This window comes from Trachurus japonicus, chromosome 15 (genome assembly GCF_045865225.1).
Source record: "Trachurus japonicus isolate A0001 chromosome 15, Traja_1.0".
NCBI classification, from domain to species: Eukaryota; Metazoa; Chordata; class Actinopteri; order Carangiformes; family Carangidae; genus Trachurus; species Trachurus japonicus.
The window spans coordinates 12,454,538-12,598,716 of record NC_140921.1 but is presented as its reverse complement, the minus strand read 5'-3'; the positions used below and the strand labels follow the sequence as shown (position 1 = coordinate 12,598,716).

The following is a 144,179-nucleotide window of genomic DNA, read 5'->3' as shown; positions in this document are numbered from 1 at the left end:
GGCTAAACACACAGAGCTAAAGTCCTGCCCTCTATCCTCAGCTAGCTATTGTAGATGATACCCCCTCCACTTCAGATAAAAACATTTAAAAGATAAGAAACACTTTGTGAATAAAATAAGCCCAGCATACATACCACATTTCACGTCTTTTAAAGCCAGTGCACATCCATGCTGAGACCGCACTGAACATGAGCAGAGATCCAATTAGCTGAAGACCTGTGTGAATGTGAAAGACATTTTAGCCTACTGGCAGAATTAAATAAAAAGACTAGAAATAATTTAAAATTAAACAGGCAAAATTAATCTTTTTTTCCCCCATTTCATTTTACCCCCTCAGAAAACCATAACTGATCAGCAAAATCAAATATTATCTCATCTTTTGATCAAATTTCCTTTGGAGTGAGAATAATTTCCATTTGTCTTTGGGTCATTTACTCAATCTTTCAAGCTCATGTGGTTTGTTTTGGAAATATTACATTTCACTTCTTTAAAAAGGACTTAATACACCATGATATGATCAAAGGTGTTATTGCTTAAAGGGATAGTTCACCCTAGAATGATATTTCGCTCATTATCTACTCACCCTCATGTTGACTAAGGGCTGGAAGAAGTTTCAGAGTCCTCCGTCCCTTCTCTGAGTTACAGGGGGTCTTGGCGTAGCAGTGCATGTCCATACAACGGTTGTAAAGGGACACCAGAGCTCTTCGTAAAAAAACACACACAAAAAAACATCCAAATACCTCCATGCTGCTCGTATGTAATGTCCGTCTTGTGCTGAAGCCCCAAATTGCGTAATTGTCCCGAAAAAAATTAAATAAGTCTATATTTTAAGCTTGTTTGTAGCGGAAGATTCTCAAAGCTCCTCTTCCTGGTCCGTCCAAATCTCGCGTGATTCGCAGTAACCGCACTGACGCCGGCGCAAATCACGCGAGATTTGGACGGACCAGGAAGAGGAGCTTCGAGAAGCTTCCCCTACAAACAAGCTTAAAATATAGACTTATTTAATTTTTTTCGGGACAATTACGCAATTTGGGGCTTCAGCACAAGACGGACATTACATACGAGCAGCATGGAGGTATTTGGATGTTTTTTTGTGTGTGTTTTTTTACGAAGAGCTCTGGTGTCCCTTTACAACCGTTATATGGACATGCACTGCTACACCAAGACCCCCTGTAACTCAGAGAAGGGACGGAGGACTCTGAAACTTCTTCCAGCCCTTAGTCAACATGAGGGTGAGTAGATAATGAGCGAAATATCATTCTAGGGTGAACTATCCCTTTAACCTGATGAAAACACCTGCGTACGTGCACCTGCGTACGTGCAAGAAGTAGTGATGGGCAATCGAGGCTTTGTTGAGGCTTCAACACCTTTTTCGAGTAATGATTCATTACTCGCGAGGCTTCACTGACACAGTGCTCCAGTACGACATCTAGTGTTCAATAAAATGAAGTGCAATTGAGACGTGTCATTCATTGGTTCATTGATTGTTTGAGATTTGATTTGCCATGCACACTCCTGTTCAACAAACGTTTCATGGTTGTATGGTTTCAAGCTGACACAATAAAAATAAAAATATAAAATAAACATGAAGTTTCTCATTTGGCATATGATTGTGATAGGCTTTCGGTATTGACTTAGCCCATACATGGGCATTTTACGGCCCGCGGGCCAGACCCGGCCCGCATGCCGTCTCAATCCGGCCCGCGAGCCGAAGTGCGAGCCGAACTGGTATTATGACCCGATTGCTTTTATTACGTTGATGCGCACTAATCAGCTGTTTGAAACAGTGACAGCCCTGTTAGAACAGGAGCCTGCACATCGCAGACAGAAAGTAACCTCCTCCAGGTAGAAGACAGTGATGAACGGCTGCTCAGTCTCTTTCTCTATCGGACACCGGAGCTCCGACGGAGGAGGGAGAGCAGCCGCTCTGCTGCAGCTTTTCTCCACAGCGGAGTTTCTGACCACCGCGACCCTGTCAGCGGTAGCCTAGACCGCGGGACCGGGCCGGTGTTTCACAACCCTCCGTCAGCCGAATCATAACTGCTGACGGTTATAAAGCAACATCGCGGCACCTAATTATTATTTCTCAAACACTAAGGTTTAGCAAACTGTGATTAAATCGCTGGGTTTTCTGACGTGATCGACCATATGACTGATTGTAGCCACGTGCGTCTGAAGCCTCCATCCACCAATGGCTACGCTTGTAATCAAATCAGTCTTTTTTTTCATGTTGGTGCTGTTAGGCAGGAGCAAAGGAGTATTGTGTTTCTTCATAAATAAAAGGTTATCTACATACAAATAGAACAGTCTCACTGAATCAGAACTGAAAAGGATCTGAGTGCTTAATTATAATATTCAGGTGTCTGTGAACATTATTAATTGGTGCAGTCATTTATGGTCACTAAGTTTTGATAAAACAATCTGCCTTGAGTCCATATTTATATCATAATACAGCATGTTTCTTCAGTGATCTGTGATGGATAAAAGTTGAAAATGCGATTACATTGATTGTGGGCTGTCAGCCTATTGTAATGCAATCATTTCCACCAAATATATGTAGTTATATAGGCTAATATATAATTATATATAATTCAGCAATAAATATTTGATGTTTCAATTTGATTTCGAATCGTGTGGCCCTTCACTCACTTTATCGGAGTCAGTGTGGCCCTCTGGAAAAAATAATTGCCCACCCCTGACTTAGCCTGATATAGCTATTAGGCTCTGCTATGAATTACATTCTCCTCTGAAACAAGTCTAAACAGTCTATGGCTTTATACGATGTGAAATGGTGTAGATGGCAAATGTGATCTCATTTCAAAATAGAAAAGAAATATGGCAAGTTCGGCAAAGGATTCGATCTCACGTCTGTGGGGGGCAAGCCCGATGTAATCACGGTGCGCCACCGTCAGTTTCACGTACGGGACGCATTAAATATTTCTGAAGCCCATACGGTCGTTGACGCTTCAATCGTTGCAAATATGCGTGTTACAACGCTTAAATAAATTATTTTTCCTCTGCTCCACATATCATGTTATAGAATTCCTGGTACTGAATGCTACACTTTCCAACCAAATCTCTGCCGCCTCAGTTTCTGTGTGCTTCGAAGGCTCAGCTCAGCTCTCACAGAGAGCCGAGACAACCAAAACATTGACGGTGCTTCATGAATGACTGAACCACTCAACTGCTTCAAACGTCATCCAAGTGGTTCATACATCACAAGTCACGTGACCAAACCACGCCTCGGCACACTTGTTCGATACAATTTGCTTCATGAGCTACGGCGCATGTGTCGGAGCCTCGGTGTCAAAGGACCATCACTAGCAAGAAGCTAATTGTAGCTATTGACACAATTTAAAAACACTAAGGCCTACATAGTCATTGAAAATGATAAGAACTGACAAAAAGTGACAAAAAAAATATTTCCATTTCCATTTAAAACTGTAGGGAGGGTGCAATTTTAAAGCTCTTGGAGGGAAATAATCCCAATTTGCTGAGGACCTTTGTCTTGTAAAACTGCAATACATCGAGCAAAAATCACTTCACCTTTGGCTTGACGAGTATGGCCGTCGTTGGTCAACACTTGCCTCTTGTTTTTTCAGTCCTTTACTGGCAACCAAAACACTGCTGTACGGCAGGCTGGCTGTACGCCCAAAACACTGCTGAATTGGGACACTGATTATGTTGGGTGTCGGCGGCATTTTTTAATACTAGTTGCATGACACTACAATATCAACGTGACATTTCCCACGGCTGACAGAGAGAAGCTTGTTTCTTCCGCGGTTCATTAACTCCACCTGGTGCCAAACCGATTCAAAGGCCTCTGCTACCTGAACGTCACCGCGCAACGAACTCTACGCTTAAAGTGACACGCGCACTCTCTGACGTAGACCAGCTACCTAATGTTTTCATTATTGATCAATCGTCCTAGAAATGTTCTCACAGTCCAAATCGACTAAAAATTCAGATGTGTTCAGATATTACAATCATAAAAAACACACCAACCTTATATTTTAGAAAGTGGACCAGATATTTTTCTGTATTTATTTTTTAAATTAAATAGATCTAAAAGATTACTGAATTATTTTTACACAGTAAAAGGCAAGGCAGGGCAAGTTTATTTGTACAGCCCATTTTTACAAACAGTATGTCTCAAAGGGCTTTCATAACATCCTCTGCCCTTGGACCCTCACATGGACTGAGGGAAAATTTCAATAGGGAAAAAATTGGAGAAACCTCAGGGTGAGCAACGGAGGAGGGATCCCTCACCCAGGATGGGCAGATGTGCAATACATGTAGATGTTGTGAACAGACAAGCAAACAGTTTGCAACATGGGATATGGGAAAACATGCAAATGGAATCGGTCAGTTAACAATAGCTGATGAAGGCAGCTTCTGGTGTGCAGGCTGGGCCATAAACAGGAAAGGCAGGGAGAGCAGGCCAGTATGCTCAATGTGAGTACTGGATGGCAGGCTGGTTCATGAGCAGGGAGGGCAGGCCAGTTTAGAAGCAGGGGAGAGGAGGCGATGCAGGCGGCGGTTGGTGCAGCTCTGAAGATGTGGAAACACAGTAAGGCTGATAGATATTCAATTAATTAACTAATTGTTGCAGCTCTCACTGCACTATAAGTGAACTTCTTCTGAACTGTCTGTTCCTACGATGAAATACGGCCATCGTCAATTTTAAATGTTGAAAATATATATTTAATTTTAAACAGGGTGTTCAGAGATATCCGACTGGTATACTGGTCATAGAAATTGAACAGCTCATTTGACAAAAGTGATTCTTTTTACTCTCTGAGATGCTCTCAAAGCCTTGACAGGGTATAATTGTTATAATTAACAAGATCATCAATATAATCAGTCAATGATTTTTATATTTTTATATTGGAGGCGGGCCGTTGGAGCGAAAAGGGGTTAACCATAACCTATTTTCATTAAGAGATCATGTTCCGAAAAACCCAACAATAGCTAATTTCTCAGAATATTTCAGCTTTTCAGAAAAAAAATGATGAAAGAAACCCTCAATCATACAGAGCGAACAAAAGCCAGCGGGACAGAAACGACAGAAGGACAATCTATTGTGTCATTATATTTGAAAGTGTAAATGTATTTGAAGACTTTAACAAAGCTTTTTAGTCTTTTCAACAAAGTTTCGTGACCTTTGGTTACCGTTATTGTTATGCTTCAACATTAGCGGAACAGGTGGACCTGTAATTCATCTATGCAGGAGTTCACATATGAGCTAGGCCTAGGTGCTCATATTTAAATGCACTGATTCACAGGTTCAAAGTATGCCAAGTATCCAGGTCAATTTCATGATAGATTCATTCACAGATGAGTTGGTGTATTTGCCTGAACATCCTAGAGCTTCTTGATCACTGCATTGCCCCTGAAACCTGATTCTCCACTCCAACATGAAATATGCTGGAATATATTTTCCCCCTCAGATCACAGTTTACTGCAGGGTGGAAATTACCATTCGTGCCTCTGAAGCATCAACATGAAAAGCTAATTTTATTATTTTTTTCATCACTGACGGCCTTTGGATTATTTTTCTTTTTCCCTCTGCGAGCACAGTGTTTTTCAAAGTCCCTGAGAGGTTGAACACTGTTTTCGTTGTAGTGTACAATGGCTTCAGGTGAGGGCCAGTCTCACTGAGAGGTGGTGTGATCGGCATACTGAGTGACAGCACAGCAGTAAAGCAGTAAGAGAAGGAGTGCGAGCAAGCCGTTGGGATGAAAAGAAAATTAATGAGAGGTTTAAAATTTAATCACAAACATAAAACAAGAAAAGGCACATGGCCAAAAACAACAATCACACAGTCAACAATCTATTACAATCCATCTTGATAGCGAACCTGTTAGTATTGAGTTTTGGTAACACTGTACAGCAAAGTACACAAAACTCTAAGCTGTCACAACAAACAAAATAAACAATCGGGAACTAAGTCTTTTCAGTTTGGTGGGATGATGCACTGCTGACGGGACACAGAGATGCTCAGTAATGGAGAGGTACCCATAAAGTAATGGTGCATTCCTGAAAAACTCAGCATGATTCATTACTCTATTTGAGGAAGCACAAAAATAGAAATTATATGTGAACATTAAGGGAGACATGATTGATTATTCGTTGTGTGACATTTAGCAGAGCAAATTAGGAATGATTATTTCAGAAAGTGGTCAACGTGCAGGTTCATGGATATTTAAGAATTAGAAATTGGTTCATTAAAGTTTCTTACTGGTATCTACTTTGCAGACCTTGGTCTTGGACTGTACTGAGTCAGGCACTTGGCTCAGTCAGAGGAGCAGGTTGTCCACTGATTCCTGGATTGGCAGCTCGATCCCTGGCTCATCAAACACAGTTTTACGTCTGGAAGGGCAAATAGCTTAAAAAAACAACAAAAAAAAACTATGCCAAATCAAATATGCGGGTAGTGTTCTGCTGATGCCGTCCCTGACAGGAGCGGCCTGAGGACAACAACAACATTGCTGCATATTAAGATTACAAATTGAGCCTTCAAAGCTGTGTTAAGCAAAACTGAGTACAGATAAATGACTGCATGTGAATAGGAATGGGCTGCTTCTACTGTTCTGTTTTAGCATCTTTCAGCTCATTGTTTTGGTTTTTATAGAGTGTAACTTTATTGCAAGGCAGCGGCACATTGCTCTGTGTCTGCTATAGATGTGTAAATAATCTTCTGTTTGTCATATTGACTTTACAAAGTGATCAGTGTTGTGTTTACAGCTTGTTCTGCTTCTCCAAGTGGCCAACAAATAATGTAATGCTCAAGATGAAATCTCAGTTGGATGTAAACATGGTGTGTCTTGTACCATTATGTCCAAGTAGCCTATATCTCCTAAATATCTGCCATGCTTCTTTGGTCATTTCATCCATCCAGCCCTCCATCCATTATCTATACCCATTTGTCTTGTATGGGGTGACAGAGAGCTGGACTCTAATCCCCACTCACACTGGCTGAAAGGTAGAGTTCACCCTGGACATGTCACTATAGTCTATTACATGACTGCCACATATAGACAGAGAAACATACCTGCAGGTGATGTGTGAGTCTCTTGATCATCTGCTTTGAATGTAGCCTGGAGCACCCGGAGGAAACCAGTGGAAATGTTGAGCTTATGTCTCCATTTTTGTCTTTGTGTTTTTAATCTGTCTGCTATAGAAATGCCCAATGCTGTCTCAGCCCCAGCTTTGTTGTGGAAAAAGCCTCTGCATTACAATTCTGCATCTTCCTTCCCTGTCAGTTTCAAACACCTCCTTTCATTTCAGACCCTGCTGTTCCCTGCCTTTTCGGGAGCAGTCCTCAGCCATTCAATTCCCCCTGATCCCCACCTGCCTGCACACCTGCTCCCAGTCCCCTCACCAACTCTCATGTACATATTCCTGCTCACAAACACCAGTCTCTTGCCAGATTGTCTGTTTTGCCACTCTAGCCATGGAGGTCCAGCTTATGTCCTTGTTTGCCTGCCCGTCTGCTCTCTTTATGGATTTGTCTTCCTCTGTTGACTGTCTGCCTGCTGCTGAACTTTGCTTTGAACTTAAGCCATTATAAACGTCATACACGCACCCTTTGGCAAAAACATTTCAACTGCTTAGTACGTTTCAGCACTTGCACAGTTACTTGATGGATGAACAATGACTCGGGTCAATAGATTTAGTTGGTATTTTGTTGCAAGAACTATAAACCTCCAAATCACTTTTATGTTACAGTTCTCCTCTTTAAGGTGGCCCAGCATCACATCCCGAAAAACATCTTTAAATAAAAATGTGTTTCTTTCACAGGAAATATTTATGCATTCTGCTGCATTAGGAATGCATGGAGGTCTATTGATTAAGACTGGCCTCCGCATCGATTTTATGTGTAAGTTACATCTGTCAAGTGTTTTGAACACCTTGAAAAGATTTTAATAATTGTAAATGTCTCGATCACATTTTAAATGAGTAAATCTAATCTCATTATCTTTTAATTCACAGGGATGATTATGACATTCCTGGGGCAGTCTTAATGAAATTAGCTGTTTGATGAGTGACTTCAAGCTGTGTTGTGTACATTCTGTTTGTGTTTCACTAAGAACCCTAATGAAACTACTGCTGCACTAAAGTGAAGGACTCTTGCTATGCTCCCCAGGTGTTACTCTCACATTTAAAATCCAAATCAGTGTTTGCCCTTCATGCCACGACAGAACCTCTGAAAGCAGATTTACAGGGTTCGCAGCACCATCCTTTGGTCGACAGCGCCGCTGTCATTACCGCTGAGTGAGTCGCTGCACTGTGCGCAGTCATCATCACTGTGCCCGAACACCCATTCAGCCTGGCAGGCCTGAAATTATATGTAGCATCCCAGCAGGAAGCCAGTGATCCCCAGAGACATGTGGTCCCCTGGCTGATTGCTGAGCTGAAGCTGTGATGGAGTGGGTAATTAAAAGAGATGAGAGCATTAATAGTGCATGAGACAATGCGTGAGGGGAGAGGGAGCTTAAAGGATGGCAGGAGGGTAACGTCGATCTTGGTCCCATGTGTAACATGTTAGTACTTTCTGTCTATAGCTATGCAGCTGTAAGAACACACAAAAGACACCGGTGCACAGTAAACTTTCAAGCACATTTAGAAAACCACTCGTATACCACACATGTAGGCAACAAGTTAGTCAGAGGAACATGAAGGCAGGTGTATCTTACATTAACACCCTTCCAAACTTAGAAACACACTGTATTCATATGGAAACAAAGCAAGTAGGTCACACAACAAAAACAGCTCATATCAACAGGGAGAGCTGTACACACACATATAATAAAGTGAATGTGGAAAGTACTCAAACTCTTTCAATTTTGTAACATGTTATTATTTAACGGCTTTAGGCTGAAATCGTTTAAATTCATTTTCCTTCATTAATCTACATTAAACACCAAGTGAAAAGAGAATTAGAGAAGAAATCTTTGCAAGCGATCACACTGATATTGAGCGCCTTTACTCTGTGCTTAGTTGAAGCACCGCTGGCAGTGATAACAGCCACGAGTCTCCTTGAGTGTGACGTGAAAAGCTTTGCACACCTGGATTTTGGGATTTTCTGCCATTCTTCTCAGCAGATCCTCTCACACTCTGGTCGAATGAGGATTGTCAGTGCACATCCTTTACAGGCGCCTGCCGAGATCTTCAATTAAGTTCAGCTTCTGGGCTCTGGCTGGACCTTTCAAGGACTTCCACAGAGCTGTCACTGAGCCACTCGTGCATTGTCTTGGCTGTGTGCTCAGCTTCATTAACCTGTTGAACTTTCGGCCCAGTCGGAGGTCCTGAGCGGTCCAAACCAGGCTCTTATTAAGATTATCTCTGCACTTTGCACTGCTCAGCAGCTGTCTCCCATTCCCTACCCCAACAGCATGATTGGGATGGCATTGAATTGATGATGAGAGATGTCTGGATTGAAACCAAACAACCTCAGTTTTGTGAAACCAGTGATTCTTGTTTCTCAGTCGGAGGATGGTGTTTTTTTTTATCATTATTATTTGCAAACCTTCACTGAGGTGAGGCTTCGGTCTGCTCCAGATGGGAGTGCTGCAGGGATCTCTGGAGCCCAGCCAGTACAACCATCAGGTGCTTGGTCATCTCTCTTATCGAGGCCTTTGCTCAGTTTGGCTGGGTGGTCAGCTCTAGGAAGAGTCCTGTATTTTCCCCAACACTTCCCCCTTTTTAAGAATTATGGAGGCCACTGTGCTCTTGTGAACCTTCAAAGCAGAAGAATTTTTTAGCACCCCACCCTCAGATCTGTGCCTTGACACAATCCTGGCTCTGAGGTCTGCAGCCAGTTCCCTTCGTCTTGTGGCTGATATGCTTTGTCAGCTGTGAGACCTTATGCAGACGGGTGTGTGTCTTTTCACATCATGCCAAATAAATTGAATTTGCCGCAATCAAGGTTGACTTAAATCTAGGAGTATAACCTATTTCAAACCTGATCAAGAGAAATGAGAGGAACCTGAGCTGAATTTCTGGTGTCAGAGCAAAGTGAATACTGAAGTGATTGACCTCATTATGGGATATTAAGTGTAAGTGGATGAATTTAAACAATGTTAGCCAAAAAAATGTGGTCTGAATGCATTCAGAATCCACTGTACAGTATATGCACGTGGAAAAACAAGTGATGGCCATTTTTTTCTGCTCAGTATGTTACATGGGCTCTTGTCTCAGCAGCCTATGGCGATGCTTTCTTTCTGTCTGTGCTGTCAGAGTCTGAGCGAGATGAAAATATGAGAGAAGAGATTGGAAGCACTGTGGACAGAGTGATTGTAAGAATGAATAAGAATGGTTGAGGGAGTCAAAAATGGAAAAGCAGAGGTAGAGACACAGAAGAGAGTTATGGAGGGGGAGGGGAAATGGATATGCGTTCTTCCCCTAGTGCATAATTTGTTCTTGGGGACATTTCTTTTTTGTTCAGGTGTAGCTCTGCCTGGACAAGCGAGGATAATCAGAGCAGAGATGCAGAAACTCTAAGTGAACTTTGCAAAGTCGACCAGGCTCACTCAATAAAACGCAGGAGCTTAGGGAGAGCAAGGGAGGCATACATTGTTGTTCTGGATTTACCATGCAAATGTTTTTAGTCATGCATGGATTAAGAACAACAAAGCCACCTTAACATTGGCAACCTCAGTTTAAAATGTTTTCATGGCTGGCAGATGCATCTCGACTATTAAAAAGGTGGTCGAAAGTGGGCAATTGTTATGTTGTCTTGTGTTGATCAATAATGGAAACACTGACATAAGATGGACAGGGCTGCATTCGGGAGCAGAGCAGATCTCCTCCTGATGGATATTCATTGTGAATAAATGAGAGATGGAGTTACTCAAGTATGCCTCCACACTAATGACCTCCTGACTCAACAGAGATAATGTTTTTTTTTTTTGAGAGAGGGTTATTTCTAGCCATAGATATGATCAGGATGTAAAATAGAATAGCTTGTCATTCATTGCGGCCCTCAAGGTCTTAAGGCAGAGACTCGGTTCATATCAATTATTACATTTGATGCAAAAGTTCACGATCCCTGGAGCTGTCATCTGTATGAAGCGATATAACAGTGGAGCAGAGCAAGTTAATATTTTCCGTTTTCATTTCATGCTTTAAGGTGAATAGGAACTCTGCACTAAGCTGAAATGATTGTCATATACAGTGTGCTGGACTTCCTTTTATCTGCATTGGTTAAAAACACATAAAAGGTATTGTAAATGTGTTAAGAATTACAATATTTTCATTACAGTTTCAACAACATGGAACCACTGCAGTTGTTTTTGGTTGCTCGTTCATCAATTGAGATGCAGGGTAGCATCAAAAAACAAATGTGCTTCAGCTCACAGCATTAGTCATCTGTGTAAGCACATTTGTTTATTTGCCTGCTGCTGCACATTATAAAAACGATGGGACATGTTTTTGAGAGAGTGGACACTTCATCTTTCAAAACGATTTGAGTCGAAACAGGCCATCTTTATTTAATATGATCATTCATCAACTCATGATGGCCAACAAGCTTCTCAACTATTAGTTTTCACCAAAAAAAAAAGGATCATTTTTACCATGGCCCTGAGGATGACAATGTCTGTCTGTCTAGCATTCAGTCAACCAGACTGGAATATTTCAACAGTGGAGTGGAGTGCCATGAAGTTTTGTACATAAGTTTGTTGTTGAGATTGTACGAAATTAAATCTGGTTTAGATATTCACATGCCCTGCAAACTTGCTGTAACTGGCATCATCAAGTCAGATTTTCAATTTGACTTATGACTGAATACCTAAAAAAAAAAAAAAAAAAACTAATGACATTTGCTGTAACCTAAGAAATGTGTTAATAGTGGACTGAGTTAATCCATCCATCCTTGAAGTCTATGGGCTTCTGACTGAGGTTATGTCATGCACACTTTTTTTTAACTTTAAAAAGGGTTAGATGATACTGAAGAGGTTTTTATTATCTCACCTGTCCACTTTTGTAACCTGACTGTGTTTATACTCAGACTTTTGCAAACTGCTTGTGTTAGGAAAAAGGTAGTTTTTTTTTTAGAAGACATAAGCACAGAAAGTTAAATTACAAATTGAAAATGTAGTGGTGGTGACACTGAGGTCATGTGACTAGAGTAAAAGGTGGTGTTCATTTGTTGGTATTGTTGTCAAAATGTGTATTCCAAATATGTCATCCCTGTAGGACTTTGCTGCCCTGATTTTAGTGCTAAATAGCAACACATAGCAATAAACATTGTACCTGCTTACGGTCAGTGTGTTAGCACTGACATGGAGAGCATTTAGCTCATACTGTAGTTGTTTACAACCTCCCAGAGCTGCCAGCTTCACTGTAAACTCTAAACTGCCTGTATGTGAGATGTTTTTCATGTCTCTGCTTGGCCAAAAGTCATGAGCAAATTGGTAGTTTTCTATCTTCTCCATGATCCGGTGCAAACATCCAAGAGAAGTCCACTCTCTGATGCTGTTGAAGCTGGTGTCAGTCTTTGGTCAATAAACAGTATTTATCTGGTGAGCACTGAAAGAACACAAAAAAACACCAAATTTAGCACGGTTGAATCTGCCATTTATACTCAATAACATACAATGAATTGTGCTCTGAACAGTCAACAAACTGGAAATAACACATTTCACACCATGTTTGTATTTTCACTCATGGAAAATGACAGCCTTTTCCTCAACCCTCCACAACAAGCTTTTCATTTTTTAGTGTGCTGTGGACATTGTTTCAATTATCCCTCTCCACAGTAGAGGATGACAGCATGCAAAAAGTACCGCATGCCACAAATTTGTGATGCTCAGTATATTTCAGGGATGTTTTCTTTCCCCTGCTTTTCTGAAAAATGTCTTGTCTACATTAACTTCAGACAGTGTCTTCCTACATTTCCTGGAAGGGCTTTCAACAACTTGTAGGAAAAAGCATGAAATTGTTGAATTTAGCTGTAAATTTAGCCGTGAGAGAACCACCAATGATACTGACAGGTATAGCAATGGTATAATGAAACCAAGATAGTGATAGGGGCTTTTCTCACCCCAAAAAAAGATGGATGTCTTTTCAATTGCATCATGGTCTATTAAAGGTGCTGCTGCTGGAGGAGAAACTGGCATCTGTGCTGTAATGATCTATCACATGCAGTCTGTGCTTATGATAGATTCCCTGCCTGCATATTGGTGATGCAGACTGTTGAGTCTAAAAGAGAAAATTGTGTGTAAATAACCCTATAACTTGATGATTAAGTTGCTTTAGATGACTGAAACTGCTTTGTTGTCAGTACACAATGTCTCACATTCAAGACAAAGCCAAAACACAGTAGAAAAAGACTCTGAACTGCAAACAAGTGGCAAATAGTTTTAGTAGTGTGCATTTTGTGCCACTTGTTTTGCTGTTTCCTGCTTATGAACTGTGCTTATCCTCAACAAGGTCAGTGTACAAATGACTTCCCGGGTGCATTTTGCAGTCTAAAATGAATGTCTTTTGGACAGAAGATGATGCCCGGATTGTTTTTTTTTCTACTTCTAACTCAGGGAACATAATGCTCAATCAAAGCCTGACGCATTCGCTCACGATTTCAACAAGGGCCAAGCAGAGGTAATAAGCAGAAAAACACTTCATATATTCTCAACCCTCAAACAAAGCGTCCTGGAGGATAATTACAATAATCAGTAATTCAGTCATCATGTGTTTCATTTGCATTGTTATCCTCCTCTGCTTTTCTCAGTGTGGCACCATCTTCTGGTCCAACCCAGCTGTGTATATGAAGTAGTTTTCAAGCTTATTACACCTGTTGGGCCTCTGATCATTGTGTTGGGCTTCAACGTGATGTCTGTGAGTAAAGAAGAAGAAAAGTCCATGTCTGTTTGCGATAAAGTTACTTTCTCACACACTTCTATGGCCTAAAAACATAAATAACTGGGTGTTGAGGCCCAAACCAACAGAATATCATCCGATTTATTGTTTCAGGAGTGGAGGATATTCACGATTTCGTCTGTTGGTAAAAACTACATTTTTAGGTTAGAGAAGAGCCAGTTGTGTTTAAAATGTGAATGACAGCTGCCTACAGACATAAAATAAACATAGGTGGTTCTTATTTATAATTAATCTGCCCTTTCATTTTGATGGTGGACGAGTTCTGCCCAGCAAATATTGAATTTCAAATGTCCTCATAATGTGCTCTTGACCAATGCAGTGAAGGTTGGAAAATTAGTTACCTGAAGATACAGAAGGTAATAATGCTGAACTGAGGAGTACAAGATGCCTAGAGGCTGTTCATCTCTTCCCCGCTCCATTCAGGCTCTAGCGAACACACCATTTTTAAAAATACTTTATAAGAGTTTCTGTGTGTTGTCTCAGAACGATATGCACCGCAACGAGTTTGTGCTAATTAAAAAAAAAAAAAAAACAGCACACCTTATCCCTGGATTCCTTATTATACACCTGGAAGACATTTGGATTTCCGTGATTAATGCAAAGAGATGAAAGGTGTTCACAGGACTCAGAGTGGAGAGCGAAGGACTTCGGTTAGAAATATTCACATACTGTAGAAATCACAGTAAGTTCTCCCGCAGCTAGAAGTTGTAATCGGTAAGGCTAGAAGCAAATAGACTACACTAGGGAGGTACTGGCCTACTAGTTTGCCTCACTCTAAACTGCTAACACTCTCACAGGGAATTAACTGCTTGTGTGCAAGTGTCACCGGCTTAGAGGAAAATCCAAAATCCAAAACAGGGTCCTGGAAGAAAGAAAAAAAAAGTTTCTCAGAGTAAAAGCTCTTAGACGGTTGGTTCGGTTTAGTGTGTTAAGCAAATCCTAAGCAGTCCAGCAGTGAATCCATTCAGGCAAAATAAAATGCAAAAACACATTCCACTTAGCGACAGAGGAGACAAAACAATCCCAGATCAATGATTTCCTTTGTTAAAAGCATAACCACAAACTTTTCCTCACCCCTGGGTGCTAAACTGTTTTTATTTTATTTTTTAACCATGAAAAAGTTCCACAGTTCTTTTCTTCCTCCTTCTCCACTCTTTGTTGTTTGTCTACCTTTGTACAGGAAAAGATGCATCTCAGGAGGATCGCTGCTTTACCTATTTTTCATAACATTATGAAATTTCATATAAATGTTGGCCACCATCCACTGTATTATTTCAGTGTAATTCTGCATTTATCATCAATCCCTCTTTATCCATGCATCCACTTACAAACCCATAACACTTTATTTCACCCACTCTATTTAAGTACTGTATAAAAATGGACAGAAACACAACTGAGCTGAACTGGGTCACTCTCGCCAGTTTCATTTTTAGCCAGTTCCATTCAAGTGCATCACTACAAACAGCAACACACGACCCTCTCTCAGCTCCAAACGGCAGACAGATAGATATAGTGAACACTCGGCAGCTCAGGTTTCAGATATTTCCCTGGTGGGGACTGGGACCAAAACAAAGCTATCAGAGATGGAGTGTCGGACTTTCACTCGTCAGGTGGTCAGAGACACGACTTCATATGAATGTTAACATTGCTTTGTGTCTGCAAGATGTGCAATTAATAAAACACATCATATCAAGAAGGTATATGGCATTCTTCTGTTTACAGCTTTGCTCCGCTTGTGCTCTTTTAATTTACAATCCTGCGTTCTTTTAATACACTTGAAGCACCTTTGTTGAAATGTCAAACCCTGTGATGATTTTACTTTTATTGTTTAATCTTGTTAATGTGTTGTAAGCTTGTAATGTTTCCAATGCAAGCAAATGTTTCCTCAAAGGGGTTTTGTAAATTTGAATGTGAATTTCAAATTGAAATGTAAATTGTAATGTGAAATAAAGTAGGCTATGAAAAAAAAAAAAAAAGCTTTGCAATTATGGTAGTAAGGCAGATAGCAATGTCAACATTTGCTAACCTCATTAAGTAAGTCAGCTAATGTTATTAGGTCTACTCTCACCAGTCACTGAAGAGAATATTAATTAACATTAACATTATGTAGTCATCAACGTTACTTACACACAGACAAGAAGGAAGTTCTGGGTCAAGCTGGTTCCCTGTAGCAGTTCATACAGGGTCCTCCATCTCGTTCAATCACAACACTACTGGCTCCGCTGGGAAAGTAATTCAGACTTGGACTTATCCGCTGGGACTGGTCACAAGAATGATACTTACAGAGCTGGAGATGGAGCTGGTTGAAGAAAAAAAAAAAAAAAGGTGTCTATTTTGACAGGAGGGACTCACATGCACTAACATGCACACACTAAGACAGACACACACACACTCAGTCAGTCAGTCCAGCTACAAAGAACAGAGAAACTTACACAGTGTTGTCAACCGTTGATTAACTTTATCGACCTGCTATGGATTCTTTCTTAGAGAATGTATAATTGTTCACAAAACCATCAATAAACACTAGAGATGCATTTGTATCAGTGTAGGCTACAGCCACATTATAGCATAATTAAGTGTTTACATACTGCTAAACAGTGAGGTTAACATGTTGCCGAAAAGATTTATCAACACAAAGTGAGTCAAACACGAAAAACAACTCTTTATGTCCCAAACCCCGGGGCTTGCAACATTTCCTTTTCATGTTTTACATTAAAAGGATTCAGCAAATCCTCCAGAATATTTCTTTTTATTCCCTCTGCACTCCATAGTGTGAAGTGTTGTAGTCTCCCAGGAGGGTTGTGTTCTCAAAATCAGCTTCACTCTATGTGGTGAGTTCAACAAAACGTGTAACCTACATTTCACACTCATATATCCATGTTTCCCTATAGCATGTTCCAACTTCCACTGTCTGCTGCTGCTGCGTTCGTGAACATAACGACGCCCCGTGTTAATAGGATGATGTTCAGTTCTGCTTTATTACATGTCTCTCCTCTCCCCCCTGTGAAGTCTGGGCTCTGAAGTCGAACCTTTGCAAAGCGATTAGCCACCTTCCCTGCGACACTGAACGTTTGACATGAAGAGGATCTTGGCATGTTCTCCGCGGTGCGTCTTTGTGATGTCTGTTCCCCTCGGTGATACAGCCTCACAGGGAACCCTGCCACAGGAGAGGATTAATATTAATTCTCCCCAAAATTACTCAGAGATTCAATTATGCAATATAATACAAAACATATACCCTAATCTTTTAGGTCTGTTTTACTTCCTACACACAGAAAAGACAAAAATAAAAAAGAATCTCCCAGTTGAAGCAGCATTGTCTGACACAGCCTTTTTTTTTTACTCTTACGCAGCTGTAGCTTTTTCTCAGTATTGTGGGTGTAAGGGTAATGACATCTGGGAGATATTGCCACAGCTGATGTATAATACAACTAATACTTTGCCATGCCAATGCAGCTTCAGTATGAAAAGCCTTTTTCACCTTGTCATCTATGCGCTGCATTAAAAGTTTTGCCTAGCTGAACGCCAGCCTCGGGGGAAGTATCACAGGGATCATTAGATCAGAAAAAAGGAGATCTTCAAACTCTGTTTAGTGGCTTGTGCTGCTAATGTTTTGGTTTATTTTTCAGAAGCCACAGGGGTCTTTGCTAGTTGGTCTGGCATCCCCTCAAATGTTTCACATAGGCAGTTAATAACACAGATCTCCAGCAAAAAAACCCCATCCAGGCCAAGTTAAAAAGAAGTTTTATCAATATACTGTTGATTTCTTTTATATAGCCTATAAATTTTCCCTTGTAGCATCAATAAGTGAGAGTGCGATTGACAAGACGTCACCAGGTTTTGTTAACACATTCACATTTACTCGTTTGGCTGACGTTTTAATTCAAAGCTACTTACAAGTGAAGGACAACAGGTTCAGCGCGGCAGTAGACATTTAAAGTGAGCACTAAATCTGTTCAATAAGGCGAAGTACAAAGGAGATCAGGTAAAGAAAGTGCATAGTAAGTGCAAGCTGACATGTTGGTGTGTGTTCATGTTAGAAGTGTGCAAGTCTGTGGTGACAGCAAAGCAATAGAAACCACTTAAGCATGCTGGTGGTGTTGAACAGGCCTTAACACCAGAGTTGAGGAAAAGTAAGTAAAGATTTGCCTGCGCCCAAAACTAACAGAAAAGAGTATGTAAATCAGGTTGATGACATAGGGTACATAAAACCAACACCAGTAAAGGTTTGTAAATGTAAATTTTCAATCTGAATTACCAATTCCATCCTCATGGCATCTTTTGCACGATTTCTTTTGGGAGTCCATCTTGAAACACAATGACATGATCTTGCAACTGCGGCTTCTAAACACTGCTGATGAAAAAAAAAAATTCAGTGAGTAATCAATCAATCAGAAATTTGCAGCACTGCAGACCCGCAGAGTCCCTGAACTTTTGGAAAGTAGCCTACGTTTTAGGGGGATAGATAAATTACCCTGGAGCTAAATTTAGACCCTGCTTCTGTAGGTGAAATGCTCTTAATTCCTCCAAAGGTTTCTGCGGAAAGTTCCCCTGGTGGAAATAAGGCTAAGTGGTCATAAGTAGCTGAATTGACTAATGAGCTACAGATTTTTGGAGAAACAAGAGACATTCATGAAAGATGAACCTAATGCAGACAGTTAAGAAATAAATTATCTTTTCGATAAACTGTGAACTTGACTTACCATCCTGTTAGCGAGCAAACAAACAAACTTGTGAACTAATTTGTCCCACTGGGAGTTATGCTAATACATTTCATAACTAACCCTTTAATAAGCCTTTATTGAATGAAATGAGAGATTAGATCAAAATGCCAGGGGAGAGTGAACCATCCGGTGTTGAGAAATGAAGGGAAAACTCAATACAATATTCAAGCCTGGTTAGCATGTCAGCAGTTTGCTCACCAGATACACTATTAACTAGATCTGTGATTTAGCTACTGGAACAGATTTCTTTTTGACATCACTTGAATCCTCTCTGCCTTTGCAATAGGTACATTAAGTGGAGTATCTGGTTTTTGGAGCTCAATCCATAGGGACTAAATGTCAGGACATCCTGGCCTCTGCTGCATCGATTTTTACTATTCTTTTTTTAAAATATATTTCCTGAGAGTCCCTCGACTTCCAAAAGTGAAATACTATATCACCACAGCCTCTTTAGAAAAAAAGATAGCTCTGGAGAAATCTTACACTGAAGAAATCCTGGAACTGTGTTGTACCCTATTATCTATCTAGTGTGAAAATAAATGTGTTACAGTAGTTAAACATGGCAGGAAGAATTACGGGGAGGAACCTTGGCGGGCTAGGGATCTAACATACCTCTAAGATAACGGAAACCGAGATAAGAAACTGCCTGATTCAAATCTCGGCAGCCTGGGATTTTTTGCTGCATGCCATCAACTTCTCTCTCTCTGGCTCTCTCTGTGCTTTCTGCAAGTTCCCACGATCATGGTCTAGTGAAGGCAATACACCGAGGGAAAAAAAAGAGATGGCACTGACTGTGAGAAAACATTTCGCAATAGCATTGGTTGGAACAGTTGAAGAGTACAAAGCAGGAGAAATCCTGTTTATCGCTATTATATATTCCTTCTGATGGACAAATTTCTCTTTATCTTTCCCTTGATCTTTTGATCTCTGGACCGACACACATGCACAGATGCTTCGAAAAAGCAAGTGTCCCTGAGCTCCTCATCACGTTCTTACAAACCCAGCCCACACACTTAGCCTCCTCTTGCAGCAACCAGGCTCACAATCACTCGTGTAAAAGGAAGAAGATTCAAAACGTTAAAGGGAGTCAGAGGTAGATTATTATCCGGCTGCTAATTTATGAGAGAGGGTGTTTGGGTTGCGCTGTGGGAAACTCCTCACTGCTGTATGCATGTGCATACGTGTATCCGTGAGGAAACAGATGTGTGTAGGCCTCTATGTCTTCAATTTGTGCAATAAGTTAAAGAACTTTCACCCAGGATCAACTGAGGGACCTTGCAATGACATCTGTCTCAAATGAGCAACCGTCCGTGTCCTTTACACACACAGACACAGATGGACAGACATAAACACGCACATCCAAACTGCAACCCTGCCGACCCCACACAACACTCATCAGCCTTCACCATGCTGCAACAGACACAGAGAGAAGGCTGACAGAGCCCGGAGGTGGAGAATAGCAAAAGGCAGAGGCAGTGTACGGGGTAGTAATACTACCACTCTGCTCTGCTCCTCATCTGGCTCGCCTGTGGACAAAGCCCATCCATTAGAGTGCAGGTCACGCACACCCAGGAATACAGATGGGCTGGTGAGTCTTTCTGCCCTGCTACTCAATGATTTGAGGGGTGAGATTAAACAAGAGGAGCTATACCTGCACGTGCATGAGAAGAGAGGGATGTGCAGAGCGGCTTTGTTTTGTCAGGACGTGAAGGTATTTGTGGCAATGTGTTTACACGTTTGATACAATGTATACGTGCACCTACTGTTGTGCTTTTATACACTGCTTCTATTGTGAGGTGTTTGCAGGGCCTGTGTGTGTGTTCTTTTTATTTATTTTTTTACACCTGGGTAACTGTGTGTCTGCCTGCACAAAATGTTATTGTTTATGTGTGTGTGTAAATAAGACACCAGTAAAAGCATCCGTTTTGGGTGCAAAGCACAGTGTGGTGTAGCAGCATAATAGGACGGCAGCGGTGGACAAACTGAATAAATCCTAGTAAAAGCAAAATCATCCAGGCCTTGTACACAAATCATTGAACACGGACTCTATCGGCGCCCAGCAGCGTGGTCAAGTGCAGAGTTCCTCATTCAGCTGACAGTGTGATGCTCAGAGGTGGTTCTGGGTTCTCCTGCAGTGTCAAGATAATACACTCACTTCTGCTTCCCTCTTTACCCTCTGACTCAATTGGACCTGACGTGTAAATTTAAACACACGAGTTAAAGGGAAAGAATGGTATGATAGTTTAGTTTAAACAGCAGTTTAAAAAGTTCAGTTCACTCACGGTTGGAGGTAGATATTGCACATCTTCAATTTATGTTTTTGTCAAATATATATTTTACCTTTTTTTTTTTTTTTTGCAAATCTTGAAATAAATATGCAATGCATTATAAATGCCCCAACTGACAGAATACAGCTCACTCCTCCATTAGCAGCTACAATAATAAGTGCTGCTTACATGTTATTGCATTATTAATAATAATCCAATAATATAATAACACTGTAAGAAGACAGTCTGCATAATAAGTACTTGTACTTTCGGTTGCAGCATATCTGCACTATAGGTTAGTTCCAGATAAATGCATTACATGATCCTCTTTGACTAACATTTGCAAAAAGATACTGTGCCAACTGCCAAGATTGTGTGGAAATGGGAAAAGCAGGGAAACCAAGCAAACACAAGTGCTTCACTTCTGCATTAGTTCCCCCCTTAAACATAATTAAAACATTAATATTTATGGATATAGTGTTGTATTGTTAATGAAGTTTTTAACTCGTACATGACTAACTATGCAGTCATACAGCCGTCCTCAGTTGCCCTGTGAGACGAGCATTTACAGGTCATATGATCCGTTGGTTGTGGTCTGTTCACAGGATTTGTTGTGAAGCTACTCAGAGACTCACTGCATTTTTACCTTTTCACCTTAATCTCTTAACTCCTATGACAAACATGATCTTCAGACCAAGTCTCAAAAAAGTTCCCACATTGATTTTTGAAAGCGTTCGTCCGTCACAGCCACTTGCAAACGGTGGTGAAGCCTTCAATGTGAGGTCATATCTCAGCTACGGTTTAATGGCATCACAACGCTGTTGCCTTTTGACCTCAAGGACGCAATGCAATAAAAAAGTTGCAATTTGCTTCATAGAAAACTTTAAATGGATATTTGATTTTCTAAAGCGTTCATTCACCACATCCAATCAAACCCTGCCAAAGCATCAAACAGGAAGTGATGTCAAATCTCAACACTTTCTAATTCAAATTGGCCAATGATCTTGGAAACCCATTTTGAGGAGTCAGTTGGCCTCTATGGGTAGTGCATTAAGTAAAGATACATTTCACTTGGTTTGCAATCTCACTATACGTTTAGACAGCACTAGAAAAGGGTAAACTCAGACTCACTGCTGTATAGTGGCTCTTAAGGAGAGTATGAGTGTGAGAGCCTGGCCTTGTTTCCTGTAAGACTCTTAAAGGTCCTGCCGTCCTAATTGATGCAGCTGCCATGTTGGGTTCTTATTGGAAAGCATTTCTTTTTCTGCTGCTCTTTGGACAACCTTTGCTCAGTCTTTATTGAAGCTGGCACAGATAATGTCCAGACCAAGACTCACAGAAGTCATCACATGGGTTTTTGATTTTGCGAAAGCGTTCAAGCGTAACGGCTTGACCGGTCGATATTGGCAGCAATGGCGCCAAACAAGAAATCAAGTCATATCTCAGACAATCTTTAATCAACTGACATGAAACTTGCTGTGAGTGCTTGTAACCATGCCCTAAACATTATGACATGTTTCCATGGCAACTCTGGCCTGCTTGGCCCCCCAACGTAGGTACTATCCCTACTCGCAGCTCCATTATGGCATTGCTGGAAACAACAGATCTGACTACTTCTTCCTCCAGTTTTGTTTCTTGTGCCCAAATCCTTCCGCTCCTGTTAATAGAGACATGAGTGGAAGCGTATCCTTGAAGAACTGTGTTGTTCAACACTTGAAAAGCTCTGATTTGGATGGAAATTCACAGCCGGATCATCATGGTATATTTTCTCTTAAATCTTAACCCACGACTCATCAGAATCCCTCAAGAGCTTGAGGATTTAAAAGACGAGCATGCGCTGTGTTTGTGTTATGTTCCATGCGTTGGTGCACAAAATGTAAAGCTGCATGTGCCAGCTTGACCTGGTCAGCAAAGCAACTATCGAGTCTATTCATAAATGTTTCACCACTCTATGATGCGTGTGCGTGAGCTTGTGTGAGTGCATCAGCGAGACGAAGGCGTTTATCTCTCTAAAGACAGCAGTTTCTTACAGCTCGAGGGAAAATCAGTAGGCTACACCACTGATGAGAAGATACGTGTGCATGTGTGTGTGTGGTAGTATACAAAAAACGTGTGGGGGTGTGCACTTGTTCCAACCATTCACGCACAGCGGTCAGAGGCTGAGTGCTCACACCATCTAGTGGCATTAAGGCCTTGCATCTTTTTTTGCCTTCAGAGGGAACGACACGGAGATAACAAGACAAAACAGGAAAAAAAACAAGGTTTGCACCTGTAGACTAATCAACCAGTTCCACCTTTCCATTCACAGCGAAGCGAGTGTGAGATAAAACAACAGATGGAGCCACATGGAGTTTAAAAGATAATTTTTGCTGGACTAAAAACTCACAACAAACAACACTACAGAAACAAGACAACAGCATGTTATGGAAAAAAAAAGAAAACAAAAAAAACGCACACACAGGTAAAAAAAAAAAAAAAAGAAAACAAGAAAAGAATGAATGAATAGAGCCAAGAGACAATGTGGTCAAAGAGGGAGCGGGATGAAAGGATGGATGGATGGATGCTGGGAAAGCTGTAAAATTCAGCCTCCTCCCTCCCCCTTCCAGGCTGAGCAGCTTCAGAGGTTTATGATTGACAGGTGGGAAACGTTAATCCCCTGTGCTCTGCATCTGTTTCTTCCCCCTGCCCTCCCTCTCATCCTCCGCTCGGTGGAGGACATCCTATCAATCTCGTTAACCTATGGAAACGCTGCCTTTTTTTCCTCCTCGTGTTTACACTCATGTACTTCCCCCGCCACTGATCATCAGAGGCAAAATGCTCTCCCTGCCTTTGACTGCCTACAAATGAAGAACTGCCATGTATAATGTATAGAGAGGTGGATGAAAGGCAGAGGTGTATGTCATCTACATGCAAGAATCCTGTTTGGATTTAAACCTGCTCTACCGCCCACGTCTACTCATGTTTGCATGTAGGCCGACAAGACATTAGGAAATAATTACACACCATTTGTGCGTGTTTGCTAAACTTGTTGCCCCGTCTCGTTAAAAAAAAAGAAAGATTCCGAGTCAAGGCCGCCATTTGTCCCCCCAGCTTGTCGTACAACAGTCGAAGCAGCTGTCGTCTGCATGGCATCAGCATTGCCACATCGTATTTTACTACATTCCCCAGGCTCCCTGAGCTATTTGTAAGTTTGACTCTCAGATAGCAACTGCAACAAGACTCTTTTGTTTCCATTATGCAGCAGTCAGTCAAGCTGAGGGGCCGTGTCCACAAACTGTCACCGCTGAGCGCTGTTAAGTATACCGACCACGCTTTGGACTCTCACTCCATCCCAGCCAGTTTGTCAGGGATGAGGGGGGGAAAAAAAACATGGGCCGCACACATGCAAACACACATACACACACACACGCTTCCACTTATAGCCTTGTAGGGTTACAGGCAGAGACAAGCTAGAATACAAAGTGAAGCATGCAGCGGCTGCTACACACATGAATACCAAAAGGAAACTAAACATCACTTCTGTTTGGTAGTGTTCACCTCCCACTGCTCTGAATGCATAAACGTACTTCAACTTACAACACTGGAAATGAAAAAAAGCATTCCTGTTGTTCAAAGAAGAAAACACATAGGGAGTATAATGAAAGTAGCAACTTTTTTTTTTCATTTCGAGATACAACTATTTACATGTAACCAAAGACAATGTCCTTGAAACGGTACAAACTATTTTTTTTTCTCTTCCTGCGATTTTTGTTTTTCCAAATGACAACTCAGAAATATTGTATAAAATAAAAATATCAGCTTCAGGGAAAAAAGTAGTCTAAGCATTTTTAAATGTCCATTAACCGCTATGTACAGGAGTATTTACATTCAAACCAGAATTTGCAAAGTAATAAACAGTAAACAGTTGCATTTATGTTCACTGCAGCCCTACAAACCAGATAACTCTAATCTGCTTATACAGGTTATGGCTGTCATTCAAATCAGTGATCGTACATGTGAGCAGTACAAGACGGAGGCCTTTCCAAGGTTCGGGTGCATCATCACAGGTAAAATGACACCATAAAAAGAATAAATAAATGGCAGCTTAATGCGTGTTGTCCAATGACACACAATGATACAATGAGTACGAGGAGAGTAAAAACATGAAGCTGCGTGTGGCTGGACATACAGAAGCACGACACCAAAATCCCCCACGCTGATTAAAATGAGCATAAGCATGTTTTTCCCCGATTTTTAAAAAATTTTGATTAAGTTAAGTTGAAATTTCATGTGGTATCAAGCCAAGAACATTATTCAATTCAATCTGTCTTTTAACGTGTACGATGTCCAACCACTGAGCCGTGTCACATGGGGTATATTATACTGAAATATGATCCGAAACTTTAGACTACGAATGGCATCTCACGAGGTAAAAGACTTTTGCATTTACAAGGGAGGAGAAAGCATTAAATTAAATACATTAAAAATTAAACTTCATTAAAAATTCAAAAGGAAGCACAACCATCAATTTGTTTCGAGTAATTCATCACAGCCATTATACTTGTGAGGTTAAATGCATACTGTAATTACATATGGTTGAATTAATTAAAATTTAAATAATCTAAACAAACTAAAATATGACCAAATTTATAGTGGGTGAAAAAGGAAATTCAGAAATTATAACGTTATAGTGTGTAATTTCCAAGTGCCAGTATGAGACAAGGAAAGAACGTCCCGTCAAAGTCTGTAAGTCACGCAGCCCTGATTTCTTTAAAAGTAATTCATAAATTTGAGAGGAAATAAAATGCCCATGAGGGAAAAAGAAAAATCTAAAAACACAGAACTATCCGACCTGCTAACGCGCACCGTTTATAAAAATTCATGGGCACAACGAGAACAAAAAAAACCAAAAGCTTTAAAATACTCTTTCCCTTAAACATTCGAGCCAACTGCAAACATGTCGGTAAATGGATGTATGCATTCAAAAATCATTCCACACAGGTTTACAAATAGAGACGTCATTCTAACATCCATGAAAATGATTGTTTTTCATGCTAATCAATGATTTCACCCTTGGCTTTGACATGGATAAGCAGAGATTAAAAATATAATGATCCATAAAATGTGATTCAGAGGTTCATACCCCGGCAAAGTGACCGGGAATCGGGGGCTGACAACAGGACAGACAGGACGCTCTGCTCTAGAGGCCTGTGAAACCTGCTGGGACATTGTTTCAAGAGGAGGATCCATCTTTAGAGATTTGACATTCCACAAGAGTATTTAGACACTTTCCAGATTTAGCCACGCCTCTTTGCCTGATTCCCAGTTACCTGAGGATGAATCTCTTGAACCTTTCAAGTTTGTCTGACTCTTAAACTGTGGCGAGAGTTGAATAAAGAACTGAAGGACTCAGCGTGTCGGTCAGCAAGCAGGGCTTTGGTTCAGGCTGTGCTCCAGAGAGAAAGAGATAGAGAGAGAGAGAGAGAGAGAAAGAGAGAGACAGAGAGAAAGAGTATTTATGTGTTTTAGAGCACACTGAGGTGCGTCTTTATCGGTGGAAACGTGGTGATCACACACACAGCACTGGGTGATCAGGGGGGGGGAAGTCAAGGGAATGCTGCTGAGACTCCTTGTTGACCCCTGGTTGCTGCTGTCAGGTAGGGTGGCTACCCAAACAGCCCGGGATCCCTTTCATGTGCAGTGAGAAGAATGTGAGTCCGCTGTCTGTTAACAGTGTTCCAGGTAGTCGATGACCCGCGAGATGGACTTCTGTCCTGTGGAGCCCATTGCACACTGTGTGGAGAAGAAGAGAAGAGAATCAAAAACAGAACAGGAGTGCGAGGGGCGCCTCAACACATGCTACTCTACTTCAGAGTTTTGTGTCGTCTGGAAGGCACAGGCCGGGGATTTCAGAGGAACGTCTGAGCTTCTGTTCACTTGAAAAGGCGAAATTTATAAGACAGATGGTTCACATCTTCAGCTCTGACGGGATGACTCACATTCAAAGCTGCTGCAAAATGCCCACATCTGTAACTGTGTAACTGTTCCCTTTAATATTAATGCTCGAATTGTTTTTAAATTACCCTTCATATCGCTGACAGTTGTGAGCAGTTGTGCCGCTTGGACACACAAAAATCGTATTCAAATGATAACGCTTTACCAAAGTCAAAGTGCCACTGGAGACTGGGCAGGATTTTAGAGCGACACAAGTTACTGAGAGACGTTTTGAGATGAGTGGAAATCTGAGCTTTATATTTTTATACCATTGATGGAATTACGCATTCCTCAATCTCCTCCTTAATGAGATAAACACAGGTTTTCCATTTCATTCATATTCTAGTGATTTGTGAGACAGGAGCTGAATGAAGGTGCTGACAGAGTACAAATGCTGCAGTCATTTGAAGTTAAAAGGGGGAACGCAGCGCTGCACAGAATCACTTGTCCTCAAAAGTGTTTATTTAATTCAAGCCACAGCACTGCACAAAATGCGCTCAGTGGGTCCAATTAAATGGCTTTTTCGTAACTTCAGTACAATTTGCCTGGAGCCAAGGATCACGACACGTTCATGTGTTTACAAAAGTTTCCTCTCAGGAAGCAAATGTTCAGTGTTTTTATCACCTGAAAATGACGGCTTATCGTTCAGGAAGAAAATCTATTTCATTTGATGCTGCTGTGGAATCCTAATATGCAGCGTGTTTTCTGCATGTCTCTTCCCTCTACAACATAATTGATTTCGATACCGTTTGCATTATCGTGCAACACTGATCACAGAGAAGCCTGACGGTCATACTCACAGTGAGGTTCATGAAACTCAAGAATTTCTTCAGCATTTCTGTCATGATGGAGAAATCCCCTTTAGGTAGATGCTTTCTCACAGTAGTCACATTTATCTGAAAGGCAGGAGGGGCAGAGAGGTGGGTGAGCAACGACATGAATATTTTTGTATGAGAATACATCTGCAGTCGTATTGTGCATAGTGTGTGTGTGTGTGCGTGCTATTCTCACCTGGCTGCCCTGGCAGAGACATCCCAGCAGCAGAGCTGTGTAGGAGGCAACAATGCTGTCCTCCATATGCTTGCCTGCATGCTGCAGAGCTACAGCAAACACAGGGGAGAAAGGAAAAGATTTACTATTACGGTTCCATATACTTCATTTGAAGACGAGGGTTTCAAACTGCAAAACTAGCAACTGCTGAGTAGATACAAGTTTGGCAATAAACAATGTGAGAGATGGAGTTTGTGGCTATAATTCATTGGCCCGTTATCCAGACAAAGTTACTTAGGTGGCACAAAGTCTGAACTATAATACTGTGCTGGTGGGAACAGGCTTTGTTATCCAGTGCTTCCATGCTATAATTTTGTGAAATCATAAATGGGAAACCCCTGGCCTGTTCTAAATGCTCATGTTCTTCTTGCTCCAACTCTAATTAACTCAGATCCACAAATGGGAATGAAGCTGTTGCCATGCAGTAATCATTACTGCATCATTAACCACATTTATCTAGATTATGATTTTAGCACGGGCAGGAAATGGCTCCTCTTACTTTTTTAGACAAACACAGATGCCTACCTTTGTTTAGGTCCAACTCCTCATCCTCCTCCTCTTTCTTCTCCTCAGGCTGGCTGTCGTTGTTGTTTTCAGCTGCCACCCACTGGATCTCTCCCGACGTCTCCTGCCACTCTCCGCTTTGGTCCAGTGCCGGCTTCGGCGCCTCACTGATGAGGTCGTCAGTCTTAGCCTCCGCCAAGATGGCAGCACGCTCTCTCTCCAGGAAGAGCTGGGATTTAAAGAGAAATAAACACATGACTACTACTGACTACTACATACACAAACTTAAACTGGAGCCAGGTAAAATAAAAAAAAACAACAAAAGCAGATGTTTAATAATGATAGCCAGGGTATTTCTGCACTGCAAGGTCAGTAACCAACTGAGTATGCCAAATACACTGAAACAAGCCTCAAGGCTTGACAGTGAAATTTCAAAGTTAATCCCCAATTTATTCGCTGAGGTTCTTTCAGGCTTTAAGAAAACTTCTAACTCATGAGTCAGTTGGGTGAGGAGTTTGGCTCAAGTAATATTAATAATAAAGCAAAACATAAATAAAATGAGAGGTTCAGCTTGGCACTCAAATCCACAAAGGTGCATTGATTTAGATGAGCTTATGATTAAACTTACACAACTTAAGATATGTGCATTTACTTAAAAAGCACCAAAGGAAGCAGCTTAGTATTGTGCACACTGAGAGGAAATTTGAAAAGATGATATAGTCATATATCATCATTCATATTCATTATTTTACCAGAGTGCTGTCTGAGCCAGCTCCCTAACAGAGGCAGCTGAAACGCTGCTTCAACTGGTTGATTTTCTCTTACGACTGCTCTTCCCTTGCCGTTTCTCCTCACATCCATACTTCAAAAGAAATGATGAAAAACTCTCCTGTAGCCAGGACAGAAAGGAAAAACACAACGACTGCTAAAATATTTATTAATGAGACCTGGCACTACTCCTACCTTTACAAGTGCAGCTAAAGCACCAGAGGCTTTGGGCTCGTCAGCCTCTTCTCCCTGAGTCTCAGCTGTGCTTGGCGGCCCTAACTCTGCCGCTGTGTCTGATTGTGTTGGGTCAGCAGGCTGCATCAGGCTGTCCTCCAGACAGCTGTCGTCCACACTGTATTCCATGTCCACCAGGCAGTGGCGGTTTCTGGAGCTGTACTCCACAAGGTTAATTAATAGACCCAGACCCTAGGATACAAACACATGTGTTAGTATACAAAACAAGACAAACAAAGGAACAGGTTTGCTTACAGTAATCAACACAGGCTGGCCCTTTTCAACAAGTATGAGGTGTTGTAACGTCTTACCAGCACTCGCACGTCAAAGCGCTGCTCCTGGGGGATGTAGCGTGGGACTCGAAGGACACTATTCAGAGCGGTTACTATTAACTGATCCTGCTCGCCTGTTTTGGTGCTTCCCCACTCTGCAGATAACAAAAAAAAAGCATCAATATCCCTGCTGATATTATCCAATTCCCTGCTGCTCCCCTCAATATTACATTTCATGTCCATGTCAAATCCATGGATGAACCAACTAGTGATATCGTTGGAGTGACATGAATATATGAGAATACCGTTGTCGTGGGTAAGGTTGAGCAGCACGCCTATGACGGCCCTCATGCAGTCCTCCACCGCCTTGCCCACATTACTGAAGCTGCAGTGGGGCAGCTGTGTACTCGACGACGACATGGAGCTGTTGTTCAACGCCCTGCTGTACCGCTGGATCATGTCCTCACAGTATCGCAGAGCTCTGGAGAAAGAAAGAAAAGAAAAGTGATGAGAGGAAGTAAATATTATGAGACATTTTCAGGGACACAAGCACAAAAGGACAGATGAACATAAACAGAGATGAAGAGATGAGATGAAATTTCTTTCTTTGCTTCTATACAGTACATATTTCCATTATAAGACATCAAGTAATTGTGAAAGACTGTAAAAGCCCTGAGGACATAGTTTAATGTGATGTCTACTACGATGTTACAAAAAGTACCAAAGTGAACTGTATGAACTACAACAGTCAGTCCCCCAGTGTGTGTCCATGTCTAGTCAATAATTGCTTCGAGGCATATCTTGCGCTTACCTGGCAGAGGAGACAATGAGTTGTGAGTCTTTGTAGGCAATCAAGTAACCCTGGTTCTCTGGGTTCTGCACTGTCACCTGTTGGCAGAAGATGAAAGAGAAATAAAATCTATAGAGGGGAAAAAGTACAGTGCAAGGAGTCAAAAAGAAAAAAATCGAGAAGAAAAAAAAGGAGAGAAGAACACTTTGTGTTTGGATTTGAACTTTTGATCAATGATGTTTTAAGAGAGGTGGTTGATAAGAGACATTAAGCATTTTAAATAAACCCTTTCATCAGTGAACAATAAAAGTTACCGGCCAATTCACGGCTCTCAGTACTCAATTACTCATGTCCTTGAGTGCCACTCCTGTGCGACTTTGATAAAAGAGAGAACTCAATTTGACAGAGAACTACTTACGCTTTCAAGCACTCTCAGACACCTCTCAGCCCCCCATAAAGACGCTACAAGGTTCTCCTTGTCGTCCTCTTGGCTCAGGTTCTCCGCACACTCTTTCACTGTGGCGACACAAACACGCACAAGGAACAAGACTGTTAGACATCCTGACAGCCACCTGAAAGCCAATATCTGTGACATCTGACCTTGAATCTGACCGGTTCGGCTTTGCACACCATACATAACACTAGTACAAAGTAGCAGCCCACACACCCACCTTTGTCTACAATGTGGTCCAAACCGCCCAGTAGTCGCAGCTCTTCTTTAAACCAATCCCCTGCTCTCTTCGAGGTCAGAGAGAGCAATGTCTCCATGGCAAGGTGGCCCGTCTACGATGTCAAAAACATAGCATGTAAGATCTGCAGTATTTTAACAGTGTCTCTCCGAATTAACATATGCTTCCTTACACCTACTTCTAGCCCCGATGGGAAACCTATAATTCCACACTAATGAGGGCATTAACACACTTTGATAATTAAGTGGTTGAATTAATTGCTATTGCGCTGGACTTATGTATTACAAGGTGATCACTTGATAATCATAGTCTACACTTAAAACAGAATAATGTGAAATGGTAAAACGAATTCATCTTTAAAGCACCGTCTACTAGATTAAAAAAGTCTATGTTCAAGTATTTATGAAGTTTTACTTGTTTAAAAAAAAAGAACCACTTAGGGAAAAAAGAGAAGTACGGGTACATTCAGAGGTGAAGCTTTTTTTGTTGTGAATATTTCATTATTCGAGGACAACATACTGTGATGTTTTCCAAGTCGAGATGCTTGTTGTGCACGGTCTCGCACAGCTTCCGGATCTTCTCCTTGACCTTTGCAACCTCCTTCGCAGTGAGCTGATCCTGGTGGGCTGAGTAGTCCTGGTCCAGCTCCAGCAGCTTGATCATTAGCTCCAGACATGCCCTGTCCAGATCCATGTTAAGACGATCCCGACTCAGGATGTACATCAGGGAAGCAGTGCACAGACCAAGGTTCTTGGAGAACAATAAGACACCGGTGTTAACAAACTTAATACACGTCCGTTATTACAGCAGAGTTAGCTCTTTGACAAACAATTGTATATCAGGGATGCAAACGGGTCAGGACCAAAAAAGAGAGGAATTGTGGGGGGGGGGTGCGCATTAACAAATGATTACATTACAATATCACGGAAAAGTCAATTTCCAGTAGTTCAACCCAAACCAAGTATTGGGTGCATATAGATGGACATAGTTTTCAGAAGGCCAACATTTCTATATTAAAAATGCTTAAAAAAAAAAAAATCCTTTGCAATGTTTCAATTTTGGAGATACTGAATTTTAGGTCTTCACTGAATGTTAGTCATAATTATTACTATTAAAATAAACTGAATAAATAAAGACATGGGATGTTTCATTCAGTGTGTAATGGACATATTATGTGTTAGTTTCACTTTAATTGAACACATTCTACATCGCGGAGGCGACGTCTTTCCTTCACCTCTGAAACGGGGCAGAGCTCCGTGGGAGACACCTGACTGACACAGCAACGTAGGGAACCGTGCATGTCCGCGGTGCACAGCTCCATGGACATGCACGGGGGGAAAAAACGGCGTCGCCGTCACACCGACTGCACGCGGATACGCGCCGCTTTAATGAGCGCGCATGTCGCGCGTCAACATTGGAGGTCGGCTGTTATCAGTATAATCAGAGACAACCATGAACGAGTTCGCCTCAGTTTCACGTGATTGTCACTGTCAGCCTGTTAGAAAAACATTTTACTGACCCCAGCTGAGATGCTGAGACGCTGAGACCCCCCACCCCACCCCTCAAAAACAAAAACTCTTCGGATCTGAACGATTCACACATGTCACCTAATTGGTCATGAAAAAAGCGAGTTTCGCTTTTCGGCGCGCTGTTTGCATCCCTGGTATATTAATGTGGCATCAGAGTTCACACTCCAAATATGGCACCCAAAGGACCCTGCAGCACACATTGGCTTCTTGATACGTTAATGAAATAGACAATTTGGAAACAAAGCTGACAGAAAAATCATCCAATGCATGTCACATGATGAGTACATTTAAGTGAATATTCTAAGCATTGAGTGTTTTTTTTTTTTTTACAAATATATTGCGGAAAAGTTACTGAAATAACTGTATTGGTATTGGTAAATCTCAGTTTATCGCTGGGGTCAATTTCCGTTCACATTTGTTACTCTGAAGTAATTCATTACTGAAGCTCCAGCTCAGGCTTCTGGTTCAAACTCCCTGACTCAAAACTTTGGAGGTGAACCTTGAGACGATATATTTTCATCCATCAACTTAAACAACAAAAACATTAATTATTCAAAAACGGTAAAAAAAAACAACATTATTAAACCAATATCTTTGAAGGAGATGTCAAAGTGAGTTTTACTCACCGGGTGTTGTGGTGCATCACTAAGCATTTTAAAGACCTGCGCCACTTTCCCTCTGGCACGCAGGTGCATCCTGAAACTGGGCATGGCACACCTTGTGGCCAGGCTGATTATACTGGAGCAGGGAGAGAAAGAAAGGAATGGTTATAGATATGCTGGGTCAAATATTTACCAGCTTTATGCTGAAATCCAAAGATGAATGAAACAGAATGTGGATCAGCCTGCTGCCAAATCCCCTCCACCATTTATGATTCCCCTTTCCAACAATGTTTTCGTTTTAAGTCTCGACTCCGTCTTTTCGCCCTCTTCTTTCTGCATATCTAAAAAACATCCCGAAGGAGGCTGAACTCCCTGCAGCCTCTTCTGAAGCCAAGGTTGTCTCTCCTGAGTAGATTCCATTTTCACACCAGAACGGTTGTGTGCTTTAACCGACTACAGAAAAACACATTTTATCTTGCCATATTACCCCAACGGAGAATGGATACAAAAGTGAGACATAAAACCAGACATGGGGACAAGACAAAATGTAGTTACACACTTTTTATTTTGGTAGTTTAAAATGTTGATTAAAAAACTAATCTTTCATTTTTTATATTTCGGGGGAACAACAAAACTAATCAAAAATATTATTAAACAGCAAGAACAAAAGTAGTAGGAGGATTGTTCATTTAAATCGGTTATTGTTATATTGCATGCGACAGTGGGGAAAAAAGTCTGGGGCCACATTGAAAACCTCTTGTGTTTTCAAATGAACTTGGTGAGAAAGTTTGAGAAACAGAAGTTCCTGTGAAAAGAAGACAATCTTGGAGTGGTTTCAGAGGACAAGCAGCAGTAGCAGTGGTGACTCTATACTTCAGAGACACATTCTACTCTTGTTTACATCTTTGAGGATAAGAACTCAGACTGCAGCAGGATCATGATCCCACACACACCTCAAAGCCTCATAAGAACTACTTGAGGACCAAAGGTGACCAAGGAGGCCCGACTGTCATGGACTTTCCAGTTGTCAACACCAGTGAATATTTACAGAGAAACCAGAGGACCGTGAAACCTCAGCACTGTGTGACAATAGCCTCAATGTAACACTGTCAAATAATGCTGCGATAACAGGGTACAGCTTTGAGCAAACTTTTGCAATTGCAGTCCACGTCGGCTCAAGTGCGTCATTGAACGTACTAAATGTACTAAATACTAAAAGATATCTGAAGGTCATGTGCAATTATCAAACATTCAAACTTTTCACTCAAGTTCTTAAACTGATTATCATCGTCAATTAAAAAAAGAAAAGAAAAGAAAAAACCCTCACACAAAACACAAGTGTGTATTTTCAATGGTGGTCTCAGACTTTTGGACCCTTCTAATCATGTGACATGTTACCTCCTGCTGCTCTCTGATAGCATAGTAATTATTGTTTTGTTTACTTTAATTAAGGACGGCTGTTGGACAAATTATGAAGCTTTGATCGACTAAAGCAGCTGTTACTCCGATTGCTTTATAAATAGGCTAATACTTACCGACTTAAGCACTTGTACCGTTCAATCAATTTAGTGGTGTACTTTGTACTCATAAATCAGTACCAACAATGTGCCATTAGGGGGAAAAAAGTGTCATGGCAGACTTGGAGCACCTAGTTGCACCGGTAGAAAATGGCACATAGAAAGGAGCGCTAAGTGTTTTTTTCCCACTTACCTAAGGCATCTTGTGTTGAGTGGCTGACTGCTCTTGAGCCCCGTCTCCAGGTACTCAAAGTCATCGGTGAACTCCTGATTCTCGCCGAACTCCACCACGTCATTGAAGTGTTTCACATGCTGCACCACCGTGTACAGCTGGTGGAAAGGGGGACCGAGGGTTAATTACAGCTAATTGGGAAGCAGTGCATTTGTCCAGAGATATAATCAACTCTCACAAAAACACAGTGAGAGAAATGCTCTCATTGTTAAATTCCTCTCTGCTGGCTCCATTACCAACAATAGCTGACTGTGCTAATACCCTTCATCAATCAGCTCAGCGTGTAGAGTTGGGGCCTGATCGGCAGTTGACTCTCTATGTTTACCAATATCAACAGCCGTGCTGTGTGTGCGCTCAGCATGACACGGGAGGGAGAACCCCAGCTTAAGACAACACCAGTGTGTAGTGACGGCTTAGCTGAAACAATTTTACCTCAGGGGATCTGTGGCTAACAGATTGATCTGGGGCTCCAAAGCCCATCTGTAAATGACACAAGCTGTAGGGGGGTTTAAATTAACAGCAACAGTACTCACTGCTGCCGTCAACCCACACGGGGGTTCAAATTCACAACAGTAGGCTTGACATCAAGCTTCAAATGAGCGCCATGCTTTTATTGTATATCTGGCTGAGTATGAAAAAGATAGATGAATTTATCACAGCATGCGGAGAAATGTTGTGCAAACTGAACTCAAACAAACATTTCCCTGGCTCCTCACCCCTCTGCTGCTCTGTAGACATCTAAAAACATTGGTTTTCTTCAGACTCACCTCCTTGTGCTCCTTCCTGCATTTGAGCGCAGTGACAATATCCTGGTGGGGTCGCGTGGGGATGGTCTCTGACTTAATGACTTTGGGCGGAGGCGGAGGGGCTTTGAACAAGCCATCATCTTTATGGGAGTTGCTGTCCTTGCTGCTGCTCGATAAAATGGCCTGAGGAATAAAGAGGCGGAGAAATGGGACTCATACCGGAGCAGCAAAATCTGTTTAATGACATGTCCGCAAGATTTACCACAGCTGAATAGTCTGTTAAGCACACAAGTCCTTAATAAGTGTTGTTAACAGATGTCAGATGAGGTAGTAGTGCAAAGTTAACAACAACTCTGAACAAACATTCATTTCCACAGGGGGAATCCAACACAATATACAAGTAAACCCTGGTTCACGTGTCTGGAAAAATAACCCGATGCAAATGGAAAGACTAATTAGAGTAATTAATATAGAGTTGTTGACTACTAAGAGACCAATAAACAATATGCTGCACTGTGGACAATTGGGAATTCTGCAAACAAATGATACTAGTTAGCATTCGCTCTACATAGCACTCCGTAGCCTGCTTGGTATGCAAACCTAATACACACTTCAACAGGAAAAAATGCCCTTTGATGAACTTCATAGTGTTTCTTTAAACAAACTTAACGTGACAGCCATTGTGATATCTTACCGGAGCAGTCTGAGCTCGAGAAAGGGAAGGCACGGGCACCTCTTCTGGCTCGGGTTGGTTCCAGTGGCGAGCGTTGTACACAGCTTTAGCGGGCGACTGGAAGACAGAGGACTTCAAGATTACAACCCAACACCTGATATGCTGCTCTACGTGCATTCATTCATTTAATAGAAAGATAGATACGAATCATGATGATAAAAGTCTTCAGACAAGCTAAAGCTCAAAGCACCTACAGGAGGAAAATACTTCCACATTAACGCCTAAGTTATTGTTGTGAATTAGTGTGACTGAGCACATACATATTGCGTAGTGCAATCATCATGATAGACTGAGACAACAGCAGCCTCGGTGTGGAACACAACAGTCCCCGAGCAGCACAAAACATTTCCTGAAAATGACACATTGTGTGACTCAATTATACATCACAAAGACAATGTTTGGAGTGTGGTAGATGATAGAAAACACTAAACATGCAGAATTAGGAAGACAGACCACAAATAACCCAAAGCCACAGCAAAACATAATTCGGATAAACAGCGCCAATGTTGGCAAATCAAAGCTGAGTTATTCAGATAAACAGGGGTCTGACCAAGAGGTAATCTTCAAACCCCTCTTAATAATAAAGGACTATACTGTGCGTGCAAGTGAACACAGATTTACCCCATTCATGTGAGACTGCTGTCACAGTTAAATCCCAGGGAATCACAATTCAGACCCCCAAGTCTGCCATTGTAGTTTTAGCACACATTACTGCTGAATCACAGCGTTACATTCCACTAAATGACAACCAAATAAATTTAGGTTTCAGCTGAGCTTCTTTCCCGCCTACTTGCTCTATTTTTTCCTCTGCGCTCTCCCATTATCTCGGTCTATTTTTAGACAAGCTGGGTATTCCACTGCATAATTGTCATTTAGAAATCAATAACATTAGAAAGAAATGGCTGTTCAAAGTCAAGTAAGTGCCAGACCACAAGTTCAACCCCGGTCTGGAGAAAGGTCGTTCAGGGTTAGAGTTAGATCACTCACCTTGACCTGCTCATATCGATCGCAAGACCCCGGTTAAAGCTGCGTCAATCTGTACGGGTCGAAAGACTGCTGCCTGCTCAGTTTCAAGGTTTGCAAAGTCTAAGGGGCAATTACGCAAAGAAACTGGTGCATAATTGAGGACAAAAGCAAAGTATCCTCAAACACACTCGTACCTTCTTAGGTCCACTAAAGATCTTTTTAAATCCAGTGCCGGTGTCCTTGGATTTGTCGCCCTGCTTCCCTGAGCGTCCTCTCTGCCCCTCTGTACCGCCAGGACTGGAGTCATCGGCGAAGTCAAAAGCATCTGTTGGAGAGACTACATCAGTATGCAAATGGACTGATCGTGACCGACACTGGGTCACCCAAGTTAATTTTTAATGTTTGAAGAAGCTAAATTTCAATGGCAGTATTGCTTAATTCGTTTTTTTAAATCTCCTAAAACTAAAGGGCATCTCACCTGTATTGCTGCTGGCCTGGCTGTCCTGAGAGTCACTCGTATGAGGGCTGTCCACACTGGAGCTCAGAGCGGCCAAGGCTGCAGCTGCCTTCTTAGCTTTCTTTTCTTTGGCCTGAGAACTCTCATCATCGCTGTCACTTTCACTCAGGTCATCGAAGCCAAAGTACTTGATCTTGTAACTACTCTTGCCTGCGACTCCACCTTCTGCCCCCTCCTCACCCTCCTGGTCCTCTTTGTCCTCGAAGCCAAAGAACTCTAGCTTGGTCTCGGCCTTGGTTTTCTTGGTCTTGGTCTGGGTGGGTCTGTACCTAGAGACGAAGAGCAAAAGATTCGTCTTTGCACATTTTATACTGTTGTTCTTGTACCAAGTCTGTGAGAAAGAAACTGGAGCGGGACAAGAACCATAAAAAGCAGATAGTGTGGCTAAACAAATAAAACAGAACTCAGCAAAGTAGTAGGCGTCCAAACTTTTGAAACACTAAATCAGTCAATAGAAAAGTAAGACAATTACAAGGGAAGGCAACACATTTGTGTTTCAAACACTTAAACACAAGACCACAAGCTACTGTATAATACATACACTAATTGCAGTGGTTCCAAACATTTGAGCTTGACAATGTTCAATACTTAATCATCTCTCCTACTTCTTAACATTCAAGTGAATTCAGTCTTGGTGGGTGACGTGTCATCGTATACTATGCTATAATAAAGCCAACTAGATTTATGGAGCACCCATCTGTGGTAGCTTCTGACATTTTGAGACTAATCTTTCAACCATAGGACTACCCTCATTCAAGATACCAAAGGCACACTTTGCCATTTTACTCCATCTGCTGTGGTTCATCCAATCTGTACTTATGGCTATTGATTTCCTGCAGTATTTCAAAGTGAACTGACTATACAAAGCAGTAAGAGAGTATATACCTATCATATAACAATGACTTCAATGCTGGTTACACCTCCAAATGAATCACAAGCCTTTAGAATAAAACTCATGCAGCACTCCAAGTACATGAATAATGCTTTCTTCCAATTCTCTAACTGCAGAAATGGACTAAGATTAGAGACAGATTGTACCGTTTTAGGAAACTGCATCTGAACAAATAATATTTCATATGATTTGAGTCCTATGTGTGGTTCAAGTGAATTTTAAGTCGGGTGTTCAAAGCACAGTGGAGCCCGATAGAAAAGTGATGTTCATCACTTGTGACTCGAAATCTCAATATTTCATTCACATTAAATCCTAAATGACTCATAAGAGACACAGAATTTCTGAAATAACAGTGATTCATTTTATCGAATTTCAAAGACAGCTTTTTAGTAATATTCATAGCACCAACTGTTAAGACACACATACCTGGTAGTTTTGGGCGGCGGAGCATCTGACTTCTTCTTCATCTGGCCCGCCTCTCCGAGGTCAGCGGGGGCGGCCGTGGTGACCAGCTCATCGGTGCTCCGCTCTATTGAGTCTTGGATGGTGACGTTACACACTGACAGACAGGACGGGTGCAGAACTGTGTAGTCTCGTACCCTCCCACCACCCCTGCCTGTAGGCTTGGCTGCTGGCTTGGCTGCTGTTTTAGCACTGGCAGCAGTACCACTTGCACTAGCAGAAAGGACACTGTTGGGTTTATCTTGGGCACTCGCTGTTTCAGTCGGCTTGCTGCTGCTGCTGCTGTTTTCAGCCGCTTCATAGGATGTTTTGTTAGACCGACTGGGCCGCTGGTATTTCTTGCAGTTAGACGCCCTTAGGGTAAATGGAGATGGGGGAATGTTGTCCACAGGTTCTGGTGGAGGCTCTGTGGGAGGCTCCTCCTCAACACTTTTCATCTCTTCTGATGGGAATCCATCATAAGAGGAAGACATTTGGAAGTCTCTGCTACCACCTGGTGCATCGGTGGACGACTTAAGGGAGGTGTCTATATTTGGAGAGGAGGAGGTGGGCCTCTGGTACGCTGAGACGTTCTGATTAGACGAGACTGTGTTTGATGAAGAGACCACGGATGCAGGTTTCTGGTTGCTATTTGTTGTACTTTTGAACCAGGGCTGGCTATTTTTCACAACCTTCTCTTCAAATGTTTGCTTGCCTATGAGTGGAGAATAAAATGACAGATGGTCACATTAAAAAAAAAAAAAAACGCTGACACTGCAACAAAGTAGCTACCAGATACAATCGGATGAATAATGAAATGACAAACTGGCTATAAATAGTTACTCAACTGCTGTGTCTATAGACTATCAGGGCAGACATTGACTTAATAGATACATTAGTGTAAAGTGTATTGATTACTTACCTGTGAAAGCTGCTGTTGAGCTTGCAGAGGCTTGTGCAGAAGTCACAACAGGGGCTGCCCCACTGCCCTGCACTGCGGCTGTCTTTGTCACATCCCCTTCACTGACTTTCAACTGTGACACGCTCTGAGAGGTCACAGTCTTGGACTCTTCATCACTGTCAAACCCAAATGGGTCTTCTTCACTGTCGCTGTCCTCAAGCCTGGGCCTCTTGGGAAGCTCAGAGACGTCAGATTTTACCAGGGGCCTTTTGGCTCCCAGCTGAGCCTTGTAGGTGGTCTCACCCCATTTGGTGGTCAGTGTGGGTCTTTTATTGGAGAAGACCTCTTCAAATTTCGAATTGGCCTCCCCTCCCTTGCGGTTGTACGTTTTACCGAATCTGGATGTCATGTCGGATTGTTTTATGTTACATATTCCCTGTGGAGAGAGACGATCAATATTTAACATTCACTCAAATACATTAAGGCACAGCTCAGCCATAGGGGTGTCTGACAGTTACGTCAAATACTGTTAACCATTACGCATAGAGTAAGACATTTGTGTTATTTTTATCAAATTCAACTAAATGGGCTATGGTCGTTAACATATATCCAATGAGATGGAGTTAATTAACTTGGCGTAAGCTTACAAGTCATGTGTTAACTATTGGTAAGCGTGGCTAGCTCAAGCAGCATAACGTAGCTTCCCAAATGTTATCCAACGTATGTGCGCAACACGATAGATAGCTACAGTGACTTGGATTTACTTTGGTAAAAACTTAGATGTAATTACATTACCCACAACGTCACACTGACGAGAGTTAACTCGTGTGGCTGGCTCTGTTAACTCCAGCTGCTGGGCCTGCTCCAGCTTGTAAAGTTACTATAAAGTTAGCCGTTAGCTTCCACACCGCTAAACTATGCTAACGTTAGCCCCGCTGTTTACATCCCGAAAACCGATTGCTTAAAAATGTTAATGCATTACATTTCTATTATGTTATATGTCATTTTTCACACGTACACTTGAATGCAGAGATTAAGGCTTTTAAAACGCCGTGAGCACAAAGGAGTAGCAGCGTTCACTGTTACCTTTCAACGCTTGTTTTTTAGCCAGCCGGCTAGGCCTAGCGCTCAAATCAAGCGGGTAAAGTCCGTTCAACGCAGTAGAAACAACACTATAAACACATCTCCAGCTCGATTACGTCCCCCAGAGCAATGCTCGTTAGCAAAGAAAGGCAACATACATGCACCAGTAGCTAATATAGTCTAAATATAGTGGATAATCCGGACTTCTTGCATTTTGTAGTGCAACTGACGGCCATTAAAATATCCCCTCCCTCCTCGTTCCTTGGCAAGATCCTCTATGTTGAACGGGGCGAGAAGCGAGGTGACCAATCAGGGGCCGCGATGTTGTCTCGTGCTTTGAGACTTCGTCAGCAAACGTGACTCTGATTGGTTTAAACTGGAAACCATAACAAACTATAGGGGGCGCTGGAGGACTACGTTACTTGATGTAAAATTGAAGACGTGCCAAAGAAAAACGGTGCAAATGGTGTCGTCTCTTTCTCGATTTTATCTCACTGTCGCTTATGTTTAGTTAACTTTAACAGCAAATTAACTCTACCTGGAGTAAATCCTGTCCTCATTTGTTACTAGGTTGAGTTGAATCACACCTCTGGCCACCTCCAAACGGAGGCACTTACTTAGTAACACATTTACATTACTCTATTACTGTAGTAGGCCACTCACAACCCTTCCACTTGGTAAGTCCATTGCCTTTCAAGAGGTAGGCTACAACCTTTTACTCCACTGAACGTAATTCACAGTTTAGTTACCAGCCTAGGCCTACTAGATTTTTGCATAGCCTACAATTATAGCATGATTTCATAAAATGTGATGCTTCTTACCCAACAGAATCAATTAGTGATTTGATTAGTAGCCTAATACCTTGGCATGTTTTCATAATTTGTATGTATTTTTTCATAATTTTTATGTATTTTTCATAATTTATGTGTATTTTGAGGATTGGCTGGATGTGCGCCGTTTGGCTAAGTAACTTTGGTGAACCCATTTTCTGAATGTATAAACCTATTCAGCAAGTAATGCATAATTAAGATGGTCATTATTTATAGTAGGCTATTCCCAAGACAAAAAAAAAATCATGATTACAAAAAAAAAATCTTAATTAAAGTGACATATTAGGCCTCAATAATCGTATGATGTAACATGGTGTTCACAGTCACATTTCATATGTTTACTTTTGATACTTGAGGTATATTATCCTGAATATTGCCTATCTATGGCCTCAATAAAAGGTATGTTTTTGCACAATGAACAAAAATGTGATTTCCTGCCAAGTCTGATTGCTGCGCTCACTGGACTGAATGTTCAAACACATGCAGCATGCTGGGAACAGAAAGCATACAGCATACATCACCAAGACATGGTCTTGGTCCCAGATGGTGTCAAATAAATGAATGGTGTGTTAAAAAATAGACTGGCTGGTTAAATGGTTCCGACTATATCAACAATGAAATTACCATTAATTAACAATTAACCAAATCACAGCCAATCAATTCATTCATTTGGGCAAAAGAAAGATTCTGAAAAATTGACACAATACGACATCATTAATTTAAAAAAGAAGAAAATGCAGATTTCTGGCATCTGCATGTATTTGGGCCAGCAGAGGGAGACTGCTGGGCCAAATACAGCCAGTGGTGGTGAGGTAATATGGCCATGCCCTTGATGACGGATGGCTTTGCGCTCAGGTTTTGGCGGTCTAGTCTAGCAGTCATGACTTCATTAACAGGCAGACTTCACAGCTGAGTTCAGTGGTACATATTATGCATACTGTAATTGCTCTGAATGTTTTGCAGTCTTGGAATAAATGAGTCAGAAAGCTGTGTCTTTGCCTGACGAAATAAAAACAGATTTTCAGCTTTCAACATTTCCACGAAATGTTTGCAGCGCAGTTGGATAAGTAAAACAAAAAAAGAGGCTGCGACATTGATACAGAACCATGAGATGGCAGCAACACTTGCAGTCACACTTTTGTCTAAATGCTTTTTCTTTCTTTTTTTAATTTGAAAAGTTGCACCTTTTGACCGCAAATCTGAACAAAGGCCTGGTTTTGTTGTGGCGCACCTGAACAATGCCCTGATAAATGTTTTGCTCCAAACAAATAAATAACAATTCATAGGCTATACATTTTAAGTGCATACAAGGTTCTGTAAATAGGATTTTAAACAATAATGTAGCAGTAAAGACGTTCTGTGTGTGATTTCATGCAATAGCCTACTACAACGTTTAGGTGAAACCAACAGCAATCAGGTGAAATTCTCCCAGAATCTCCCAGTGAAGGAACCATTTCTTTTCTAAGCCAACTTTATGGGATTTGAAAGATAAGACAATATATAATGTCAATACTTCATGTATCAATAAATGGGTTATTTAAATTTGATTAAGTTTGTCTATCATTTATAACCTTGAAAAGTAGTTGCAGTAGTATCAATTGCTCCATTTCTCAGAAACCAATTCTGTGCCTCACCATTAAGATGGCCGCTTTACACAGATGTACAGATGCAAAGCACAGTCTTTACTGTATGTCCTTCTGTGCTTTAAACCTACAAGTAAAACTGCTGAACTCTGATTTAATCTCTGGTGACAGGGCAACAAAACAGACGAGTCAGACTTGAGTTATAGAGGGCTACAAAAAGAAAACAAGAGGTTGTGCAGTCTTTCCATTGCAGATTTCACATGTTGTAAACGTGTTTTTGGTCAGAGATTTTCTCGTATTGTGAGGCTGTTTGTAGTGAGTGGTGGTTTTTGCAGTTCTCACGAGATCCACTTCATCATCTTCATCCAAAATTCATGTGGCAAACAAACTAAGCGTATTCATGGGAGCCCTACATCTGCAGCCACTGCATTGTGGGTCAGATCTGTGCTTGGCTCGCACTCCTGTCTCTGAGGTCAGCCTGTAGAGCCCCTGGCCCCACAATCACACCAGACCAGTATCAAGGCCATATGAAGGCAATAAAATCAAATTTAAACCAGATCCTGATTGCTTTTATGTCCCCCTTGTGTGAGTGTGTCCACAACCAATGGTTGGAAACGCTATGCACTCACACAAAGAAAATATTGTAATATTGCTTGGTCCAGTCCAATCTCAAAATGTGTGTCTCTTTATATGTGCATAAAACTGAGTGGAAGAGAAAATGAAAACAAAATGAGAAAGTCAGCACAGTGAGTGTCTAAATAAAAGGTCAATCCTTTGTTTTATTCTCAGTATACATCACATGGTCAACAACAACATTCTACAGTACTTTAAAAAAGAGTTTAGAAAACAACAATGATACAAATCAGATTTGCCCAGGAAGTCGCTAAATTGCCTAAAAGGCCTGACTGAGCAAAAGTCCATGTTAAAAAAGACACAAAACAGGAAAAAGCAGATGGAAACAATATGGCGATAACCAACTTCTGATGTTTGTGACCACACAGTAGTAGCGTTGATGAAAGCATTAGAGACTAAAAGTGAAAACACACATGGGAAACAAAGTACAGCGCTGCTTTTTAAAGCATCTGTAAAGTCGTTCCTTTCAAGGCAAAACCAGAATTTTCCTGGATGTGTGGCGCCACTGGCCTTTGGCCACAGGGAGAGGGTGTGTCAGTGAAGCCCCTCCCCGATATAAAGGTCCACTGGTGATAAGTAAAAACCTAGCTCCAGCTCCTGCGGTGTGCGGTGTGTGGAGGGTCAGGGGTCAATCTCCATGGCCACAACGGTGAGGATGGCGTCCTCGTTCCCACGGCGCACTACTACCCTCAAGGGGCCGTCTTTCTTGATGGCGGCGCTGACATCGGTCGCTGATGAGATCCTCTGGCCGTTGATGGAGATGATGACGTCGTGCTCTTTCAGTCCACCACTGGAGCAGAGAAGAAGCAGACCTTCAGTTCAGTGAATATTGTGGGTATATGACATTTCCAAAGCTGATTATTTTAGTATTGATGTGATATTCTGGCAAAGCTCGAGCCACTAAGGATGTGGAAGGCAACAATGGCCACTGACAGGGTTATGTGTTGACTTAGAGGTTGAAGTGTGTGATAACAGTGTCACCACTTGAAGACCAGCTGTTGCAATCAACACCACATCACTCTACTGATTTCCTGTCAGTGTCACACTCTGACAACAATAACAATAACAACAAAAGATGAACGACACTCTGCATGTGGTTTAATCAGTGTTGATGTTGTAAGAACTTCACTCTCAAGATACTAAAACCATTCATGGACTGATCTGTGTAATTAAAGCCTCATATATCTGATTCTTCTGATCTTATGTTTCCATTGTTGTTCTCAGTGACCCTGGTTTTCATATCTGTGAAAACAGGTGTTGCCATTTATTTTTGAGTAAACTCCACACACACCATCTGTTAACACTACTACAAGAACTATTTATATTCAGCAGATGCAGAGCAGCAAATGCGTATAAAAGCCATAAACTAGCAAATCCTATCCTTACTATTTGTATTAGGCCCAAGCAAAGGCACTATTGCTATTTGAGTCACATCTACTAAAAACTACAGTGCCAAGCTGTTTTACAATATAACTTCTGGCTTTATGACATTTTTATTTTGTTTTATATGAAAGCAGATATTTATTACCCTTTTTCAAACATTTACATCTTCAGATCTTCTGAAGGAACCGATGTTTTTGCAACCGAGTGCCTCACACATGTAAGTACTCGGAGAATAATGAACTTTTGCCGGCTCTTGTCTTTTCATTGGGTTTGTGAACAGTAAGAAAAGAAATTTTAATCACCAACTTTATCTTTTAATGAAGAACTGTGTCAGTTTTTACAGCAGCTCTTTTCCTCTATTTACATAATGTGTTCCTCCTTAGGTTTTAGTGGAAAGAATAAAACAGCATTTAATGGTCTACAGATGTAATGGCTCACCAACTGCATATTATGTGTTTCCAGTTTTACATACAGTACAAACTTACTATATTTAACCTGTATTTTGGTCACATTTGCTTAGACAATCTAAATCAATACATCTGTTCTGAGAGTTGTAATGGTCGAGTTATGACAGCGAAGTTAAAGCACTAGGCAAATGAAAACAAGTTGGCCAAACGCATGCACATCATTCATAAAAAAGAAAATAGTAAACTTGAAATCACACACAGACCAAGGCAGCAAACAGCAGTGATATCAAAAGCTAGTTTTCAACACAGCTGCCTAATCACAGCCACATGCAAGCACAGACCACCACACCTTGACTCGTAACAGCATCCATTTACACAACCCTCATTACATTCAGCTGCTCTGACACCTCCAGAAAACACAGCAAATGGAGGGTTTGTCTACAGTAGGGTCAAGATTTCCAAAGGCCGTAAACCAACACAAATCAGCTTGAGATCAAAAGCATGAAAGTGCAGGCTAGAAAATAACACGGACTATAACGGAGCACCACAGAAATGTTATGATGCAAAAAGCAGGGTGATTTGAGCAATGAGTAAACTATGATGAGGCCGTGTCGGGGAGACCACTCTGGAGTTGGGCTGGGTGGGCAGGCGCAGGAAAACCACAGCGCAGCCAGTAACCTCCCTGCATGAGGTTTTAAGGAAATAGCTGACCTCAGCATGTCCCAAGCTCCACTCTGCTGGAGTTGTGGTGGTGGCTGATTGGAGTGGGCTGCGATTGTGGGAGGAGGGGGATATTTTAGAAGGCCAGGCACTGCAGGCACGCGGGAGCAAGCTATGAATTTACGTACTACCGAGACAGTTGTGTAGGAGACTGTGTGTGTGTTGGAGTGTGTGCACACTTCACACTAGTTAGTGGGGAGAAATAAAATACAGGAAGGAAATTAAATATACTGTCTGTTTGCATTGTGAGATGGGAGCTGCGTGGAGAGTGATGAGAATCTTGTGCACGTGTGGAGCGAGCGTATAGGGCCAAAGACAACACCCCACAGCTCAGAGAGAGTCAGAGACGACTTGAAAATTGCAGTTTGCTGAAAACCATACTGTTATCCTTACATTGCAGCCGGTGTCTTTGCAATGACCTCCATAACATAAGCTCCAGAAGTGATGTCCGGGAAGTCACGATGTCGAGTCTTCAACTCTTTGGCCAGTCTAGAAAGTAGAAAAGAGGGGGAAATCTTTATCTTGCACACAACTAGAAGCGGAAATGTTGTAATATCTAACACATTTCTGCAGATATAATGCTGATATTTCACTGTTGATGTAAACTGTGTATGCAAACATAGCAAAAGCAGATGCTTCCACAAAGGGTCACTGAGCGGTTAGAGAAAATAGAAGTCATGTGAGTCACGTTATGGCTTTTGCAGTATCCAGATCTGAACCCGGCTGAACACCTATGGGGGATTTTGGAGCGGCACAACACCGCAATACTCAGTACCAAGCAGAAGTTTAAGTTGTTGTGGCCTAAAACCTTCCTAAAATGTTTTTCTTTAATTTCTCACTTATGTGTGCAGCACAGTGTGTAACTTACGCTGGGGTGAGAGTCATCATCCTCACACCTATATATTTCTTCTTAGCAGCTGTTCTCCCTAGAGATAGACAACAACACATACAAATACAATCATTCATGCTCTTGCCTGCAACAGTTTTTAGTTTTATGGAGGTAAAAAACTAAAAATCCTCCAGGGTGTTTTTTCTTCTTCTCTGTAAATCAGACAGTAAATCACAGATTATCTTGCAGGGCAATGTGCTGCTCTGCCTGTTACATAGTCCATCTACTATGTGGTTCATGGGAGTTTTTTGTTTTTATTTCATCATACACATCGATCAAAGTGAGAGGACACATTGGCAGGCACATATAAAATACATGGGTTTGCTGCATGGTCCAAGATACTACACAAGGTAAAGGGTGAAAAGCAGTAAAATAAAAGGAACAACCTGGCATATATTGGCCTTTTCTTCTTTGTAGTTTATTTGCAATGTCATAACCTAGTTAGGTAATGTTGGGCACAGATTCATAAGGCCAAATGTGGAGCCAGTATAATATCTCAAGAGAGCACACACAGATAGAAGAACAACCACAGAAATGGTGTGCTGAATTATATGCTGCTTTACTGTAAATCCACATGTGATCTCTGTCCAACTCTTGCAGCCAGATCTCAATGAAAGCAATAAAATGGAAGAATAATGAGGCATGTCAGTGAGAGCTCATACCTCTAGACTGTCTGTCATAGGACTCTGCCAGGAACTGTCGTATCTTGTCTGAGGGGATGGCAAAGGAGATGCCGGCCGTCACTTTCAACGTATTGATCCCGATCACCTCGCCATCCTAAAACAGCAAACTTCAGCTTAACTTCCAGCAGAAAAAAACAACTGTACATTATTATATGGAATGTAAAACTTTGGTCTTTCTGCTGCCAAAATAAAAAAAAAAACGACTTACCAAGTTTAGCAGAGGCCCTCCAGAGTTGCCGTACTGTCAAAAAAACACACACTAGTTATTATTGTTTTAATAGAAAAAAAGTGTTTGCATGATGATAAAGCATCTCCATTCACATACATTGATGATGGCATCGGTCTGAATGTAGTCCATGTCCGAGTTGCGCAGGCCCAGCTCCCTGCCCCCTCGCTGAGTGGTGCTGACGATTCCCGTGGTAACCGTGTTCTGGAGGGAGAACGGGCTGCCGATAGCAACCACAAACTCCCCTGGTCGCAGGTCTGATGAGCGGCCCAGCAGCAGCACGGGCAGCTTGTTCTACAGGAGAGGAACACAAAGGGTTAATGTCCATTTCACTGCAGGTCAAGGTACTAGGTTTTAGACGTGAGGGTTTGCTGAATAAAACCATGGTCGTGTAGACAAGGATGAAAGAAGACGAACATAAAATGGACCAATTGGAAATTAGAATAACATGAAGGACTGCAAAAAAGGCATTGACACATATTGACATGACATGACATACTGACATTTATTAGCATGTTTTCAAAGGCTTTCACACAGACAGAATAATGAGATCTGGCTTTTCCAGACAGACAGTGTGTGTGTGTTAGTAAAAAAGTAAAAGCCCTTCTACCGGCTGCTTCTTTATTGCAACAGACAAGAGCTGTGAATTTTAATATTTAATATTACAGCTCGCAATGAGGCAATATTTACAAGATAATAGGAGCTGGAAAGTAAGGTGAAAGCTTTTCTGTATTGCTTTACTAATAAGGGTCAGCTGAGGAAGGAATCTAATCTGCATGTTAAAAAGGGACATTATTAATCTGTTTATTATTAAATTCATACACTGTTAATGCACTGTGGTGTCTGGTTAATAAAAAGCAGACCTTTAAAAAGAAAAAATCACAACCTTAGTGTTGCTTTAGCTGCGATTACTCAGCAGAGCTTTCAGGACAACTCATGATTGTGTGGTTTTATGAGTGGACACTAGGAAAATAATTGCAGCAAAACCACAAGTCCTCTAAACACAACCCACTCAACGCTGCATGGCAAAACTCCCGCACAAAAACAATTACTCCTTTACCCACTGCAGGGAGAAGTGACATTTATGCCAAACAACTGAACTAAAAATGCTAACAATCAATATCAAAAAGCTTTATTTGTTGGACCGAAAATCTCTCTTAATGGCGAGTGTGTGCCAACAAACCACAGATGCTGGAAAAGCGACTGATATATGGTGAATAATGACTACTTTAAAGCCCTGCTACACTGAGCAGTGGAAACCGGACTACATGAGAGCTTGCCTCAGCAGACAGACGCAGAAAGGATATATTTAACCATCCGCAGTGACAGTTTCCTTCTTTGAATGAAATCATCTCCGCCGGGCAGCCCGCAGGCAAAGCCCACGCGGCGACGAATCATGACGTTGAGTCTGTGCACACAGACCCAGGCACAAAAAAAGAAGAAGAAAAAAAAAAGAAAAAGAACCTGTGCACTCCTCCTCTGTATCCATTTTGTTTACTTAGGGTTATAAATAGGTGTCAGAGGAGGCTGCAAGGTAACTGAGACAGCAACACAAGTTGGCACACATAGGACAAAAGGATCTATGTGAAATATTCATACCTAGTTCAACATTCACACATTACAGGCAAATCACAAGTAAAACATAAAACGTGACGCCTCCATGCGCCATGTGTTTACGGATGTAGTTCGAAAACACGCTCACACCTGATTCCTAAACGAGTTTGAACAAAAAAATAGGAAACTGGATTGTGAGAAAATGATTAACACACACTTTTAATTCAGCCGTGGGTGTGTTACACCTCGCTGTAAACGATCCTGCCCCTTGAGGTGAAGTTATTATTAGAAGATGACAAAGATAGTGATAGCCAGTAAACTGAGGAAGAGAACCTTTCAGCCGTACTTTCCACCTGCCACCTTAACGCACACGCACACGCACACGCACACGCACACGCACACACACATATGCATGCACAGACTTGCAAGTACAAACACGTATATGACACAACTGTCCAAAGCTGTCTCCCTGACGCCTGTGGGCTAATTTGAACATAGTAAAAAAACAAAGTAAACATAGGACAAGAACACACACACATGCTGTAGAGGTGAGGTGTGTACATAAACATAGGGAACATGCATTTGGCATGTGCAAACACATATTAACAGACACCTGACACAAGAGCAGCAGTCTGTATAATAATCACCCCCCACCCCCACCCCCACCCCCCTCCCTTCACACCATGAGATAAGAGTATAACCAGATGGAGAGAGGAAGCAAGAGGGACACACACATAAAGACACACACACAGTTGAGAGAGGGGATGTCAGTTGGATGTGAGTCACTGCCAAGACATTTGGGACCAGGCCACTGCTGGTCACCATGATTACGATAACAGTTAGTGATACCAGGGGGTGTCATGGCGACTGTTGCTATCAGGTGAAAACCTCGTACATGATCGAAAATGTTAGGCTTTGAGGAAAGCTGACTGAGTTGTTTTTTGTAATCCTAATGTGTTCTGGAGGAGTTTAATAAACGCAGCTCATAGACGTCTCTCTCTCTCACACACACATACACACACATACACACACCCCCACAAATTCACAATGCATTCAGAAAAAGCATTTACAAATGGTGCAAAATGCATCAGTTTGCTGACAACCGAATGACGCCTACGTGAGAAGGCAGAACAAACACTGGAAATACAGGCTGCGCCACTTTGTCAAAGACCCCGAGCTTACATATCGCTTACTAATCATGTCTAGTCAGCGATCTGGAACGACTCGTGGAAAATCATCTCACCACGTAAGTTTCGCCTCTCCACGGCCACCCAAGTGACTCACCCTGCTATTTCAGATGAAGGTCAGGAGGATGCACTGGTCCTTCACCAGAAAGGCACTATAGCCGCACGTAAAGGAAGGAGGCGAGGTGAACGAGGGGAACAACAAACACCACAAACCACAGGAAGGGAGTCTGAGAATGTGAGACGAATGAGTCAAAGGCAGTTTTGTTTGATATTACGTTGATGCATGCAGCCAGTGCTGGCAGGGAGCAGCTCATGACCAAAATAAAATATTTAAAAAAAAACACACATCTTTGGTTCAAGACCCCAAAGAGCACTCATTTTGGAAAATCTAGGGAAACTACGCTGCATGTGCTGCTGAGCTCTTGAAAAATATCTGATGTGGTCTTCTAGGATAGCATCTTGTTTCTGAAAATGAAAGATTCCTGTTTAGTTAGGAAGGAGACCATATCATTGCCTCACAAGGATGATGCCATAGATTTCTCACTCCCAAGTCACACAGCAGACCACGTTTTTCATGTTCCGGAGAGTTTAGATAAGAGAGAGAAGTGGGGCATCAGATTGTAGGAGGGGAGGACCAAAACAGCTTTGGCTTGATAGAAGAAGTTATTGTAAGGAGCATGTGTTGGGAAAACTTCCAGACTCTCTGAGGTGAGTTTTGATCTGTGGCACGGAGACAGATTTAGTCACAGTTAGGGTTATCTGGGCGAAAGGACAGTAAGACAGATAAGCTGGCAGCGGGTAAAGCAAACAGATTGGCTCGAGAAAAAAAAAAACAGCGGCGAAGTTGCTATAGCGATCTGTCACTGCCACAGTGTTACGGCCTCGTTCGATTGGAGGCTCATTTAAAAGCCGTTACACTAACTACCATTTTACGACCAGAAGGCCAGGTGCAAACTTTTAACTGTAGTGGAGCTGGGATGGACTGAGGGCCTAATAGTTCCTGAGACACGTGTGTGTTTTTTACACACACACACACACACATATTATGAACACACAAAGAGAGAGAGAGGAGGTTGCCCGAGCGTGAACTCTCACAAACTTCGAGTCTGTAAATTAAAACCCACACACCTGGCACTGCTTATATATACAGCCAGACCACTTCAAAATACACACATTCGGACACAGAAGCTGTTTTGGTTGGGTCAGTGTGCGACCCCCCCACCCCTACACAACTGTACGTAAGCCCAACTCCAGTCACTTAAGCTCTCCTGTTTCTCTCATACAGGTGACTTCAAAGCAAGGAAACTTACTTTTATAAGTTCTACTTTCCTAAATTCATAAGCACACAGAGGTATAGGGTTTTACTGCTGACGTCTGAACTCATGCCCTCAGGCTTGTGCTAATGCAGATTAAAAAAAACAAAAAACACACACACACACACAGGGCAGGTTTCAGCATGCTCATACATATAACAACACATCGAGCCAGAGGATCAGGAGATCAGGCAGAGGGGCTGGAGAGAGGGGACACTGTGAGTGCGCGTCTTTGTCTGCCCGCCTGGATGCTTGTATGGTGTGTAACTCACTCACTTGTGTGTGTGTGAGTGCCTGTTTGTGCATGTCTGGTAGACCGACACATACACGGAGATGTACGTGAGTGTTGTAACTAAAATCTTACACAATCTGTGAACACCACAGACGTAGGTGCTCATCAAAGTCGAGGTCAACAACACACGAGGACCGGACTTGGCTGAAGGGGGGGAGCGGCTCCTCGCGCTGTCGGTATAACATCAACATGTTCAAATCACGGCCGGCTTAACCATATCCTCGCAGACACACCAGTATGGAAACCACTATAGTTTCCATATGTTGTTGGGAAGGTTTTTTAGCCTGTATAAGAGCAAACACATGTCTGTGAGCTCCGTGTGTATGTTCCACTCTGTGTAGTTTTTGCATGAGAGCTCGGAGGATTTTGAGGGCGTCTCGGCTCTGGCTAGACACCGCAAAACTTTGAACTGCACAAATCACAATGATGAGAGGAGATGTGGTCTTACGTGTTCATTTGCTTCAGGAAAAGGCCTTAAATATATCAACTACACCTCCTGGTATTAGGTCATTCTTGTATTTATACAGCATTGGAATGTTTCACTGGGTTTTACCCCACATCTTGTCCTGAGTGCTGGGATACGCTCCAATTCTGACCTTGAATATTGGATGAATGTTTCATTCTCTGCTCTGAGTGAAACATATGACGGTAACACTAATTCATATACGTTTTATATGTCTAGAGCAGTTATGTTGTTGTCTAGACTGTTCTTTATGAGGCTGGGGGAGCTCACTGGACTCAATCAGCTCCGAGGGTCCCTGAATCCTCTTTTGAGAAGTGAAGGGTTATAGCTCAGTCTGTAGGTGTTTCACTTTCCTAAAGCCTCCGCCCAAATTGTAGAGTATAGCACTGGCAATAAATGAGTTAGTAGATAATAAAAAGGCACATCTGGCTTAAGAGGCAACACCTCTTTCCAGAAATCAAGGGAACACAGTATCAAGGAGTTTGGAAAGCGGTTTCAATGCTATGAAAACTATTCCCAGTGAGATATGTGAACTTTACAGAGTAAACTTGTTGCTACTGTGATGAAGGCCACAAGACAAATACCATTCCCCTCCATGTTTGATTACAGAGAAGCATCACAGAGCACAGACAAATAAAAAAGAAACATTTTCACGGCTACACTCTGATTAAATTTGAAAATGAGTTTTTTGCTCAATTTAATGAACCAAACCTTGACAGTCAGATTAGATTGCAACATTTTTTTCTTTCTATTTAGCACTAAAAAGTAAATCAGTTGCTTCTCAGTTAATGTCAATGATGCCCTGTTTGTTATTAGATCATCTGACTGGTGGATTAGAAACATGTAAAGTGATGTCATTGCCTGGGAAAAAACTGTTTAAAGCAAGACTGCTGCCCATCCAGCAGGCTTGGAAAACAATTACACAGCCAAAAAGTAGGGCAAGACAGAATAGATCAAGACCCGGCAGGGCAAAACAGTGTATGCGTGTGTGTGTGTGTGTGTGTGTGTGTGTGTGTGTGTGTGTGTGTGTGTGTGTGTGTGTGTGTGTGTGTGTGTGTTTCTTGGCTCTTTTCCCGCCCAAATGCATCTTTAAGCATGGGAACCATTTTATTTGTAGGGACAAGGGATGAAAAAGATGAAGAGAGAGGATGGGTGAGGAGGAGAGGAGGATGTGATTCATTTCCCCTCCGCCTGTCTCTGAAGGACGACACGCAGTGCATTGGAGCGTGTCCTTCATGTCCCTGCAGTGGGCCATCTTAAAACCCTCCATATGTGCACACAGACACACAGAGAAAAGCTGATCTGAATAATTGATTGCAAGATTTTGTTTTTTTCTGTCAATACTGCTCATTCTGGCAAATGTGGACATCTCTAACTTCCTGGGGAAACATTTACCCGATGTTGCTGATAAACAGAAACGCAGCCACAGATGATGCGTGGAGGCACATTCCTCTCTTTCCTCCCCGCACATAAACACAGAGACACACACTCACACAAATATATATTCCAATAACAGCCCTGTCCAAACCAGCTACAGGCAAATTTCCCAGCAAGAATGGTTTAAAAGTAGGTGGTGGGTAGCACAGAGACACAAACAGTGCCATTGTTTTCAAGGGACCATATTGGAAACATGAGGGCACTTTTCTTTGCCTCACTGCAACAATTGCATGGCAGATTTTTGCATGAGGGTTGAGTTAATGGCTCATTTATTGGAGACATGTCAAGTGAGATTGAGGTCTTTTTGAGGCCACATATCTCTACATCAAGTGTGGTGTTGAAAACAGGCCGAAAATATCAACTATTAAAATTTGTAGTAATTTATGTAATAGCAAACTCCTTTGTTTCACAAAGAAGTTGGCAAAAGCATCTTCTTTTTTGGCTGAGAACTGTTGATCTTGTTAGCTGAAGTGAGGGCGGACTCTGGGAGATTTTATCAGGCTAAATGATTAGCAGTTAGAATTAGCTTCAGGAGTTAGTGAAAACTCTGTCTCCAGAAAACTTGTTTTGCATGCAAACCTTGAAAAATGCTCTTTAATACGTCATTGCTCGCATCACAGCTACGTACAAGACATTGTGTTGAAGATTCGCTTTTTCAGGCTGAAAGCTTAGAAATAAAAGTCCATACACACCGGTTTTAGCACATGGAGAAACTGCTTTGCTGTTTCGGATTCCTGAGTTGCAGTTTGAAACAAGAATCGGTGCTTTCACTGCATCCAGGAGAAAGCAGTGTAGTATGAAGCAGACTCACGCAGGGTTCATGACTGCACAAGTCGTGTGATAAAATGATTTGGAACGATACGGAAAAATTCCCTGCACAGTTACATTTAAGTGTTTTGAAGTCATTCCAAGACATTATGGCTGCTGCTTGCACGTCTGTGGGGGTCAGCATAAGTTAATATGATTAAATGCATTTCTGTCCAAGTCAGCAAGCTCTCCAATCAAGACCGAGGCCTTCCAGGTACAAGCGAAAGTATCCAACTCATTGTGGACGTTTCCAAGTGAATGTGACTGTGGCCAAGAGAATAAGAGGCCTTTTAAACCTGAGGAACAATGAGCTCTATCTTTATTGTGCCGTTGCCACATCACACAGTGCACTCATTAGCCTATTAGCTCACACAGTCCTTCTGACATATGGATCCATTTTCCAGGCCTTGACCACATCGCTCCCTCTGTCTCTGTCCCTCTTGCTTTCTCTTTCCCCCCCTCATACTCTCTACACAGGAACAAGTGAGCACAGCACTTCTCCCCCCTCCCCTTCCCCTCTGAAGTTCCAGCTGCTGTAGACAGACTAATGTATTCCCCAGAGCTGAGGGTTAGACCACAGCCCCGGGAACGGACTGGGCCTTGCTACCAATAAACTCCAATTTCACATAGAATAGGAAAGAAAAAGACGAGAAAAGCGAGCCATTATTCTCAGGGAATAAAAAAAAAACTGAACTTAAAAAACTTTCTCACTCATAAACTGATGCAACTGTTTACAGATTATTTGTGGCTGCTTCCGGAGTGCTGATGCCGACAGCAGTCAGCGTTTATTTAATACAGAGAGAGCGCTGTGAGGAAGACTAGGAGCAGAGAGATGCGGTGGTGAAGATGGTGATGAGGGAGGGAAGGATGTAGGACTGAAGAACTGTACTGTCTGAATATAAATTTGTTGTTATGAGTTCCTGGCTAAAGACCTGAGACTTAGGATTTAAAGCTCACTTAAGTCTTAACTTGCCCAGAATACAATCAAAGAGCTTTTGCTTGCTGTAATTGTTCGTCCGGTCCATGCTGACCATCAACAGATCACTTTCCAAGTCAATTTCAATCTAAATGATGGTGGTTACAATCCACAGCCCTTGTTTTATAAAAATATGCAAAATTAGTAGAAGGCTTCAGGGATCTGATTAAAATAAATAAATAAAGTGGATTTTTAATGAGCCGCATTGGTGAACCAATCACAAAATTAGGGAATTTCTCACTAAACAAATTATAGCTGAGCTGAATCACCAGTTGCAGCTGTATTTTCTTTAGGTACTGAAAAAAAAAACACCCTGTGGCGATGTAATCCAAAATGACAACTTCCCTTGCACTCCTGCCCTTTTATTGTAACTCACTCATCCTTTAATTTCCCCATATGCGTTAACTCTCACTAGCTCCAAACACACACACACAGACACACACACACACAGCGCCAACTCTCCCTCATTAGCCGAAATGCCAACAGCTCCATCCAGATCATGTGGCCTTTTCAAAGTGACCACAAGTCTCTTGGGTCTTCATCACCGACTCACGGCCTGGATGACCCGATTGCACTTCTCACAATGACTTACACTCTTTCGCAAAACAAGATTGCTCACGATGATGAACTGGTTTTCTCATAGTAATGACACCTTGGATACGGCTGACTGTCACTCGATTAAATTTAACCTGCTTTATTACAACCGCCCATTGTTTGCTAACCAGATACGCTGTCACACGGAGGAATGCTACAAATACATACTCAGAGGAAGCCTGGAAAATAATTGTCATATACGAGTATCAACTGACTCCAACTACACAGCACAGAGGCTCAGCAGAGCATGTGATGCAAACAAAAAAGCCCCCTCCCCATAATGAGCCAGACTGTCATCAACAATCTGAGCAGCTTTTATTATAGGATGATCAAAAACAAAGCATCTGTCACTGCTCTTTTCCGCACTCTTTCCTCACACTGTCAGCCAAACAAAACCTGAATGTTTCAACTTCTTTTCAGAATTGGGGGTCTTTGTAATACACCTTGTGTTGCTGTCATGAACATCTATTCAGCTGTGTCACCCAGCCATGAGAATGAGCCCCATAATGCACCCTGCTCTGCTACGACTTCCAGTCAATAGGGCCCTGGCTTTCTGCCACGCATTCCTCCACTTGACTCTTAGCTGTGATCAAAATATGATGAGTGGAACCAGCTCCAGTTTGACAAAACATCCTCCAAATGTCCCGCGCAGCAAAGCTCAGAAAGTTATTTACCTCTTTTCTTTGAAACAGCATCAGCAAAGTGGCCATAGCTACACGTTTCCGTAACAAGCGACCGTCTCTCCGAGCTGCTTTGCGAGATGATCTGTGTGATATCTGTCAGTTGTTTTTGCAGCCTGTTGCGTCTCTGCGCCAACAGGATGAGGACTGACTGTCAGCCAGCTGTCTCTTAAAGACCTATTTGGCTGCACCTGCAGTCTCACTTTACTTCAATTGGACTCTGTATAATCTCCCAGATTTAGAATATTTTCATGCCAGACTCACAGACTCACAGCCTTCACATTTTTTAACAGTTAAATGGGTGAGTTACAAAACAGACAGTTAATGTTTTGATCTTATTGCAGTGGCTGACAGAAAACTTTGTCAAGATTACCTTTGCAGATTTTCATATTTCAAGTGACTCATGACTCTTTGCATCGAGGTTCATTTGTGGAACAAGGATTTTGTCCACATCCATTATTCTCATCTTGGCGAGCCACTGGTCTATAAAGTGAATCTGACGGGTTGTTAGATTATAGAACCTGACAAGTTGTTTCTTCAAAAAGAAAAGTGGGAAAAAAAACTAGTCATAGGCACTTGTGGTGGTGGTTGGGACCATAAGTAAATGTATATTAAAAAGCTGGAAGCCAACGGAGGGAGAAATTAAAGTTAGAGAAAGTTTAGTGGAAAGGTGGAAGAGATTTATCCTCCAATAAGACTGTTTCTCTGAGCTTAATTAAAACAAACACATGTCAATTTAAATCTCTCTTTCGAGGAATAGTGTGACATGGTGGAAAATATTGTTATTCCTTTTCCTTCGATTTCTTTTTGCAGAGTCTCTGCTGGAAAGTCTTTAAGTTGAGCTTTCACCCTTTGGCTTTCTCCATATTTTACAGACAAGAGAGTGGTATTGATTTACTCGTAATGATTTTCTCAGAAAGTGAGTGAGTGAGCATACTTCCCAAAATGTTGAACTACACCTTTAGAGGAATTTTGGCAGTAACCAAATAAAAGCAAGGAGTAAAAAAAAAAAAATGTGTGGGTCATGAAGCTCTTAGTTTCTGGATGTCAAGACACTTCGATCTACCATCCTACCGGGCCAACTGACTCTGTGGAGCTTCCACTCACCGGTGCATCGATCTTGATGAGGGCGATGTCCGACTTCTCGTCCACATCTTTGATTTTTGCATCATAGGTGGCGCCGCTCTTTAGCTCCACTTTGACGCGATGCTTATTGGCCACGACATGGGCATTGGTCACAATCTGACCGTCTTCTGACACAACGAAGCCAGACCCACTGGCCACCGCCACCTCCCGCTTGGTATACGTCATCCTGCGGGGCCAAGGAGATGATGTTAGGAGGGAGAAAGAAGAGATTAGAGTATTACTACGCACTTCACTCTTTCATCGACTGTCTTCTAGAAAAACAGCGATGTGAAAACACTAAAACCATTGCATCATGTAACAGCAGTGTAAGACTTGCAAGCTGAAAGGATGCGACTGTCAGGAAGTAAATATATAAACAAGAGGCAGCTGAGTATCCAGAGGTGAGCTGGAGAGATTAAGTATATAAAGACTTTAAGCAGGGGAAACAAACAGACATTGCAGCATTAATACATAGCACAAGTTAACCTGAGGCAGAAGAGGGAGGAAAACAGGAGATGCACAAGAGGGAGACAGGGCTGAGTGAGGCAGAGATGGAAGAAGAGCATACGCTGAAAGAGCCACTTTAAAAAGCCGGAGTGACAGACAGAACGGAGACGACGCCAGGCCGGGGATCGAGGTGTCAAAGGCGAATGAGAGGCACAGATGAAAGAGCACAAAAGCTGGAGAGACGATGAAAAGAGGATGCTGAGAGATTGAAGTGGGGAGAAAGGTGCACCGCCGACTGGTGTGGTCTGGTTAAGTACACAGGTGGGCTGTAAATTTTAGTGTGTTTCAGTCTGGCCCGTGCACACACACACACACACACACAGATGCGCACACAGCTCTTACTTGCGGTAAAGTTCAATGTGAACTACAGACGGAGCAATTCTCTCCACCACGTCGGCGATGAAGTTGTATTTGTGTCTCGGGCTGTCTGGATTGTCCTGAGCTGGAAATACAAGACACACACACACACACAGAAACAGACACACACGGAGGATTTGAGACGAGTAAAAACAAATAAAAGATGCATTGAAATACTGCATGATGTAAGAGTTGTGTGAAAATAGAAAACCTTTGCTCAAAATTGCCCTTTATCATAACACAGAACGGGGAAAAAAAGATGACAGTTCATCTGTGGTTGAGACGGTCTAGCTCAGGTCTGACACACACACACATACTGTAGCCTACACACACTCATTTACAGACACTTAACCTTGCCAATGAACCATGCAAATAAATACTTAACCCTCACCTTTACCCTTGTGGTTAATTGTACCTACACAATAAATTCTTAAACCATCAACAGGTCTCATGGCAAGACCAAACTGGTCTTCACAAGTATGAAACCACTTACACACACACATAAACTGTCTGACACTGTAGCCTATGCATGAAGACTGCCAAATTCACTGAATCACCCACCTCTCCATCTATCCAGCACTGGGCAAGTCAGGAAATGTTGACTGATTTACCTGCTAATTAAATCCTGCCCAGAAGACAGTTTAACCAGAGCTATGAATCAAGATTCCCCAGACCTTTCCCTCATCCCTGCATTCGTGAAAACCCATATTTTGCCACGTTACCTTCAACTGTTTCGCCTCACGAGGACAATTTTCAGTCATTATATTCTCTCCTCGAAGACAGAACTTTGCGAAAGTCAAAGGCAACCATAAACCCCAGGATATCAATGATTGCAGTGAAGGGTTAAGGAAAGAGAAAGAGATTTTCCGCTTGAGGTGCCGTTAAGCTAACACAAGCATGCAATGAGCACCATCTTGCCGTAACAAATGCCGCTAAATTATACAGTATGAAAACTTTGTCAACCCGCAGGGGGAAAATTCTGGTGTTATATGATGACTGGATCACGTTCAGCAGTCAGAAAAAATGTTTATGTTCAAGACTAAAGAGTCTACAGCCATGCATTGTGAGGCTGTACTTATATAGGCACTGTGGTGGCTAATGTAGTGTTTACCATGTTCACCAGTTAATTTTCCTTGCTGGCATGCTAACATTTGCTAATTAGCACTAAAACAGAAAGTAGCCTACAGCTGAGGATGATGGGAATCTCATTAGTGTTGGTCATAAAACAAAGCTCTAGACAAATTAAACTACTGACTTTGTTTTTTGGTACTAAATTTAAAGTTAAGAGATCATTAAAGTTATTTAATGGCATTAATTTTGCACCATTTTTCTCACAATCCATGTTGAGACATTTTTCTCAAAACCACGGATGTGAGCCTGCATGCTGGTGCCGGATGAAACATCAGAGGATCACCAAAGCCATTAGGACACATCCTGTGGGGAAGATGTGTATCTGTAAAAAAGTGTATGCCAAAAGTTAAGATGTTTCACAGGATAAAGGAAGATTTCAGATGCGCTACAGAAAAAAGTCATGGATCACTGGGATTTATCCTCTGAATATCTGCACAACATTTCATATCAGTCCATCTACTAGCTGTCAATACATTTCACTCAAAGTCAAAACTCCAAATCTCATGGTGGCACTAGAGGAAATAGTCGAGGGATCACCAAAGTCTGAAAGTTTCATCATCGGGGAAGCATCCAGTAGTTGATTTCTTTTAGTCTGGTGAACTGACAGACTGGCATTACCATCCTGAGAGTCGCTTTCTGAAAGAAACTTTTCTGCAAACCTCCACATAGCTATTGTCCTTGTTGAACCTCAAAGCTGTAAATCAAACAGTGAATCCAATAAATGTCACATAAGTTTCTCATCATGGTAGAAAGTAGAATTAACGGAAAGGTTGGAGTCATTTTCCCCATGCTAGCTTCACACCCGCGAGGGTTCGTGGTCAGCCTTGATGATAGGATTATGGTTGGACAGCTCAGGCCCAGTGTCCATAACCTGTGTTGTTTCTGGAGTATCCATACAGACTGCCAGTCTCTTCCACTTCACCATGTTATGAAGACTGTTGTGTCCTCACATGTTGGAATTTACTACCAGAGACAGTTTTCTACCACAACAAAGCAAATGTGAAGATAGAGGACTTAAAGAGACAAGGGGCGATGATTTGTTAGAAATGGGAAATCATGAATCAAAGTTACCTCACAGCTCAGTGATATTAGCTGAGCTTAGAGAGGCTTTCCTGCTCTACAGTTATGTTGACGGATGAGCCAAATTGAAACGCAGCTGTCTCCACAAATGCCAAAAAATTACGACTTTATCCTGAACTTTGAAATGTCACTCGTGCGTGGAGGAAAAGTAGAAATGTAAAGCTTCCTGATTAGCCTCTGATCCACATATTCCTTTTGTATAATTTTTCCATGGCTACTGAATAGTTGCCAGAGGTAACCAGCAAATTTACAGACCAGACAGCAAAAACAATGAGCTCAGACTCACTGGAGCTCAGCAAAGCCTGCAGATTCAGGTGACAACTCTCAGTAGGTTCAACCCTGTGAGTGGCCGCTTTTACATTGTACACTGTACAGTAGGCTACACAGTATACCATCCTCACTGTATTGAGGAACCATACAATGAGGTTTTCAGGGAAAGGTTAGACCTCAAAACAGGATAAACATTAATTTTCTAGAATTTAACCAGCTGTAGATCACCACCTATAGTTTCATTATTTATTTAAGCTCTTGAGCAAGTTACAAAGTCTTGAAAAAAATGATTTTAGAGTTTGTTATTTGGAAATAGACCATTTTAATCTTGGCAAAACAGTAAAAAAATTACATATTTTCAAGGTTCATAATCACTTCATGAGGGCAAATTTCAGATCTATATGTCCAATCTAATTGCTTAGGGTTAGGTTAAGGTTAAGATTAGAAATACTCTAAAGTTAAGACTTAAGAGTATCTGTTAATTGATTCAGTTGAAAAGGAAAGCTAGTGGGACATGAATGGAGCCTTGAGGGATGCCACAGGTAATAGGCTATGTGGAATGGAGCGCTGCTCAGTCCATTAAAGGCAGTGAAGATACTGTGATAAACAGTAGATGGAGGACAAGACACTCACCTTGAGACTTAGGAGTGTTTATTAATTCAGTGCTGTTATTCTGCAGGAGGCCGGTTTGGATTTTATCAGAAGTCTCTCAAAGATTTGACAGCTGTCAAGTTCCCACGGTTTCAGAGTAGAGATTGGTCTGCTGATATGGTCTACTGAGGCATCCCAGAGCTACAGAGTTTGAAAGACATACTGGTATATAAAGAGTAATGATTTTGCTTTAGGGATCTGTGACCTGATGAAATAAAGATTTCATCCATATGGAAGATATAAAACGGGAGAGTGCCGAGGGGAGGATGGGGTCCCGATGAAAGATCATTAAAAATCTGACCGGAGGATCAGTTAACAATAACAATAATCTGGAGGCAAATCAAGCGTTCAGTGAGGACAGTTTCTTTCTCTCCCTCTCTCACAGAGACTTTCAAAGCCCTCTGTCTTCATGCCCCATTACCCCTCCTCTCTCCATATATTGACCTTCACCACAAGGGTCCAAGCTCAAGATCTCAGCTCCTTTTTCTTTCCATTTTCTCCATACATAGTACCCACGGTTTTATTGGCGCCTGGAGGCAGGAGGAGCTTTTTCTTATCCTCTGGACAGCTGGATGTGAATACAGTGAATACAGTAAGGTCAGCTTTTCTCACACACTGATGCACTACTATTGGCAAACTGAGGCTTTTCTTTGGCTACAGGATTAATTCCTGAAGAGATGCAATGTATGATATTTATAAAATGGTGAATTATTCAAAACTCGTTTTTCATTATAGTAGTTGCCCAATAGTGGAAACCAAACTCCTATGAGCTTAGGCAGAGCTGTAAGAGTTAAGACAGGCAGAGTCATTTGCCTAAGTGTATGCTAATTAAGAGATGGATTCTGGCAGCTTGTGTGACTCATCACATGTGACTGTGAGTGCCAACAAGTGTAAGATCATGATTCGTTTAGTTTTCATGAGGCTCTGCTTTCTTTCTGCACTTAGTAAGATCCACTTTGGAGCTTTCTGCTGTTTTACAATCACACTTTGGCAAGATGCTGAGGTGACCCAGTGTGCAAGTGTGTGAGCAACTCTAACTAACCTCACTTTTCCATTTCTAATTCTGCTTCAATTTGTCCCATAACTCAAAGGAAATTCAGTTTTCCATTGGGGACTTGGGACACAACCAAGTCCCCACACAAACACACACACACACACACACACACACACACACACACACACACACACACACACACACACACACACACACACACACACACACACACACACACATGAGAGTGAGTGAGAGGAGAGTTTTAGCAGCATAATAAGAGTAATGAAATTCAAACATTTCACATTTTGTTTTTAGAAAATTATGCATGAGGATCAAAGAGATACAAAGACCTGCTGTTGGAATATAAATGCACCGAGAATCCAATCCTTGGAGAATTTTAATCTGATAACTTTAAAGCTGCTTATATGACTCTGCAGCTCATGGATTTTAGTGTTAATGCAACACTTAATGCAACGTTTAGTAAGATTTATCACTGTCCAACTGTGAGGGGAGACAAGAGGAGAAAGAGAAGGGGGGAGGTGTGGACAGGAGGAAATGGCATCAGGTTTGTTTATCTTATCAGTACGATCTGGGGAAAGACATGCAAACATAACATTTCCATTTTGTAATCAGAATTTGATGAAATCCTGGGAAGGGACATCCGACGACAGAGACTGCAGCGAAGGTGGTTGAGCAGACAGAGAAATACAGAAATAATGAGTAAGAGAACTGAGAGGCCTCATGAGCAGGAAGGAAAACAGATGAGGAAAACAGGCAGACAGACAGAAAGAGGAGCAGAGACTGACTGAACAACAAAAAAAAAAGAAAGAGAGTCAAAAACACATGCACAAAGATGGTGTTTTAATATTATGAGTGGCTGAGACAAGTTGGGGAAGAATGTGCATATTCAGCACTATGTCACTAGCCTGGAGTCACAGAGTGCGAGCTGCAACATCAGCTAGCAGCGCCATATAGGGCAGCTTCAGGCTTGTATTGGCTTTTCATTTCAGATCAAAATCTAAATGGTTTGTTGAGGAATCTGCATGATCGCAACTTTATTATTAACCCAGATCCCACATGTACTCAAGAGCCAGTAAGTGCAGCTCTGTGTCACTAATGGGTAATTTGGGGCATCCTAGATCCATCCATCCGTGTTGGTTCCCTTCCAGCCCCCCATCCCTTGACAATTTTCTAGTCAGCTTCTCCGCTGTCACTTTCAATATTGGCTTGAATTCTCTCAAGGCCGTTTCTTAAACAAATATGACCCAAAGGTCACAGTAATATTTGACCTACTTTTCTCTGCCAGAATGAACTAGTACTTGCACAGTCACCATCTTTACCGGCGTCCAGACATGCAATGACATCATGCAAACGTGTACTTGCGCGTGTTTTCTTAACATAGGGGCCAAGTTGCAGGGTAGTTTAAGATGTTTTTTGGTTTTTGGTTGTTTTGTTTTGCCAAAGTGGACAGTCTCAATAGTTTTTTTATGCTGACCTTAACAGACAATGGTATTCCCATAGCGTGGACAAAGACACATCTGATGTACTGAAGGAGATGTGACACGTTTTATTGCAGCAATGGAAATTTTCACTGGGTGCCACGGAAAATCAATAGCTCTCACCGCAGTCTTTGCTCTGGTTCAGACATGGTTAGCTGCCTGGGAATGACTTAACCATTTAAGTTGCTTACATGACTGACAAACAAATGTGGCGATACTGTCTGGCCCCACCGCCGCGCCCACATGGGTTTTTGATGTACATGTAAACCTTTCCCCAAAGTATGGGTTGCTAATCTTTTGCTTTCCCCTCGCTGTCTCCTCCCTGTTTAAAACTTCTTCTGTCTTCCACAGGCGGAGGAACGGTGGCTCTGAAGCAGCACCAGGCATTCCTTCATGTGACTGTTAAGTGTGATTTACGAGCGACAACAGAAACAGGGAGGAAGAGAGACGCTAAGAGCGAAGAGGGAGAGAAAAGGAAGGAGTTGTTGTTGGGACGGGGAGGGGAGGAGGGGGGGTGGGGGGTCTGTAGGTCTCCAAGCCTTGAGGTAAATCACGGTTCTTTGAGGTAACAGGTGCTGAAGCTCTTTTTCAGTTGCACATATGGTGCCTACTTCAGGTGACATATGTAAAACACATGCACACACACACACCAAAAAAAAAAAAAAACCTAAAGAATGATACAATATCTTTCCCTGCTGTGGCCCAACATGTGTGCAAGTATTTGAATCAAGACACATCACACAAACACACACACACACATACAGTATATAGAGCATTAATGATGATGAATGACTCACTAATTTAACCGAACAGATTGTTCTGTTTCACCGAGCAGCGGAGGTGAGGACTGATGTCTGTTTATTATTGAGCTCCACTGATTAGGGTGAAATACTTTTCATATGACACTGATGAAGTTCAGGCCCACACTGAAAAACACTCACATTTACCAATTATTGCAAAATGCATCACTTCTGTACTGTTTATCAAACTTATCAGGCTTTGGAAATACTTTCCTGTTCAGCTAATGTTTAGTCGACTTCCCTGGCATGAAACAATCAAGCACTTTACACCCATGTGACTGTAGGTTGTTCATGCCAAAGATAATCCAAAGGCTCAGCTTTACATCAGGAGAGAGCTCATGACTTCATTCAGTGAAAAAAAAACCCCTCTCTGATCAAGTCTAATTAATGCAGGGACAAGGAGGAAGCACACATGAACAGTGGGTCTTGTTTTCCAAGACACTAAGGGGATTGTGAGCCACTGAATGCAGCTTTTAGTTTTACAGTAACATCTGTGTAGTTCAAACCACAATCGTCCAGTGAGGACTTGAGGGGTCACGTTCAAGAGCAAATGGGAAAACAAACGCACAGCTGAGTTGAACTCTGCAGAAAGTTTTCCAAGTAAAGAATTAACTCAATATCATTTGTGAGGAAGTTTCATACACCCTCATTTTTTGACCCTGTTTGACCTGAAACTAAACAACCTGAGCGTTACCTTTCCCGCAGGCTCCCCGCTGAATGAAAAGAACAGGTGGCTGCTGCAGCTTCTCAGCTCGCCGGCTGACCCTCTTCAGCTCGCAGATATTCCGGTAGGAGACCCCATCGCTTCCACACACCGGGTCGGGGCTCTTGCACAGGCAGACCCCACTCTTGCTTCTCCTCCGCACCGTGGTTGTGTACGCCACCCCGCCGGGGACGGAGCACTCCAGCCCTTCTCCGCACACGGGGTCTCCGAGCTTCCCGGTGCCGCCGCAGGCTTCGCCCTCGCTGGAGCCGCACACCGAGCAGCAGTGGCAGGCGTCGAGGGTCTGTCCCGCCGGGCAGTCCGCCGGCAGCCGGGGACACATCGACTTATCACACCTCGCGGGACATCCGATAACATACCGGCTGGAGGAGATTTGCGCACCAGCCGGCGCGGACGCAAAGACAACGATTACGCACAACAACAGTGACCCAAACATGATTCAAAACTAACTAACTAGAAAAGTTTAAAGTGTAAAAAAAAAAAGTTCAAAGAAAAAAGTTAAATAAAGTATAGAAGAGCTCTGAAAGTTCGCTCTCTGCTTGCAGTGTTATGGGATGAGAGAGCTCAGTAGTGAGGAGGGGAGTCACTTCAGCTGGAGAGGCATTTAACTGAAACTCCAGCGCGCAGCCAATTACGCTGCTGTACGTCTCTGCTGGCACCGGATCATAGAGGCAACTCACTTTCTAGATAATCACAACAAGCCTGGTCATTGGTGGGGCTTTTTTTTCGTGACGTTACGTACTGAACGGAAGCGCTGCGTGGTCTCCAGAGGCGTGACAGATGAGAGAGCGCAGAAAACACGGCAGTGTGTTGACAGATGTGAACTGCGCTGTAATTAGCTAAGAAATGTGGACTTATAAAACAAAATCAGCCTAATTAAGTTGTGTTGAAGTTTTTCTCTACTGTTGCCTTTAATAAAGGAGCTCAGAGAGGTCAAGGTCAACAGCTGGAGGACAATCCAGCTGTGCCTGTGTTTGCTGAAGTCACTCAACCTGATTTAATTATTTACAAACAAGTAAATATATAAAAATTAAAAAACCCCAGTAGTGGAAAGAGTGATGCTGCCCAGATGTTTTATATGCTACACAGCTCTGCACACATCCTGCAGGCCTGTGTGTGTGTGTGTGTGTGTTTTAATTTTAAACTACTCCCTAATGAATTAGTCACTCCTGGCACTCAACACAAGCCTTATGGCTAATTAGGAAAATCATTGATGGAAAAGTTGTGTGGATTGTGGGATTTGTGGAGTTAATATAGTACTTTCACATACTCAGCCAAATTTGTTCTAATTGGAAAATAGCAAGAGAACATGATTTATCCCTTTATTATGATCTAATCCCACTGAGTTCTATGAGTTATACAAAGGGAAATAAACAACATTTAATGGCAAGATCCAAATAATAATCATCATCATCTCCCACGTTAAAGAAAACATAAATCACTTGTTTTCTTCTGATAAATATTTATGCCACAGAGCCAATGGAAACGCCATAAAATACAGTTTGAATTGATTGTTTGTTGGAATGACACACATTTCCAGTATTAACGGACTTGATTTTACTGTTCTCGAACAACAAACCTCTGTTAGGTTTAGATGTCTGTGGTGAGCTGTAAAAGAGTCCAGTAAACACACGAGGCAATGAATCAGCGCCGTAAAAGGCCTCGGCACAATGTGATTGATTATGGGTGCAGGGTCTTTGGTTTTAAAAGCAGTGGCCAGGTGAGTGGCAGGGGGCTTGAGAGACGAGGCACCCCCGTGGTGCGCTGGGTAACACAAGCCCCTGTGTCCAAAGGGTAATTAGAGAGGGGGGCATAAAGGCGCAGAGGGCAGTTATATACTCTCAGCTCAGGAAACAGTAAGCATAGGGAATGTAGACTTAAACCCAGAGTTCAGGCTTGGCTAACTCAGGTAATTAATGGGGTACATTAATTTATGAGCAGAAAGTTTTTTTGGTTTTTTTTTGTGCATTAAAGGGATAGTTCACCCAAAATTAAAATTTCACTCATTATCTACTCACCCTCATGTCGACTAAGGGCTGGGAGAATTTTCAGAGTCCTCCGTACCTTCTTGGAGTTATGGGGGGGGTCCGCGCAGCATATAATGGTTGTGAATGGTGCTCACTTTTCTTCGTCCAAAAAGACACACCAAAAAACATCCAAATACCTCCATACTGCTCGTCTGTAATGTCCCTCTTGTATTGAAGCCCCGACATGAGAAATTGTTCCGTCGGTCAGTGCAAATCTCGAGTAATTTGCACTGACACAGGAAGAGCAGTGAACTGAGACACTGGGAGCTTCCGCTACAAACAAGCTTAAAATATAGACTTATTTAATTTTTTCGGAACAACTTCTCATGTCGGGGCTTCAATACAAGAGGGACATTACAGACGAGCACTGTGGAGGTATTTGGATGTTTTTTGGTGTGTCTTTTTGGACGAAGAAAAGTGAGCACCATTCACAACCATATGGACAAATACTGCTGCGGGGACCCCCCATAACTCCAAGAAGGCACGGAGGACTCTGAAAATTCTCCCAGCCCTTAGTCGACATGAGGGTGAGTAGATAATGAGTGAAATTTGAATTTTGGGTGAACTATCCCTTTAATACACACACTGTTGACATGTATATGACCTCACAGTATCAGCAGACTATATGCTTACATGACGATGCACAGGCAGGAAACAGTGGGAAAATCTGCAGATGAAAACAACCTCTTCCATAAGTTACACCCATTCTCCAACCACGGCCAGCGAGTGGAACCAAGAATGGCTGCCAGTGAGGTCTGTGTGATCTCTCTCCGCTCTGCAGTCTGCAGAGATGTCTGGGCCATGTGTGAATTCATGTCCACGCCTGAAGCCACAACAGAGTCTTCACATCTGAAAGTTAAGATCAGTTGAGGAGATACTGCAGCCCTCAGCTATACAGTAGCCTGTATACCCAACATCTGTACAGAAACATGATGGTTTCCTCTCTTTCTGTGAACCACTTATACCACCAGCAGCCACATCAGCTCCCCCACACTACACATGCAGTATTATATTATATACTGTCCTGTACTAGCTCATGCCATAGCTCATTATCTAACTGATTAAATAAAGCTTGGTTGATCCATGACCTCACTGTGTAAATCCATCTGTACATACTGTACTGTACAAACTACTGTACCACTAACCACTCCAACATGGCGACTTGCACGTACGCAGCAGCTCAGTGCTATCCGGACTGTAAGAACACTGCTCGGTATAGCCTGTATTATTTATTATCATATTATCGCTATTATTTTTCTTCTATTTATTGCACTACTTTTTATAGCTTATTTATCATTATGGCTGTAGCACTTAATTTTTGGAGCTGGAGCTGTTTTGTCTCGTTCTTGTGGCAATGACAAATGAAGTAGTTTGAACTTGACCTTTGTATCAGGCCAGAGGCTGGATATGTAATTGCTACTGATGAAGCTGATGAGGGATAATAATTAAATAGTGTTTAAGGGTAGTTAAACTAAACTAAAGTCGTACTCAGGTTCTAGTTTTTTCTTTACACCCCAGTCCAGATTAAGATTCAATCCACAAAACACATAAAAAAACCAACGTGAAATATTGATGCACCATTTAAATCTAACCACTAAAAAATAAAGTCTGCTCCACCTCAACGAACTACAACAGACACATTAATGCATCAGTTATCTAATAATAACATTCATCATTCATTTTGCACTTTGGAAATTTAAGTATTAATATTATTATTATTAAAAATGCAGGAAAGGAATTTAGATTTTTCTTCTTTTTAAGTGGGAATCAACTATTGTGTAGTAAAAACAAAAACAAAGGGCCAGGCCAGCTCTTCTCTGAGGCTAAGCTCTTATTCCACATTATCATTCATCAAATTTCAATAATCTCAGGCACACTTCAGTTTGAGTGAGTTGTTTAAATTTCTGTTTAAAATGAAATAGAGCTAATTGTGCTGAGCATCAATTTCTTTGACAAGAGGTTTTGTACACATTTGGCAAATTGTGAAAAAACTGAAAACATCACATCCGAATCCACTAAGAGAAGTGTGGACAAACATGGCCTGTTTGGTTAACTTTTGTTACCGTCTATTTTCTGATTATTAATATCTTAAATAGTTTTCCGTGCATCTGGAATTTACCTCCATTCCTACATCCTGTCACTGATAAATACAAAGCTAATTGATTACATGCACCTACACTGTGTTTTCATTCACAACATGTTCATGGCAGTGAAGCAGGTGCAGGTATCTCACTCACCACAAGAGGGCAGAAGGCGCCACGATGAGGGAACAAGCGGTGACATTGAAGAATCACACTGAAGACATGACAGCAGACAAAAGGTGAGTTTTCTTCCGCCCAGACTGACTGGAACTTCCCATACACTCACTGACTGACTGAACTCTCTGGAGACCGGTGAGCACGTTACTGAATGACACTCCTGGAAATCTGAGCACATTTTCAGTGTTTATTTCTTTCGAGTCATCCACATAATAAATAGAAACAATTCAAACCAATTACACCAGACTGAACACGGGTGAAGTAGCTTGGCTTTGTTGGGCTGAAATGGAGCAGGCACTTACAAAAAAAAAAAAAAAAAAAAAGGATTAGTGTGTATTATTGAGCAGGACTAATATGGGAGACTTTTATTTAAAATAAAACCCTACTGCCTGCTACTGAGATGGTAACACAGGTAACAAGAGAATAAAAATCAGGAAACATCTAAAAGCATATAAAAATAATTCTGCTGCACACAGCTCTATTCTGCAAAGACAAAAACACACACGGCTGTTGATCAACAAAAACAAATAATAAAACCAGAGGCAATCTGAGGAATCAATAGCATGTTAATGTGTTGTTAACAAGTGTCCGAGTTGAATAATTTTTTTTCCCGTTAAATCTCATGATCCAAAATGTTAGCGCGGAGTTCACACAGACTAATCTTCTTCAAACAGTGATCTGCAGGATTAGTTCATTCATGTGAAACTGTTAGAACCAAGTCTGTCAGGACATGAAGCTTATTTGTAACCGACCTGTTGCTGCAGTTTTTATTACTATTACTGTGAAAAAAAAAAGCATCCAAAGCTTATGTCTTGCACTTCTTGTTTTCTTATAACGCTGCTGCACTTTTCCCACGTCATCCAGTGTCACAGATGTTGAGTCCACAGAGTCTGGTATGCTGCTGAGATGTAGTTTGCAAAAGATGCTGATTCAAGTTGTGAAGTGATGCATGTACTGTGATAGCTTTCAGATTTTTGTTTTTCTTTTGCGCCTCTGCACAGCGCACTCACTTCACTAACGGAGGGTGGAATAACTGTAGAAAAAACTGTACATTTACATGTAAGTTAATTCAGCTTATGGTCAATTAACAGTCACCAAGAACACCATTATAAAATCAAACAAGCAACCATAACCCTTCTATGTGTTAAAAATAAATGTAGTTTTAAACAAAGGCTTGGCAACTAAAAAAAAAAAAAAAAAGATAATAAAAGTGGCTGGAATACATTTGGTCTTGCGTTATTATACACAATGGATTATCATACATACTGGATCATGTTTGAATTATGGTATAAGTTTGCATTGGAGTGAGGGTTTGATGTCAGACTGGGCTTAACCTGTATCTCTAACACTGGCCAACAATAGTACACAAATCCAGTGTCACAACATTTAGTGTGTAAATAGAGCACACTGTTTAAATTAGATTATAGTGAGGTGATGAAAAGCCAGCCCGCTGTAGGGACACTCTTTTCAGATATGAGGGAAAAATACCTCACATGATTGAAAGCTCCCTTGTTTTCTTGGAACAAAGTGGTTTTATAAAAAAAAATCCTCTGCCCACAAATACCATTGAACGCGTCACAGCGCCTGTACAGGTTAAAATAAAGCTCTGGCGCTGAACTCTAATCAGCATGACGAGTAAACTAAAAAAATTTGTAGTTTTGTTTGACACCATCAACTCATAGTAAATAAATATGCCACAGCGAAGGCGACAGCAGGCAGGCAGAGGGAGGTGTGTGTGGGTGAAGACCAGGTCGTCTTTGGCACACGAGTGCAGTTCAGTGGTGACCCAAACTTTTGCACACTGACGGCACTGACGGAGGAGCTCAAAAAAATGAGTCTGTGATGTTGTGCAACAGCTTTAGTTTGAAAACCAATGCCTGCCCCCCGCCTTTTTTTTGTTTTTTTTAAATGTGTTGTTTTTAATAAACACCTTGTTGGGCACAGTTTTTCCGTCTTTCTCCGTCTTGTCGACATCCGTCCAGGCAAAAACAAAGTGTTAACGTTCCAGTGGCTCAGACCTCGCTCACTGGCAGGTCAGCGTCATCCAGGTCCTGGGGTGGTTCGGGCATGTAGGGCTCAAAGCTGCTCCGCCGTCGCCACGGTGACTCCTCGGCGTTGGCGATAGTGGCGATGGCGATGGTGGTGGCGGCGGCGGGTGGCGGCTCGCAGGTCACTTTGCCAGACGCGTCTCCTGCAGGGACAGGCGTGCTGGCGTGTGGCTGTGACTGGGCCGTGGCAGCAGGCTCATGAAGTGCTCGCTGTCCCACGCCAGGCTGCGAGCGTGTGCCGCACGTGACAGCAGCGCCCCACTCTGGGTAGCATGGTGGCATGGCAGATATGGGCGAGCGAGGGACTGGGGGGCCCGAGGGGCTGCGGTAGAAAGTGGGACGGCTGCTGTGTTCCTGCAGTTGGGAAAACAGTGGAGGGGAAAACAAGAGAGAAGGAGAATGAGGGGAAACGAAACGAGCTGTTGTTAGTGACAAAAGGTGACATCCTGATATGTGTAGTTTATTTGAGAAGAGCACAAAGTTGAGTTACAGACTTGGAATTAGCACCGACATGTGGGGCCTGACGCAGCTTGAAGGCTGTAGGTGCTGAAGAATGTAGCGTTTGCTAGAGAGTGGAGATGGTGGTAGTAGCAGTAGGAAGTAGAAGAAGTAGTAGTAGTAGTAGCAGAAGTAGAGGTAGCGGGGAGTAGTGGTAGTAGTGTCAGCAGGCTTTTAGTTTTGGGAGTCTCGACAGGTTGCAGTGGAAGAGCAGAGTGTCTTAGGAAGCAGTGGTTGGTTGTTGCTCGTTATTTCACAGCTTTTCATTGTCAGATTTCAATCTCTGAAACACAAAGCAGAGAGCATGGGAAAAAAAAAGAAAAAGTAAAAGGGAGAAGCCACTGAGTAGCTGGTAAAAATGTAGGTTAGGAAAGAAAAATTCCCATAAAGCGCAGAGAGAGACATTCCAGTATCAACATCTCTGTCGACTTTAAGGTTCTGCATTTTCACAGTTTCTACCACGTGACGTGACGGTGACAGAGTGACATGCTGGGGCTTTGCAGGATTGTGCAATATTTATGATCGGTAAAAATCAATCATAGTGTCACTTAAGCTTCAGGAGAACTTAGATTTACAATTCCCTCAACAAACATATCAATATATCCTGAGGGGGAGTCACACGTGTTACCAGATTTATGCTGAATCCAAAGGTCCAAACGCTTCAGCAAATAATCTACCACACTGAAGACGTGGACAACTCCCCACTGCTCACTGAACTACTGACTGTGTGACACAATCACATAAGACAGGCACCTTAACAGCTCCGATACAGTAATATTAGCATATAAATCAAGACACCACAGCGTGAGAACCCACTGTTTTATGACTCTGGACGTGTGGATTCAGCACAGGTAAGTTCTCATTTTCAAAGCTGTTAAACATTTTCGCTCACACAGAAGGTACAGGAAGTCAATATGGAAACAAGTACATTATTGTGTATATGAGAAAGAGAGGAAAAAAACATACAGGCAGCGAACAGGAGGGAGGAGGAGAGACAAGCAGGATGTCACACATCTAAGACAGGTACACAGCTGCAGCAGACTGCAGAGATAACAGGGCATGAAGGGAAGAGAAACAGAAGGTGTGAAAGACACATGTACCCAGTAATAAAGACAGAGATAGAAACAGGTATTCATAGCTACGCTGGTAGCGTAGTTCAAGCACAGAGCGTGTGTCTGCACATGGATTGTTCATCGACTTGTGTATATTTTAACACCGAGGTGTCATCGATAATGGTGAGGACATGTGAAAGCTGTGAAAGTGAAACCATAAGGGGGGAGGGAGAGAGGGAGGGAGGCAGCGGCTGCAGGTTTTTTTTACCAATAGTTAGATGGTCATGTTCCAACTGTAGAGAGTCTTTGCCTTTACTTTTTATTATTTGAAAGACTGGAGGTGTGCTTGATTTGAGTTGCCATGTTTGTCGCCGACAGTCATCACATGCAAGAGAAGCTGAATGAAGCACACCCTGAATCTTACAGTTCCTGACACAAGTTTTAGTTTTTTTTTTTTTTGTTGTTGCTTAAAAAACGATCCGGATGCAATGGATGTACAACTTCAAGCTGAGCTTTAAGTGACAGTTCAGCAAGGGGAAAAGAGAAGCAAAGGAGGGGGAGAAGTGAATGAGAGAAGCAGTGCGGACGAGGGCGTGAAGGGAGGAGCGCTTGTTGGGTTATCACAGCCATACGTAGGGTGTGGTTGGCAAAAAAAAAAAAGGAAAAAAAAAATAGAGCATCAGATGTGCCGTCAGATCTGATCTTCCCTCATAATGTCTACAACCACAAAGGGGCAGCCAGTGAGTGGAAAACAGTATTAAAAAAGATGAACTTATAGTTTAAAGGGGGAATTTAGACGAGCTGACATACGTGCTGCTGCACTCCCCGATTCGGGACGTATACCTCTGTATACAGGGGTTCGACAGCCGTCTGGCCTGCCGCATCTGCAACAACACAGTGCAAAGCAGGATTAGAGCAGATGGGCCATCTGCCCACAGGGAGAGGAGGAGGAGGAGGAGGTGGAGGAGAGAATGTGACAAAGAAGGAAAGAGGGGAAAAGAGGATACAGAGAACAGGCACAGGAGAAGAAAAAGAAGGTGAGAGAGAAAAACAAGCGAGAGAAAGACAGACTGGAGGAGGCAAGAGAGAGGGGGGATTGTAGAGAAACAGTCAGCGGAGACGTGTTGAGAACGATTCCAGTCTAACCAGCTGCGGCAGAGGACAGCGTTTCCTCTGCAGTCTGGGCAATGGAACCGGTTTATTTCTGTCTTCTCACCTGCCAAGTCCACCTGCCTGTCTCTAAAGCATGTAGGCTGCTGACTGAGCTAACTAAGTAGCTCTAAGACACAGGAAGTGTACTCACACAGGAGGCTGAAAAGTGGCGACGGCGCATTGGTCATCTTGCTCATGACCTACTTTCGCTTAAAAAAAAACAAAAATCAGTATAGGGTCGCCCTGGTGCCTCGGGGGGACGAGGCGCCAGCCATGAGCTGCAGCGTTCCCAGGTCCAGGTCCAGCTGGGGACCTTTGTTACACCAGATTCTCTCCCTTCTCTCTCTCTCCCCTCGTTTCCTGTCATCTATCAACTGCCAGTTGTCTAATGAAGACACAACATGGCCAAAAAAAATAGGGCCTCAAAAAAATTTAAAAATAAATAAAAACACATCTTATTTGTGGTTGGATGGTGGGAAAATGCCGAGCAGGCTGTGGCAAACACAGAAAAATACTGAAAAATAGCCTATAGTAGCCTTTGAAGTTCCAACATAACGAGCTTTCTCTGCCAAATCATGTTGTTTCCTCACAGTTTGGTAGCAACCGTCCCAAGGCTCTGGACCAGTCCTTGGCTCGGGAGTTGGGAGGTTCTTGTGTAGACTACACAAAGCAGAATTTAGCTTCAGACTATACAACCACAGCTACAACAACTGGTTGTCGTTATGCTGCAAAAATAAGGGCATAGTTGTGAAACATAATGCAGCCAAACTACTGTGTCTGGATTGGTTTGAAAGGAAGTAAAACAGGATTCTCATCTCTGTAGCTTTCAGCTGTGTGAGCTCTCGGTAATCAAGATGTGAAATGAGTAAAACATTACTTAGAAGTGTCGCAAATGATCTTAATTTGAGTAAGGTAAGCCTAAATTTGTGCACAAGACAAAAGTCAAAGCCTGAAGTCATTTCCTGTTTTTTCTGCAGGTACATGTGAGTGTGATACATACTGTGGCAGCAGACCTCCCAGGTCCCCGCTGGGCCACAATAGCCCCAGAGACAGCCTTGATCCAGCTGTGCATCTCCTCTGGACTGTCCGCCTGGTGGAAAAAGAAAGGAGGGGGAAAAAAAACGAGAGTAAGAAAACAGAAAGAGAAACGCACGGTGAGGAAATGAGAACGAGATAAGTGACAGGAAGGGAAACATGCAAACAAAGTGTGAAGAAAGTACAGAACGTATGAATGCTGCGGCACAGTGATCTCAGAAACGTCTGAATGTGTCCATCCATGTGAATCAACTGTACATTCCTCTTATCGTAGAAAAAGACGCACCTGTATGTAAAACGTCCTCGATGTGGTGACGACTTCAAACAGATTATCTCTCATCATGATGTCACTACAGCAAAAGGGGAAAACAAGTCAAATCATTTTTATCTCATCTACTGTACATCTTTATCTAAATCAGAAAGGTAAACACCAGCGCCTTTTGTACGTTGGGAAAATGCTGGGACATGTTAAATACCTCTGCTTGCACTCCTGCACTTTGTGAACCTCCTTCAGTGGGATCATTCTCAAAGGCTCCTTCTCCTGAAGTTAAGAAAATAAAATAACCGTTGAGTTGAAGAAGCCAAAACCTGCCAACTGGATAAATATTCCAAACGCATAATACGTACAAGCTTAAAACAAGGCTGAGTTATTATTTTTCAAAGGAATTGAAGCAAACTTTGCAAGAACTAGAAACCCTGAAGGTTTGTAACTTTCTTGACCTGGCTATTTGATACAACAGACAGAGAGTCTGTGTCCTTGGGGCCTGTTGATAGCCAAATAGACAGATAAAACTGTCAAATAAGGGCAGACTCTGCCAAGTACGGGGAATGAGACATGCAGTATTGTCCTGAGGACAGTCTGCGTATGTGTGTGGAAGAAAAGCCAGGGGGGAACAGGGCATGATAGGACATGTGAAGTGAGGGCACTGAATTCCACAGACTGCGGATAAAGCATGTTAGAAATCAGGGCGGTGTGTTTGCTGTTGCCCCAGACTGTGGGGGTGAATCCAATCCACGTGCACCATAAATAAAAACATTCCTTGAAGGCTTCACGTAACTTAATCAAAGATAATTACCAAATCAGACTTGAAGTAACTCATTGAGTTTTCTTCCAGGAGGAAATATCGCCGTTTCCAGTTCCTCATCTGAGAAAAAAAGATGTTTTGTTTAACTTTTCTGGAAAATAAAACGATCCGTCATTGTTGTCAGTTACGATAATAAAAACACAATCTTTTCTGGTTTTGACACATTCTGAACTGTACTGTTATATACTGTGCTCCCCTCCCCCTTATACTAGAGGGGAGTCCATTAATACTTGGGCATTCATAAAGTACAGATTTGTACACACTGGAGGAAATGCATTTCCTTAGGCGACCAATTTCTTTACCATTATCAAACCAAAATCTCATCATCTCGCATTCATTTGAGTCATAAGACTTTACTCCCTCTCACATAAAGGGGCTATTTATTTTTGTCAATGCCATTTTCATTGTAACTGCGCCATTAATTGCAAATGGTGTAGTACGTCCATGGTGAGAAAAGCTCTGTCGTTCTACACGTATATAATGCGGAATATCTCTTAATGGATCTAGAAGGCAAAGGAAACCAACTCTGGCCCGACAGAGGACCGTGAGGGCGGCAGGGACTCACCACGGCTCCTTGTTTGACGCAGTAGCCGGACTTAATGACGGTGTGCTCCTGAGCTGGCCTGCCCAGGAAGTACGGCAGCTGGCTGTGAGAGCGATGCATGGCCTCACGCTCTGCTCTGTCTGCACCGTCAGTACCTTCACGCTGTAATATATATATAACTATTGTAATTAAAGTTCAAACAACATTTAAACAAAAAAACAAAACAGCAAGCACAAGTTGGACAGAATCCTGAGAAAGAAGCACTGTAATTTTGCAGAACATATATATCATTTGTTACTATAAAAATAAAACTTTACTTTCAGTTAAAGGGATAGTTCAACATTTTGGCAAATTGGCCCATTGCCATAATCCCTATAGTTTTAGGAGTAGGTTCGTTACTTTTAATTGTCGGTGCAAGCTATTTTTAGAACAGCGGAGCAGAGCCGTGAGCTGCTCAGAGCTACGCTACGGAGGCTCATGGGATTTCTTGGTTTCCCTCATCAAACTCATCAAATACACAATGCAACAACTCCAAAACGCTCTCGTGGACAAGTTGTGACCTGAGGGAAAACCAAGAAATCCCATGAGCCTCCGTAGCGTAGCTCTGAGCAGCTCGCGGCTCTGCTCCGCCGTTCTAAAAATAGCTTGCACCGACAATTAAAGGTAACGAACCTACTGCTATGACTATAGGGATTATGGCAATGGGCCAATTTGCCCAAATGTTGAACTATCCCTTTAAGATGATGTCACCTGTCGCTGAGGGTGAAGTGAGGGTCATGTTTGTTTACCTGTGTCTGGGTGACGATGGGAACTCCTCCTATGATTTCCGTCTTATAGGAGACTTGTTTCTTGGATGCTGCAACATCAGGCAAGGCCTTCTGGTTTTCTGAATTCTGCTGGCCATCACAAGACTTTGGCACCTTACGAACACACAAGCACATCAGACGTGAGAAGACAGAAATAGACATTTTTTGGGGGGAGGAATTTTGTGGTTGTATTTCTCTGGTAGGGTGTGGAAGGACTTTTCTGAATGCTGAAGTTGACAAGCCTTTAACACATTTTTATATCCCTTTCCTTTCTGGATGGTTAAAGCTTCATGGGGAACAATGGAAACGGTGCTTTATCCCAGTGCTCGGGATAACAATACAGCATCCTGTTAGTCATGCTCTGACTCACTCTAGTCTTGTTTCTTGACAGTCAACTCATTCATTTCTCGAGGAGAGGAAGAAATAAAAGTTTCTCCAAGTGATAAAACATGAGCCAAAAAGAACAGACGAGTGCGGCTGAATCTGGGATGAACTTGCGTTTGTCTGTGCCCACTATGTGTGTGTATGTGTGTGTGTGTTTGTCTCACAGTGATTTTGGTGGCTTTATTGAGAGCGTTGACCCAGTCCACGAGGTCCTGCTGATCATTGGCCTGCAGGAAGAACTTCCTCATCCCAGCATTGATGACTAAGAGATCATAAAAAAGAAAGAAAGAAAGAAAAAAAGCCATGAGAAACAAAGGAGAGAGTGAAAGTATAAAGTTCAGAGTTAAACTACAATCTATTCATCCGGTCTGATTCATTCTGTGTTTAATATGAATCACATGAATCTAACAAAGATGTACTGACAACCTGTGTTTTTTGGCTTTACTGTATATAAAAATATGACATGAATACAGTACAGGAGGCAGCAGGAGAACAGATCCACTACCACAGACTTCTCTGTAAAGTGAAAAACAAGTGAGCCAAGGGACTCTCCCACACACAACCAGCAGCGTTTTCTCTCCATGTGAATGATGACCTAGCTCGATTCAGCTGCTTCAGTCTGCCACCGCCTACCCACTTCTGACCATGACGGAGAAGGAAAAACCCCACAGCTACCAACCACCAAAAATATTCTCGCACATTTTCACACCCATGTGAACATGAGCGAACCCCATTTTCAATCACAAAGAAATTTTTGGGTCAAATGCTGATTAGCTATGGATCAGGATTTGGGAGCTGAAAGAACTCAAGTCTTCTCATTCTCTCTCTCTTTCTCTCTCTCTCCACCATAAATCCTTGAATTCTGCAGCTCAAACCGTCCTTGTGTCTCCTCTGTATCCTTTCGACACCATGGGAATAAATTACATTAAAGCTGGACTGGTAAATCTGGCGGGGGCGAGTTGTAAAAGGCACTCAGAGCTCAAACTCTGTGGCACAATGACGATCATTCTTCCTTGTTCTGTGTGTGTTTGGTCCAGCTCTTAGACACATGCAAGACCTCACACTCTTTTTTTTCCCCCTCCCAACTTCCTTGTAAATAAATCTGTCTGTCTGGTCTCTTTCAGGTGATCGGCATGACCTAATCCAGCAGTATTAACCTTCTCTCGTGCCCACAGTATCATTAGGAGCTGTTAAATGCTTGGTAGCTGTGAAAGTGTAGTGGTCTCTTGGCCGCTGGGATGACAAATCAGGGAGGGGGTTATCAGATCTGACTCATAGTTACACATAATAAAACAATGTGTGCTCTTGCCAAACACAGCCAAGCACCAAACATTCACACAAATGCAGACATTTGGATCTCCCTCATCACCACATATCAATCCCAGTGTGCAGTTAGGTTGAAGTTTCTCATTGTAAAAACATCTGTGTGCGTGACAGCCGTTGCCTAACTTTGCTAAATACTCCTTCCACCTATGTGAGGTTCGCTAGATGCAGGAAAAGGGGGCGATTTGTAGATATCGGCAAAACATGTGGCACACAAACGGCAGTTTAAAAATAACTTAATCAGAATCAGGTTCCGATTAGGATGCCGGCATCCTGTAGAAACCTCTGCGAGGCAACTGGTGAACACACACAAGCAGACACAAGCACACACGGCAGCCGACTTCTTGTTACACACTAGTATTTCCTGCTATTGAAGCGGATGGAAGAGGAGGAAAGGGGCTAGTAAACAATAACAGGGAATGGAGGTTTGCTACGTAAATCTGATGATGGTTCATATTTATGCAACATTTTTAATTTGTGTCTCGAACGCACATCGTGAGAAGAAAAGGTCAAATCAAGTCAACGAACATACGGACTGTTCACTAGCAGATATCAACTGATTTTTGGCAAACTAAGATCTCCTAATCAATCACATGCAGTCAGAGTAAAACAATAATCATAAACACTATGCATGTGTGTGTGTGTGTGTTTGATGTTTTCTTGCTGAAAAAGTACTCTAAACTGAAAACCAATGATCAGTTTCAAATTATTTTGAAGAAATTTCAGGACATACCTTCCGCACAATAAAAGTTTCTAGTACCATATTTATTGTAGGATGAACTTTTAAGATAAATTGTTTAAAGTGATAGTTCAACATTTTGGCAAATTGGCCCATTGCCATAATCCCTATAGTTTTAGGAGTATATTTTTTACCTTTAATTATTGGTGCAAGCTATTTTTGATGAGGGAAACCAAGAAATCCCATTAGCCTCCAAAGCGGAGCTCTAAGCAGCTCGCTGCTCTGCTCCACCGTTCTAAAAATAGCTTGCACCGACAATTTAAAGTAACAAACCTACTCCTAAAACTAAAGGGATTATGGCAATGGGCCAATTTGCCAAAATGTTGAAATATCCCTTTAAGATAGGTTGTCGTCATAAAGGTCTTCAACTCCTCTCTTAAAGGTGGAGTGTTTCACCACTAGTGGCACTGTAGTGAAATATTTTGATGAGCAAGTTTCTGTATTACTTCTTTGTTGACATGTACTAGCATCACAACAGAGAAATACGAGCACACAACAGGCAAAGAAATTACACAATACGAATTTCAGTCAATCAATAATGGGTGGGAGTAATGAATGAAATCATGTGCTTGTAACTGAGAAAGTTGGTATCACTGCAGCTGTGCTCCCAGTGAAAGAGTCTGTCTGGACTCTGGAGCCCTGACCAGTGTAACATAATACACAGCAGATGACAACAGTGAAGGTTTAAAACTTAAAAAATGATTTTACAAAAGTTGTATCAGATGGGGAAAGCTGTCAACATGGTAATAGGTCCTTTAGGACACATAAAACGCAAAACTTTTTGAGTAGAATTAAAACTCCACAGGTGACCTTTAAAATTCAGATTAATAGGAAAGACAAATGAGATGTAAAGCCCAGCTTGTCTGCACACAATTATAAAAATAGGACTTTTGGGAGAAATGTCTAAAGCCGAGGCTCTGGATTTATTACACCTAAAAATATGAACTAATAAAACCACTGAGGTGCCAACACAACCATCTCATTGATTAAAATCATGAAATATAAAGGACACAAACAAGCGCAATACAGTTAAACATATTTGAGCACAAGCCCAGATCATCAACTGCTGCTGCCTCCTGCATCTCTTGTGTGTTGGCTAAACACACAATGTTGAACAAAGCTGCCTGGTCAGTGGTGGAGAAAGTATGTGGAGAGGAGTGCTTGACCAAGTCTAGAGGGCAGACAAGGGCAGCAAACATTCTTCCCTTAGGTTAAATTAAGAGTAGACACTAGCTTAGTCAATATATGATTAATCACACACGCAGTGCTCATGTGCGCAAAGCACTGTGACATTATGTTGATGTAAGTTTCTTTTAAAAGAGTCATGCTGTCATTCATACAATCAGATTGTGCAAGTCCTATTTGCTATTCTAAGTCAGCATAGAAAAAGCTGTAAAAAAAAAAAATTATGAGAAAATATTATTATTTCTGGATAGATCTATATTTTTCTCACAATGCTTGTTCTGTGAACTACAAAATAGCGTTGGTATTCTAAGACTATAAAAAGACATTGCTAATAGTAATGATCAGTGTTTTCTTACCAAAGCAGAATTCCGCCTTAGGCCTCAGTTTCGTGGCATCGCTGACCTAGAGGAGGACAAAGCTCAACTGTTAGCCTCCCAGTTCAACCAAATACTGTAAACTTAATCTATTTATACATAATCTTATCATGTTAGTGTCTGATAAGCTTCAGTGGTTATAGTTCTGTGTACCTTAGAGATGTAGGTGAGCTTGAGGGAACCGACACAGTCTGCACCAACAGGCAGGTTCTGAAAATGTGAAGAAAACGTGTAAAAAAACAACAACTAATGATTCATCAGTCTATTCAGGCAGGAGCCTTGGCTGTCGATTATTTACAAAATACGTGGTGGAGGAGTAGAGTCAAGCTCTGAAAAGCGAATCAGCGTTATGGAGTAAATACAGTACATTTTGGCTTCATTCCACGATGGTTAATTTCAGTGTCTTGCTGTGTTTCTGAAACTAAGAGATCCAGATTTAACATCATTAAAATTTAACCTTTTCAATCTATAAAAAGAAAAGGGACTTGCTGAATTATTTAAAATTCCTCCTGCAATACATCATTTATGAATACTTCATGTAACAGCACACTTACAAATACAGCAACTCCGAACCAGCATGATGTACAAACCAAGTGGAGAGTTATACTGTAAAAACTGTGACACCGGGGGGTCACAGAGCAGAAAACGCTGACCACTGTGCTTTCTGCACTTATCAGTGCTCACTATATGGGCAAGATGCCTACAACACAAAACACAAATCCCTCATTTAGAGTTTGATTATGAATGTTATTTTATCTTTATTCTAATCCTTTTACGGTAAAGTCTGTTTAAAGGGGAAACACAGACACTGTTAGCACTGGGCTGCTCATGTGCTTTTTAATTGTTGTCAAGTATATTAGTTTAGGTTGTACCATCTTTCTATGACTGTCTGGCTAAAGAAACACATGTATTTCCATTTGTGTTCACAGTGATTGCAGACCTTCTAGCTCAAAGTGGCTTGTAGTTAGCCTACAACTGCACAAGAGCTGACCGTCCACATCGATAGCCAACTTTAGCCAGCACGCCACTGTCTGCAAACTGTTCAATTTCACCGTAACAAATATGTTTGCCTGTGCAAGTCACCTGTGTGATTTTTCTTCACCAGAAACACAGCTAAGAGTTAAGCTAACGCAGCTCTGTGTAATTACCTGTGGGTTGTCCATGAACCACACCAGGCTTCCCTGCTGTGTGTCCAAAATGAAGTAACGGCGCAGGAACTTGCCACTGCTCTCATTCTCCTCGATGTCCAGGAAGCCGCAGATGCGGTTCTGTCGGTCCACGTAAGGCATCTCGCTGCCGGGACATTCCCTGGCCTGCTGGGGCCGGGAGTGGAGAGAAGAGCGGGGAGAAGAGCAGGGGCAAGCGGGGACTGGGAAGAATTCCTGAAGGACGGAGAGAGGAAGAAAAAAAAAGAGAACACGGAGAGATGTGTGTGAGGAGGGAGCGAGTAAATGAGGAATTTCTGTTGTCTCTCTGTGGTGAGCCGTGCTAGCGGTTCCCGCTCCCTCCTTCTCTTTCTCTTTGTATCTACTGTATCTGTGGTCTCTCTGCCACCTGGAGCTCACTAGGCTACAGCCTGCATGGGGATCATGTGACACAAACCACAACCCCGCCTTTATCCTTTTATATCAGCCTCACCCACTCTCTCTCTCTCTCTTTCGTTCTCTCAGAGTCTCTCTTTTTTTCTCTCCCTCCTGTAACACACGCTACACTCTGTCACTCTCTCCTCTATCTCCTCCACCCACCCCGTCTTGCTCTCTTTCTTTCCTTCTCCCGTTTCTCTTTGCCCCGGCGTCTCCTCTCCCACTTTCTGTGCTATCTCCTCCCAATTGCTCTCTCATCCGATTTGGCAAGCCTCTGGCCAGCCCCTTCTATCCCCTCCCTCCTGCCACAGCTGAGCACCCACTTGAGCATGGTTTAAAAAAAAAAAAAAAAAAAAATCTCAGACGTGTTCGACACAAAGAAAAAACACATACTCCCTCAGGAGCTGCACAGGAGACAATGTGCAATATTTAACCTGCTGAGGTCTGACGCCTCCCCGAGACCTGCAGCTCTCTGGAAATCAACACACAAAAAAAAGTAAATGATTGAAGTGCATCTGTTCAGTCTCACATGTGCAAATGAAGCATCTCAATGTCAAACCCCTGTGTGGGTGAGCACAGCATTACTGTAGGCATATTGTCGCATTAGCCTGTTTAAGCTGCTGTCTTTTTGGACCGGGCCTAAAATATGTGAGTGAGATGAGTCTTTGGAAGGCAAAGATAAAGACGCTCTTTCTCCATGACGTTATGAGCACTGTGTGTGTGGGTGGATGGGGGCAAATCAGGGACAAAAGGCCTGGTTGTTGTGCATGGAGTCTGGGCTGGGAGCATCTCAGTTAGTCCCTGCGTCTGCCCGAGTCATCCCATTTGACACACAGGCACGAGAAAAAGGAGCAACGCAGTCGGAGGCGACTATCTCGACGCTACACAAACACCGATTGTCATGTGAGAGTGAGAGACGTCTCTGTGGAGTTTAGTGATCCTGTAAATGAGGTGCTGTGCACAAGTTCATCGGCATGCATGCTCATGCATTTCAGTGATGCGGATTAGATGTTAGAGATATGGGGGAAAAAAAATCCCTACAAGGTGAACAGGCCACCATGTGTACTGGGGAGACTTTTAATTCAGTGACAGGATAATCAGTGGAAAAACAGGTATATCAACTACAGCAAGACCTGGATTAATGGATTTTCTTTTTTTAGGCTGGTGTTACACTGATATTATAGGATAATGAGGAAAAAAATGCTTTAGAAACTCACTGTACACTGAGCACAGGCAGACAGTTAAGCGGTAACTTGTGAACATGGTGAAACATTAGCAGCTACAGAGCCAGATATTTCCTTCAGGAGTTGGTAGAGAGCAAATACGGAGCTAAAAATAAGCAAACGACTCAACAAGTGGCCAGACACACCGAATTAATGATAATGTTTCTGCCCCTTGAGCCACATTTCCTAAATCACACATATTTTTCACATTCCTTTTCATGCTTATTCACCATCGAAACCACACATATATATACACATCTGTATTTAAATCTTATTTATGTATCAGTCCAATGGCTAATGCTAACACGGTTTACATGCTAAAGATCAACTACCCTCCTCAGATCGGGTGGTCATACTCATACTCATGTTAGACAACACTAGTGCCACAATTTTGATCATATTATACTAATGTGGAACATGAGAAACCAGTGGTTATTAAATCTTGGCATGTTTTTAAAGGCAAACACTCTGTGTCACTTCTCCATTGGCTGTCTCGGTCCAAGCACTACGAATGAACCCAATTTTACCACTCTGCTAGATCTGACTCTCCATCTTATCATTAGTAATGAATGAAGAGACGATTCAACAATTGGGGTTAATCCTCTCTGCACAGCCTGACTGATACTCGGCCCGTTGAAATGACATGGACATTTGGAGGTTTTGGAGAAATCTGACAATCAGCTTATGGTATTTTATTTCATTCTTAATACGAATCCCTTATAGCTGTAGTAGAAAAATCAACTTGTCAGTACTTTCTATAGGAAAAACCATTTATGGTAGTTTCTAAATGACCTCAAACCCAGTTGTCCAACGCATACAAATACTGATATATCTGCAGTAAGGTAATACAGACGATACGATATGTCAGCCTGTTCCATTATCCAGTAGTCTAACCCTAATCCTCTGCATTGCCAGTGCCAGAGCTAAATGTAGACATTATCATTAGATTATTTATCATCTTACAGACTTATTACTTGTTTTATCCATCCATGGGGCTGACCGCTAGGACAGGACGATATGAAAACATGAGGTGTTTATAAGACGTGTTAGCCAGGATATTAGGTTTGCATGTGCAAACATATACCTGTGATATTTAAAAATAGACAATTACCAGGATACTAGCGCACAGGAAGAAATGCACTCATTATGTCTGGGCGATCAGATCAGGGCTTCCTGTGCGACACATTGTGGAAAGGCTGGATGAGCCAGAGCTAGAGGGATACACGCACATAATAAATTAAAACATGCAAAGTGAGAATACTACAAGTTTAAAAGGTCCAACTCTGAATAAGGTCGGATGAGGCAGCACGATATAAGGTGACTTCTTTCTGGGTCAAACATTCCCCCTGGTAAACTCACTCTTTACATTTGCTGGAAGGCTTTGTCCACCATCACATGGCGACCAACTGGTCACACATGACGAGTCATAAAACGAGCAAGACAACAGCTGGATGGCCCAGTAGAGGGTCATTGTTTTCCTTTCGCGATCTTACACCACTGCTGCACAATTGAAAGTACGACAACAGCTGAAGACCAGAGTAGCTGAGCCTATAGGTACCTACATGTTCTCACCACATAAGAACTACAAAACAAACCACTGATCTAGCTGCCAAGGACATGGATAGATCAACTCTCAACTCTTTCAAATTTTTTATCAGTTTCATTATTTCCCCAGGCGTCCAGAAACCAACCACTACTCTACAGATTACATAGCTGATTATCTATGTAAGATCAAATGCCAAAACAATTTGCTAATCTCAGTTTTCCACAATAGTAAACATTTTGTGTTGATTGTTGGTCATGTTAACTTGGGATTCAGGTAAAAATGACCAAAAGTGTTCACATTGTTCACAAGTGAGCAATAAAGAAAACTGTCAGACCTGTTGGTATTTAGATTCAATTATAGATTATTTTCACAACCCAGCCTTGCTTCACTTTTCCTGTGAGGTAATCACTTGGAGGAGAAAGAAACACAAAGCAACAAAACACAACTTTTCAATTAATCAAATCTTGTATATCCAAATGTTATGGACTGAACGTGGGACTGTGCAGTAGTAGTTGTGATCAAATGCTCAACATTTTCTTTCAGAGAAACTGAAACCGTCTGAGTGAAATAAATCTTCTTTTATCAGAACAAACACTGAAGTACAGAGCAACAGGGGCCGTAAAGTAAAGAAAAGGGAAAGGGTTGGGTTGAATTAGCTCCTCACAGGTCAAAGGTGGGACAGGTCATTCCAGTCCAGCTGAAGAGAGTAATTTCTGCCCAGAGTCAGGCTGTGAAAGCAGCACTAAGGTCAGCAGGTTTGACAGGCTGGGACCTGTTTACCACAGCAATATAGCTGCTAGTGTTGCAGTACTCGAAGCCGGTCTTCTCGAGCACTACAACTCGTAGTTGTAATGTAGTTCAATAACTTTTAGATATTTAAAAATGTTCTACAAAAGAGAATGCTTGTGTAACCATTTGAAAAACTTGGTTGCAACAGTGTCAAAAGTGGGAGAGTCTTTAGCAGGTTGTGCTGCTGCTGTGTTATTCTGTTAAATCCAAACTTTGTTTCAATTAAATATGGTCCTATAGATTTTATATACAAACTATATTTTCTTTTTAGCTGAGGAATAATGTAGGTATCAAGCCACATGATTATTATGAGTACTGGCACTGAATACAGTAATGGTCTTGCATTGGTTTGGTCTCAGGTACAACACTAGCTGGTGTGGGTGTTTAAAAAAGAAAAAAAGTATCACCAAAGCAGGAAAAAAAAGATCAACACTCTCTTTGCTATTTGACAACTTGTAACACACACTACTGTATCTTGTGTTACTGTTATAAACAAGCCTCCAAGGTGTCAGACACTGTCAAACACTACTATTTTAAGTACCTACTCATTATCGTTCCTATTTTATTATTGTTATTTATGTTATGGTGCACTTTCAGCATGCATTATTGCACTTTATATGTGGACTGCTGCGATTCCCCAACACAGGTGCCCTAGCGTTTCATATTTACCCCTTTAATGGACTGGGTTTTATCCTATATCACATTTATCTTGTCATGTTTAATCTGTGATGTGAGTGAAATGTTTCACACAACATGGTGACAACATAGGCTGGCCTCGTATTGAGGTTTCTTTTTTATTCTCATGACTTTGATTTGTTTCTTATTGTATATTTACAGTTTCTGTTACTATGTTTCTATCATGTACTGTATGGGTTTTACTCATGGTGCTATGGACCTCTCTTTGGCATGTGTCTCTATCTATCTATCTATCTATCTATCTATCTATCTATCTATCTATCTATCTATCTATCTATCTATCTATGTATGTTAGCAGCATCTGTAACATCTGCTCCCTTGGCCCTCAAGTTGACTGGGACTGGGAGTCATGGCTCAGTCAGATTAGCCTTGCTGTTAGCAACTATGGCTGCTCCGCCTCACAGCATTGCATTAATCATTTACCATGAACTACAAACATTTCCCTGTCCCTGCTGCTGCTGTGTGTTTGTGCCTGTACTAGCCTGGCTGTCTAACTGTATCTGTAAGTTAAGTTTAGCCATAACACGACCAACCAGCCAGCGGTTACCTAGCTTAACGTTAGCGACTCGTCTTTTTTTTTTTTTTCTTTTAGCCAGGCTCTTCTTGACAAATTAACGGGCAACTTTGACTTATGCGGCGGCGATAACACCAACAAAGCGTCGTTTATTATTAGTGTGTTAACTTGTTTCTGTTCGGCTTTACTCACCCGAGTCTTGTCCCTTGTGTGTCCGCTGCTTCTGCTGCTGCTCTCCGGGTCTGTGTGTGTGTGTCGGTCTGTGTGGTGTCGGTCTGCTCTGCTCTGCCTCAGCCCATACACAGTCTCTGGCCTCAGCCTCAGCCCATCTCTCTCTCTCTCTCTCCACTGATCCACGACACAGACACGGAGCTCCAACGCTGCTGCTGCCGCCGCCGCCGCACAGATCCTCTATCAGGAAGATGATCACTCTGTAGTTATAAAAGATAAACACACAAAAAAAAAACCAAACTGAATGACAAGCTTCATCTATACATAACATTGCAAACATATTGGCCATAGATTGATAGACAGATCGCTTCAATATTTCTGTTGTGAAATGTTTTTGTACAGTATATTTGTTTAGAAACCACAGATCTAGGCTATACACTAAGGCCCCTTCTCTCCTCCTTCTGCATGTTTCAGGTGAAATGGGACAACTGTTTTGGGTAATAGGTATGTACTTTTCTTTATTTGAACATGTAGGTGTGTATATAGTACCAAAAAAATGTATGTACTGTATGTATATTTAGACTCTGAAATATTGAGGTATAGCAACCACAACATTTACAATATAGCCGAGACATAAGACAGACGAAGTAGGCTACATTCCAAATACACAAGCAACATAATAGCCTAGTACTGGAGGAAAGTAAAAGTAACAGAAGATCACATTAGAAATAAACTGACAATCAGCAAGATGTGGCGGTAAAATAAGGTAAGATTGTTTTTAAAATGAAGAATGTTACTGTAAAAAGGAGGTAAGTTTAGATCGTTCTGCATAGTTTTCCAAGTTGTAGGTGCACAGAGATAGATAGATAGATAGATAGATAGATAGATAGATAGATAGATAGATAGATAGATAGATAGATAGATAGATAGATAGATAGATAGATAGATAGAGTACAAAAATAAAGAATTGTTATATATAGATATAGAGAGAGATATAATTATTCTTTATTTTAGACACATAGTCCAAGAAAGTTACAGACAGAAAAAGAATGGGAGCAAGTACATTGTACAGTAGGCTACTAAACCATAAGTAGCCTTACTATTGCCATTTAAAAAAAAATCATATTTATATGCACAAACCATAAGCAGATATGAGACAGCGTTTACTTTAAAAAGGGTCACGATAACATGCCAGTGCATTTGGAGCCTGGGTGTAAACTGATAGCCCGTTATAATGGTATTTTCAGACACATCCAGTCAACACATAAAATTAAGCATTAGCTTCCGTAACAGTGTCTGACATGTTGAAACATTAGAGGACACAACCAGCTGCTGGCACTGTGCCACCTAATGCCAAGCAGCAGCATCATGGCATTATTATAGATAGATAAATAGCTACTAGTAGATAGATGCTCTGAATCTGCTATATGTGTGATATGTTGCTAATTTTCACATTGTATATAGCCTACATATGGCAACATAATATAAACACAGCACCAGGAAGATTATCCGATTATTAACATGAACAGATTATCAACTCTGCAGTATTCAATTTTACACACAGATGGACAGGCTTGTTTTGTTGTAAAGGATTAAGGACCCCCTCCATTATAAGGGTTGCCTATAAAAGACACAAACCAATGACAGGAGAGTATTAGAATACCCACACAAAAGGACAATATGTCTCTATTATTATTATTATTATGGATCATATTTAGCAACAGCACTCACTGTCACTTTACATAACAGGCCTGATGAAAACAAAACATTGCAAATCTGTGTTTTAAAATGATTGCCATATACATGCTATTAATAATTTTGATTATGGCAACTGAAAACAAGATGATGGACCATACTGAACAAGGAAGTATAGGCTAGCCTATGGTTTATGCTGAAGAAGAGAGGACATTCAGATACTTTTGATACCTATAACATTGAGTTTGCACCAGGCCTGTTATCCTATATTATAACAAAGAAACAAATCATAGCCCTGGATGTTGACATCTGCTTACTATTGACTGTAATCCGCTCCATTCAAACCTTTAAAAACAAATCTGCCAAATGCCTTCAAGCTCCGGTGCTCTGGAAAGTAGATCAGAGTGAGCGCTCTGTCTCTTGTCTCTCTCTCGTCTCTAGGTGTAAAGTATGAGGCAGTGGGTGTCAAAGTGGAAGAAATAAAGCAGAGCGGTAATTTAGCGACATCTAACGTTTCGAGGCAGCAGCCCACTCGGTTTGTCTATAATTTTCCGTGATGTTACAGTTTGTCATTGCGTAACGTTATTTTTATTATTTATTATTTATTTTTTTGTCGATTCAACACAGAAACTTTAAACTTTCTGTGTCTGTCTACTACTACATGATACAGCCTGGCTAACTTATAGGCTACATGACAGGCCTCACTGGCTGTTTTAATCAAGCCTACAGGTCATGATTTCATGTTTTATTTACTTTCGACATGTTAATCCCCTCAGGAAACATATGCCACGTGCTTTGCAACTGAATTTTTTATTATGTTTTATTATTTTGAGGAAACAGCTGACCACCTCCTCTCTTCCTGGTGACGGTGGTGGTCATATTAGTATTAAATAGTAGCCTACTACTGTATTAATTTGCATGCAAACAGAACCAGAAAACAACCTATGCAAAACTTAAAAACTAATTATAACAAGGGCCAGGCTGCTAATAAGCAGGCTTTATCTAGGTTTGCTGCAGTGCAAAATTTTGCATTGTGGCTTTGAGGCTGCAGTGAAAGAACAGGTTTAGCAGTCAGTCAGATATCTGGTATGTAGCTACTGTTACCTTTCACAATCCTTCTTAGTTGTCTTTCAGATCATATGTGACCCGTGTTTTTGTTTCGAGGCGCTGCATGGGCGTTTACAGGCACAAGAACAACTCACACACGGCCTGTCGGTCGGTGTGCTCTGCAGGAGGAGGAGGAGGAGGAGGGGGCTGAGTGGAGGTGGAGGTAGAAGAGGAGGTGGGGCCGACTGTACTGACTACTGCTGCTGCTGCTGCTGAGACGATCGTGAAAGTTTCTCGTCTTCCCGTCTCTCTGTGAAGCTGCGACCTCTCTGCCGGAGGCGACCATGGAAGAGGAGGAGGGGGACCGCCACCCGGAGATGAGGCACTTTGCGCTGCTGTGGCCTCTGCCCAGACTCCGCTCCCACAGTGACACCTCCGGATTTCGCTCCAGAGTGCTGTGCAGACTGCGGGGAGCTCGCTCAGGTAGGACACAACCCAAACCCTAAACCCCTAAACCCACACTGCTTTTAACCAACAACTGTACAGCAAGACAGATATAAACTATTAACTTAGGAGAATCTGGAGGCTGAGAGAGCAAACTTTTTTCCACAGGATGCTGTTAGGCCTAAATTAGATACCTGTTCACAGTTTTAGTGAAGAAATTATTGACTCCATAGACCTAAAGTCTCTCTGTCTTTCATAATTATAAAATTTTTCCTTTCTTTAGATGTTGCAAGGTTCGCTAGTTGCTCCACAGCATCTCCAGATGACTAATAAAGCAGCAGCAGCAGCAGCAGCTTCCTGCTCTCCCACACACCAAAACTTTCCCCCTCTCTTTCTGTTTCTTTTGTGTGTCTGTGGACACCACATCATCTATTTTGTCCTGTTCCTCTTTTTCAAGATATAATCTCTTTTTCTTTTTTTAATAATATGTTCTTGAACAGTTTCCTTCCTCTGTCTGTTGTAAAACACAATACGACACCCGAGCCATCACTGGTGCACCCAGTTGTTAGAAGACACAAGCTGAACTGAGATCTCCTCCTATTTGTATAATCAAGGTGTAGCAAGTGACTTTACCTAAAAGAGCCTACACCCAATAACTGGAAGATCCAAGTGCTTGACAAAAGGCACATTATCTAGAAGACAAAGACACATAACATACAAATCCACTTATTGAACAGTTAAAAACGATACTCATTTTGGCTAGAAATAATAAGCAATCAATAATTCACTTATCTGATTTAACATCAACTTAGTTTTCACTTTGACATGACATGTGGCTTCGTTCATTAGATTAAGTGTTAAACAACACTGAAGCTTCAGGCCAGAGGAGAGGAGATAAACCTTTTCACAGACATTGTAAGGTCTCAGCCACAGTGTTAACCAGCTGTCTCTTTGTCCCCAGCGCTTCACTGAAAAGGCAGCATCATTTTTTTCTCTCTGCTTGCTGAAGACTTTGGCTGTTGCGAGAGACCCGATAGATATACATATCGTTTCGGTGGTTAAAACCACTTCCTATCAGCCATCTTTGGTGCTTTAGCCAAGATCTCACCCTGCAGCGGTGATCTTCACTCCAACTATACGCGCCTAAATCTTCTCTGACGTATAACCCACACAAATGTATTAATATACAGCTTCTACATAAGGCCCGTCTGTATTGTTCTGCATATTCACTTTTAACATTACAGTAGAAGTTACACTTTTTTTTTTACAGTCTTGTGTTAAGTTGTCTCAGGAAGTTTATGATTTAGCTGTAATTACAGGAAATGCTCATGGAGTGGAGCAATTAGGAAATTAGATGTCCAGAGTTGTTTATGTCTCCTGTCCGTTTGAATTTTGAACTTAATGTTTGAACTGTCAGAGAGTAATTTGACTGAGCCTGAACATGAATCACAAACACTGATTGTTAAACACTTCATACCCCTGTCCACATACAACCAACTCATTCAACAATCAACAATCCTCACATTAAATCATTGTTTGATATATTTAGATTTTACAGATGAACTAAATTTAAATTACAAATGATCCCTTTAAATATGTACTATAGATGTGGGCTTACTCTACAACATGGTGATACTGTGCAGCCTGAACAGTTTGTACATCAAGCAACAGGGGGAGCTAATCCACCTTTTAACAGAGATCCTGCAAAACAATGTGCATTACAACGGCACCTAACACACATGAGGGCATCCAGCCCACAGGGTGAAGATATGAAACATAGATACAATCTGACATTTATAAAACCAACCATAACAGAACAGTATTTCTCTCTGAAAGTGTTATTTGAATTACAGCTCTCCTTTTTTAAAAATAAAATAATAAAAAAAAACCTTCAGGGATGTATTTTACTCCCTGCTGATGAGAAATCTCCAAGGAAAATGCTCCTGTGGGGAATATTACCAGAATTAATGTCTGTAGGGAGGGATGTCTTTTTCATGTAAATTAGGTTTTAAGAAGAAAACCTAAGACTTAAAAGGAAATGTAGCCCAGAGAGATGGGAACGTGAAAGTCAACAAGAAGGATAAACAAGTGTAAAGTAAAGTAGCCCATTTTAGGTAAAAGCAAGCTCTCAGATTCAGTTTGATGAGCTCCAATGACCCACCCCCACTTCAATTATTTATTCTTCCTTCGTGTCCATTTAATCCTTTTCAGGGTTTTGGAGGACTCTGATCTTTGAGAGCATTTACTGAAGCTATTAAGTCATGGCAACATTCATCGCTCTGCTATTAACTAGCTATATATGGATTGCAGAGTTCCTGTTTGTTTGACCTTTATAAATCTGTCTCTGACAGCAGTGACTGGCAGTTATGACAGAAACACTAGTAAAAGAAGATCTCATTTACCTAAAACCTGTTTGAAGAAGATCATGTCATCAAAACTTGAAAAATATTGAAAATTCACAGTCAACCCCTAAACTTTTGAAACAACAGCTGACAAAAACAGTCTCACTATTACTTGCTATGTGGAAGGTCATGTGATATGACTGAAAAACAGGTGCTGAGTGAGTGACAAGAACATTGTTGTGTTTTTTTTAGAGAATATGATAATGCACGTTAATGTGTGTCTGCTTATATAAACTTCATGTGAAAATCTATTTGGAATAACGCGTAGGCTGAGATGGTCTTTGCTGTCCGCTGTAAATAGCATGTTGTCCTCCAGATGGGCACTGTATCGCTATGGTAATTACACAGGCAGAGAAAATAAGAAAGAAAAAAGGGGGGGCGGGGGGGTAAAAGGGAAAGGGTGAAACGAGAGAAGAGAAAAATGGAGGCAAAGAGGTAGATATAAGACAAAAAACAAAATGGGGGAGAGGGAAGCGAGTTAAAGGGCGGAAAGTAAAGAAGGCAGTTTGATGGGGACAAGGGAAAATTATAAAAACAGAGGAGAAAGAGAGGAGAGGAGGCAAAAAGAGAAACAAGGACAGGATGATTAAGGAGGACGAGAACGCAGAAGCAAAGGCTGAAGAAAAAGGAGAGGATGTGTGGGTGTCTCTCCCCGAAATAACACTGATTACATCCCCTTTTAGTCTGCAATAACTACTTGTTACATTGTACTGTAATGCAAAGAACAGCCCTTCCCCCTGCACTGCCCACACACAGTCTATCCTCAGGCTCTATTGTAGCTGCGGTAACAGCCACTGACATAACCAAAGTGTTATAGTTATGGTTTTCTCACAGGAATTGAAGGTCCCATCTGTAATTATGCTCCAACTTGAACTTTTCACATCTCATCACGACCTTCAGCTGTCGCCTCAGGAGTAAAATCTCAAATTTGATTAACGAAATGATTGCGGTTCATCCCGTAGAGTCGTGGATGTAGTATGTCATAACAAGCTATTCAACCGATTCAGATTCATTTCACTCAAATCATTGAATGTGGTCCAACTTTCTAGGGGAATGACAGGAAACGTCAAGTTTGTTCAGTAGCTTTAGAGTCTGAACCAAAGTGGTGGAGCAATGTTGTTAGAGTGGGCTCAAACATGCTGCATGTTTATTTAAAATTTCCATTTGCACATTTGGGTATAACATACATGTCTTTTATTCTTGCACTGATCATCATCATCATCATCATCATTTAGTGTTTTTTTTTCTACATTTGTTTTATTTTACTATGTGTGCCTTATGTGCTTTTAATTGCCCATGGGGATAGATGCAGTCTTTTGAAAATAAATTGAAATTGAAATTGAAATTTTATTCCCTCATGTTTTATTTACCATTGACCCTGCAGTCCAGTTAAGACCCTACTGTACTTTAAGATCAAATTTTAACATGTGCCCAAAAATGCCATGTTTACATTCAAGTGACAAAAGGCTGCAGCAGCTGTTTCTCCATCAGGATCAAAGGAGGAGGTCAGCTGACTCTGTTACAGTGGCGAAATGTCTGCAGTGGTCATAGGATCGTGGTGGCAGGTGTTCGGACGGTTCAGCAAAACTCTGGGCTTGAACTTGAGGGGGGGGGGGGGGCGCTGCTGTTTACGACTGACTGTTAACGCTGGTCTCTTGTGGTCATGGTTTTAGCCCCATGAATGCTGTCAGTAGCCATTGTCACCATGGTGATGATGTTTCCCTCACCTAAACCAAACCTCAACCACAATGTTGACAGATCATAAAATGTATTGTGTTTACTCTCCGGCAATGGCGGACGTGAAGTCACGGCTGATGGAAAATACTCCTGAGTGGTTTTGGTGGAATCGTTCACCTGCTGTTTATCTCATTTAAAACACACAACACCACTCCATTATAGACACCAGGTTACACCTGTGGGCTAACAGGTGTTCACTGTCCAATAATGAAGGGGATTGTGTGATGACACACATGATGTCACTGTCATTATTGTCATTAATGCGTGCAAACCTTTTGATCTCTCCAATCCTCCTCTTTTGAAAACGGACTTCTCTTTCTATCTCTATTGTGTACACTCAGTGTTTAGTGTGTTTGTGTGCATTTGCATGAATTGTTGTTAGTGTATTTAATCGGATTAGGCTGGGAAAACAGCTGTAGACTGCATGTCTTGCACATTAATGTTATTCATCTACTTGGTTTCTTTTTTGAGAGGCCAAGTCTGTGTGTGTTTTTGTGTGTGTGCGAGGGGGATTTTTTAAATACTTTTTTATACTATAGTATATACTACTATTTCAAGATTTGGTTTTATGGTGAGTGTTTCGGTCTGGGTGTGGCTTTCAGCTGTGATGGTGTGAAGGAGCTGACACATGCATAGATTATCATGGTCTGTGTTTCTTTCTGTGTGCATGTAGGTGTGTGTGTGTGTGTGTGTGTGTGTGTGTGGTGACCTGATGAAGCAGTTGTTTTTCCTCTCGCTTGCTTTGAGACGTTTCATTGGGCTGCATCACATGTCAAAGTCTATCAGTAACTCTGTGCGGTTACTTACTTAGCCTTTAACTCTATTAACTCTGCAAACCAACAGAACGTTAGCACTACACCGCACCTCCTCTAATCATGCTGTGTAGATACAGTAAGTGTATGTGTTTATGGAAATTTTAATAAACACCCAGGTCTGTGCGTTTAATTAACAGCGCTGGTGGAGCAAAACAAGAAACATAAGATAAGCTTTGTGATCTCAACACATTAGACTGTGAGGGAGAGGATTAAAAAGAGAAGTTAAATGGGAGCAAAAGGAAAATATAACTTATTACAACACAAGAAAACTAGAACACATAAGAACAATAAGATATAGTCCAAGAGAGGTGAGGAGCACTATACTGTATAGCTTAATAGTAGCTGCTCTCAGGTAGTCAATAACCTAATGGTTGTGTGGACAATATGTCTGTTCTCTGGCCAGTCCACTTGTGTTTACATTGGCTTACTCATACACCCACACACACACACACACACACACACACACACACACACACACACACACACACACACACACACACACACACATGCAGATTCATGTCTCTCATTTCCAGTCCATCAGCGTATTTATAAGGTCGTGTTCCACTTAGTCTTTTCACAAGTGGATATTTAGTATGTAGTAAGAGATATGATTTATAAAGAACAGGAAATTAAAAAAAATAGCTGATATGGACACACACACACACACACACACACATATAACAATGTGTGTGTGTGTTTTTGAAGGGGACATGCAATACCAATTATGATTTTCCTGGTGCTATCGACCCACAACGAGCTGCGATATCCAACATCAAACCCTCACTGGCATACAGATGACATATTACTGTATTGAGTGGCTCTTCACAGCACTCAAGGTGTGTGTGTTTGTGTGTTTGTGTGTGTGAGAGACAGAGGAAAATAGAAAATGATCATCTGTCTACCTCCTTGCCCTTCTCGCTATCGCTTCTATCTCTGATTCTGTGTGTGTCCATATCAGAGCACTGTGATAGTTTCTGATGTTATGTTTATTATCTTTAATTACCGTATGTTTTTTTGGTAACACCTTATTTGACGCCTATCACTATAACGCATTAAACATACTTATAATGAGTTATAATGCAGTTATAGCACTGTATAACTATAGTTATAGACACTCATAAATGATCATAATGCTTTATAACAATAATCATAACACACTATAAAGCATTTTATCATGACTTATAAGGTCAGGTACGGTATAATTGTTAGTAACTCGCTGACAATGCCCACATCGATAATGCATTATAAATATAATTATAATGTGTTATAATTGTTTTATAAACATGTTTAACTATCATTATAAACACTCATAAATTAGCATAACACATCATAGAGCATTTTATAATGGCTTATAAGGTCAAGTATTATAATAGAGTTATAATGCTCTATAATGTGTTATAAAGTCTTATGAGTGTTTATAATGATAGTTATACACGATTATAAGCCAATTATAACACATATTACTATATTCATAATGCATTATCGATGTGGGCATTGTCAGCTTGTTACTAACAATTATAACATATTATAATACCTGACCTTATAAGTCATGATAAAATGCTTTATAGTCTTTTATGATTATTGTTATAAAGCATTATGATCATTTATAAGTGTTTATAACGATAGTTATACAGTGTTATAACTACATTATAACTCTTTATAATTATGGTTATAATGCGTTATAGAGATAGGCGTCAAATAAAGTGTTACCGTCTTTTTTTTTGTCATGGCGCAGTCACACTGGCGCCGTAGTCTTCAGGCGTGTTATCCATTTAAACCATTGAAAATCTTAATTATTTCACCATAATTGAAATGTTGTGTAACTAAGCAGCAATCATTTTTGAAAACACATTAAATGTCATCGCTGGATAGTTTAACACTCAAAAACATAATGATGTTGTTTGTCAAGACTGTGCAGGTGGTGTGATTGAATCAGACCTGATTAAACAGCCCACCGGTTGTCATAATCACCTTATGTTCTATGGTAATCTGAGTGTTGACCGTCTCTTCTGACTGTCGTTCAGCTCCTGTCGCTGCTTGGCATCTGTTTGGTAGTAGGACTTTATCAGATCAGTTGGTCAGACCTCTTAGCTAGTTAGCAGAAGCAGGTCAGGTGGGCGGGGCTACATAAAATGCATACATCCTGAGAGGTGCACACATCACATAACATTCACTTTTTCCCCAGCCCAGCACACATGAAAATAGACAGAAAAATGTTTGATAAAATGTGATTAATCCAAAATAGTTCTGATTTTGCCACAAAGTTGCATGTTTTATTTGTTTGAAAGAAACTAAGCGCCAAAAAAAAATGTTATTCGACAGTTTCCGGAATATATAAGTAAAACAACTGATAAGGATTTATGATTGTAAATGTTCAAATTGAAATTTTGGTTCGATTATTTTTTTAAAAATATAGGCTTAATTAATTAAATAGACTCCAGCACTTTAATATCATTGAAATTTAATATTTTTTGCCTCTCCAAAATTGTGATTGAGACATTTTTATCGACCAAATATTTGAACAAAAAATAGAATGAAGTGATTAGATAATGAAAACTCTTTGCTAAAGCTCTGGTTAAAATTGAATAAGTTAAATTTCATTTTGACATTGTTGATAGGTTTGGACAAAAAACAAAATCAACCTGCTTTGGTGGTTATATCACATGATGCTGCCCACATTGACATATCACTGTAGGTGAACATCTCACTGACACTGGACAGACAGAATCACTCAGTCTTTTGTCTGCCACTTTGATAATGATACTGTAATGCACAGCTGAGATAAATATAGACGAAGAAAAGTGCAGCAAGGAAAAGCAAAGTCACTTAGAGTAACATGCACCAAGCTTCCTGCTTATTTGATGCACCTCTCTTCTATTCCCCTTCTCTTTCTCTATACTTAGCAATGACCCCTCAACTGTATCTGTTTTTCCTATCCTTTCCTTTCCCCCTCTCTCTGCTCCTTATTTTCTACGTCACTGTGGGACCTCGACAAGAAACGAGTGAGACTGGAGCCAGACTGAGTCGTCAGAGGAAGGAGGAAAACCCTGACAGACAGGGAGATGGAGATAAATGCAGGACTAGGGAGAAGGAGGAACAGAGATGGAAACAAACATTAACTTTTAATGTTCTTCATTGGAGCAAAGGGAGGCAGGAGGGAGGGAGATGATGGAGGGAGGGAGGGGCGAGTGAGCGGCAGAAAGTGGAGAGAGACTGAGGGACAGACGGAGGGAGGCAGGGCCAAGCCATGAAGGAGGGAAGTAGATAGCGAGACAGAGAGGGAGAGAGAGGGAGGGGAGATAGAAGAGGACAAGAAGGAAGACGGTGAGAAAGGGAGGAGGGGGAGCCAGTGGGGGGAGGGAAGGAAGGAGGGAGGGAGGCAGAGAGGTGGTGTGTCGGGAAGAGGCAAGGATCAACTCACACTGCTGATAATCTTCCCCGGGTCAGATCATGGAGCATGATGGTGAGTTTCCTCCTTCTCTAACATGCTTCTCTTTCCCTGTGCATGTGCTGTCCAGTGTCTCATTGACTTTGTCCGTCTGTGTGAATGTAGCAGAAGGTGTATTAGTCACGCAGAGAGCCGCTTTAAAACCACTTCTTCTATTCTCATGCTGTCCTCATATGTAGCTCTGGATGTCACCTGTTAGCCAGCGGCTGGTTCACATGATGTAAAGTGTAAATCCTCAGCCTGTGAGCTGAGTTATGATCCATGTGAGCCTTCACTTTGAAGCCAGCTTTGTAAAGTCAGCCACTTAAACAAATTAGCAAGGAGGTCTGAATTTAAATGTGCACATGACATGACTCATGTGCACGCTTTGACTGTTTTGCAACATGACCGTCAGACCTGCGCTTTTGGCTGCGTGGATGTCGCTGTATCTGTCTGTGAAAGGCAGAGCTGGAACGTGCTTTACTGGTTTCATGACCCATAATAAATATGTCAATGACAACGAAACACAGTTGTGCATTATGCGCAGGAAGAATACTTTACAACTATACACTGTGTGCAATATTAATAAGAAGCTAATGCTGCAAGTAGAACACTTAATAACATTGCATTTGGCCATATCTCCACTTAACCAGGCTTCTTCTGGTGCACAGTTTGGGCCAACTTTGCTGATGACACTTTTATTAAAAGAATCCTTGGCAATGCTTATGAATCAATGATGATTGTGTGCTTAAGTCTAAAAGCAATTATTGGTTTTGTAAATCTGCCCATGGTTGCATTATGATATTAGAGTTTCTAATATAGTCTAATGCAAAGCCTCAATCACTGTAAAGGCAGTAAGTTCATATTTCTATAGAGGAAGGAGAACTTATTACTTAAGAGCAGTAACTCCAGGTGGGCTTGGCTGGTAGCCATCTTGGATGTATTGGACTAAATGACAATGATGTGTTGTAGCATTGGCTGGTGTCACACTCAGCTAGAGTAGGCAGGCAGGCTATATCGGGCCCACGTTATCTAATATAGTTTAATTACTGTTTGCAGAGGCTGTCATAACATATCATTGTGTTTAATGGACAAAAGCCCCTTGTTGCTGCTGTTGCTGCGCGTAGATAAAGAAAGACAGAAACTGAGGGCAGTGATGAGGTTTAGACTCTGGTTGTTTGTTCTCCTCTGTTTGTTGTCTCAGGTAAAATTCACAGTAATAGACCCACTGCAATCTGCCGCCCTAATGTGTGCGTTTATCTGTGCTGGGCACTGAATAGATATAGCTACACAACAAATTTCTGCTGTTGTAAATTTGTGGAACAGCATTTTGCAATGCAAAGCAGTGCACACACACATACATATGCATATTACGTGATGTGTGTGTGTGTGTCTAGTGATCATAAACGGTTGATAATGATGGCCTTCTGTGTATTTTCTCTGCTCACTGTTGAATGTTTAAGTGTCACAGTGTTTCTCTGCTTGATCTGGACAATCAACACATTTATCAAGTGCACAATCCAGTTTATAGAAACTCCTCTTTTTTATTCTCATTCTCAAATCCACCTCTGCTCACAGGACAAGTGAAGTTACCTTCTTAGAGGTAAAAGGGTTATTCCTAAATTCAGTTCTACTGAAGTGACAAACACTGTGTCAGTTTGTGGTTTGCTTCTGTCTTTGTCAGATAAGTCTGCCTATCTGTCGCTCACAAATCCGTTCAGTTCGACTTAACATACTTCCAGCTCGGCAGATGGATCTACAGGTACGTTTGCCCATTCGCCTCACCTCTTTTTAAAAAAAGAGATATGTCCATATGTTGACGAAATGATTCACTGAATGGCTTGATTCCCGGAGGCAATCACTGCAAAATAGTTGTATTACGTTATCTGGCTGATATATCTGCGCTTCTATTTACATTAATTTCGCAACTTTAAAAACAGACCCCAGCATGTCAATGAAACGGAGCTGGACGTCGGCCAAAGCAACCACCATCAACCAGTGGTAGTGTGGTTCAAACCAAACCATGTCGAGTCTCCGTAAGAGCAATAATGTCCTGACTAACAGCCACACGGCACGACTGAGCAAACATGACTAACATGCTTTTTCCCAATTGACAGCGGCTGTCCATTTAAATCTGCGCAGATATGGCCTTATATAGTTAAGATGTAGAAATAAAAGCTGGCTGCTGTTTGTTTACGCTCCCCATTCACTGTCTGTCCTCTCGTGGCCTCATATCGCACACTTCTGAAGCACAGTCACGGCTTGTGTTTTCTTTATGTCTGTAATCTTTGCTATTACATTTCCCTGCCACTGTGGCCTTTATTCTGTGGTTATTATTAAAGGGAATATCAGTCTATCCTCCAGCTCTTTCTGTCCCTGTCTCTTTCCCTCTCTGTCTGTTTGTCTGTCTGTCTCTTCAGCTCGTTTTCTCTCAAGCTCTCAGGCTGCCTGTCTGGCAGGATGTCAACTATTGATTTATACCGGCAACATTTTAGCAATGATGGCGGCTTATGGGTTGCGCCAAACAGAATACAACAAACAGGAGATCAGGTTTCAGACGAGTTGACTGGTAGATGAGAAGAGGAAGAGAAAGGACAGTAATAACCACTAGTGTGTCAATACAACAAAGGTTTTCCACAGCTAATATTATATAAGGTAAAAAAATCCCTTTAATATGAGTGCAGTAGGCTGTGAGAGCGGAGAGTATAGGGACAATCTGGTGTTTGTAAGGAGGAATGATTGAATGTTGTTTGGACTGGACTGTATATGAGCTTCCGGTCACTGTGTGGGGGGTTGAGTCATGTACAGGACATAAATTGTGCAATATTAAGTTACAATTGTAGGCTATTATCAGCAGCTGAAGCCACAAGCTTCACAATTTATTCTCCAAGCAATTTTGTGCCCACTCAGGTGAGTGATAAATGTCAGCTGGGGATTTACATTTGGTGGCTGCACTGCAAAAACACCAAGTAGAAGTCAGACCTATTGAAAAGCATAGATACTTTGGGGTGAAATCAAAACCCTAGAAAATGTGGCTACTAACGTGTCCATTTATAACATTAACTATTCATGAAGTCAAAGGCTTCATGTAGGAGGTGCCACTCAAAATCTCAATTAATCTGCTTTGTCAGGACTGTGTGGGGGGCTGAGCTTGATCGGAAATTGATCGATAGGGACAAAAAGCCACATAAACCATATTTTCCACATGGTTTTCATTGTGGATGACTCAAGAAGAGCAGTTTGTCTTTGTTTCTTTTAATCACATCCTGTTGCCGTCCACTACATACAGTACAGTGGTTTGGATAGAAATGTGCATGAATTTGCTTTTTATTTAGCTGATTTTCTGGAAATTTCAGTCAGAATTTGGATTAAATCTGGATGGAAACTTGACTAAAATAGAAATCTGAGTAGAGAGAGGAAGTTCTCTAGAGTTTTGGTGTTGCTCATGACAAGGAACCAATGAACCAGCACAGCTCCACAGTGCCGTGGCGAGATTGCTACTATTATTTGCGTGCCGACACCATTTAAGTACAGTTGGTCTCAGCTGCTTGTGTAACAGTCGGAGGCTGTTCTTTGCTGAGTCACACTTGACTGTTATGACAGTTTTGTGTGGTCTGAATCATGATCCTGATGCAGAGATGTCCGCTTCCCGGCACTTAAAAAAGGTTAGCTGCCAGTACTCTATAATGTGCATTTAAAGCCACAGGTGTCACTTAAACTAGTTTGGATTCATGCGTGTAAACGGTGCAGCTGTGAGATGGGAAACTTCAAAGAAGAGTGCTGCTGCTTTTCAAGTCGTGGATGCATAAAATCATGTTAGCACAAATGACACAGAGAAACACACACACATACACATGCACACACACATACATGCACATAGATTCTCTGAACTTTGGCTATTTGAGACTGAACCCTGGCAGAAGTAAAGTTTAATAAATAAATCAAGGGGAGGGGAGAAAGGCTCTCAAAAGTAGCACTTAAACAATTATTACCCCCTTGTTCCGCTGAGGCTACTACTTAATATTTGATGACTCCTTTCCTTTCTTCTGGCCCTTCTACTCCTCCTCCTCCTCCTCCCCTGTCTTTCCTTTTGTTTTTCCGGTCAGAGAAAAAGGTCAAGCACCCTCAGGTGATCCCAGTTATTTAGTGTTGGGACAAACAGGGCCCTGTTCAAGAAAAGTATCACCTTCACATACAGGTTCCTGGACTCAATAAGATGTCCTCTTGACTTTGAGGATTTTCCCAAAGATCTCCAGTTTGGATATTCTTGCCCAGATTTACAGAAAAGGATCACATTGATCTGAGCTAAACCCAGTGGGGAGCTTTTCCCTGCATTTGTTTGGTCAGGAATTGATGAAGCAGCAAACACAAAGGTCAATGTGTGTGTTCCTAAAGAAATGCTGTGTTCACAATCATATTACTCCCAATCAGTATAGGCTTTTTTAATTGACAACCTGTTCCACATAGTATACTTAGATTTGTAGTCATATCATTTAGTGAGTAATACAAGGAATACTGAAATTGTGGAAAACAGATAGTGGGATTCAAAATGGAAACTTTTTTTATTAATCATTAAAAGAAATGTTTTTATAGAGAACATAATTCACAGGAAGGTGAGGTTACTCATACTGAGCTTATGAAATCAGTTGTGTAATGTCTTTTTTATTTAGCACAAATTACTCTAAGGATGTCATCGGGGTTATTTGTGAGTGGTTTAGCAGGTTGGGTTCAAAATATGCTTAGTATTCAGTCTAATTGGGTCAGGTAGAGTCCTGCGGTATTGCCATGAGTCAAGAGCCTTTGTTTCAGTATGTGTAATACCAGAGTAGATCAGTGAGGATTTGGTGCGTCATAATACAGGAGAGATTTGTGTGTGTGTGTGTGAGAGTGTATGTTTATTTTTAAATCTATTTCATTTTTGAAGCAGATTGTGTAATGTACAAATTTCACAATAAAAAACATAATAACTAAAACTCTGATAGCGTAACGTATCATTCATTAAACAACATCACCGTCATCACCTCTAAATACTATGTGGAAGAGTGATTGGTGAGTTTTTGACTGATATGCATCAACAGTACTGGTTTATTAATCCAGGACTCTTTCTGTATGATCACAGCAGTGTTTTTCCACTGTCCTTATTGTCTCTTTAAGACTCCTACATATTTAACATGCTTTGCTGTTACGTCAAGTTAATGACATTACCTCTCTGTCAATGCTAACACTGTCACTTTCGTCTGCTCACTTTATTTCTATCCTTCCATCTTGTATTTATCTCTCCATCTCTTCTCTGACTTCCTTCCTGTCTCTGTTTATCCAGCTCCATCTCATCCTCTAGCAACGGTCCCATAAGACTGCAGTTATTTTGGCAGCTCCCTAGTGCCAATGTGGCTCTTCAACTGCATAATGACTTACACTCAAGACATTCATGTTTAATGATGTCACTGTCAGACGTAAGATCCTGCTAGTCACACTGGGATGACATTTAAAGTGCATATGCAAAAATAAAACAACCCAAAAAACAATACAGCCAATCATAACACAGTTAAATATTTGAAAGTTGAGTCATATGAGTGCATTAAAATGTACAGGCTTTTGATATACTATGCTTTGAACACGCAAAACATGTTTTGTTCACTGTCAGCTTTATTTATGCTATTGTATCAGCTCATATCAAAATGTTCTGTAACGATTAAGACTGCATTTTTATGTTTTAATGACTCAGTGTGGTACAAACAGGGTTTCATATTGATAACATAGACAGAGGAACTGGGTAATGACAAGACATTAATCGTCTTCCTGGTGAAGGCAAAGTGCAGTAATTGGAGATAAAGTACAGTACCTAACACTAGATGGCAGTCTTGGCTGTGAAAGTCACCGTGTGTGTGTGTGTGTGTGTGTGTGTGTGTGTGTGTGTGTGTAAGAGAGAGAGCTTTATCTGTCATCACTGTCAACAGAGTGTCAGTTGAGACCATGCAGAACCCAGCCTGACTGAAAGCACGCGCACACACACACACACACACACACACTAGCTATACTACATTACACTCTGGTTGACTCCCATATTGAGAGTGATTCGGTGGCGAGAGTGTTTGTCTTGGTTTGCCACAGTCTTCTAATGTTAAACAGATATATTCCTATGTCCTATTAACAAAGCATTTAATGGCCATGCTGACAAACGTTGACAGATTTTGCCCCCTATTTGACCCACTCAGAGTTCATTGTCATCACGTTTGTTCACAATAAATCACGTACAGAGTGTAGTTGACTGCACTGACCCTCCTGACACTGTCCAGACGCTAATATTATTTATTCATTACAGACGCTAAGCTAAATATATCATCACACTGACCCCAAACCTAAGAGCTTCCTCTTTTTTACTTTCTTTCCGGTTCTTTAAGATTGTCAGATTTTATATATAGTATAAAAAAATTGAGGAATAGAGGAAATAGTGTGCAGATAAATTAAAAATGAGAATAACCATTAGCTGCTTCAGTTGTTTTAGCATTGCACCGTACCTCTTATCATCATCCCACCATCCATTCTTATCTCTTGCTTCTCTGGGGGGATCAACAGTCAGGTCTATTTGTGGATCTTTGTGATATCAAGATGTGAGCAGGTCTCTATACCACAGACTGTACTGTCATTGGTTTGCACACACAAGCATTTAGACTCTTTAAGGCAATCACAAATATATTTACAATGGTGGAAGAATTACTTATCCTTTTCTTAAGTAAAAGTAAGACAACACTGTAAAAATACTCAAAAAAAAGAAAGAAAAGTAGTTTTAAAAAAACACAATGTAAAATTTTGTACTGGGTCGTCACCAGAGAACCACAGTAGCCCACGTGAATTTGTTCCCGCAGCCGCTGCCATTGCTGGTACCCAAACAGGAAAGTTACATAGTGCAATTGCACCCAGGGCGACCCCGCTAAGGCTGCAGTAGCGGCACGATTCATCCTATTAATCGTTTTTTTTAACCACTTAAATGAGTTTAGAAAAATGATATTAAGGTTGTAAAACTACATAGTGTTGCTTTAAGTCCAGTGGTTTCAAACCCAGGGGTCAGGGCCCTCTTATAGGTCACCACATAAATTTGAGGGGTCTATTTTGATAGTCTTTCCTTATCTTTGATAAAATAGATAATTTGACCTCTTTGGATGTCAAACAGTTATTTATATAAAACCATCTGAGAAGTTCAGATGGAAAATCATTCATGGATATCTGAAACACAGCAAAAGGCCCTCAGAGATCTCTGAAGCAATTGGTATCTATCGCTGAAATAACCATCTATATTTGTCAAATAGGAAGTCGCCAGTCATCATGCTAGTGTGTTGGGCTGTCAGAATAAACCAGAGCACCCAGAGGACCTTCTTGCTATGAGCCCACAGTGCTGGCGCTGCACCACAGTCCCACTCCCACCATAGTTAGTCGGCCATTGAGAAAATGCATAAAATTGATTGATGCACTCTTACAACAGTACAGTACAAGTGCATGAAAATTCAGCATAAGTACAGAGTGGATTACCAACAGGGTAAAGTAGGCAACTCTCCAGGCGGATTGAAAAAAACAACGACAACAACCACCCAGGTTTACTAGTACTGTATAAACTGATGAATTAAAACATCATACATCATGGGAGATCTGTAAGGCTGTAACCAACAATAACTTTTATTATTTGTACTATACAGTGCGCTATCTTAAATTTACAGTAACTTAAATTACTTGCAGTGCATAAAATGTCCAAAAGCAGTAGAAATCCTAAATCCTTGAGACTCAAATGAGCATATTCAATGGCCAAAAAGCTAAATATGTTGACTTTACTGTCATAGTCAAATGAAAACTAACTAGCAATTAAGATTTTTTTTTTTTTTGACATTTCCACTTTTACATGGCTTAATATAGCCTACATAAATATGAATTTGAATTAAAATATAGCCTAATAGGCCCTAAACATATTCAAAATATAAAAACATTTACCCTGTCAATCAAAGTGGCATCTGGGTAAATTAATGACTGTCTAGCTACTTGAGGCCAACAGGGGTCCAACAACAACAAATGTTTTTCCTGTAAGGCTCATTTAATGCAGCCATATTAATAGTTACTCATTTGCACTGTGAGGCTAATTCAGTTCAATTCAATTTATTTGTTTATGGAGGACAATGTCCAAGGGGGTGCGGCTGTACCTTAGGCTAATTAACCCTGCACCATTCATCAGGCCTGTTTCATTCTCACTGTGAGTGTTTTCACTGTTTTAAACTCTCCCGCTCTTGCAGTCCTTTACTTGGCGCCCATTACCATTACCCAACCATTATCTCGGCCGGTGTATAAACTGGTGGCTGAGGGTGTCGGACCCCTTCACCCTTTGACCCCAGCAGCGCCTCTAATCTGCATAGAGGAATGAGAGGCATTCTTCAGCTGCTCACAGGAGGTGGTGGTGGTGGTGGAGGAGGAGGAGGAGGAAGAGGAGGTGGGAGGGGAAGTTACGACGTAGTAGCGAGTAGCGCCCCACAGTCAGTGAACCAAGTTTCCAGCGACTCAGCCATCACGCTGTGAAACTTTTTGGTGTATGTGTGTGTGTATTTTTCATTTTTATTTTTTATTTTTCAATTATTATTATTATTAATACTTCTGAGATGAGCACACTCGGCGGCAGCGGACGGGATTTATGCGGCGATAGGAGGCCGTGATCGCGGGGTTCGGCGGGGGGGTGGCCCGGTCCGGAGGAGCTGAATATGGGTCAGACTGCTGTGTCCGCCGTGTCCCAGACCGCCAGCGGTGAGTGTGTGTAGCCTATGTGTGCGTGTGTGTGTGAGTGAGAGAGTTTTCTGAATGTGTGTGTGTGCCAGTGTGTGCATTATGTGCATTTCCCCCTCCCTCTGGTCTCACACACACATTCCGCTATCTTTATTCAGGAAGTCTCCTCATTGTTACTTTTTTATTCTCTAACGCTCCTGTCCGATAACAAACTGATCGAAGCTTCTCCACAGCTGAACTCCAACAAAGCGCTTCACGCTCTCTGTTTGTCAATGGGAACTTTTAGTGAACCACATGTGTGTTAAATTAATTCAAACGCCCTTGCATCATTACAACACTAGTGTTTCTAAAGCCCCTCCATGGCTGTGTGTGTGTGTGTGTGTGTGTGTGTGTGTGTGTGTGTGTGTGTGTGTGTGTGTGTGTGTGTGTGTGTGTGTGTGTGTGTGTGTGTGTGTGTGTGTTGGTGAGTGACACAAACACACAGTGGAGCAGCCTGTGTTAAAGCAGCGATGTGAGAGGATGTGTTGTATAACCACACTAGTTGTTTATAAAGCTGCATTGTTGCCGCTGGGTAATGAAGTTCACTGTTTGGTGTGAGTTTATGTACTTTAGCAGCCAGTTTGACTTGAGTCCAGATGAGCTGAAGGGAGAGCAGCTTAGTTTTCCACCAATTAGTTTTCTCAGAAGAGACCAGAGGACCATCTGAAGCTCTGTTGAATCGAAGTAGATTTACATTGAACCCCACACTGAGGAGTCTGTTAAAGCAAGACAACAGCATCACGTCATGAGTCAACAAGTGGGGCCCTACTACACTGATCTGTGTGAAGGTTTCACCGGAAGTTTCCTCACTCACTCACTCGCACAGTTCAGGTTTGACAGCGGCACAGCTTTTTTAGATTTCCTCCATGTCAAAGAGAAAATGGAGTTCTCACCACATCTGAAGCCAACGAATCTGCTCATTATTTTCTTCAACTCACTGAGTATAAACATTTGGTCTATTAAATGTCAGGAAAAAAAAAAAAGGCTCATCACAGTTTTCCCACGCAGGGCTCAACAAGCTGTTATCAGTTTGTTTGTTTGTTTGAAGCAGCAGGTCACACAACCGAAAATGAATTTGTTTGTACAATGATGTGAAACAGAAAAGCATTGTTAAAGAGCAGGGATCGAGTTTATGTTATCAAAATGAATTCCAATTATTCTGTTGTCTGACTAATCGATTAAGTTTCGGTCCAGTTGTCATATAGTTATATCTCTACATGGATCTTCCTTGTTGTGGTTTCAGGCTCCAGAAATCAACTACGCTAATGTATTCTTAATCTCAGTTCCTGGGGTTGAGGACCACACACGTGTTTGATTCTCACCGATGAATCAAGAGCTGTTTCACACCTGCAGAGCAAAGCAAATTACCACCTGGCTCAATCAGAGAGCAGTAATTCAATACGCACCACATGACTGTGACGCAACGCTTTGTCTGTTTCAGTTTGGAGATGAAAAAAGGATAAGTTAAAACAGCTCAAAGTGTCTTAATGAGGCGTTCAAACCTCCAGGACAGATTCAAACACTTTTCCCCAGATGAAGGGATGAACATCTAACATGTCGGCTCCAAAATTTCCCAAATCCTTAGAAGTAGACTGACATCTGATACTGTGGACGTAATGACCTATGATTCACATCATTATCAAACCTGTCAAACCCTCCAGTGACGCCCCGTGCTGTGTGTAAGACTGATAAACGTCAACATGCCGATTCTTAATCTAATTCTTAGTCTTGTTTTCTTTTAATTGGATAAGACGCTGCCAGATTTTCAATCTTAATTTAGCTCATTTTAGGCTGGTATTTGATTTAAACCAGTTCTTGTTTGGCTGCTTAACTTTCAAATGAAATTACAGCATTTGAGAATTTTAGTCTATTTTGATGAACAGTTTTGTAACAAAAACATTATTATATTCCTCAAACTAAAGTATAAAAGAGAGGTTATTTGGTTAGTGCTTGTAAAATACTGGTATCTTATTGGCAGTAGCAAAGAGCGGTCAGATGAAAGCATCCCTGGCCATGTATTGAAGGATCTGTATATGTTATGTTCCCAGATCAAGATCCAGATCATTTACTATGAATTCAGTTTTTTTACTCTGAAGTCTGGTTGATGTTGACGTTGGCCTTGGTGGAGGTCTGAGGTCTGAGGTCTGTGCTCTGCGCTGCGGCGGCCTTCTAGTTTAATGTAATTCACATGATTTCTGATTATTGACAACATCACTGACGGGCCATCGTGACAAGACATTGGTGACAGTGAAGGCTACAACTTTAAAACTGTACAAGTTGTGTAAATTGTCACTAGGGTTGCAACTGATCTTTTTCATATAGATAATCGATTAACTGTCAGAAAATAGTGGAAGTGGACCTTTTTAACCTCTCTGGGCCTACAGTAAGGTCATAAGTAAGTCAGTTTACCACAGTAGCGTTGTTTCATACCACAAAGTAGCCTAAATCATGAAGTTCTCATTTGAGAAGACTGAACCAGCAAAAGTTTTGCAGTTTTATCAACTAATGGTTGCAGCTCGTAATCAAAGACCATAAACTCTCTTAATTGTTTGGATAACAATTAGAAAGACTTATACTAGCCAAACCAATAAATGTAGAGATGTATCATGAGCTTTTTCCATTGATCATGCCTCCACTGATACTGGAGCGGTGATAGTAAATCAATGTATTTAGATTTTGGACTGTTGGCTGGTGAAATCTGAAGACGTCCCAGTGTCTTCATGGAGATTATGATGCACGCTTCTCACTCTTGTTGATATTTTATGGACTGAATAATTGCTAGAGAAAATAAATAGCATATTAATCAAGTTTTAGTGACACAGAGGGGTTCAGACTAGGATGCAATACTTCCTCCCTGCTTAAAATCTCATTTGTGCTCTGCTATGCAGAGTCACTGGCCTGCCTGTGAGAGATAACGGTAAATATTTCACATTGGTTCACATATTTTATGGGAAGGCTTTAAGGCCGTGAGGCACACAGGAAGGGATGAAGGACGCCGGATGAAAACAAAACTGGATCTTTTTTATGACGCTGTCAGCATTTAAAGTAAAACCCAGACTGTTTAGCGGAGCACTTAGGCCAACATGCTTAGGAACCCGAGGCCATAATAATGATGCATACAGTACAGTCTGCATGGCTGCATTATGGATTACATAACGACGCTGTGATGTTCTCTAAATGCTGAATCTACAGTTCTGAGAGCGGGAGGGGGAAGTGATTCGGACTGTTGGGGTCTTTGCATAAAATGGATATCCTGTGTGCCGTGATGAGTTATTAGTGTGAGTTAAACTGCGCTGTAAAGCTGCAGTTCCCTGTTTAATTTCTTTTAGGCCTGTTATTCTTGACTTAATCCGAGCTGCTCGGTCCTGTGAGGATCATGAGTTGGGCTCTATACTGTGCTTCTCTGTCCTACGCTGGAGAAAGCTTTGGAAGAAATGACCCAAGTGTTAAAACTGGAGCTAATGCCCGGCGTCGCCCCTCCCTCCGCTCTCGTCCAACACCTCTTGTTGCCCTCTTTTTTTCCTCTTCTTCTTTCCTTCCCCCCCCTTTTCTGCCCTTATCCTTCCCATGTTTTCCTTTTTTACCCCTCGCCTCAGTTTCCACCTCTCCCCTTCTTTCTCTCCTCCTCTCCTTTGTCTCTCTTTGCCTCTCTCTCCCCCTCCATCCCTCTTCCTCTGTTCGTGATGTCTGGTTCTTCCCTCCCTGGTGACTTGCAGTGAAGGAAGGAAGCCTCTCCCTTTCCCCCTCCTCCTCCTCCTCCTCCTCCTCGACACATGTTCCTGCTATAACGTCTGAAGGGAAAGAAAAAACTTACTGGCCGCTTTGACACAGTACATTGCCACTTTAACCCTGTGATGTTGTGCCAGACAACATACAGTATGTCATACCACGTCGCTGAAAACATGTAGAAAACAACCTCCTGGCTGAATGGCGAAGGCGAAGGGGCTTAAACCAGTGAAACATACAGTAACTTTAGTAAAACATTAACATCATCATTGGCCTGTGCGTCTTGGCTCAATAAACACAGCTGACTGAACAGATCCTGTGTGTTACCGATCCATTCAGATGTCTGTAACGTCTCAAGTTGTGTTTCGTATTATTCCACCCACTCCCACAGCTGCTTTACATCTAAATCCCAACGCCCCCCCTCCCCTCTAGCATGACATCACGAGTCATCTGTTGCAAAATAAGACCCCTCGCCATGAAATCCAGTGTTGAATCATGCAGTTGAGTCAGCATTTGTTGTGTGCAACAACAGCCCCCGAGTTTAGCCGAGGTGGATTTGAGCCACACTGGTGTGATTAAAAAGCTGGAATCAATATTGCTTTGGTAAAAATCCACTGCTGTTCTTGGATGGAGCTCTCTTGCAGGACTGCTGTAAAAAAAACAACAACAACACTGCAAAAGTTCACAGTTTCTCCGCAAAACGTGTGGATTTTAAAGTGATTTAACTGAGCCAGGTTTATTTAAACATAAAACATACCGTTGTTCTAATATGCAGATAAAAATAATAACTTCCCTCATTTTATCTCTTAAAGAATCAAGCCCCAATAAAAGAGGGTTTGCGGGATATCTAATTCCAATTATACAAGTAATACAATGATTAATGTGATGGAGAGTTGCAAGAAACCTCAGAGAGGCTTAATCTGGCCTCTCTCTAGGGCACAGATTTCATCACATTAATCCATCATTCTATTAAAAAAAGAGAAAAGGAAAAACTTAAGTTGTTAAAACTGAAAAAAAGAGGAAGAAGAAAATGTCATAAGTTTGTGTTTGGGAAGCTTTGATGTGAGGTTACATTACATTCTGTAACTGCTGACTGATGGCGGTTCATGTCACTTCCTTTGCTGCTGACAATATTCTGTATGTCAGAGGTGAGAGGCTATGCGGTGAAATGTCGATTTAAGTATGTTGTGACTTGGATTCAATATTAAACGCATTCATATAAACAGCTGATTAAATCAAATATGATGCTCTTCAAATGGAATAAGCATACTACATATAGCTATTCTACATGTTTCGACATGTTATTAAAACGATTAAAATGTTGCATATTTTTCTTTAATGTAGTGAAAGGTCATTTAAATGTACATTCAAATAATGATAATTGTCAAATCTGTCTTGTCCAGTCCTTAAGACGCCCCACTATGGAACCAGTGGTCTATGGACAGGGGTACTAGAAATGAAAATGACGTCTGGAGTAATGAAGGCTGTAGAATGGGACTGGCATTCATTAAAAGTGTAATAAAATGGCTGTGCGTGTAATTTACTGACTCACAAAAGTAGATTTTGAGTAAAGTTGCTGGTGTGTGAGATTTTTCTTTTGCGACTGAACACACTCATTGTTGTGAACTTCTGGTGAAGTGCATGTGTGTGACGCAGGAATGTAAAGCTGACTAAAAAGTCAATTTCCTGGATTGTTACGTGAAACACATGAGTCTCAAATTTTCCCTCTTCTTAAAGCACCTAGTCACTGTAGGTACTTTCACAAGGAGAAGTGTGTTTAGAGAACTGTGCTCTCCAAAGTTAACAACGATCCCTCTTTTTTGCTCGTCTTCACTCTTTCACTTTCTTTCTCTGCTCACCTCCCAGTCCCTGCACGTAAAAAAAAAAATTGGATCACTGTCCCTATTTGGTTCCCACTAGAGGTTTAATAGTCGGACTAATGGTGATGATAATCGCTGTTGCTGATTTTCCCATCATTAGCAGCACAAAGCAGCTGCTGAAATGCACCTATTGTTGTGATTTGATATCAACACAGGAACAGGAAATGAGTGAGTGAGAGAGTGTGTGTGTTTGTGTGCTAGGATGTAAATGTGTGTGAGAGAGAGACACTGTACTGAGCTCTGCGCTGCACTCTTCTCTGTCTTCTCTTTTGTTTTTTTGAGCTCTTAATTGCCGTGCTGTGTACCAACATGCAGTCAGGGTCATAAGGTGAGCGGAGTCTGGATGGGAGCAATTATACCTGCATTGTTTTTATGTCTTGCTGTGTTGCTTTTCATTATTGGAACCCCCCACTTAATAATGGAGGCTGCTGAGGCATCTGGTTCTTGACATAATAATCCCACTTAATCCAAATGAACTCTTCTGCCGACTATCAAACGATTTAAATCCCCTCTAAATCCTGAGTATTTCTCTATATTATTCAAACTTTATGAGTAAAAAAGCAATCACTCATCAGTTTACGAGTCACATGTTTAACTCTGATTGGTGGATGGATGTAGTAATAACTGCTGTAACTTCTACTTTCATGGGGAAAAATAAGTTTTCACGACCTTTAACTTCATTTTGATGTCACACTTGACATACTGTATTCCTCTTCGCTCTGACATTGATCCATCATCACCAGTAAGCAGCACTCAGAGGCGGTTTACACTCATCAGCGCCATCTCCATCCATCAGGCGTATTGAGCAGCAGATGGCTATCGACATCTAGTATTGGCATCAACAGCCTGTCAGCGCTGATGAGAGCCAACCAATCAACTGAGTTCAGACTGTTTTCCTTTGAGCAGAAGGTTAGAGTATGGATTTTCTCCATCAGGAAAAAATGCTGCAGATGAGTGGAGATGAGGTTTTGTTTCTACCTCAGCCGACCGTTTCTGTTTATCTGTCAGAAGTGTGGGAGTGAGACATTGAGAATAAGCAAAACTTGAATGAATGTTATAACTTCACATGTTTAATGTTAGATTCCCGTCAATGGGATGCTTTGGTATTACTGCAACTTCTGTGTATTTTGGACTTCACTGGGCCCAATCTCTGCACAAACTTGACAAATTAAACATCACTTAAAAGCTCTAAACATCCTCTTTCTATCCGCTGAACAATTCAGGATCCTCACATCAATGTGACAGCTGTTGTGCTGCTTTAATTGCCCCAGACCTTTTTTTTTTATGGCTCCCAAGTTTTCTATAAACAAATGATTTTGTACAGGGTATTTGAAGCTAAAACAAAAGGAGCTAAAAATACATGACATTTCTGCTTTTGTGCCCCTGTATCTTTTGGTCCAGTGTCATTATTTCCGATGGTTTGTTACCTTTCAAAATAAGACCGTTAGTAGTTATGACTGTAATCAAAATAGCTGAACAGTTACCATTTTATTTTGGGTACATTATGTTTGGGGCTTGTATCTGCTGAGTCTGTTGTAGCTCTGAACCGAGGCCTGTACGTTTACATTCCTTCGGGGGAATGGATTAAGTCATTCAAGATCACAGATATAATATAATTCATGGAAGGAAAAAAAAAAAGATATTTAAGTTTTTTAGTAATAAGGTTTTGAACCCTGCTGGCCACCGTACACTCTGGAGGGTTGAATGATTCAGCAGTGTTGTGTGGCTGAAAAAACAAAAACCTCCCTCTGCTCGAATCTGAGGAATCACACACCACCTCTCTTTCCTCTGCAAGATTCCGGTTTGGTATACACACACACACACACACACACACAAACACACACATACACACAGACACACACACACTGCAGTTTTCCAGAAGGTTCACAGCACCTCTAATCTTTCAACAGGAAGAGGAGGAGTTGTGGAAGGACAGGGATCTAGCCAACACACACATGAGCGCACACACTGCAAGTCCTGCACAGAGTTAGAAATATTCCCACTTTGATGCTGAAGGAGTTGATCGATAAAATGTCCAAACTTTGGTTTCTGGCCACACTTCTCAGCCTCATGCAGTTGTTGTTATATTCTTCTATTTCTGCATTTGTGTCTTCCAGTTGATGGGTTGGAGAAATCATCATCGCTGGCCAGCTGCGACGTGGTGGTGGACAGCGCCACCGCTACCCAGAATGCCCCTGGGTCACGGCAGCAGCGAGGCAAGCTGTCGACACTGGGAAAACTGTTCAAACCCTGGAAGTGGAGGAAGAAGAAGACCAGTGACAAGTTCCAGGATCTTTCTAAAGGTGAGACGACGTCTTGCGTGTGTGTGGGTTTCGTATTTTAATAACATTGTGTATGAACACGTCTGATGGGGGGGGAGGCCTCTGATTTGCTCTCCTCGATTGAACGTCTGTGCAACATCACGACTTACATTTTTAGATTCGGGCTGAGCGGCGCTAAGTGCAAACAGGAGCAGTCTCGCTCCCAGAAGAGCTTTAAAAGGAAAAGAGTGAACAGTTTGCGCTCACTGATTCATTCCTGAATTGCCTGCTAGGAAATAAAAAAGGAGCAGAGGCAAATACAAAAAGCAGAGACGGTTTCTTCACGGTTGCCAGGTGTGTCAGTGTCAGAGCCTCTTTCCATTATGACGCTGTATGTGTGTGTCATACCTCCAGGGTCCGGGGTCAGGGTTTAGGACTTTATGCTGCTGCATTTGTTTTCTGTTCCTTTTTATCTAATATTTAACCAATCATTTTGTCAAGTTCCTCTTCTGAGTAGTTGCACTTTTGGATGTCAGAGGCCAGGAGCAGCTTGAGTACATCAAGGCTGGAGTTAGCAGAGATTTAGTGGATGACCCTCTGAGTGTTTAATGTTTCCTCCTTTCTCCTCACTCAGTGGCATGAAATGCATTACTATGCCTGTATTTCTATTAACTGTACTCATGATCAATATGTTAATAACCTCTTCTGGAGTCCATTTAATCCTTTACGTGGAGGTCATACCAGTATTTTCTCCTCTTGATCTTCTACTGATGGACTGTGCTCAGGTGTGAACTCTTCCTTGTTTTTGATGCACAGTAATCCTTTTTCTGTTTGAAGGAATTTAAACAGTATTGAATGTTTTATATTACCTTGCCTAATGGTGGCATTACATTATACCAATTCAATATTTTAAAAAAGAAATATTGAGCCCAGTTATTTAAACCATGTATTTGGAAGAGGGAGCAAACATAGAAAATGAAGCCAAAAGAAGTGAAATTGAAGTAAGACTGTTTAATATGTTGGCTAGACAAAATAGACAGTCTGTGACTCTATTGGTTCACTGATTGATTATTGGCTAATCTTTTCACCTCTATAATTGTGTAGTCAACTGTGTGCCGGCTCATTCGGTGGTAATTGGGTGCCGGTTGCAGCACATTGACAGAGTGGTTCCTCTTGAAACATGCAGTGCAGCCAGGGAGCGGATGGCAGCGATGCTTTCGCAAGAAGAGGAGGAACATGGTGGAGCTGTTGTGCAACGCTTGGGCATAGTTTTCTGTGAATTCATCATTGCTGAAGAAGACACGATAAAGATAGACCGAGCAGAGTTCCCCTGTTGAACCGGACAATGACCTTGATCTTGTTCATCTTTCAGTTCTAGAGAGAAAAATCTCCACCAGACAAACGAGGGAGGAGCTCATCAGAAAAGGAGTTCTCATCCCTGACCAAGGTTTGTCTGATTATGTTAAAGCTCAGACATGAATTACTTTAGTATTACAAATTAGGAAAATGATGCAGCAAAACTACAGAGCCGTCCAGCACCCACTGTGACCCTGATTGGCCAGTGATGAAGCCGAGTTAGAACTCAAAACACTCGTCGGTTATAAACCCTGACATCTCAACCACTTCTTCTATGTCTTTTTTTTTCTCTACTAGAGGAACCAGTCAGCAGTGAAAATCTCAACGGCCACGCCACCTCCAATGTGACGTCAGAAGAGGTCAAAGTTGACATTGAGTCAGCAGAAACACAGCAGGAGGAACAGGCCCGTGCACCCGTCAGCGCCGAGGACAAAACAGGTAACATCTGCACCAGCTTGTGTTGTCTAAGTTGAATAATAGTTGAGGAAAGATATATTCCAATGCTAATTTGCAGACATGTTTTTCAGGATCTTGTTGATGATGTTCTTCATTTATTTTAGTAAAACAAGATGTTCTCATTCATAAACATGAGACTTTGTGGTTCTTGGTAGAATAATGTGCTGTGGGAGAAACGTCCTTGACGGCCGAGCGAGCACCTATTAAACGTAGGGTTGATCAATATGGCTTCACTTTTCCAAACATGCCATGTTACTCAGGAATGTGGAACTTTTTTCAGCCCTTTAGCGACTCTATTTTTATATGCTAGAACTAAATGTTGGAGCTTTTTTTAGACGTCAGTTGCTTTGAAGTCTTTTCCTCCCGGTGGTGGAATGCATTTGTATCGGCAGCAGTTTTCTGCCTGACATTGAATCCTCTGTGGGATCTCTGACCGGGCCTAATGTGTTCAAATAGATATTCCCATTATATCAGCCTGCAGCAGGCGTTCACAGTCTGAACAGAGCAGTATCTCCATCTCTTAATGCCTCCCGCTCCCCCAGGAGTCAGGCCACTGTTCTTCCTTCTGATGCTTCTTAAGTGTTTTGCTTTTTTCATCCCAACCGTGTTAGCATTGAACTCGGAGCCATTTGTTTGTTTCATTTATCAATAATCAGAAAGGCACAGGTAACAAACACTGCAAAATAGAGTAACAGATACACACATGCCGTCATACTGGAGGTGTGGAAGGTTGATAGGTATATGGAAAAGATTGCAGATTAAACATTATGTCATCATCACAAGCTCTTTCCAGTCTCTCCTCATCCGACGTTATGTCTTCTGTCTTCGTTTGCTTGTCTGCATGTCCCTAGCGCAGATTGTCTTGCTTCCATTTGAACCTCTAAATACTTGACTTTTTCTTCCTGCTTCCTCTGCTCTGCTCAGAGAGGTGTGATACTAAACCCCCCGCCCGGGCTAACCACGTGCGACCTCGAGACGCTCAATCTAAAAAGCAGCAAAGTGCCGCTCTGACCCCCTCTTCCAAACCTGCGGGTGGCACAGCAGCCACAAGCAGGCACAGGGAGGGGGCCGTGGGCACTAAAAAGACAACTAAAACCCCAGGCAAGACAGGCTCGTCCACTCAGGCTAAAGCTAACCCACGGGGCGCTAACACCATTAGCCGTGGGACTGGTAAGTTCAGCTGGTCCGGACTGAGCACTTTTTGCCTGACCCTTGTTCCTTCCTGCCTGCCCCCATGCATGGAAAAAAGTGCTTGTGTCACCGTTTGAAAGGAAAGAACACTCACTGCAAACCCGTCTGCACCTGTAAACCGTGGCTGAATGTGCACTCTGTCATGTGTTTTTTGTAAAGTGCCTACAAACTAGTTTCTCCCTGTGTCTCCTTCTTGATAGAGCCCTTTCCTCATTAGAAGGGATTTCAGGTCAAGTGAGTAACTACAGTATAGGAGCGTTGCAGTTATGATCTCTCGCTGTCTGTTTTCTGAGAAAGCAGAAGTGAAGATTTATTTGCGTAGCTCTATCAACGCCTCTGCACACGAGTCTGTGTGTGTGTGTGTGTGTGAGTGACAGAGCGCGTGAGTGTGGTTAGTGTAGCATGGCTTTCTTATATTCAAAATGAGCTCTGACAACCCCATGCGCTTTTGACTGATGGCATGATGCTAGGGCATGATCATCATCCTTGATCCTGTGTGTGTGTGTGTGTGTGTGTGTGTGTGTGTGTGTGTGTGTGTGTGTGTGTGTGTGTACTTGTCCTACAGCATGGTGAAAGTAAACAGACAAAAGCCCAGAATACTGCATGTGATGTTCATGCAGTCTTTGCTGAAGGGCTCTGTGTATTCGTCTGTTGTTATCTGGGAAATGGAACAAAAGTTGTTTCATTAGTGTTTGAATAAGAGTTTAAGTTCACCCCTTCCCCCAGGCTGCTTCTACCAGCACACAAAGACACTTTATAGACAAACTGCCTCAGTCAGTATTACCTCAGGTACTCTATATTTGTCTCAGTTTTAGAGATGTGATTAGAAGTGGTTATTTTAGTAATAAAACATTATGGCTGCCAGCATGTTCTAATACAACAGTTTATTACTTCAGTCGCTAGTCAATGGTATGAATTGTGGATATATATAATCTATATCACAGCTATCACAGAGTTACTTTGAGACCGAAGAAGTCCTGCAACTATAAGGAGCTTCTTTTTCACTCATTTCTAAGTGAATTTGTGGTTGTTTATTCTTAATGTAACTCTGAATGTAAAAATGCATGTTCACATTTAGCCTGACTTGATTGCATCGGAAAAAATGCCAGTAAGCACTGGCTATCACTGAAACACAGACACCAACATGCATCAAAAGCCAGAAAAAAATTGGGTATTTCTATTATTTCATATTTTTATTCAACTGTTTATTTTATTATGTCTGATAATCCACTTTATGGATTATTTAAACTTTTGATTTCGTTCTTTTAATGTTTTACATGTCTAGAATGGCAATGAAGAATCCCTGAATCCTTTAATCCTTGTATTTCTGATATTCCCCAAATTCATGTATTTTTTCTTCCTTTTAATAAGAAAAATATATAAACAAGTTGTTGGCAGTATGTTGACAGCAAAACGAAATACCTTAATGTGATTTAAGTTGGGCTGTATTAAAGTATATCTTTAGCTTTGCATATTCTCAGACTGTGGGAGGATACTAAAGAGAAGTCAAACTTTCTATGTTCCCCTCTCACTTTCTCTTGCTCCCTCCTCCTCAGCCAAATCCTACCATCCAAAGAAGACAGGAGCCTCCGCCACCACCCCTCGTTCTCGTGCATCTAAGGATGCTAGCACTTCAACGCAGACCGATGCGAAGGATGCAAAATCCAACCGTAAATCAGATACTCCTGCCTCCTCTTCTTCTGCACATCATAAGGCCTCCAAAGAGACTCCCAGCCAACCAAGGGAGGTAAAATCCTCGCCCCCTTCCTCAGACACCAAGCCTGCCTCACCCAAAGCCTCGGGCAATAAGAAGGAGGGAGGTCAGGCTGCCTCTCCGTCTGCTCCCAATGCCTCTAACGGGGATGAGGAGACTCAGAAAGGTGTGACTCCTGAGCTCAAAGACCAGTCTCCCCATGTTAATGCTGCTACAGAGGACACTTCCTTCACAGAGGGTGAGACAGGCAGCAGCTCACAGGGGGAGAAAAAGGACAGAATGGGAGAAAAGAGGGGAGAGGAAGAAAAGAAGAAAGGAGAGATAGAATCTGCAGTGGAGAACACTGAAAGGTAAAAATCTAAGTCTGTAAATGTTAAGTCGGTTTTACACTTCCATCGTCACAGAAATAGTTTGAAGTAATGAGTCAACTGAAAGTAAAATTGTGACTTTATTTCACTCCAGTAAGATATTAACATTTAGTGGAGATGAGTTTACAAATATAAGCATTTATTCTGCTTCAACAAGTATGTGTGCTCATGATTTTGTGTTTCTTGCAGGGCCGCAGAGGGCCAGACTGAAAAGCCACAGGGCCTAAGTGTGAAAACAGAGAATGCTGAAGTCACGGTGATCCCTGATAGGCCAAGAGACAGCCAAACTAGTGACTCTGACTCTGATGGCCCAATCCTGTACCGAGATGAGGAGGAAGAAGAGGAGGACGACGAGTACACAAATAGTATGACATTCTTTTTTTTTTAACACATCACACATAATACACGGACACAACTTCACACATAATAAGAGAAGTTACAGTATTTGCAGAAGTGTTTCATTAAGAAGTTCAGTACATTCCTCCTATGCTTTCTACCCGATTTATACCACAAACTGCAGCTGCAGAGTGCTACTTATAACTTACAAACAGTAGGACATAGGGTTGAGGCAAATTGAAAAATGCAACAGAAAAAACTATTTACTTTGAGAATGTCCTAATGGTGCCTGCATACAGTACAAGGTTTCTAGAATGCTCCAACCACCATTTAGGAGCCATAGAATTTCCTGGCAGTTGTTTATGAATTCCAGAATCTCCCCAATTCTGGAATTTTGGCAATTGTGGAATTTCCCATTTTGGTAATTCTGGAATTTCCCAGCAGCCATTTAGGAGTTCTAGAACCGCCCAACTTCTACCAGTAGTTCTTTTGTGTGGGGCTTTCAAGGATTCTAGAAGGATTCTTCCAGTATTTGTTAGAGTTTAATTTCCCAGCAGTAGTGCCTAGAATCTGTAGCAGCTTTTCAAGAGTTACAGAATCCTCCATTAGCCTGGAATTTCTAGAATCTTTCAGCAACCTTTTGGGGTTCAAATTTCCCAGTAGCCTTCCAAGAGTTCCAGCATCTCCCAGTAGCTGTTTGGGAGTCCTGTTCAAGAGTCTTTTAAAGGGTTCTAGAATTTTCCAGGAGCCATTTTGAAGTTTTTAGAATATCCCAGTAGCTCTTTGGGTGATCTAGAATTTTCCTGTTGCTGTTTCATTGTTTTAGGATTTCTCAGTATCCCCTTTAAAGTCATGGAATCTCCAAGCACCATTTTGGGAATTCTAGAATTGCCCAACAGTCCTTTGGGAGTTCTAGAATTGTCCAGCAGCTTTTTGGGAGCTCTAGATCTTCTCATAGCCCTTTTGGGATTTCTAAAAGCTGTTTTGGAGTTATAAAATATCCCATCAGCCTTTTCAGAAATTCTAGAATCCCCCAATAGCCCCGCAAAGAGTTCTAGAAGGCCCCAGTAGCTGCTTGAGAGCTTTAGCATCTGCAGCAGCAACTAAGATGTCATTTGCTAAATTCATGCATGATCATTATCTACATCTGATCTCTATGCAGGTTTGTTTAAGGCCTTAAGCAACATGTTACATTTCTCTTCCAGGTTCTCTGGCCAGCAAGATTCGTCGACGAGACACCCTAAACATCAAACTCGGGAATCGACCCAGCAAGAGAGAGCTAGAAGAGAAAAACATTCTGCCGCGGAGCTCTGAGACAGAGAGACACGAGTTGCGCCAGCAGATTGGCAGCAAACTAGTCAGGTATACACACACTGCCATACACACTCAGTATGTTGTGAAAATGTTGAAAGGTGTGAGTTTTCATCATAAATCTTTTCTTGTTTTTTTGTAGTTGTGGGTGGTGTGATAGTACAAATAACCATGACAATCTGTGCTTAAGTGTAGTCTGGCCTTTTCTACCAGATGAGGCCGAGGCGTTGGTGGCAAACTACCACTGGATCAAGAAAAAAAAAATAGTGTAAAGAATGCGAAATTGTGTAAAGTGTGTAAAGAAACGAAGGGAAATGTATTTATTTTTTCTTGTAGAACTCAGTGTGATGTTCAAATCATTTCCTATCTGCTCATTGTAGAAAAGTATGAGAGCACATTTCTCTCTTTTCAGGCGCCTCAGCCAAAGACCCACCACAGAAGAACTGGAGCAGAGGAATATCCTTAAGCGTAAGTTTCTGAAATACACTATTAAACTGAGAGATGATCAGATACACCAGTTTTACATTACTATCTATGTTGAGGCTAAACTTAAATAATAGTGATATCATTTTTATGCTATGACCAAATCAATATGAGCTCATTGAACTCGGTATTATTATATATCCATCATCACCGATGGTTTTATACACAGAAAATAAAAATCAGACCTACATTAGGTTGTATATATCAATAATTGTGACTTTAATTGCAAAATAACAGCTGTTAAAGTGCAAATCTAAACCCTTCCAACTGACTCATGCTGTGATAGTGATCTACTGACACAAGAACGCTTAAGTGGCTTGTTTAAATTAGAGCATACACACATAGCAGGGCATGGTGAAAAGTCTGTGCTCTTCCATTTACCCACATTTTGCAATGCACTGGTTTGCAGCTGTACAGTGCAAAGGCTTTTTCATTCAGGAAGAAGCTAATAAAACCTCGTCTACATGCTTGTTCTGCTAATGGAAAGGAGGAGTTTGGTCTCTCTGGGCTGTGAATCCCAGACGGCTTGTATTTCAAGCTCTGATGGGAACAGCAGAGGTCAAGGAGTTTATAAGCATCCCAGGCCAAGTCACTCACTGGTTATTTAGACACATGTATTATACACAATGCATATCCATGAACATGCAACAAGACTATCTCCAGTGCAGAATCAACTCACATGATCCATCCTGTCTCTGGCAATTCCCTCTTTTGATTTTGTTTATGTTAAGGCAATCACTCCGCTACACAGTCATGGACATGGTTTAATGTAGTGAATCACATCTCCCAGTTATAAATAGAGGCAGAAGCTTGTTGCAGACACAGTAGGTGTGAAATGACTGTGCTGGTTCTCTGCGTGCAGAAAAGAATGAAGCGGAGGAGCAAGAAGCCAAGCAAGAGATTAAAAGGAGACTCTCCAGAAAGGTACTGTACACACCAACCACACATACACACACTTAAGAGAGTACAGAGAAGATGGAGTGAGTCTATATTTAGCTGCTAATATGTTTTGCTCCACCTTATGAGTCACATTAGGAGGCATAAATGATGCTATGTGTGGCAAGATGGGCCATCTAGTGGACAAAGGTGGAACTGAAAGAGTAAACCATTCCTGAGAAGTTGGGCGTTTTCTGTCTTTCCAGCACTGACTTCCTGGAAATGTTTGAATCAGTCAATACAGAGAACAACACTAACACAAAACAAAAGAACACAGGAAGTAACAGTGTGTTAGATTTTATTTTATCTTCAACTGAAAGTGAAAACAATGGGAAGAATTTTCCTTAAAGAAGATTACGTTAATGGTCTCATTTATCTCCCTCTTTTACCTTGTGTGTGTAGTTGAGTGTGAGGCCTACAGTGGCAGAGCTTGTTGCTAGAAGGATCCTGCGTTTCAACGAGTACGTTGAAGTAACAGACGCCAAGGATTATGACCGGCGGGCAGACAAACCCTGGACACGGCTAACACCTGCCGACAAGGTACTACAGTTTTTTACTTTGCACTGTAAAATGCACTTTGCTTAGTGTACAGGCGCTATATAGTGTTGAAACAGGAAAAAGGTCTTTCCTTAACTGTTGCAGCAATGTCAGCTGAACCGCTGCAGACCAAGTTTGTCCTTGCATGATACACAAGTTGATGCAACAAGAGTATAAGTGCATGCATATACCAGATCCCCCATGCCTTTATAAAAATCTCCCGATGGAAGGAGAAAGGACCTCAGGGTGCATTAAATTGCACTGTCTGTGTCAAGGCTGCCCTCTGCTGTTGATGTTTAGAACTGCAGGGCACAGAGAAATCACACACCCTCACCCATGTCGTCCTAAATCCTACTCACTGAACCATCTCAGCCTTTAATTTGCATCACAGCCATAATCAGCACAAGTGCCTGGGTGCAAGAGGGTGGGACAAATGCTGCATAAAGAAAAGGACTTGGTATGATATGTGCAGGAGAGGAATATCTGTGCTAAGTTAAATGCATGGCTTATTTTCAGTTCTTAAGCTGTTTAGACCAAAGTTTCTGAATGCAACAGTGCTAAATATTCTAAACAATGCTCAGTAGTAAGGGGCAAAAATATACCAACATAATCGTGCCCTAGGAGAGCAAAGAAAAAGACACATGTTTGCTGTTTTTTTAACCTGTAACCTTGATCTTTCCTGTACTAAATTGAATTTTGAACTGTGAGCATAACATTTATTTCATGAACTTCATATTTCCGTGGACGAACCCTGCCACTAGGAATCACAGAGATGTGGCTGAGTGTTAGTTTTGATTTGATCTGTGTGTGTCTGTGTGTGCTGTGCCCCTCAGGCTGCTATCCGTAAGGAGCTGAACGAGTTTAAGAGCCGAGAGATGGAGGTTCATGAAGACAGCAAACAGTTCACCAGGTACTCAAGCTGTCGATGGCCTCCACCATTTAGCCCGACTCTGACTATAACTTGCGCTTCATTAGTAATTTATCACAGCGAATCCCCTCTCTTTATTAGCTCTCACTGATCAATATTTATATAATTCTGGTCCCCCAAAGCCATTTTCACTTACCACATTGCAGTCAAGATATGCACCTGGGTCGACTCCAGTTCATTAGCCTCAGGCATTGATTACAAATAAAGTTCAGGTTCACTCCCTCACATGTTATTAGATCTGTGAGGCATAGTTTTATATTGTGTTGCTGTACAGAGAACACAGTGTCCACCAGTCAAAACTGCTCAGAAAGAAAAAGAAAGAACTACATAATATGATCGAATGCAATGTTTGATTTAGAAATATAGATAATGTGCAAATCTCCTGTATGTTTTGCACTGCGTTTTAATTTGTTTTTTGGCCTCTCAGGGGAACGGTTTAGCTTCTCCAAAGTCTTTTGACAAATCTGATTATATGCACACAAGCCCTTATAAATCCACCTTTTTTATTTAATCTTTATTTAACCTGCAGTGTTATTGAGATTAAAAATCTTGTTTACAAGTGTGTCATGGCCAAGACACTCAGCAGCCAAATGAACAATAAATACAATATAAACTTTACCTAGAAAATTAAGAATAAATGGAAAATATCAGAAATATTCATCAGATATTTGTCACAATTCATCAACATCAAGATGCTGTGTGCAGCCATCCTAGTTAGGCTGATTATAGCTGTGACGTGTCAGTTTCAGCTGTAATCAAATTAAACGTTGTCAACAAACTTCACTGTCTTCACACTCACAAGAAAATGTATGTCAAAGTTAACCTGATAATGACTTGTAAAAACAAATTTTAGAATTTCTATTTCTGTTACGTATACTGGCCTTTGACCCAACCCATAATTTTAGGTTAAATTTTAAATATTTTTATGTCAAACGCAGTGAGGCCTTTGAGGGTTTCTGGACAATATTTGTCATTGTTGTGTTTAAATTTAATCTCAAATATCTTTTAAAAGTACATTTTAAACAATTACATTTTTTTATTGATTTGCAGATAATAATGATTTACAGTTGACACTCATGCGGTTAATCTGGATTAGATATTTTAATTGATTGACAGCCCTAGTTCATTTACAGAAAATGTACTAAGCTTTTCTCATTCAGTTAACACACCAACAATCAAAGATATTTGATGCTTTATTTTCATATTTGTTGGGGAAAATCAGCAGTTTTGAGAAGATGAAACCAACAAATATTTAATATTAACAAAACACAAACACAAAACAAAAAAACTAATGAATAAATTGACCCTGTGTGTTTTGCTTGATCTCAGATTCCATCGGCCCTAAGTGCCCTCACCGTCAGCTGGACGTCAGCACCACCAGCTCTCGGATCCACAGCTCCCAGCAGGCTCCCGGCCCTCCAGACCCCCAGTGCACAGCTCAGTACACTCCGCTTAGGGATCCTCTTGCTCCTGATGTATTTACTGTACATCTAGTGACAGCTACCGGTTTTGTCCTAAGGCCTTAGTCATCCAAAGACACCAGTGAAACTTTTAACACATATATCGTCACAACAGTGGTGTGTATATCGCTGTGATTAGCACCATTTATTTATTGTAGATGGCCAGAGCCTGCTGGTGTATGGTGTTTTTTGTTCTTTGGTTCACGTCAGGCCTTGTGATGGGAGGTTCCACTGAGGAAAATGGGGCAAAAATTACCCATGTTGTAATGAATGTGGCCATAGTTGGTGTCCATGCTATGGTATGCCTTGTTATAAACTGCCAGATGGCCATACATGGGCATCCTCCTAGCACAGGAAATGGGAGTGATTGGACAGTTGTGTGCTGATGTCAGTGCCTATGTCATAGATCAGAGGGGAGGAGAAGCAGTTTGTTCTGCTCCGATGTGCCTCTTGGAGTTGAATCTGAAATACTGCAGCTCAGTTATAGACATATTTAAAGTATATTGCCACTAGAGGGCATTATATCATCAGAGTTATAGCCTGTAAGGATGAAGACCTGTATGCAGATGAAGAATAAACTGCGAGTGTTAATATTTACAACTGCTGAAGCTGAGGGAACGGTGGGTACCTGAGGCATTAAGAGCGAAGTGCAACAGAGAGAGCTCCAGATCTCGCCACTTCCAATCCCTCAGCGGTGAAACATGGTGATCATATAGCATCATATATCCTGTTAAAGCCCAGATTTCTGATCACAAAGTGCTGGACTTGCGGTTTAGAGGATCTACTTTTCATTCTTTGACTTCGGTTTTTCATTTCAGGCTTTTGGCTGGAGCTCTTCCTCAGAGCGACCTTGTGCCAAAGAAAAAGCAGGAGTTTGATTGCGAAGTGTGAAAGTATAGCGGTGTGATTTTTGTTGGGTGGACTTCATATGAGAGGTTCATGAATATAGAGCAGACAGGCACTGGGAGTTTCACCGCTGAAGCAATCAACTGGCCGCTCAAAGAGGTGGAGAAGTACTCTTCCATTCCCTTGAACATGCTTTTGCAATTTAATCGTGTCGGACGGTGATGGTTACATAAGGAAAGGCTTCCTGATGAGTGGCCCTTTTACACCTTGCCCTAACTTGCACCTTGAATCCAACAGTTTTTGTTTTATCAACACACAGTTTCTCTTTTTACCCCCCAAACAGTAGAATTTCAACATGAAATTGAAAATGTAAAGAAACTGCTCAGTATTTTGGTAAATGCACTAATCAGTAATCACTTAAATGATCAGTGAACATCGGATAGTTATGAAGCAAAATACCAAAGAAGAGGACTTTGATGCTTTTCATTTGAATCGAGACTGATCTGTTTGATCAATGACATTTCATAAATAAAGAAAATTTATTAAGAAACAATACAATAAATACCTCCTCCTACAAAATTATTTTATTTATTTAGCTCACAGACATAATCTCATGATTTGACTCGTGGATATGAGTCTTTTTCAAAATGTTGAACTTTTCCTTTAACTGAAAAAACACAAATAAGGATTTTCAATTCTATGCGCTAATAAAAACTCAAGATGCATGTTGGTACCAAATGTAAAGGGGATCAGTTGTCAGTTGCTGTTTTGTGGTTGTGCATGCGTACGTGTGTGTCTGTGCGTGTGTGTGTTGACTGACCTATCAGGGAAGGAAACCTCAGATGAAGAAAAGACGTAGAGCCTGTCAGAAATATTCAAGGACTAAATACGAGAAGCCAGTAGAGAAATAAAAACAGGCCATGGTGACTTGGTCATTATGGATTTTCATTTCAAAATCAATCAAAAAACATTACTCATTTTCTCTTCCCAGTATTTGGTCTTGATAGAGGATGTTTGCTGACGAGTGACTGACAGATTGAGCTTGCTGACGTCCAAAGGCTTGTGTTCAAATAATAGAGACCCCCGCCCTTCACAACACTCATCACTCTGACAAATAGTAACAGAAAAGGACAGATTTATTCCTTCTGCTTCTGAATGTGTGGTGGTTGCAACATGAAGTGATGTACAGCGATGGAAAAGAAACCAACAGTATTCATTAATGTCAATGTCTATGTTGTTATATATTGATTATTTTGTACAGAATGTATATTGAGCATGTGCATACATTGAAATCAACTTTAATACCAATATGATACAATGCAACTTTGATGTGAATGTTTTAAGCTCTGATTTTAGTCGTCTTGTGTTTTTTGGGGTTTTTTTTTTAATCAGCCCTGGACACTGATAATGAAAAGAACAGCACAGCACACACACACACACACAGGTGCTGTTTCTAGGCAGCATATCAAACATAGTGTGTTGAATAACTGTTGTGTCTTTATCAAACCAACCTGTTTCCTAAGCAGAGGATGGATAAGACATCATATAGGCAGTGATGAGACTGATAACTATTTGATATTCTACTCCACCTTCAGTTTAAGTGAAGTCCCAAGTGCAATGCAGCTATTTACATAGATGGTGCCTGAGTTTAACAAAACAAAACAATGAATAATCCTCTCTGAATCTCGCTTGTGATTGATTTTTTTTTTTTTTAGATGGTCCTGGGTGACATTTTGACATCATCCTAATAACTGTTTAAACATGCATTGTGCAGTTTTTCCAACCACACGTGGTTTAGCTACTGTGTCTAATCCACTCGTATTTGATAAGAACAGGAGACACAGGGCTGTTTGGTTTCATGCACTGTGAAATTAGCTTACACACACACACACACACACACACACACACACACACACACACATGGTAATGAAAGACCAGAAAGCTCTTAGATCAGATTAACAAATTAAAAGTCTTACTTCTTCAAACACATTTGGTCCCGTCACGTTCAACTAAACATGAATACGCTGCTGACATCTCTTTTAAAAAGATAATGGGTTAAAACCAGATAAAGCAGATCTGGTAACAATGGTGCATGTTTACCACTTATAAGCAGTATATAGTCAGCGCATCAATGAATAGATAAATATACATACATTTTATCATTTATTTGCTAACAACTTAAACTCCTTGTGTGAAGCATTGATGACTATTAAATGCATTATAGTGTATGTGTGATTTATAGTATGTTATCACAGGATTTAAACACATTTATTAACAGTTAAAAACCCGTGACTTGTACATGTGTATAAGTGTTTTGGTATCACTATTGCAGCCATATTATAGCTATTTATATAACAGTATGAATGCTTCATAGGAGAAGTTAGAGGTTTTAATTAACACTGTATGTGTGCTTATATTTGATCAACTACAGATCATTTATGCAGATTTTATATGCTGCTTATAAATGCTAAATTGCAGTGTTGAAATGAAATGGTGCCTAATAAGTAGCTTTAGAATTTTTTTTTATTTTTTATGTCAAATATTTTTTTTCAAGGCTGATGTGTAATTCTACATTTTGGTTCAGGACTGGTTATAAGCATCTAAATTGGGCAGATGGCAGTGGGAAGAGCCTCAACAGCTGGTTATAACCTGTCAGTATTAATCACAAGGAGGAGTCTTGTAAAAAACCTTTATGGCTGCAGTCTGGTTTCATCTCATCCCTGTGGGACCGCAAAATAAACATAATAAACCTTCTGAGAGGAATAGACCCATGGAAGTTGTAGTAGTTAAAAAGACACTCCACATGTCTTTGCACTCTTTGTAAAACAGTCTATATGGACGTATAGAATATACATTTCCTGCTTAATCTCAAAAAAGTATCTCTCTGACACTGGTTTTCCTCACTGCCACTTTGAATTTTCCATTCTTGAGACGACCCCCAGTTCTTGAAAATGTTTGTTTTTGGGAATGTCGTCCATCATCACTTCCCCAAAATCCAATCTCTTAATTTCACACAGGAGCCATAAACCAGACTGCTGCTGCTGCTGCTGCTTATGTTGTTGTTTTTAATCGAAAACCTTTTATCTTTATCATGTAGACTTTTCTTGATCATGTGATATTCACAGTGAGGTGACATGAATTGTTGGGGATTTTTTTCCCCACACACAAAGTCAACAAAATGCTGAAAGCAGCAAAGACCCAGGACTGAATTATTCACATGGACTCCAAACACATTATGTATGTTTGATCTTTGAACTCATAGGACGACGACATATACCCCCCCCCCCCCAAAAAAAAAAAAAACTGCTACTGTTACGTGCAAACTGTCAAACTGTGTATATTGTTTTTGTATATAAAGAATCATGGAGAAAAAAAAACACCCATTTTGTTCTGGTGATTTCTGTTTATGTGAACAGACTCGAGCACATTACACAAGGAAAAGTCCCTGGATGCAAAAAGCAGCAGCAGAGGTCAATAAGGTGAAGAGAAGTGCTAAGATGGTGTTTGCACAGGAACACATCAGAGAAAGAACGGCACACCCTCTCCTTGTTTTCTCTTCACTCTCGAAGTCCCAAGTCGTATGTGAGAAGAAGAGAATTTTCATCGATCTCCCTTCTCTCTTCTTGTTGTGTTATTGCTGGCTGCACTCTGTGGTATACGAAGGCGTATTTTAGAGTCCTTGAAGTCCCCATTAGCTACGTAATTCACTATTCACAAAAATACAGTATAAAACAAAGACTCAGCTGCAGATTCTTTCAATCCAGACATCATTCTTTTATTTTCTGAACGAATAAAAAAAGAGTATGAGCCACTTTCTTTTTTTAATTTCCACTGATGTAACGGGAAATTTACAGCCTATCTAGAAAGTGAAGCATTTAGCACCAATTAAGCCTTTCTTGGACATTAGAGGCAAAAAATAAAAAGATGTGCCCTGATTGTGAAATACTGTTGAGGATGACAGAATAATTACCGTGAGAAATCTGCACTGACCCTAACTGTGCCTTTTCGTTCTGACTTTGATTCCTCTTGGGTTACCAAAGGACACGCCACTCTACAAAGAGTGAATTAGCACAACTGTAGCTATTTCTATTCTCTCTCTGGTGTAGCTCAAGGGACCAGGAGTCCATCTTAACTATTAGACAGTACTGTTGGATGGACTGAAAACTAGCACTCATGTGATGAATCCTGATCATCACCATCAAGCGCAACCATGAAGTTGACATTTGTTAACTTATTAAAGCTTCAAAGCTAATGGCACTCCATCAGCCTTAGCATTGCTTTGTATTTAGTGCAATTCAGCATGTTAGTACTTTGGCTAACATGAAAAAATACATGGTAAAAATGCTAAAAACAAAACAAAACCCAGCATATTAACAAACTGAGCGTGTAGCATGCTGACATTTGTTTTTAACTCAAGCCCACTGACTGTACACAACAAGTGAGGAGTGAGAGCGCAAGTAATGACTTTAAGGGAGTCTATTCATTTCTGTCCTCCCCTGCCTTTTCATCTGTTGCCATAAAAAAAACAAGTCTAATCAAATCCTTTGCCTGTTGGTTGTTAAGTTCATGTGTTTAACTTGACAAGAGCAAGACGAGGCTATTCCAGTGGCTTTACTGTCTATTTCCCAAAGGTGAAGTCAATATTCAAAGGCATCTTCAGTCTGTATGCAAATACAATCTGAAAGATGCAGCGCTAAGAAATGAACCACATCACTCTCTCGTGCTGTATTGGAAATCCATTTCCCCAATACAGTAATATTCTAGATAAATGTGACTGTAAATATGCTGTTTATGTAAACAGCTGTGTGACATCAAGCTTGAGTGCATCTCATTTTAATGTACATGCTGCAAACTTCTCCGAACCTTTGAGTTCACAAGTGTGTGTTCTGGTTGAACTTGGAGGCTTCCATGTGAATGACCATTAAAGTATCACATTTCAGCCTCATCCACTCTGCCTCATCCAGATACCAGCTTCTAAAGAGGATGTGGGCATAATGTAGTCAGTTGAAAGGAAGAGGACCGGGGAAAATGAGAACTGAGAGGCTGAAGGAGACGCAGGACGGAGAAGAGCAGAGACGGAGATGGAGATGGGAGGAAATGGGAGACAATCAAACACATGAATCATCGGTGGAGCTTATATGTTCAACTTTAGAGGCCGCCTCTGACAACCTACCGGCTTTGAAATGGATTTTACCGCACAGAGATGAGACAGTTTGACCTCCGTGGCAGGGTGGGCAGAGATTGAAGTTTTTGATTTGCTTGCCCACTTGTCAAATTTGTTGTTCCCTGATTCGATATATAGATATATATTATTCTGACAGTGAGGATGATGGGTTTTAGTATAGAGCAAAGGAGGACAGCAAGGTAACTGTAGCATCTGGTGCTTGGATCTGAAAGATGCACCTCAGGATCATGGTGATCATAAACCTCCTGCTGTCTCACTCTCTCTCCTCTCTCTCACATACACACACACACACACACACACACACAATGAGTAATCGCCCACGATATAACTCTGAAAATTCATCACAGATATATTGTTCCAACCTGAATGCTAAATCTAAACCCTAAACTTCGAATGAGCCCCTTTTATCAAATTGTAAGACAACCAGCCTTCTCCACAAACTTTTCAACTTTTAGTCCCCAAAAACTCTCACAAGCTGTAAAACAGACACACACACACACACACACTCTCTCTCTCTCTCTCTCTCTCTCTCTCTCACCCCACATTAATGAAGTTTCCCGGGCAGGACGGAGAAGTAGTTTTGTCCCTGGCGTGCTGCCTGGAGGTCTCAGCTGTAATGCAAGTCTTCTACTCGATTGGAAAACGGTGGATATAAATCATGACTCTAATATCCTCCAAGGTTACAAAAAGTGTGATTATCAGAGGGTTTGTTCTTCCCTATTGTGCTGTTCTTATTAAAGTCATTTCACTCCTCAAATCACTTGCTCCCTCTGAAAAAAAAGTGAAAGGTTATAAAAGATTAGGTAGGAGAGAAAGATAAACTCCCAAACCTTTAATTTTCTGCCCTTAGAAATTTTATGAAAAGATAATTGATGGTGCAGGTGAAAAAAAAACCCCAACACATTTTGTTTCAACCTCAGTTAAAAAGTGAACTTTTAATGCACAAACCTCTTCCAAAACTGTTTAAACCAGACACTTATTTCAGTATTTTGTCATAAAGATCTATAGCATTCATTCATTTTCATCATCCGAGTGCCACTGTTCCTGCCAGAAACGCACACGCCTGAGCTCTTCACAGAATGTGTTTCTTTCCCCCGCTGTGGAGTCATTACTTGTGTGTTTTATCATGGATGTTTCCACTCCACTGCTACAGGCCAATCTGAGCGGTGGAGATGGAGGAAAGAAAGCGGGAGCAGGCAGTGGGAGAAAAGGAGGAAGTGATGAGGTTTTGCAGGAGGGGGTGGTGGAGGCAGTAAAGAAAATGAAAGTGAAGAGTTTAGTGGAGGGGAACAATGGAGAAGAAGAGTCGACGCAGATAGACGGATGAAAGGGGTGGGTGGCATGGAAGGGCAAAGATAATTGGATTGTGGGAGCATTCATATTTGATAAGGGTGAATGTGCTTCCTGGACCTTTTCACTGTTTGGCTGAGCTCCTGTGTAATCAGAAGAGAGAGCAGATGTGGACAACCAGCCAAACGAGACGCTCACATTAACATCAACACAGAAAGGCCAAACGGGTATTAACAGGTGCCATTCACCGTGTCAGGCGCCATTTAAAAAATGCTAACAGCACGCACTGATGCCCGTTGCAGGTTCCAGTCTAAGCATCAGCCTTTAAACAGCGTCACCTGAATGGAGGAGAATTAATTGCCTCCTCTATCAAAGAAGTGCAGCATCCTGAATGGTCACAGGGGTGAGGCGATAATTAGCTGCCATGCCGGATGAGATCGATGCAGTGGGTGTTGGGGGCTGTGAGATGTTGGAGAAGGTCTGGACTTCAGACTCTGTGACCTCAGCAGCAGTGAGACGGAGCTTCACCGTTAAAGGAGTGTTAGTACAGTTGAGCTGCTACAAATGGAGCTGAACTTCATATGGTTTCGGCTTTACTTTGTCTGGAAGTTAGAAAAAACAAAGTGAACTGATGTGAGGGAAAGGGTTCTGCATATTCTTATAATAATTGACTCATCAATTCAACAAGAACAAGGAAGTATCAGCTAGTCTATTGGAAACCTTGGAGCAAAGCATGGAGCCTTGTATGCATTAGACCTTGTGAGGTCAATGTGATCGTGCATAGCAGCATGTACCACGGGGTTCTATGATATATGCAAAGGTGAATCAATTGACAAACCTATTGATCTATTGATTTTTTCAACAGCTGCTGCTGAGTTTGAATTCCATGTCTCATTTTGGTGAGAGGAATCAGACTTGTAATTATTATTATTATTAACACTGGGGAAATAATCTGTTTTTTCATCTATGTGGTCATTGATTTTGACTTGATCTAAGCTGCCGTTACTGAAAATGTATGGGGTGTACCGACTGTTCTATATGCTCCTCTTCTGTGAGAGCTTTGTGTGCGTGTGCGTGTGTGTGTCTGTGTGTGTCTGTGTGTGTTTGTGTTGACAGGCAGGACTCAGTATTTATAGGCATGGTGAAGGACTCCAGAAGGACTGAACAAGACAGAACAAGCTGTTTCAGCTTCGCTATTTTTCATCTCTGCTGTTCAGAAACACTCACTGAAACTGGGAAATTGTTAGCCGGGGTTGTTGTGAAAGCAATCCCACCCTAATCACATGTCTGATTTGTTGACAAGGTGTTTGCCCAAGAAAGAATTGACATCTGCGGATGGAGGCCTGCTGGGGTGACCGGACATTTGCCAAGTCAAATCAGTGACTGTAACTCTTAAATCTCCTTGAAATCTATTTTTCTGTCTTGGTTTTTTAGTTATAGGTTCTACACTTTTTTTTTTATTATGCTCAGATGTATTTGGTTTTACTTTGTCAAGAAGTGTAATATAAATAAAGTTCTCATTATTCTTAGTATTATGGACAGATTTTGAATCACATTGTCATTTGAATATTTGCTTTTCATTCAGTGAAAGATATTTGATATACAATGTCAGTATATTATCCAAACAAATGGAAGTTATCTTCTCCTGATTCTTCAGCATTCACAGCAAAATGTCCTGATAACAGATCAAGATTGACAATGTTTATTTCACGGAGAGAAAAACTAGACAAAACAGCTCTAATGTGGACCTGCCTCTATCCTTATCTGGCTTTTCACAGACATGATTACTTTGCAGAGGGTTCTGGCAAGTTTAGCACCTTCCTAATGGATCTTGATTAGCATTTTAGAAACTCTAAAAGCAGATCTCAATCTATCAGAGTATCATCAATCATGCAGACATTGCTTATTTTCTACTCTGAATTTCTCAGCTTTTCTCATTTCCTTGGCCCAGTGGAGGGTTGATGCAAGCACGAGGCTTTTTCCCTGATGCTTCCCAAATACATTTAGGAAAAGAAATTGCCACTTAATATATTGGTACAGGAAAGACATAATTCACATAACCAAACAAAAGCCCACAATCCACTCAGAGTAAATGAAAGACCTTGTGACAATTGATTGTTTCTTACTGCGATAATTGTGGGGTAGGAGATTGAGAAACCATCCTGATCAGCCTCTTCAATCGTGTCTCCTGCCTCCCGCTGAGTTTCTCACTAGACTCCACACAATAAATGTTTCTTTTCTTCTCTTTTTCTCTTAAGAGAAAACGCTGTAAAACAAATGGAGCAAAGGTTTCTCTGGGTGCAAAGCTGATGTTACAGTTGTACTCGAGAGCCCATAATCAAAGAACACCCACCTGCGAGCCTTATTACCATTAGAAAAGGTGAGTCCATCTCCACTGATGTGACTAGAAACTGAGCAGCAGATGTCTATTTATGTGCCCGCGTCGCAGTGAAAACAAGTCAAGCAGTTTATGAGTGTTTTATGTGTATCTGTCTGCGTGCGTGTGACGGCACACCAACAGGCCTCATGTTGTTTTCTCGCCTGACTTGGCAGAGCTGTCTCTGCGGCTCTCACAGCGAGGACAGATGGCAAGGACTTACCCCACTAAGAAACTCTGCAACACACACACATACACACACATACACACACACACACACAATAACCGAGACGTGATGCACAACACGAGAACTTCCTTGGCTCCCACCGACTTGTCTCTCAATCCAACAATGAGTCATGCGTAGCATCCTCTGCCACCGAGTGTCTGTGTTTGTGCGTGCGAAATCTGGCTGGAAGTATGCTTTGATGAATCACCTGAAGTCAGCAAAGTCACAACACAGAGCCTGCTGCTCGCTCCACTGTCAACCGGAGGCTGCAGCTTCAAACACCAACTCCATTTTAACCACACTGAGGCGATTTGCATTATAAAAGCATGTTTGTCAAGATCAGTAGCTTATAAAACTGACACTGCTGATCTGATTCACAGTCAACATTTATTCTGAGCTGTAATTCGTGGCAGTTTTTAATCTAGTCTCACTGCTTGAAGAGTCAATTTGCACACACGATTTAATTGATATTATTCACTTTTTAGATATGTAAACAAATAAATGTCTATTTTTAGCTCAATCCAGCACCAGCTTTATACAGAAGGACCAGCCATCTCCTAAAACAATGAAGAGTGACATGCTGCTGCCTATAAAACCTCCATCACATGGCACTGGCAATGAGATGACTTACTTTAAATGGGACGCAGCTGATCTGTGTGCACTTAAATGTGTGGGTGGACAGTTGGGCACGGCACTGATGTGCGTGCGTGAGACTGTGTAGGTGGACAGCGGTTTGTTGAAATCTGCAAGGCCAAACAAAGTCACTGCTGAAATATGCAACTGTGCAGTGCGTGCTGCAGGTTAAGAGTTTTATATCTCTGCATTGGGAGGGTTATTAATATTCTAGCCTGTAGGTTACATTTCCCAGTGTGCTCTTATAGGCTCATTGTAAAACATAAATGCAAGTGTAAATATTAAACATCTTTTATTCCTGGTATATACCATACAATGTTTTAAGCTTAAATACTGGATTGAAGATCTGCACATCTTGTTCCAGACTGAGATGCAACTTTGATGATTGCACTTAATTGCTGCAGTATTTTTTTTCACTGTCTAGTGTAAAAAGTATATTTGAGCTAGATGTTTTCTTCGGTCCCTGTTTTTCTTCACTTTGTGTTTTCTCCTATTTAGCATTTTTATCTCACATTTTTAAATGTGTCTTTGTTTTACTCGCTTATCTTAGTCTCTCTTCTAACACTTAGACTGACGAATGTCTTCTTTCCTACTGTCTGAAAATGTAATTATGCCGATTGATAGGGAAAAAAAACAATCTAATATATCCCTGCCCAATTTGGCACCAGTGAACTGACATCTACTGCGTATGCCTTCAACACAATATCCTTAATTTGTTGTCTCAATGATAGTGATGATGAGATTTTCAGGTGGGTGACAGACTTAAGGGAAAACATGAGTCAGTGAGTGGAAAAAACATCAATAATGAAAATGTTTCAATAGTGGATGTAGGATTTTGATATGTATGAATATGAAGTGAATCATATGCTATAGTCTTAACATTATCCAGTTTTCAACCCAACTGAAAACCTATGGGAGATTTTTGCATGACATATTCAACAACTCTCTCCACCACCAATATCTTTTGGAGGGAAGGTACCTCATCCCTCCTGCAGCATCTGCATTGCAGAAGTGTACGTGCCTGTTGACTAAGTAAACCCATGAGCCATTAAAAACAAAAGTATGTAAATGCAGTCATGATGTGAGCATAAAGTTTAATCAAATCAAAACAAATGTTTCAATCAAGAACGTAGTTCAACCAGTTGATACAAATACTTGACAATGATAATATGCCAGTTTGTACACATGTTTCTATTATCTTCTATTCCGTCTTGAAGCTCTTTTTTTTTTTAACTCTTTCACCTCCATAGCTAACTTCCCTGAAAGCTGTACGGGGCAAGAAACATGTTTTTCAATAGTCCAAATGCAAACGATGTAAAGATCTCTATCCAGGTGTCTTCTGGTGTGTATGCAGACCGCCCAGTAACAGGTGGCAGGATCATATAAAGATGGAGGAGTTATTATTTATGGTCAGAAATTGTAGAAGCAGAAACTCATGTTAAATGTCCATGAAAAATTAAAACCAATCCTACAAAAAAAAAAAAAAAAAATCCAGTATAAAAACAACCAAGGGGCACTCCACTGCACTCTAAGCGTCGTCAGGTTTGTCTGCTGGTGGTCCACATGGCTGGAGCATCTTCTCCATCAGGTTAAAGCGGACACGTGCTTTGCTCTCATTCTCAGCGACAGAGAAGTAGTTGAGCAGGTCAAAATGTCCCATGTAGGAGCAGTAAGAGTCTCTGTGCTGGTTCACCAGCCATTCCCACTTGCTGGTGTCGGCGTGTCCTGTACCAATGTACTTAGACTGGAGGTGCTCCAGCTGACTGTGGATGTTGTATCTGTCGGTCATTCTTGCTGAGAGTCAGAGTCCCTGGGGCTCTGGATAAAGGGGAAAAGAGGGGAAAAAGGTCAGTGTTATATGTGTACAAGTTTACTCATGATTCACACAGAAGAGGACTGTTTTTTTTTTCAATTCAAATAGCTTATAGTCATTGTTATAAAACAACGAGACAATGTTGGAGCATTGACAGCATTTCATTGTCATAAAGTGCAAACGTTATAATCCCAAATAATTAGTGAACCCAAATATATATATATATAAAAAGTCCACATAATATATACAAATCCGGAGGAGAAATAAAGTGCTTTGACAGGATACTAATAGACAGTACAATGTAAATATATGGTTGGTCACAATTCCAAGTCTTGTTATTCTCTGAGGTTGTGATGTAGGTGTACATGTGCTGCAGCCATTATGAGGACTGTTTTTTGTTTTGTTTTATTTTTTAGTTAAGTAAAAAAACAAACAAGCATTTCATTTATTTATATTTTTTGTAGGTTTTCTTTTTGTACGTTTGTTGCCAAAGCTGATAAAAACCGGCGCCGTCCGAGCAGCGCTGCAACAGACCGGAGGCTTTGGTCAGTCTCTGCGGGAAAGTGACGACACGGGCCGAAGCTAGCTGGTTAAAGCGCTAACTTTAGTATGAGAAAGGAAGGAGACTAAAACTACATTTGCGGTTGCTTTTCATCGCCGAATACAGTTTATGGTAAGTGAAAGAATGAAGTTTGATGCTGAATTCAACGCTACTGCTCACCGGTTTAGTTAACAACTGATAATGCTAATGTTAGCTATGTAGCAATAGCAAAACGAGCTAATAGCTCACACGTCTCGACCATTGTAAAACGAATTACTTTAAACGTGTTGACGTGAATTACTTGACGAATATAACATTGAAAATGAAAGATTCAACACTAAAAAAAACTCATGTAGGTCTCGACTTTATTGACGCTACCGAGAAACAGTTAGCATGCTAACAGTAACGCGAGGCTAGCTCGGTGTTATTAGTCCAATCAAAGTCTTCCTGAAGTTTCTAAGTAGATATCAGTTCCACATTGACAGTGCAGCGTTTAAATGCAACACATACTTACTGGATAGTATGTAAAGAGAGGACACGCGAAGGCAGAAGGTATAAATAATAAACGGATCCGACCACCACACACTTCTTCAAAGCTGTGGAGCGATGACTTCCGGTAAAGTCCCTCAGTAAAAACAGACCGGAGGAAAAATAAGGCTGGAACTATTGTTCCGCTCTTCTAAAACAGACTGGCTCTGGTAAAACCGTCTATGGGTAAAACCAATCGGACTGAAGAGCCTACTACCACGAAACAAACAGCAAACAAGTACTTAAATTATAATTAATAGTAGGCTATATATACAGAATCAATTATAATTTAATTGCTTTAGTTAAATATATGAAATATATAGAATAAATTAACCAAAAATAAAGGCAAGGCAAATTTACTTGTATAGACCATTTTTACAAACGGTTTGTCTCAAAGGGCTTTAGCATCATAACAACATCCTCTGCCCTAGACCCTCACATCGACTGAGGAAAAACTCCCAAGAAAACCTTAAACATTGGGGGGGCAGGAGATTGAGACCAATCATCTAGGCCTACTGTTTGAATGCATTTAAAAGCATTCACAGTCGCCATTTTTGCGGCTTTGTAATTTCTTGACCATTCTGACATTTTACCATTTGTCTGAGGCTAATGTCACATGATCAGACACATCCAAGCCTAAACTGGGCCACTTATTGTTGTGGGGGCCAGGCGACACAGCCCAAAATGTCATGAGCCAAGTCTGACATGGTTGTGTGGCTTCAACGGCTTTACAACTGATCTTGAGGAATTTAACTGAAAACCACAACTCTGAACCTCATTGGTTACACAAGTGGAAAAGTCAGGGGATAACTGTAGTCATCATACTCTGGGAATAATGAATGTCTGCACCAATTTTCATTGCAATCCATCAGTTGAAAAAGACTCATGATGATACTAGAGCAGAGTACCAAGGAGATTTACAAGTGGGTTTTTTAAGTATCTGTACAAGGTTTCATAGTTATGAAATAGTAGTTGAAGCTACTGAAATATGTCGGTCTAGACTCTAGTGGCAGACTGGTAGATCAATAATACTACCCCTGGAGCTCACATAGCAATGAACTGTATCTTTTTCACATTTTGGCTGTGATTATGGTCTGGCTGAAATGACAGCATATTTGTTTTGGGGGGAAAAAGCTACCATTTCAGTCCAGAGCTGTAAACATCTATGACAAGTATTCACTTGGAGGGCAGCGCAGTGTTGTGGTGATTAGCCCTCATGTTGCCTGGGTCTGACCCTGCAGACCTGCAGTTCGCTGTCCCTGTGTGGGTTTACCCATATTCGTTTTGGATGGT

General features: G+C 41.4%; 5 protein-coding genes and 1 long non-coding RNA gene across 26 annotated transcripts in view; 1 reads left to right on the top strand and 5 right to left on the bottom strand.

Moving 5' to 3' along the window:
- Positions 1–175, bottom strand: part of LOC146973294 (uncharacterized) — a 9,498-nt gene extending 9,323 nt beyond the window's left edge. Inside the window, exon 1 of the long non-coding RNA XR_015037746.1 lies at positions 135–175. This is a non-coding gene — a long non-coding RNA (uncharacterized LOC146973294). The remainder of the gene's footprint in view (positions 1–134) is intronic.
- A 24,097-nt stretch (positions 176–24,272) lies between these two features.
- On the bottom strand, positions 24,273–41,568 carry wapla (WAPL cohesin release factor a). 8 transcript variants are annotated; one of them, XM_085799663.1, is made up of 20 exons: positions 41,250–41,568; positions 40,253–40,667; positions 39,316–40,045; positions 37,959–38,266; positions 37,675–37,817; positions 36,476–36,571; positions 35,803–35,964; positions 34,997–35,133; positions 33,311–33,422; positions 31,675–31,905; positions 31,138–31,249; positions 30,885–30,982; positions 30,488–30,564; positions 29,982–30,157; positions 29,716–29,831; positions 29,366–29,596; positions 28,424–28,631; positions 27,860–27,948; positions 27,649–27,744; positions 24,273–26,647 (listed from the first exon to the last, which is right to left on the bottom strand). In XM_085799663.1, the coding sequence occupies exons 2-20, from the start codon at positions 40,638–40,640 to the stop codon at positions 26,582–26,584; spliced, it is 3,576 nt and encodes a 1,191-aa protein (XP_085655789.1). In that variant the 5' UTR covers positions 40,641–40,667; positions 41,250–41,568; the 3' UTR covers positions 24,273–26,581. The 8 variants fall into 8 exon arrangements, with proteins under 8 accessions (XP_085655789.1, XP_085655793.1, XP_085655788.1 ...); XM_085799667.1 differs by having other exon boundaries at positions 37,675–37,805; XM_085799662.1 differs by having other exon boundaries at positions 41,318–41,568.
- A 2,906-nt stretch (positions 41,569–44,474) lies between these two features.
- On the bottom strand, positions 44,475–67,790 carry LOC146973292 (serine protease HTRA1A-like). Its single transcript, XM_085799661.1, has 9 exons — positions 67,080–67,790; positions 59,946–60,045; positions 59,079–59,283; positions 48,768–48,962; positions 48,651–48,683; positions 48,422–48,536; positions 47,739–47,796; positions 47,264–47,359; positions 44,475–45,150 (listed from the first exon to the last, which is right to left on the bottom strand). Exons 1-9 carry the CDS (start codon positions 67,543–67,545, stop codon positions 44,982–44,984), a joined length of 1,437 nt encoding a protein of 478 aa, XP_085655787.1. The 5' UTR covers positions 67,546–67,790; the 3' UTR covers positions 44,475–44,981.
- A 3,777-nt stretch (positions 67,791–71,567) lies between these two features.
- Positions 71,568–90,269, bottom strand: LOC146973291 (pleckstrin homology domain-containing family A member 1-like). Of its 5 annotated transcripts, none has more exons than XR_015037744.1 (14): positions 84,768–85,001; positions 83,773–83,829; positions 83,602–83,647; positions 80,163–80,260; positions 79,597–79,728; positions 78,830–78,970; positions 78,256–78,324; positions 77,656–77,720; positions 77,466–77,529; positions 77,145–77,234; positions 75,803–75,876; positions 74,907–74,981; positions 73,937–74,223; positions 71,568–73,796 (listed from the first exon to the last, which is right to left on the bottom strand). XR_015037744.1 is itself a non-coding variant. In XM_085799658.1 (14 exons), exons 2-14 carry the CDS (start codon positions 84,906–84,908, stop codon positions 73,565–73,567), a joined length of 1,284 nt encoding a protein of 427 aa, XP_085655784.1. In that variant the 5' UTR covers positions 84,909–85,001; positions 90,163–90,269; the 3' UTR covers positions 71,568–73,564. The 5 variants fall into 5 exon arrangements, 4 of the variants coding, with proteins under 4 accessions (XP_085655784.1, XP_085655785.1, XP_085655782.1 ...); XM_085799658.1 differs by lacking the exon at positions 73,937–74,223 and adding an exon at positions 90,163–90,269; XM_085799659.1 differs by lacking the exons at positions 73,937–74,223; positions 74,907–74,981 and adding an exon at positions 90,163–90,269.
- Positions 90,270–93,145: 2,876 nt separating this feature from the next.
- On the top strand, positions 93,146–133,573 carry phactr2 (phosphatase and actin regulator 2). 10 transcript variants are annotated; one of them, XM_085799645.1, is made up of 13 exons: positions 93,146–93,366; positions 118,228–118,413; positions 119,744–119,818; positions 120,025–120,165; positions 121,108–121,353; positions 122,931–123,438; positions 123,646–123,821; positions 124,998–125,154; positions 125,516–125,571; positions 126,449–126,510; positions 126,925–127,062; positions 127,893–127,969; positions 129,317–130,043. In XM_085799645.1, exons 1-13 carry the CDS (start codon positions 93,228–93,230, stop codon positions 129,330–129,332), a joined length of 1,977 nt encoding a protein of 658 aa, XP_085655771.1. In that variant the 5' UTR covers positions 93,146–93,227; the 3' UTR covers positions 129,333–130,043. The 10 variants fall into 10 exon arrangements, with proteins under 10 accessions (XP_085655771.1, XP_085655777.1, XP_085655773.1 ...); XM_085799649.1 differs by lacking the exon at positions 93,146–93,366 and adding an exon at positions 101,565–101,744; XM_085799648.1 differs by lacking the exon at positions 93,146–93,366 and adding an exon at positions 110,220–110,486.
- Positions 133,574–141,065: 7,492 nt separating this feature from the next.
- sf3b5 (splicing factor 3b, subunit 5) lies at positions 141,066–143,014 on the bottom strand. The gene is made up of 2 exons (XM_085799644.1): positions 142,873–143,014; positions 141,066–141,822 (listed from the first exon to the last, which is right to left on the bottom strand). Exon 2 carries the CDS (start codon positions 141,791–141,793, stop codon positions 141,533–141,535), a length of 261 nt encoding a protein of 86 aa, XP_085655770.1. The 5' UTR covers positions 141,794–141,822; positions 142,873–143,014; the 3' UTR covers positions 141,066–141,532.
- Positions 143,015–144,179: the final 1,165 nt, after the last annotated feature.

Coding starts and splice junctions, on each gene's coding strand:
- sf3b5 (XM_085799644.1), bottom strand. CDS start 141,793: ATGACCGACAGATACAACATCCACAGTCAGCTGGAGCACCTCCAGTCT.
- LOC146973291 (XM_085799657.1), bottom strand. CDS start 84,908: ATGCCTTACGTGGACCGACAGAACCGCATCTGCGGCTTCCTGGACATC. Junction 77,721..78,255: donor GTTACTTCAAGTCTGATTTG/GTAATTATCTTT, acceptor TCTTAACTTCAG/GAGAAGGAGCCTTTGAGAAT. Junction 73,797..77,144: donor CTGGGAGGTCTGCTGCCACA/GTATGTATCACA, acceptor TCCCAACTGCAG/GAACACAGCAGCCGTCCCAC.
- LOC146973292 (XM_085799661.1), bottom strand. CDS start 67,545: ATGTTTGGGTCACTGTTGTTGTGCGTAATCGTTGTCTTTGCGTCCGCG. Junction 48,537..48,650: donor GAGGGCCTCTGCTAAACTTG/GTAAGTCGTTTT, acceptor TTGCTGTTTTAG/GATGGCGAGGTGATCGGGAT. Junction 47,797..48,421: donor CTATGACAGACAGTCTAGAG/GTATGAGCTCTC, acceptor GTCTATCTCTAG/GGAGAACAGCTGCTAAGAAG.
- wapla (XM_085799663.1), bottom strand. CDS start 40,640: ATGACATCCAGATTCGGTAAAACGTACAACCGCAAGGGAGGGGAGGCC. Junction 38,267..39,315: donor CCGCCGCCCAAAACTACCAG/GTATGTGTGTCT, acceptor CTTCGTCTCTAG/GTACAGACCCACCCAGACCA. Junction 28,632..29,365: donor CTTTAGCTGCACTTGTAAAG/GTAGGAGTAGTG, acceptor TTTAAATCCCAG/CTCTTCCTGGAGAGAGAGCG.
- phactr2 (XM_085799645.1), top strand. CDS start 93,228: ATGGAAGAGGAGGAGGGGGACCGCCACCCGGAGATGAGGCACTTTGCG. Junction 118,414..119,743: donor GTTCCAGGATCTTTCTAAAG/GTGAGACGACGT, acceptor TTCATCTTTCAG/TTCTAGAGAGAAAAATCTCC. Junction 121,354..122,930: donor CACCATTAGCCGTGGGACTG/GTAAGTTCAGCT, acceptor CCTCCTCCTCAG/CCAAATCCTACCATCCAAAG.